The sequence below is a fragment of the Python bivittatus genome, unplaced genomic scaffold (genome assembly GCF_059951505.1).
Source record: "Python bivittatus isolate LINGU-HERP-01145 unplaced genomic scaffold, Pbiv_v1 ctg000610_np1212, whole genome shotgun sequence".
Lineage (NCBI taxonomy): Eukaryota > Metazoa > Chordata > Lepidosauria > Squamata > Pythonidae > Python > Python bivittatus.
In genome coordinates this window covers 31,488,499-31,628,667 of record NW_028277088.1, presented here as the reverse complement: position 1 = coordinate 31,628,667, position 140,169 = coordinate 31,488,499, and the positions used below count along the sequence as shown (strand labels likewise).

The window sequence follows — 140,169 nt, the reverse complement described above, 5'->3', positions numbered from 1 at the left end:
TCCTTCACCTGAGCTACTACAACCAGGAATTCTCTCTACTGAAGGAAATTGTCAGTGTGGGGAATTGTCCTCTTCATCTTTGGTCATAGAGACTGACAAACAAAAGTTTGCTTAGGACCCAAGTGTGTAAGTGCTGCCTGATTCCAGTGTGAAGTCAAGCCAGCAGGGTTGTTTCATTCTCAGATCTCAGCTTCTATTGGGAGTTCAACCAAGGACTTGTAATAACCAAGGATAGAAACTACCTCAGCATGACTGCCTACACAGTATTGGAAAAATTCAAGTGCAGAACTATCTCAGCCGTGAGTTTCTACTCCTAGGAATGAAGGATAGCTAAAGGCCTTGCCACATGCACCTAGGTGAGTTGCTGTCTTAGGGACAAGAAGAGTTCCACAGGGTGGCAACATTCTGAGAAATTAGGTGTTGAGGGAAAAGGTGCTCAGCTTGAGACTGGTTTAGCACCCCCTTACCTTTGCAATTCAGTCAAAATTACCATTGATATAGTATTTGTCTATAAGAGCACAATTGGATGGTGCCCTCAGGGCCCATATGGACTGGCAAAAAACATGCTTGCTTAAGCATCTCAGATTGAAAGATGTCTACTATCTTTCCACCATTGACTTGTGCCTTGTAGTAGCTGCAGACAGCATATCATGCATTTTCAAGTGCAAACTTCTTCCTAGACCATGCTGCCCTCAGGCCTGCTATGAGCCCACTTTGATAGTAGTGGGCAACCTGCTGCTGCTTCTGAATCTCTATTACCACATGCCCAAACCAGGATGGGGCTGAATTTTCTCCTCCTAAATTTGTTCTCAGTCTGTGGACCGCTAATGGAGAGGAGTAGGTCTAACTACCTCAAGCATCAACACTACCTCTTCTATTTGGGTGGGGAGAAGAGCTCCTTCCATAGCATTCACTTTTCCTAAGCCTCACCCACTGCAGTGCCAGCTGGGACACCATTGGTACCTCAGAAGGAGAGGGCAGGTACTAAAATGGCTCCCCTTAACTTGGCCCACAGGTCTTGGCACTGCCCTCTGACCAGCCTTCAAACTGACCTAGCTATCCCAGCCATGCCTTGCTCAATGGTTTTTGTTTTAAATTGTTTGAAGAATGCTCCTAGCTAACCCTAAACTGGAGATCACTTTCCAGTGATTGTGTTTTGGTGAAATAACCAGCTCAGTCTCAGAGCAGTTTACGTGAAAAAATGTACAACTTGAGTTATATTCCCAGTTTTAGCCAAAGCTGTCTCTGGTTCAGTTCTGCTGTTTTTGTTAATGCAGCAAGGGTCTGAATTAGGGTCCTAACTTGAACACTGACTCTCCAGCCTCACTGGCCAGAACTAGCCCAACATTCTGATTACTGGAGTTGTACAAAACTCAGCAATTTGGAATGGAACTTGTGAAGTACTTGAAAATGTTCTCTTCACTCTCTGGACTATGTCAGGCCTCCTCCAGATCACTTTCCAGGTGTGGTTGGTGGTTTCTGAAAGTTAATCCTCTAATCTAGAAGTGCTCGAGGTGTCTTGGACATGGAGTTGCTGACGAAATACTTCTGTTTGGGGGCTGGAGGATCACCAGGACACACCAGACTACTTCCAGTTCAGTAGATTTTCTGCTGAAAACTGCCAAACTAATCCCAGAATAGCATGGAATGGAGGAGGTTCAGCATGGTCTGGGAGGAGAATGGAACATTCTGAAATTCTCCAGAACATTCTCTTCCAAATCAATTAGTTTTTCATAATCCTACCAACCACTACAGAACATTAGATCTCATGAATTAAAAGTAGGGAAAGTAAAGTATAATAGAGCAACAGATGGAGACTGTGTCCGGAACGGCTTTGCTCAGTTTCTGATGGTGAGTGGCAATCCTTGGACAGGGAGGTCCCTTACAGCTGTGGCTTAACATCATCTATGCATAGATTACTGCAATGTGTTTTCCATGGGTCTTCCCTGGAAAATGACTCAGAAGCTTACAATTGGTCCAGAATGCAGCAGTCTAACTACTATCAGGAAGGAGTAAGTTTAGTAGCATAACACCTGTCCTCCAGCCATTGCATGGGTGTCAACAAGTTTCCAGGCCCAATTCACAGTTTTTGTTTTAACCCATGAAGGGATACGCTGTTCTTTAGCTCTGTACCTATAGGATCATATTTCCTGACAGGAATCAACTTGTGGATTTACATCAAAAAGGACTGTTGAGGATTCCCATCCCTCGTAAAGTGAAAGGAGCAAGGGCCTCCATACTATGCAACACCTCACCTCCTAAGGTAGAGGGAACTCCCACCTTGTGCTCTTGGTGTAGACTGCAGACCCGAGTTATTGTTGTAATGCTTACTCTTTGTGTGGGGGTGGGGGGGGTAGTGTTTTTACTTTACTTCGGTTATAGTGTAATTTGCCTTGAGTCTTTGGAAGTTGGGAAATATAGAAATGATTGTATAAATAAAGATTGTTTAAGGTAAAAATCAAGAATCTTTTGCATTCCACAATTCATAGGAATAATGTCCCTTAAAGCTGCCAGTAACAGTGATCAAAATCTGCCTACTTCTGAATCTAACTGCAAAGAATTTTTTGAAAGTTTGTTTGTTTTTTAAAGAAAGCATCCTTCCCTCCGTTATCATGGATTATGGTTTTGGAAAAAAAGGTCCTACTAAATGAATATAGTACAGATCGCCCTTTAACTTGTTCTACCGTACTCTGCAGACACCCCAGCTGGTAAGACTGGCATAGCACTCTGACAAATTTCAAAAAAATTAGGAGAACAAAACCCACTCCTAGAGTGGTTTGAGTATGTGTAGTATACACTTACTGTTCAAATAATGAAATTGCTCAGTAAAGCCAGAAGAGGGAGCAAAGATATTGAAAAGCTCAGACCTTCAAAGATAGAACATTTAGAGCTATCTATTTTTTGGTGAGGTAAGGTATCTGTGTAACAAAAAATATCAAGACAATATTCCATTTGGAGATGATTTTTAGCAGTGGAAACCTAGGATATCAATTTTAGAAGCAAAAAAATAAGAGGTTGGTTGTATATTGGTTTATTTCACCCTTCTAGGTCAACTAAGGTCTGGGGGTTTCTGCTGGAAAATCCTGATGCATGCCTCTTGTTTTGGTTTCTGGTGCAGCGGCAGGCAGAAGAGCAGATTGTAATCAATTCAATGATTTCAATCAATTGTTTTTATTCCAAAATAAAAGTGGCAGTCTTTAAGCACCTTTTTTTTTTTTCAAAAATGGGTTTAATGTCCTCTGTTAGTCCCTGTTAGCTTATTCCTTAGTGAGGATGTTGCTGATAGAACCCTGGGGTATCAAAAGAGTCCGATGCATAAGAAGATTCAAACATCCGTCAAAAAGGTGATCTTGGCACAGTTTGTAGACAGTTTGTGGAAGTCACCACCAGAAGATGGTTTCAAATTGACAAATGCCTAGAGGATTTCTAGCATTAGTTACAAGTCACCTTTAATTCCACGGTATTGGTTTATAGGGAAACTACAACGGGAGAAAGACTGGAGTTCAGATGCTGCTTGTGGACTTCTTAGAAGCATCTGCTTGACCATTATTTGAAAAGGGGTAAATAAATCTTTGGTATAATCCTGTAAGGCTCTTTTTTGAGAGGGTCATCAACAGTTCAAAATTCACCCTATTACCTTCAGTGGAACTATACTATAAAGTTACTTCTAAATTCTAGGAACTGAAGCAAAAAAGGTTTTGCTGATATTAATACTTTGATTGCAGTCATTTTTTGCTAGTTTTCAGCTCAGCCTTCTATATGGTGGTGATTAATACTATTCATGTGGGGTTTAAACATGCTGAACCCATAGGGGGAAAAAAACATGTATTTTTAAAATCTCCTTCATAATACAGATACTCCTTCTCTTCCTTTCATCAGTCCCATAATTCTGTATATACATTATTGAGAATACATCACCCTTTCTTTAATACACAATCACATTACCCTGAAATAACTCTCATTTTATTCAATGGGACTTACTCTGAGGAACCAGATATAAGATTACACCCTTGGGTGTCTGACACATAAAATAATGACTTAATGATGCAGGTTTTAATGTAGTCCTTTGTAGTGTTGATGGATGGCCTGTTTTCGGTAGGTTTGTATATGATTTATATAATATTAAAAAAAACTTTATGGGCTACTCTGGAGTTTTGATAAAGGGTGGTGCATAAATATTTTAAAATAAATACATCCCATTCAGTCAACTAGGATCTCACAATTTCTAGGTTAATATACATAGATCTCAGGGTGGGAGAATAACTATTTTGCAATTCTTTAGTATCATTTTTGGTCAAATCTTGAATTAGCAGTCTTCCATGGGTATGTAAAGGTCAGAAAAAATACATACAGTTGTGTTCATTACCTAGTCTATGATTTAACACAGTATTTGACACAAAAGGCCATCTAGTTTCAAAACATTTCAAAAGACTGGTTGTTAACCTTTGAAAACCTCTTTTTATCTTTTGATTTCAACAGAAACAGAAATGTAAAGTAGGGATGATGTTTGACTTTTTTGACAATTTAATGGTGTTTTTTTTTAAGTAGCTAATCCTGCTATGGGTCCTTTCCTTCCAGCTAGCAAGGTGTTAGGTATGATAGAGTTATTCTTTACCCAAGCCTACAAACATGCCTTCTATGGACAGAAGCCCACTGAACTCAGGAGGATTTAATTTTCGGTAAATGTGCTTAGGGTCATACTACAGTGCACAGATTTCTTAACACATTGATATCATTCTAGATTCTAAGGTGGGGTTGTGATATTAGGTTGTTCATGCCCTCTATGAATAGTTGTTTAAGCAGCCAATACCATTCATGTCAGCTGTAGCTTATCTACAGTCAACAGCTTAGATATCAGGAAAACAAGCTTGGGAATTAGCAGTACCTTTGCTTTCTGGAATTCTCAGCTTGAGTGACTGCCAGAATTTGAACTTGTAAAAGATGACTTTCAGGGGACATAAATAAATTTTACTTGGCAGCCCTCTGGGCTGTTTATACAATGGTATTTTCAGCTCTGGACATTAGTGGGAGACTGATGGTTTCAACTACAATGCGATACACATTACAAATCCACCTTTGAAAAAGTAGGTAATCATGCTCCCAAAATACAGTTCCAAAATGCTATCTCTATTGAATACCTTGGTGGGTAAGGGCAACAATTTTTATTTTGATAAATCTTTTGATTTTTCTTTTGAATAAGTGTTGCCAGGAAAAACTGGCAGGACTAAAAAGTGGGGGGGGGGGACAAAATAAAAGTGATGTATCAATGTTTCATTAAACAAATGAATAAATATAATAAGAGGAATATAAAGGTGATTGATGTCTACTAATTGCTACTGTTCAGATAAGCCAGACAACCCTGGGCAATCTCAGTTCTTTAATTCAGTGTTATGGTACTCTATATAGAGAGATGTTGAAGCAAATGATTTTCTTAGCTTTTTCTTAAAAGGCAAACTCTCTAGCTGAGAGTTAAAGATCTGTTGTGGTCAAAATAATAGCATTTCTCTCATTTTGAGGACTGTGTTTGAGGAATATACATGTTACTTCTCATATAATTAGAAAATACGTAGTCTTCTATTAATGTTCCCTAAGTTCTAGCTTGGTTGGAGATAATTCCAAGAATTTTTTTTATAATAATTTTTATTAAAGTTTAAAAATACAAAACTAAAAACCTAATGCAAATTAAGAAAACTATAAAAATAAAAAATAAATAAAAAGTGCAGAGAAAAAGAAAAAAGAAGAAAAAAAATACAAAAAAAACCATACCAAGAAACGACTTCCCCTTTCATCAAGACAAGTACAAACAATTTCAGTAACTTATCACCTTCTCTAACATTTTAACAAAGGATCTCCTCTTCCCATATCTCATCTCTTATCTATAAACAAATTATAAACCCTCGTCATTCAATCTTAATCAGCAAAAGTCCATTAAGAGTTATCAGAAATAACAACATATATATATATATATATATATATATATATATATATATATATATATTTACCTTAATCAAATAAATCAGTTTCACATTCCTTTCTTTTACTTTTTAACACTTTAACTTATCATTTCCCCTAAAAATACAACAAACCCCCCTCTTTTCCCCATAACTTATCTCTTATCTATAAACAAACTTTTAAAGCCTCATCATTCGGACCTAGTCAAGAAAAATCCCTTAAGAGTTATCAGAAACAACATAAACGTATACGAAACTTCTTTTGCTGAGGATTGAAGGAGAATCACCCAGTGTGATGAAGCTTGTTGTTCTGAAGGTTCTTACTATCCAAAGAGCAGTTAACAAGCAATTTCCAGAAGTGATTAAGAGACAAAGTGGGCGAACACAGTGTCTGCTTGAAGGCTCTGAACCGCAGCTTGGGCAAAGCTGACTTTCCCTCAGCTCCCAGAGCTCTAAAACCCACCAGAGATCACTGTTTTATGGTCTTCTCATGAGGAATCTCTGTATGGAGTGCTTGTGGGTCATTCCAGGTGCCCCCCCCCCTTTATCCAGAGAGGAATTTCAAGGCACTGATCCATTTGCTGCCTCTTTGTTCCACCGTGGTTGTCGGCTCCACTAAAAGCAGAGCCGTCTTCAGTTCGCCATTGCTTCCTCATAAGTCCAAAAAGTGAATGTTTTTCTATTAATGCATTTTCTGTTTATTACTCTGTTGGTATACCACCCTTTACAACAATAAAAAACAATATTAGTAATAATGTTAATAAATAAGAATAACATAACAATAAAACCAATATAACCAATAAAGCAGTCAAAAGAAACAAAGCTACAGATCTCATAGCATTTTTATAGTAAATATTAGCTGCACATAAATGCCTGGTAAAACAGATGGGTCTTAGCCTGAGTCAAGCTGTCAATAGAATCGGTGCCAAATACACTTCTTAGGAGTGAGCATTTCAGTTTGAGCTCCTATCTTGCATCGCCTAAATATTCTTTCCCTAATGACAAATCACTTAAGCCCTTCTTCCTCAAATCTAAGAAAATGGGCTAGTTGATGTCAGGCCATTCTTTTAAATGATGAGAATGGCATGTGACAAGAGAGTATTATGAGATCTCGCACAGATGAATTCCATCAGACACTCTTCTTTTATGCATTTCAGAGCTGAACCATGTGCTAAATATTTGGTATTACTAATCCTTTGGTGGACTGCAATGTGCCATCTCAGAAAGGGGGACTTGTGCCACTGAATTAAGGCAGACCAATCCATCCCTTAGAATGTATCTTATTATATGGAATATTATTCTGTTTGGAACAAAGCTGTTCTGCTCAGTCTGTGCCCTATACTACAATGAAACAAATGTTGGATCTTTTGATCATTCTTATTACAGTCTCTTCAGTGTGCTCACGTGTAGCCCACCAGAAGGGAACCGTTTTCCATTCTCTTATTCAGTTACAGTTGAAATAGATTGACTCCTTCCAGAGGGAACATCCAAAGGAGATCAGAGAAACATTTATTGAAATATCTTTCCATCATATTAACAATGACCCTTTTTAAACCGTCCAAGGGTTGGAATGCAGAAAACCAAACATTTTGAATTTGTTCTTTAAAATCTTGGGCAGGATCATTTTTTGCGATTTAGTGGCCACTATCGAACTTGATCATTGAAGTTGCTAGCTTTGCATACTTTTGGATAGTTAATGGGCAATTGCTTAACATTTTGCAGACAACACTTGACTTGAATGTGTTCATGGGGCAAAGTAACAACTGCCTTCCAACGAAAGTTGGGGTAACGTTTCATATTTTAACTGGCAGAAACTACTGGGTTTAAGTAATCTGATTCTGCGTTGGATTGTGGCACGAAAGCATACAATAATCTGCCTACTCAGGGTGCTGTATTGACAATCGATTTAACAAAAATAGCTCAGGAACTGGGCCTGCTGAGCATCAAGAAGGTGATCCAATCTGCTATTTTGAAATGAACAAAAGGAGCAGAAACTGTTGGCCAATTTGGTGGAGCGAGATGTTTTAAAAGCATTGGCCCCAGAAGGGATGTAATTTGGGCTCTACTTCAAGAGAACAAAATGTCTTTGGAAGAATACATTTCTACCAATCCTGAAAACAAATCATCATTTTTAGACCCCAAATGACTCACAGAATTTTATGCCCAAAGTGTGCTGTACGACATGCAAAAGTGTTGATGCAACTATATATTTATTTTCAAATTAGGGCAAAGACATTCTGATATATGTACATGTGTGTGTGGGGGTGTGTGTGTATACACACACACACACACACAGTACTGTGCAAAAGTTTTAGGCAGGTGTGAAAAAATTCTGTCAAGTAAGAATGCTTTCAAAAATATATATTGTAATTGTTTATGTTTATCCATTTACAAAATGCAAAGTGAGCGAACAGAAGAAAATTCTAAATCAAATCAATACTTGGTGTGACTACCCTTTGGCTTCAAACCAGCATCAATTCTTACACTTGCACACTTTGTACACTTGCACAAAGTCAGGGATCTTGTAGGATTAGAGTCAGGTGTATGATTAAACAATTATACCAAGTAGGTGCTAATGATCATCAATTTCATATGGAGGTTGAAACACAGTCATTAACTGAAACAGAAACAGCTGTGTAGGAGGCTTAAAACTGGGTGAGGAACAGCCAAACTCTGCTACTAGGGTGAGGTTGTGGAAGACAGTTTCATGTCACAGGTCATACCCCATGGCAAGACTGAGTGCAGCAACAAGACACAAGGTAGTTCTACTGTATCAGCAAGGTCTCTCCCAGGCAAAAATTTCAAAGCAGACTGGGATTTCAAGATGTGCTGTTCAAGCTCTTTTGAAGAAACACAAAGAAACAGGCAACGTTGAGGACCATAGATGCAGTGGTCGGCCAAGGAAACTTAATGCAGCAGATGAAAGACACACCATGCTTACTTCCCTTTGACACTGGAAGATGTACAGCAGTGCCATCAGCACAGAACTGGTGGAAACCAGTGGGACCCAGGTATACCCATCTACTGTCAGAAGAAGTCTGGCCAGAAGTGGTCTTCATGGAAGAATTGTAGCCAAAAAGTCATACCTCCAATGTGGAAACAAGGCTAAGCAACTCAGCTATGCATGAAAGCATAGGAACTGGGGTACAGAAAAATGGCAGCAGGTGCTCTGGACTGATGAGTCAAAATCTGAAATATTTGGCTGTAGCAGGAGGCAGTTTGTTCACCGAAGGGCTGGAGAGCGGTACAATAATGAGTGTCTGCAGGCAACAGTGAAGCATGGAGGAGGTTCCTTGCAAGTTTGGGGCTGTATTTCTGCAAATGGAGTTGGAGATTTGGTCAGGATCAGTGGTGTTCTCAATGCTGAGAAATACAGGCAGATACTTATCCATCATGCCATACCATCAGGGAGGTGTGTGATTGGTCCCAGATTTATTCTGCAGCAGGACAATGACCCCAAACATACAGCCAAAGTCATTAAGGACTATCATCAGCATAAAGAAGAATAAGCAGTCCTGGAAGTGATGGCTAGGCCCCCACAGAGCCCTGATCTCAACATCATGGAGTCTGTCTGGGATTACATGAAGAGACAGAAGGATTTGAGGCAGCCTACATCCACAGGGGATCTGTTGTTAGTTCTCCAAGATGTTTGGAACAACCTACCTGCCAAGTTCCTTCAAAAACTGTGAGCAAGTGTACCTAGAAGAATTGATGCTGTTTTGAAAGCAAAGGGTGGTCACATCAAATATTGATTTGATTTGGGTTTTTCTTCTGTTCACTCACTTTGCATTTTGTAAATTGATAAACATAAACAACTACCAGATATGTTTTTGAAAGCATTCTTACTTTACAGCAGTTTTTCACACCTACCTAAAACTTTTGCACAGTACTCTGTGTGTGTGTGTATTTGCTGTGCATTGCTACAAAAGCCAATTAAGATGATTTGCAATTTTCTGTTTTGAAGCAAAAGAACCAGATTCATCCATGGCTCTCAGTAGATATCCTGGAGAGACCTATTCTTTGCTCAGCTTAACTCCACAATTGTTGTGAAGTTAATAATCCTCTTAATAACTGTTCCCGAAGTCTTAGGTGCAGCCGCTATTGCTTTGAGGTGCCCTATACTGTCATTTAGAAATGCAAGCTTTCCCCCCTACCTTTTGCCCCCCCCCCATCCCTTTGGGTAAAAATCCCCTTTGCTTTAAAGATTTGAATAACATTTAGTCTGTACTGTTAGTTCAAAATGCCTACTATTAAGATGCTACAGATTAGGAAAGTAGTACTGTAGTTCTACTGCATAAATCACTTGATTCCTTGCCTTTGCTGCACAGTCTGGATTCCCAATGATCCACCATCCTTCCTTTCAAAGACATTTGAAAAATAACTTGGACTGGAGTGATGCTTAACGCGCTCTACTCCTCTGTCAGGGTTCTTTCGTTTCCAGTAATAATGGCTTCTGCAAATATTATACATACTCCTACTGTTGCCCTAGGGCAATTTCTGGCATTGGGGTTTAATCTAAAATTTAAACATCATGTAGGAACAGGAAGATATAGATTCCATTGGAAGATGAAAAGTGGTTGCTGAAAGAACAGGTCTGAAAATGCATTAGCAAGCAAGCCATTAGTTCATTTTAAGGCATTAAAAAGTTAGTGTTTATGGGAAGAAAAGAACTAGGTTGGCAAATGTGAATGAGCTTTCAATTATTTAGAAATTATTTATGACAAAAACAAGAGGACAAAATCAATGGTCCCTTTCCATCTTTATCTCATTAAGACTGCTATTTATATATATTTATATATATATACATAGAATACATTTGTTGGGGGTTGTTTATAATTAGCAACATAAATGAGAAAGTTACGCTGCAAAGAATCTTAAACTTTAAGAACAATGAGGAATGAAATGATAAAGATAGTAAGTAGAAAGATAAAGGCCACACTCAAATAAACAGAGGAGAGATTCATTTAGATAAGCTGAAATCAAATGAATTAAGCAGTCTTCTCCACTGTTGATCCCATCCAGATGTCTTGGGCCAGAAATCCTACAATTCCTTCAAAGCATGCTGGTTGGGCATTATGGCCATTAAGAGGGCATTGAGTTGGGGAACTTTTTCTAGTACATTGATGGATTTTGACCCATCTGTCTTAACTTTTCAAGCTTTGCTAAGGAACCCATTCGTTCGTTCATTCATTCATTCATTCATTCATTCATTCATTCATTCATTCATTCTACCCCAATCTCTTTTCTATGCCATTTGCTTAGGTTTTCCTCCTCAAAAATTATGGCTGGCCTTGACTGAACATTTCCATCCCAAGTAGTTGGGATTCCATCCCATAAGGGCTACAAAACATAGTTCCTGGAGAGCAAAAGGTTTTTACCCAGTTTTTGACTAGTTTCTAGGGCTGCCTTGGTAATGATCTGCAAAGTCCATGCAGAGCATGAGATTTTCTCTCTGACATGTCACATGAATGGAACCTTATTCTCTCTATATAGTTTACTTTTGTGGGGGGTGACTTCGAGTCAGTCTTGACTCCTGCTGACTGCCTGGACAAGTCCCTGCAGTTTTCTTGGCAAGATTTTGGAAGTGGTTTGCCATTGCCTGCTTCCTAGGGCCAAGAGAAAATGACTGTCCCAAGGTCACCCAGTTAGCTTTGTGCCTTAGGCAGGACTAGAACTCATGGTCTCCTGGTTTCTAGCCTGATGCCTTAACCTACACCAAGCTGACTCTCTATAGTTTACTTACTCGGGTATTTATTGACTATTTTTCTGCAATAAATTAAAAGCCTTGCCTGAATTCACTAATATTCTGGGACATGTTAATGTGACCATGAGACTCACTGCACAGTCCTATAGTGTTGTGGGGGTGGGTACACTAGTCCCCACTACTGAATTGTTTTCCCAGTATACCCTTATACTCTCTCAGCATTTAATTTCTTTTTATATCTTAGCCTGGACTTGTTTCACATCAGCACTCATAAGAAAATGTTGATGTCATTTTCAAAGAAGCTGACATAGGAGAATAGAGAAGTAGTTTAAGCTGGGAGACAATGAATGGCCCAATGTCTCCTGAGGAGTTTTTGTTGTGGCTGAGAGTGGACTTGAAGTTCTCAGTTTTAGACTAGCACCTTCACCATTATACCACTCAATGCTTGGGCAATATAAGTGTCTTAACATTTTTCTTCTAAACTAGTGCCCATGGAAATTAGGGTAAATTTAAGTCGAAACACCTTATCCCACTTTATTTACTGAGACTCGAATAAGGGGCGTCGTCTCCCCAGTTACATCTACCTGCCCAATCAGGACTGGCAGAAGAGGTATGTTATGGGTCCCTTCTATTTACCAGTGCCATCTGAGGGGACCCAGAAGGAAACTTTTCTGCCACAGCACCTGTCCTCTGGAACATCACCCTCTTGGAAGTTAGATTGGCCCCTACTCTACCTGTCTTTCAAAAGGCTCTGAAGACATGGTTTTGTCATTGTGCCTGGGGATCTGGTTATGGTATGGAGCCTCTAGGTGGTTTTATTGATTTGATACATGACTTGTACTTTCCCACTGATTATTTATAATTTTATAATAATTATTATATTATTATATATAAATTATAAATTTATAATTTGGCTTTAATGGGGTTATTGTTTTATTGTTATCTGTATTTTGTTTATTGTTTTTGTGGTTTTAATTATGTGAGCAGCTCAGTCACAAATGTGAGATGGGTAGCTATACAGTATAAACTGAATTAATAAATAAACAATAAATAAATAACTCAGTGTCTTCTCATACTGGGAAAAAGAGTGAAGTAAAGAAGTAATAGACGTATGAGAAAGAAATAAGAAACGGCTGTGTTTTATTTCAACAAAACTCCAGACGGAAGAGTGACATCTAATATTGCTGAATTTCTATTCATACCATGGTTTATGCTTCAATAAATGGCTTTAGTACATTGTGATATTCCATTTTTAAATAAATCAGACTAAATGGTTCATTTCAGAAATCTATCAAGTACATTATGTTAATATGTACTGGAGATTCATTGTGAAGAACATATTGTAGCTTTCAAAGGAATTATGTCATACAAACAGAGTTTTATCTTATCTCATTTTTTATAGCAGTAAATTGGAGTGATGTTCAGAACATATTAATGAAATAGTACAGTACTGTTTTATTATTCTTTTCTGCAGCTGCTTAGACATGTTTGCTTTCAAAATGAAATTAAATTCCCCCAAGATCTGTTTTAGGTTGTTCCAGATACTTTGTTTTTTATGCAGCAAATGTATAGCTGATTGGCAATTCCTCAGTTGTGATGAGGTCCAAATTCTTTCCTCCAATCAGTATATCTGAGAAAGAGACAATGAATTTTCTCTGCACTCAGACCATTTTATTGCCAGGGAAATGATAGCCCCCTCTTCTCCGTAATGTTTGTTCTTGCTTTCAAATGCCCCAGGACAAACAACATTCAGATGATATTAAATTATTGTTGGATCTCTCTGAGTTTTCTAACACCACAATACAATATTATACAGAGGCATCAAAACTGGATAGCTATGCCATTGCCAATGCAAACAAATCAACCAGAAAAATAAACTCTTTGCATTTGATTCATAAACAAGTGATACTGAATTCAGTTGGGTTTACTCTGGGAATATAAAGAAATCCACCATAGTATTGATGACAGCAGATCAACAGTTCTGTGAAAATGGACTCACAATATTATAACAAAGTGGAGAAAAAGTTGCATATTAAAAGCATTGAGTTAGTGTTATGCAGATTTACTTCTACAATTGTTGAGGAAAACAATCATGGGATGTCTGATTCTTCAGTAATATACAGTTTTTATATTAGTAAAGCTCTTGATTCATTTTGGATGGCTAACAAAACTTAGCATGGTACACTAAGTTAAAAAAGAAAAAGAAAAATCACTGAAAGATAAATTGGATAGTTGTGATGATAATGCATGACAATTTACTGTTTCTTGTTCAATGTAACTAGATGAAAATAATATTACAATCATTCAATTCCTCCATCATTTGATTAATGGAATGTTTTTGCATGTTTAATAATAATAATAATAATAATAATAATAATAATAATAATAATAATAATGTATTAAACATGTATGCTGTCCAACTCTCAATGATTTTGTGGAAGCACAATTCCTTGTTTTAATGTGGGGGGGGGTTAAACTTTTCTGATGCTGGAGCTCAAAATTGCTATTATGCTGCACTAATAACCACATCTACTAACTTTGTAGAACTTTCTCAAAAGGCAGCTGCACTGTGGATTGTGGGTCATTTCATGCCATAATGAGGGAAAGACTCATTGTCAGGGGCATATAAAAGCATTAATGACTTCCCCCCTCCCCTGTTGCAATTTCCGTAGTATTGCTGGGATGGGGAGAGGTGGCCAATTGGAATGGTTCATAAATTTAGATCTCTTCTCATCATCGCTGCTGGAGACAAGTCCCTCTAGCCCCCAAATACTACAATCTGGAGTATCAAAATATAGTATCCATTTGTTCTCATTCATTACTCTGTGCATTTTCAGAATAGATTAAAAATAGATCTAGGTCCCATCTGCTGTAGCGTTTGGCACATTCCAAGTCAAATGTGCATCTTTTAACAGTCATCCCAGCTTCAGGGTAAGACAATCTTACATGAAGACAGGAGCAGCTGTATGCTTCAACACAAATGGCCTTTCCCAGATATATTGGACTGCAACACCTGGCTCCATATTCCAAAGGTAACTGATGGGTCCAGAGAGATATTGTGTGTGGGTTTAAAAGCACGAACTCAAAGCCTGTGATCTCTCAGTTTTTCTCCTCTCTGTTTTGTTTGCTCTCTGTCTGAGCTCTATTATCAAACTTAAATAAATATTGAAACAGGCTGGTAACCTTGGTGTTTTGCGCCATGGACGTCAAAGCCAAAGTGATCTGTTTATCTGAAACATGAATTAGAAATAGAATGGACCACGTAGATCAGAGTTATAAGTAAAACGAACACCACGGATAAAAATTCTTTAACGGAGGAAATAGCAGTTCTCCTCCTGATTGAAATCACCAACATGTTTAATGATATTGTAATATTTGGAAGTATATAAAAAAGTCATTTTGTACAGGTTTTCAGTGATAACTTATCACATGCATGTTCATGGAGGAAGGAGGTACTCCCCTGTGTAACTGGAGCCAAACGTTTGGAGGAAGCAGATAATCAATCAATGGACAAATGCAATTTAAGTACAGTACTGAAAACACGCCATAAGACCTAAAATAACCTTAGAAAACAGCTATAAGTTAAAAGATGGCTGGAGGTTGCCTTCCATTTATGGATAAAACTGGGGGAGAGTGGGAGTGGTGAATTTTATTTTCAATAAAATTTTATTTTCAATAAAATTTTAAATTTTATCAACTTTATCAAATCCTAATACAGAATTTGAGAGGAGTGGTTTGCATTTCACTAGATAAATTTGTTTGCAGGGAGAGACTGACAGAAAAAAGTCACATTTCCTCTATTGCTCTCTGTTAACTGATTTGCTCCTTTTTATCTGGTTTGAGTTTTTAATTCTAGTTTGCTTTTTACCTTTCTCTAAATCTATACCTTTTATCTTTCTCTGCTCCCAAAAACAACTAAATATAAAAATTTTTAGACTAAAGTATTGTTTAAAAATCTAATTTTGGGAGGTTAATTGTTATGTATAATACAGACTATTAGTTATAGTGCATTATATATGAAATATTAATAATGCACACCCTGCTCAACACTTTTTCAAAAAAAAATAGTGTGGAGTCCTTGGGTTTCTCTGAGCTTTGTTGTTTTCTTGCACATGTTGTTAACTGACTAGGTAACATCTTCAGTGCTAGAATAGAGTGGGGTTTGCTCTCTATATACTCTTTATATACAGTAGCTTGCCCTGTTTGTGTTGGTGGGGGTGTTATTTTCTTCTTGGTAGTTCCTTGATTAGGCTGTTGTTTACTGTTTGATTGTTTGTCTGGTGTTAATCCTGGTGTTAATCCCTACTTATCTGGGGGCTGATTGCTGGCAAGGACTTTTTGTTTCTTTTTTAGCTTATTTTTGTCTCTTTTGAATGGTGTGTAAATGTTGTTTATCTCTATGTGCCTGTTGGTGGCTGACTTGTCTACATATATTCTCTTCTAAAAAAAAAAGAAGTGTTGCATAAGCAGTACATAACATATCCTTCTTGGAAGACACTAACCTTGCCCATGAGCCAGGCTAATAAGCCTTCCAGTATGGTAGAATCAGAGTATGGTGAAATCTTCATTACTTAGTAAGAACTTAAGTGTTACTTTATATATTTTTTTAATTTTACTTTTAAGTTGGAGTAGTACACTTTTTACATTTGCTTAGCATATAAGATTCTGCTAGAACATTTGGAAGAAGCTTTCTTTATTATAAAATGGATATGGGGGATTAATTGATAATGTATTACAGTGAACTCCTTGAGGCTATCTGCCTGCAAGTTGGCAAAATCTATTATCCTTAATATTTTTATCTCATTCAACCATAAAATGAAGCAGTGTTTTGGTTTTTCCTGTTATATTTAATGGTAAAACTTTTGATTAAACTAAATCTTGAATCTCAAGTGGTTCATACCAGTTCATATTGCCTTCAAATCTTGAATCTGAATTGGAGAGAGAGTGTGGTACTGGACTAGGACTGGAAGTCCCAGACTCCTATTTGCCCTCACCTGTAAAAACTCACTCTGTGCCTTTGGACCAGTGACACTTTCTCAGCTTAACGAATCTTCTAGGGTTATTTTTGTGAGGCTATAATGAAGAAGATCCCAACATAAACCACCTTGAACTCTTGGAGAAAAGGTAGATATAAATCTAACAAATATGTGAAATCGAATCTTAGATGATTTGCACACTCCTAGCTGTTGATACTGTATATGCCATTACAGGTAATCCTCACTTACCAACTACAATTGGAACTGGCAACTCCGTTGCTAAACGACACAGTCATAAAGTGAAATGTCACGTGACCATGCCTAACATGACATCAGTTTGTCAGTTCTGCTTGCAGTCAGTAAGCAAATCACCATTGGGTCATTAAGCATGACATCGTGTGACCACAGTTTGCAACCTCCTGCTAGCTTCCCCATTGACTTTGCTTGTCAGAAGCTGGCTGTGAAGGTCGCAAATGGCAATCACATGACTGTGGAATGCTGCAACCATTGTAAATGCACACCGGTTGCCAAGCACCTGAATTGTGATCAAGTGACCACAGAGATGCTGCAACAACCACAACTTCAAGGACTGGTCATAAGTCTTCTTTTTCAGTGCCATCGTAATTTTGAATGGTCGCTGAAAGAATGGTTGATAAGTAAGGACTACCTGTACTCATTTATCAATATCTTTATTCCCTATAGACAATAGTGCACACCACACTTGTACACTGAATACAGAATAAGAAGTGGAGAACATGTTGCATAGCAGATGTGTCAATAAAACCATGAGGCCCTCATTCAGATTGTACATAGTTCAATCTAATGTCCTTCCAAATCTGTGGATTTGAGTTCTGGGAAATCAAAGTTAGGTTTGCTGGTCTCCTTCATTATTCCAGTAAGAGGTGAGAAGAACTTTTCCAGTAGCTAGGTTCAAAACATATTTACTCCACCTACATTCAACCAGACTTGGTCCTACAAAGATCAATTAATTATCAGATATTCCAAAAATGACAACTAATTAATATTAGCTTATTAGCCTTATATAACTTTTCAACAATTGTTAAACCACCAACAATTTGATCCATATCAAATTTATTTGTACTTCTGGCCTTCTGGAAAAGTAAATTTTTTTTATAAAATACAGGACTGAAAATGAAAGTTTAGAATTCTTGATAGAATCACATAGAACTTTGGGTCACCTGTATAACACATCCATCACTTATCTTCATTAACAAGCACTCATTTAATGTCAGTCCTTGGCCTGGGAATCAGAGAGTCAAGGGTCTAAATTAAATGCGTGCTTGTCAATGTAGATCACTGATTTCATTAAAAGATAATGTCAGAGGCTTCTATATAACCTGCAACCTACAATTGTTCAAATCACCCACTGGTCTAGCTTTAGATTAAGAACTGTAGGTCAGTTTAAATGCCATTCAGTTTACTAACTATTTACAGTGGAGATTTCCACTCTAATATATTTACCTTTTGATTTTTACTAAAAATAAAATCCAAACGTCAGCTCACAGGGAGGGGAGTGTTACCTATTTGTGAACATATATGAAATGGCCAGGGCTCGTGATTTTTACTTTTTTTTTCAGAACACAATGGCCCTATATGCTTATGAAAGTTAAGCTCTGTCACAATGTATTGCTTCCTAGGCTGAGCAAATGGGACCTTGCTTTGTGAAAACAAAGCAGAGAAACAGGAATTTTGGCCTCTTTGTACATGTGACTTAGATTTTTTTTTTCTTTTCTAGAAAAGACAACTTATTAATTAATTAATTAATTAATACCCTGCCTTTATTTTTATAATTCAAGGTGACTTACATAATGCTCCCTCCTCCTATTTTCTCCACAACAATCACCCCTGTGAGGTGAGGACTGACCCAAAGTCACCCAGCTGGTTCCTCTGCCTATTTTATTCCTGCTCATATTCATTCCATCAAGGATCAACTGGGAGCAAAACCTCAAATAATCTTTTAGTGAGGTCTAGAGGGAAATTATTTTCCACCCCTAGCAGAGCAGAATTTTCTGACGAGCAAGGCTTAATCTGCACTAAACTTTAAGCTTCATTTATTTTCATGCTTCATACTGAAAATGGTGCAGACAGAAATATCACAAATAAAAGCTATATTAAAATGCACACTGTTAGTGGGAATGCTAAACTATATAATAAAATTAGGATTTGACATTCTGTGTGTGATGTTTTATGGGTTGGTTCCAAGAATGAGATTTCTTGTTTATCATCAAGTCACGACTGAAGTAATTCCAAGCACTGAGAATATATGAGTCTGCACTCATTTATAGGAATATATGAGGAACGTGATTATTCAGCAGGCTTTATTAACTCTCCTGGGCAGTTCTATTAATTCTGCTTAGTCTCAGCCACTTGCCATGAAACAGATTGATGGCTGTCGTGATTTCTATGGTTTACCACACAACCTGTATTTACACGAAGTGGCAGCTGTTGCATTATCAGAAACCATTTTATTCCTGTTAATAATCAACTTGAGTGTTGAGTGCTGAGAAGATTAGAAGTAAATGGGGCTACTGGAGAAAAAAAGATGTATTAGCCTGCTCACTAGAATCCCCAGATATTATATTATATTACTAAGAATATCTCTTTAAAATTACCAAGGGGCAAGAAACACCCTACCCCAAAAATAAAACAAACAAAACAAAATTTAATCAGAGCATGCTCAGAGCCATGAAATGTTGCCAGTCAGATGGAAAAAAAAAAAGTAAAGAAAATCTTGAATAGGGTTTTCCATGTGGAGAAATGGCCAGTTTGACTTCTTTATAACTTATAGTTATTATAACTTTATAAATTATATATTTATAAAAATAAAAAAAGTTAATAACCTTTTTTTCAGTGCTGGATCTTAGAAGAATTTAGTAATCTCACTCAAGATAATAAAAATTATAGCTTAAACCAGAGAAAGGCAGCTATTTTGCTGCTTCTATGTCTTTATTGGTTTTCTTTTGTTTGTTTATTCATTTAAACAATTTAGACACTGCCCAACTCCAAATGACTGGGCAGTTTACATTTTAAAAAGCAAGAACAATAATAATAATAAAAAAGAAACAGATCATATGCATCCAGAAGACAAGCACTCTGCTGTATAACAAATAAGATATCTTACTGGAGCTCAACCACCAATCTGCCCCAAGGCCTGGGAAAATAGTCACGTTTTCAGTGGTTTTCTGAATATCATCAGGGTGGGAACCATACGGATCTCTGGAGGGGGGGGAGTCTGTTCCAAGGGAGGGTGCTGTGATAGAGAAGGCATGCTTCCTAGGTCCCGGAAGATGGTATAATTTAATTAAAGGGACCTGAAGTGTACCTACTGTGCCTGATCTCACAGACAAAAAACCTGTCGGAGATAGGCAGTCCCTCAAATAACCAGGCCTTATCCATTGAAAGGCTTTATAGATGGCAACCAGTACCTTGAATTGCACCTGGAAGTCAACTGGTAAGCAGCAACGCTTGCAGAGCAGTTGTAACACATGAGCAAATTGCAGCATGCCCATAACTGCCCATGCCGCTGCATTCTGGACTAGCTGTCTTCAATAGCAGCTCCACGTATAGCTCGTTGCAATAGTCCATTTGTGAAGTGATTAGGGCACGAGTGACTGAATGAAGGGACTCCTGATCAGGAATGGGTACAACTGGTGCACTAGATGAATCTGTGCAAAGGCCCTCTTGGCCACCACTGCCACCTGCTCTTCTTTGTGTGTTTGTTTTGTACCACCTTGGCAGCTTTTTAGTAGAAAGGTAATATAGAACTAATCAGTAAATGCTAAATGTAGCCTTGAGTGCTGGAGATGCTTTTTCAAAAGCAAATAATTGTTCCTTAATACTAGACTAGAACTATGTCGTCATACTTTGAAAGGCTTACTGTTGGTGTTAGAGGTTCTGAAACAAGTATTTAATATTTCTAGGCCAAAATGCACCATTTGCCGAAATCCATGAAAGGGAACATTTCAATTATTTGTTAGTGTTGGCAATGATCCTTTCTTGCTTCTGTTTGGCTACTGACCATCATTTCCTTGTGTTCTGGCTGTTCTGGAATAATGTTTGGTTGTGACATAACATGAGAAAACAATGATCTGAAGGATCAACATAATAGTAACTTCAGCCAGATGGAAGCTGGAGAAGATTATTAACAATCTTGGAAGAAAGCTATGGGTTTCAGAAGTAGACACAAAGAAAGGTTTTGGAGAACTATTTTTAAAGGGAAAAAAACCAAAAGAGCTTACTGTGGTCTGAGCATGCTCAGTGAACACAGAAACGTGAATATGAGGAAATAAATTACAAAGAGAGGAAATATAACAAAATAGGCTCTGAAAAAGTCCTGGTTAATTGGCTGGTCAAAGATGTTTTTATTTTATAAATATATTCTTCTCAATTTATTCCAGCACAGAAAAGTTTCCAAAGGAGTAACTTTTGTTTTAATCCAATATTATGCAGTGTTGTCCTTGACTCCTATTAACTATCACTGGAAATATTGGCTTTTCAGAAAATTATCTTTGGATTTGAAAGAAATGTCATACAAAGTCAAAGCAATGAAATATCTAAAAGAACTATATTTTTGAAGAAGTTCTTTAGCCTCATATGCTTCCCACATAACTAAGTTTATTACCATTTTGTTTTTTCTTCAGTTTCATTCATTACCACATTGCTTGGATGTATCATTCTCCAAAGAATTACATGGTTCTTTTGAAAAATTCAGTTGATGTAAAGGTAGCCCATCAATTTCTAATGAACTGATACATTCTGGGTTTACTTAGTTTGTTCAATTTCTTCTGTCATATTCTGTTAGCATGTATCAGTTCTTTAGATTTTATTGATCCTTCCATTTTTATAAAAATGATGTGACTGATCATATCACAGTGTTTATTCTCTGGAGCCAGGATTATAGACTTTTACCATCCTGACATCAACTTTTAATAGTATTTTCATCAGAAAATGAAATATCACTTAGAAATATCTAAGATTTCTTTGAATCTTTTAAACCCTTTATCCTTCAAGGAAATTTGCTTTGATGAATCAATTTCTCAATGAGAAGAGATGATCTTTAGAACATTGTAATATTGCATGTACTGCATCTTTGAAAGTTTTGTTGTTAATACTCCTCAAGCAATGGAGTAGTATTTCGTTCTGAAAGAGAGACATGTGATAAAACGCCTAGTGAGAAAGAACCATGTCAAAGCTACAATAAATACAGTTACAAATGAGACAATGACAGCAATAATGTAAGACCATGCAAAAACAGTAGTTGTAAATGATATACAATATCCCAATACAACCCTATAAAGTCAGCAATGAAATTTCAGTATAGTACAAAAAAAAAATGTTACAAAAGCATTTGCGCTAGACAAATGAATGATCTAGGATAAAGCACTTCTTCATAATCAAGAAGCCCTTCTTAATTCTTCCTTTTTCTAGTCCACAGAGTATTTGTTCTTCAGAAAATGAGCAGATTTTAGAAAATTATCATAACTTACAACTTTTTCTTCCATCCAGTAAATTATTCCATTATGCTCAAAAATTTGCTTATTTCCAGTTCCATCAAGACTGGTCCTATTAATTTGGCCCAATTCCTATTTGCCCTCTTACTGGTAAAATAATGAATATATTAATTTAGTTTTCTCCCAGTTTTTTCCCTCTCACTTTACTGTCATATACTCTCTTTGTATATGATGAAATTTGTACAGATAAAAAAAAAGTTCTCATTTTTTAAGAAAATTAATTGCATATTTTTATCCATCTGCTCCTGGCAGATTCAAAGTGCAAATATTGATAACATGAAGAGGTTAATTTAGAACCTATTTCCTTGTTGCTGTTAAAAGCTAATAAGCCTATCAAAAAAATTGTGGGGGAACGTTAATTTAATACCATAATCATGATTGAAAACACAAAGACTTGTAGCTAGATTTTAAATACCTAAAATTGACAGTCTAACCCACTGGGCCCTGAAGAGGCAATCCTTGCTATCCCCCAAATAAAACAATTTAAAATCTTGTGCAATTTCATGCATGAATCCCAGATTCTCATGAGAATCTAACTGAAATGTCTTGATATTTTGTTTTTTCTTTTGTGTACCTTTCTGAAATCTTCAGTACTTCAAAGATCTGGTGGGAGAATCATGGACCATTTATGCAATAAAACACATGATTCTTGAGTGGGAGAAGAACTCTGTCTAAATAATTTGAATATTTTGGTGAATTCATTTTTTTAACATTTCTTAATTTTTTTCCCTTTCTTTTTATGATGACAGCTGTAAACATTGGTAAGTTCTTATTAAATAAACTAGTGCTAGCCAGTAAAATTCTCCTGCATTTTAAAATAATTTATTATTAACTTAAAGGAAAGAGAATTTGTTTTGGAAATTATTGGGGAAGTTTAGTTTCTCTGGAGAAACCTGCAGAAATAGTCTACCCTATTTTTTTTGCCCACAAACCCTATGCAGAATTTGGAAAGCCCATTTGTGCCCAGCACTACAAACAAACCAACCACATTATTTTGTTACACATTCTTACTTATAGGTTAGTGGTTTCTTCAAAACTGCTTGTTGTTTGGAACATTTCTGCAAAATAGCTCTCACAGAAAAATATTTACTCAGGCAAGGTTCTATATTGTCTAACTAGAAAAAGGACTGAATTGATGTCTGAATGCACAAATAATGTGAATGCCCAGAAACAATCTGTTTGGATTGTTTCTGTGTTGCTATGGAGTTTCCTAGCCTGTGTTGACTTTTCTTATGTAAAAGCTTCCACTTGGCAATTCAAAAAAAAATAAAAAATTCCTTGCTGTAGAAGTGCTCTGCAGAGTAGAGTTATCCTTCCCCGGTATAAGATTTCAACCAGGAAACTCAAATGGTTTTGCTTTGTATAGTGTATTGTATTCTCTGAAGTAATCTTAGATTTCATATATATATATATATATATATATATATATATATATATATAAATAAAAAACTGGGAGTCAGCCTTGGCAATTAAGCAGGAGGGAAGGGGGGGGGGGGAAGAAAAAAAGAAAAAGAAAGATCCCATAAAGGTCTTTTGAACTAAAATTTAAATTACAGTGAAAATAGTAAATGGAATATAATTATATCCTAAGGTGAAATAAGATCGATCATAATCCTTTAGAAAGTACATTTGGATCCATTTGTTACATCTTAAATGTTATGGTGAATATGTACCAGTTCACTATGGTAGAAAAGACTTAAATGTTTTATTTAAATGAAAACTAATATAAAACCAATTACAGCAAAGATCGCAATAGTTAAAAGATTTTTTCCCCCAGTGGTAATGTATGCCTGAGAAAGAATGAGGGAAAGAAGACAGGTTTCTTTGAATTATAGATTTGGCAACAGTTACATTATGGACTTCAAGTGCAATCAAGCAATCGGTACCGGAAGAAATAAAGATTGACTGTTCCTTGAGGTGATGATTAGCAAGCAGAAACTCACATAATTCAGGCATGTGATGCAAACTAAAAAGAAAAAAAAATGCTTGGCAAGGTTTAAGGAAAGTCAGTTGATCAGGTATGGATGGAACATATTGATCCCTGACAGAACAGATCAGGTATATCACTGTAATATCTCTGGAAGAGTGGCAAATGAGGATAGGTCAAGATGGACAACATTTTTCTATACAGTCAATGAGTGTCAGATCTAATTCAATGGTACGTGAATAGCTTAACTAAGCTTCATAACTTCTGGTTTTGAGACACCATAAACCCTGTGCAAAATTTTCTGGGCTGGGGAAATCCTTTGCTTTAAGGAAATGTGTAAGTGGTAACATTGCTCCCAAATAGTCAGGGACAGCTAAGAACTAAATTTGATTTAATTTGAACCATATTTAAACTTGATACACATTATATGATTTCTACTATCTACTAATGTAATGTTCCTTCTGTCATATTAAATTATAGTTTGATAACAGTTTCTGGTTCCAAGGCCAGATACCATTCTGGGGACTTAGGTTGTACATCACTGCAGTAAACATCTTGAAATCATGTCCTATGGCCATTTTGGAACATGTGGATTTCTTGGAGTATTGATGCTTTTTCCCTTTATGATGGTAGTTGTTTCTGTGAAGTGCTTGTCTAATGCAAAACATTTGACAAAACATTTCCTCATTATGAAGGTCCTTCAGTACCTTTTGAAGTGATGAAACAAGAGTCTCTTAGCACTTCAAAACTAATAGATTCACCATGATGTCACAAGCTTTCATGGATTAGCTTCATGGAATTTCATGAAGTATACATCTTACTTGATTGGTACAAAAATAGAGGGGTGAAGGGATAATAAACTGTATGGCCAAATGGCTAGGAACAATAAAAAAATATGCATAAAATGTGGCAGTAGGAGTATCAAATGTGGCAAGAGGAAATCCAAGATAAGCAAAGTCCCATTCACAACAGAAAAAAAAAAACTATTCATAATTGAAGTACAGTAATAAACTCTGCAAGTTCATGCCATAATTCCCAGATATACATCCTGAAGACCAGTCAGGAATTTTCAATCTTATAAGGAATCCCAATATGTTTTAGCATATTTAGTTTAGTTTTAAAGGAAATACTATTAAGGCACCTTTACCATGAGAACTGTATGTATACATTTTTAGCACTGTAAATTATTTCAGCCTCTCAGGGCTGATTGCGCCAGTGTCCTTCCTTTGCCTTTAACAAACATGGTGGGAAAAGGTCAGAAATCCAGTTATGTGTTGGTATTGCTATTCACAATGGTATCATGACTCAATCATAGGAATTCTTGTTCTGTTTTGGAAATAACACAGCATAGCACCAAAAATGCAGTGACAGTAGTAAGTAATAATAGGAGAAGGAAACATTATGTACACTGTCTGGAGTAGTGGGTTAGTGATGCAAAATGGGTGAAACCTTATCACAAATTGCAGGGATGTTTTCCAAAGATTGTTTGGGGGGCAAGGTTGGATTCCTCCCCCCCCCCGCCATTTTATGAAATAGTGTCATTCTATTCTAAGAGTCAAACTGTAATAGTATACTTTCCACCTGAAAATAGTCAAAAACTGCCCCATCGATTTTTGGCTGTTACATATTGGATTTCAGCTACGTGGCATAAGGGAGCTCTGGGGAATGCAAAAAAAAAAAAAAAGCTTACAGTACTTTTTTTCCCCTTCATCTTCTCTGCTAGATAGCTATATTCCACTGGGAAAAAAAGCTCTTTACTGCTGTATATTCAATCAATCCATTCTGAACTATTAATAATACATTGACTATTACTATGGAACACCGATTCCAGTGTTGGAACACTTCCCTATTAACTTCCTCCCATGCTGAAAATAGGTATTGTATTTCTCCTCTTTGTCCCCTATCTCCTTGCTACTTTTAAATTAATGACTTACTGTAGCCCAAGTTGTAATGTTTCTTCTAAGGAGACTTATAGCCTCTAGAACGCTTAAACAAAGTCTCCCTATTAATTTTGCTTTGCCTCCTGTTCTGTCTCATTGAAATTTATCATTTCTTTCTGTGGTTGGCTAACATCTTCCAATTACACCTGGGTGGTTGTTGTTGTTTTAGGGAACTCGAACACTAAGAATTGGGAAAGGAAATTTAAGTGGGAATAATCACACAGGAAAAAAGAATTAACTTTCAATGAATTGCATTTATTTCTTTTAGCAGCCATATCACACTGCTGATTTACATGCAGCTTATGATCAACGACAATTCCAAGATGTTTTTCACAAAAAATTTTCTAAGCCAACCCATATTTCTTGTTCATAAGTGACTTTCTTCTTGCCAGCTGCTGCGTCATTGCTACATTACCGTATTGAGCTTTTCTTGAGGGGGGAGGAGGGAAGAAAGGGAGTAGATAAAGAAGCTGCCTCCCTACTTGGCAATCAGCAGTATCACAATTAACAGGACAGACCTTGATCTGTGAGTTTCATTTGCGGGCAGAGCATCTGAACAAATATGAGACTTTATGTGGACAATTCATTTGCATCACTTTTGGTTTTGTTCTGAGTTAGCCAACTTGATGCCCTTCGGCGAGACGTAAGAGAGAGCTGATCAGAGTGCCAGAGGAATAAAACCAGCTCCTCTGTTCTGGTTGGTGGACAACCTAATCCATGCTTAATAAGTGTTATTTAATTTGAAGAGGAATAGGTTTCAGTGTGGAATAGCTTCCACTCTTTCCTCAGCCTCTTTGTTTTTCTTGCCCATGTACTGTGTTAGTGGCAGAAATGTGTGAGAAGGTCCCTCGGCTCCTTTTGTGTTCACAATATCAGTTGAATCTCTTGGATTCTGGCACAGATCACTTACAATATTGTTCCTAATGGCATGCCCAGATGGAGATGTCACGGAGAAGACACCTCTGCTGCTGCTTTTCCAGCCACAGATGAATATTTCCAAAAAGGAAATAAAGGATTTGGTCCAAGACCAAGTATAGATCTACTCTTAAGTTACAATGTTGATTTTCTAGCTTTTGTAACTTGCAATATAATATAACAGTGTAAGATGTGGTAATCAGTAAGCATGCTAACAAATGTTTCACATAACTGTAAAAATTCTACAACTTCAAAGTATTGCAGTAATTTGATCCCCCTAGGTAAGCTCTCCTATCCTATTATTGGTATTCCAGTACTGCAACAATGAAAGGAGTTGGGTGAGCTCATCTATCAGTTTGGAGTCATTAATATGCTGATGATATCCAGTTGTATATCTCAAAGCCAGGCTGCAAAGGTGAAGCAGTCAATGTCCTGTCCCAGTATCTGGAGACTGTTTGGGGACTGGATGGGGAGGAACAGACTTAGGTTTAATCCTGACCAGACTGAGTGAGTGTGCTGTTTGGGCCCTTTTGGGATGTTTTTACCTTTGGACTCGGATGGGGTTGTGCTTTCCCATTCAAGAGTTGTGTTCAACTTGAGGGTCCTCCTAGACTTGCAGCTACTGCTGAAGAGCAGGTGGCAGCTGTGGCCAGGAGGGCCTTTGCACACAGGTCCATCTTGTGCACTAGTTCCACATTTTCATTGACTAATGAAGAGGCCTATAGATGGTCACTCATGCCCTGGTCACCTATAATGCACTCTACATGGGGCTGCCTTTAAAGATCATGTGGAAGCTACAGCAGGTTCCAAATATATCAGTGCAAGCAGTAATGGGCATTTCACACCCACATGTAATCTCTGCTTCATGAGCTACATTGATTACTAGTTGGCTTCTGGTTGCAATTCAGGGTGCTGGTTGTCACCTTATAAAGCCCTTCATGGCTCAGGGCCTGGTTATTTGAGGGAGCCCTTGTCTCCAATAGTTTCTGTCTCTCAGGTATGATGAGTCAGAGGAGGTGCGCTCAGGGTCCTTTCAGTTAAAGATTGTTATCTTGCAGAACCAAGGGAGTGCACCTTCTCTGTCACGGCACCACTCTGGAACAGCCTCCCCCCAGAGGTACATATGGCTTCCACCCTTCAAATGTTCTGTAACTCTCTGAAGACCTGGCTCTGTTCCAGGCCTGCAGTTAGGTTGTCTGTGGAGCCCCTGGTGATTTTTTTTTTTTGTTATTATCAGTGTGCTTCTGCCTGAACATTCATGTTTTCTTTTTTATATTAAACTTTCTTTTACATTTGTAAGCTGCCTGAAGTCTTTTTGAACTTCGGTTCAAAACTCCAAAATCTGAGAGAGAGAGAGAGAGAGAGAAAGATGATTACAACAGGATGATGATATTGTTTGGCTGACTTGTGAAATTCACACATTAAGCTGTAGCCATTAAGAGATCGAAACTAAGCCACAGCATTGATATAAAGTGCCTTGTACTAGACCAGACTATTTCTTCATCTAGCTGGGTATTGTCTGCTGGCAGTGGCTCTCTTTTTTCCTACTGCCTGTTGAGTTTACTGGAAATGTGAGTGACCGAACCAACGTGTGTACCTAAATCCCTCCCCATGTAGTGCATGCACAATAAAGCATTTTCCTCAGCACCCCCAAGGACCAGAAGTGGGTGGAATTTTCTCAGTTTACTTTTAGTTTTCCCCTAAATAATATCAATCATATAAAAGCACATTCTGAATCCCTTTCTTATGGTGTCACAATTTCTATAACACCCAAGCTTGATAGGTAAAACACCACCTTTTGAATGGCCATTTTTCAGCAAAAGAAAGCATAACGTTCAGAAACAGAAGAGCTAAGCCACTCTTCCACCACTACATTTCTCCAAATTTTCCAATCTTCCTCTTTCTCATAAAAGGGAGCCACTGGAGATTGGTTATAGACTTTGCAGATTATAGAGTTGTGCCTGCCCATTTTATTTATTTCACTACACTACAAATGTCTTCATTTTGTGAAACTCAAACACATCTGGATTTCCTGACTGTCTCCTATTAATATACCTACAGATGATATCATAGATTACCTTTTATTGGGTGAGCTTCCAGGCCCAATTCAAAGTGCTGGTGATGACCTATGAAGCTCTATAAGGCCTAGCATCAGGTTGCATCAGGCAACATTTGCCCATCTGGTGAGAACATCATGGGAAGCCCTGTTAAGAGTGTCCCCTCTATTTGAAGTGAGGGAGACTGGATTAGATGAGAGGCATAGACCCCATTGCAATAATTCCACACTTTCCCACAACAGTCTGTGGCCCAGTTTGGGAGCTGCTGCTTCTGAAGAATGATGTTTGAATTTGGACAGAGGTCACATTTGCATGCCTTTCCAAGAACAACATGCAACAGTGGTGCACACAGTCAAGCAAAAAATCCATACCTGAAGGTTCTCCTGTGCTTGGAGCAGGATACATATTTCTATTTTGATTAAATTTGTTGTAATAAAGCTTAACTAATGTGTGTTACTAGTTGATGACTTTAAGTTCTGCATCGTGCTGTAATAAATTGCTCTTATGTAGACTTTTTTTAGCATTGTTTCACAGCTTAGGTCAGAGTCCATTTGCTGCAGTGAAATTCCATCTCCCTAAGTGAGGCTATAAAAAGACACTGTGAAAATGCCTTGAAATTAGCAATAATTAAACCGGCCCACTTGATTGTTCATGTGTCCCTGTTGTTAGTCAACCATCCCACTCATCCTCAGCACTTTGGAGTAAAGATTATGCTCATGTTTGCACTCATCTCATGTTCTGAACACATTTTTTCATGGGAATATGTTTTCCATATATTTTTCCATCTCTCCATTACAACCATAGCCTAAAATATTACACGTTAACAGATCTCATTGAAAACAACTTCCAAAAATATGCTTTGGACTACTAGATAAACAGTCTGGTTTGGGCATGGAAATATTCCATTTATAACTTATAATTATTAATTTATAGTTTGAAATACAGAGGAGAAAGAAAAGGACATAAAGTACAAACAGAAATAATTTTATATCCATTTTCTGTAGACCATGGAGTCTATGGGGCTCTGCCAAAGACCCCCCTCTCTCTCTTTTTATCTAAAAGATATACAAGTCCTCTTTACAGTCCTCACAAAACATAAGCATGTAACATAAAAACAAATTACAAACAATATTTCATAAAGCAGTCACAAAAAAAGTGGAATTGATTTTTTTAAAAAATCAGGAAAACTTTCACTAATGGATGACCATAAAGAATTTTTCAAAAGGGAGACCCAATTGAAAAGATTGTGGTAATTGTTCATAATGCTTCACCAGAGGAATCTGAAGCATAGTCTCTGATGTGCACTAGCATGTTAGAAAGGAAGATATGGGAAAAGGAGGCTTTAATATAATCAGGACCAAACAATTAGGGATTTAAAAAGTTGAAACAGAACCTAGAACTGGGTCTTATAAGGTGTTACAGAATCATAGAGTTGAAAGGGGTTATTTAGATCAAGTCCACCCTCTGCTTGATGCTGAAATTCAGGGGCATCCAAAGGGTGTGGTCAAAAAAGTCAAGATGGTGGCCAGGATGGTGTGATCAAGCTCTGCCTGTTATGTGCATCGTGTGTGCAACACACATAACAAACAGGCTGAGCTTTGATTGCATCATCACAGCCACCATCTTGACTTTTTTGAGCATACCCTGCGGACACTCCCACTGAAACTGAAATTAAAGCACCCTCTGTCTAATCTCTCCTTGAGTATATTTCGTGCAGAGGAGCCCGTCGTCTCTCTGGCTAATCATTTTCATTGTCAAACTGCTCTTTCTGTCAGGAAAATTTTTACTAAAGTTCAATCAGAAGTTAAATTCATTATTCCATGTCTTCCCCTCTGGTACAATAGAGAACATTCTTTCAAATATTTGAAAGATGTTTTTGTATTCCTGACCTCTGTCTTCTTGACTCAGAGCTAAATATATCCAGCTACTTTACTCTTTCTTCATGTTCCCTGATCATTGTTGATGCCATTGTCAGAAACTGCTCCAGCCTGTCTGAATCCTTTGTGAAGTGCAGTGCTCAAAACTCAAGATGGGGTCTGACCAGTACAGAGTAAAGCAGTGTTGTCCAAACTTGGCCACTTTAAGATGAGTGGACTTCAACTCCATGCTGGCTGGGGAATTCTGGGAGTTGAAGTCCACTCATCTTAAAGTGGCCAAGTTTGGACAACACTGCTCTAACCTATCAAAGTTATTTTGAATTTTAACTATGGTTTGGTTTGGTTTTGATGTCTTTGAGTCAGTGATGACTCCTGGTGACTGCCTGCACAAGTCCCTGCAGTTTTCTTGGCAAGATTTCAGAAGTGGTTTGCCCTTTCCTACTTCCTAGGGCTGAGGGAGAGGGACTGGCCCAAGGTCACCCAGCTGGCTTTGTGCTCAAGGTGGGACTAGAACTCATGGTCTCCCAGTTTCTAGCCTGATGCTTAACCACTACACCCCCACCAATTTTGTGTCATCTACAAATGACACATTTGATAATGCAAATTTGAAAAGCATTCTTTCTACCTTTTTATCCAAGTCATTAATAAAGATGTAGAAGAGCACAAGCCCCAGGACTGAACTTTGTGACACCTCCAAATTGATGAGAAACCATTACAATCCCTCTTTGAGTATAATTTTTGATCCAGCTATATATTATTTAATGGTCATGCCATCCAGTCCATACTTAACTAGCTTGGATGGGTGATATCTGCTGACAATCCTCCTGAATAAACACGTATCCTTGATATATCATCTCCAATCCACTTTTTTCAGTTCAGTCCTTTTTTTCAAAATAAAACTGGCTAGTCCTTTTGTCATGGAAGTTTGAATGGATTGGAAAAGTAGAACTTTCAAAAAAGCATCTTCTGATCAACTTCATTCCTATCTCCATCAGAGATAGAATGTATTTTACCTTGAATTTAAAGCATACTCTGTCACAGAAAGAAGGGAAGGCCTTCCAAGTTCCACCAGTTCCTAATTTCCAATAAATAGGAGAGTATAGTTCCTGTGCTTAGCAACTGGGTTTGTAGTCTCAAAACAAAGATAGCCCAGGTTACCTCCCATATGATTTGGGCTTCCATTCCCATCGGCTTTAAGCAACTAGACTAGAACTCATGGTCCCTCAATTTCTAGCCTGATGTTTTAACTGCTGCACCAAACTGGTTCTCTTAATATTTATTTAGACACTGGCATTTTCATCCTCAGCCTGTGTCTCCACTCATACCCAACTATTGCACAAACAAAAGTACCTTGTTTCTGCCATGTCCCCATGAAGTTTCATCTTGTCCCCAATCCATTAGTGAATTTATCTTAAGATGTCTTTACAACTGGTGTTTAAAGGAATATTTTCCTCCAGGTTCAATCACTGTCCAAGGGAAGCCTCCAGAAATGTAAAATCTGTTATGCTTCATCACCCGCTTGTCTGGGAGGAAGGTCAGAGGACAGTGACTGGGAACAGAGGCATTAGAGCAGGGGTCTGTGGAGAGATCAAAAAAAGTCCAAAGTCCCACCCTTTTTTTTATAAGCATCCCACGTGTGTTTAAGACTCCCCTCTGGATACCTCTGCATCCCTTAGGCATGAAAGCCAGCTGGGTGACTTTGGGCCAGTCACTGTCACTCAGCCCAACCCACCTCAGAGTTGCTGTTGTGGGAAATAGGAGGCAGGAGAATTAAGTATGTTTGCCACCTTGAGGTGGGAAAGAGCGAGGAGGAGGAGAACTATGGAGAGAGCAAAATCATGCCGCTAGCATTTTGCCATTTTGGTCTGCTCTAAGATTGGATAGCCCTGTCACTCAGTATGGAGACAGGCCCTTTCACCATTCCAAACCACGGGCAAATTCCAATATTTCCATAAGTGTTCTGTGGTTTGGAAAGAAACTTCGGTAATCAAAACCAGAAACAAAAACAATGACTCGTAAGAAGCAATGGCTGCTAAGAACCAACCGTGTACTATACTCGGTCGTTCCTCGCAGGGGTAAAGAGCTGCCAGAAGGGATCTGGGATGAACAGCTTTTATCCCTCCAACCACGAGAACTCTTGAATGGTGCCAAAACGTTGATGCGATTACTTGAAGAATGCTAGGCGAAACCCCGCCCCCTTTGAGAACAGCCAATAGCAACCGCAGCCTTAGCAGAATCTGGGCGGCGCTGGCGGCGCTTTCCTTTTGTTACTGCATTGAGAGATTCCATAGAAAGAGAAGGGAAGAGCGAAGCGAGCGAGTATTCAGAACTTTGAAATGAGCCCGGAGCGATCTGAGCATGTCTGGGGCTGTTTCCTGCTTCCTAATAAAAAAATAAGGTACACCTCCTGAAACCTTTTCGGCATTTTTCTTCTTTCCTTCGGTTTATCTGCGGAGTGGTTTTTAAGGTGACGGAGGGCTATTTTGGTCCAATTGGCCAGGCTGGTATCGTCACCGCATACAATTTCCTTGGGGTATGGAAGCGAAGGCTGTTTTTCTCAAGACTCTTTTTAGCTTTTCAGCCCGGTTACGATCCTTTGAAGGTCTTTTCCTTTGCAAATATTCCTCCATTAAAACGCGTTCCTTTTTTTAAACGTTGCCTCTCGCTAGAGACCGTTGTAGTTTAGTGGTGCTACGTATTCCTCGCTTGTAGTAAAGTAAGTACCTCGGATGCCGTTCGGGAAGGACGCCGGGCGAGCGCGAGGTATTCTGGAACCGTGTGCTTCTTAAAACCTGGCCGCTGTTTTGCATTAAAAGAATAAGAAGTTTGCATGTGTTCGTGGTGCAAAGCCCAAGTCATTATGGAAACTAAATCATAATTAGATCATAAGATCAGGAAGAGGTGCAGAGATTAGTTTTTTGAACTGAAATGTTGACTGCACAAGGCGCAACCGTTCCTCTCCTATATTTAAATTATCTGGGTCTCTTTGGGCTTAAATTTAAACCCACCCACGGGTTAGGGTAAGCATCTTTTCTTCTTAACTTTGGAAAAGGCGGCGCGGTTAGGGTGAACCATCCTTGTACACGAAACTCTAACCCCGCCGGCAGGTTGTCAGGTTCTTTGACTTGCTCTGAATGGGTGTCTGCCCGCCCGCATCACATCGCCTCCTGCCACCTGCCCTAGAAACGCTGCTTGCTGACATCATGGAAACACCCCGCCGTCCGGGAAAGCGCGTGCAAACACTCCGTTGCGCCGTTCGCTTTAACGATTCTATTTGGTCAAAGCAGCTGTCAATCAATGGAAACGATTCTCTGGCCCCTCTGAAGACCCCCTTGGAACCGAAATGGGACGACCTCAGAGGCTCCACCCTTTTTCCTGGTGGGTAACAAGTCCACAGGTAGCGCTGCTTAAAGTGAATATCTTTCCGTTTGTCGCTCCCGCCCGCCTTGTTGCGGGAGGCTGCCCACCAGTACTTCTTTGCCTTTTTAGCTTTGACAGGTTACTCAGAGGTGGTGAAAAGCCTCTTGGGTGTTACTCTCTCTGCGCTAAAGGTACAACAGCTTGGAGAAAGCTATACTTGTCCAACCTATGTTTCAAGTTGCTGCCAGATCTCAGGTAAGGATAAAATTCTGCTTCAGAAGAGCTTGTTACTTCTGGTAGATTTTTTAAAATGATACAGGAGGCAGCAGGAATGGAACTTTTAGCATTCTGAATTTTGCTACAACTCTGACGTATTTCTCTTTCCTGTTCAGTTGCCTTTTCTTGCTTGCCTCTGTTTATTCATTTTGTCTGGCAAATGTATAAATAGCTTTGTTCATGCCTAGATAGTTTTAACTATATAGCCACAAACGGGGAGGCCAAAAACGAAAGTGGATTCTTGTAGATTAATAACTGGGTATCTCCAAATGCAAGAGGCAGATCACATCCATGATTGTTCTTTAATCAGTCTTTCAAGCCTTTTAGCTGTTTCCCTCTGAGGGGAAGGATTGCTGGTCTAGATGGTGAAGTTGGATCCAGTAAACTGTTTGTCTTCTGATCTTCTGACCTAGTTTGTTACATGGTTAGGGAAGTCACATTGCATCTTATGAAACTTCTGGGCAGGGGCTAATGGAAGCTGTAGTGACACATCTGAAAAACATCAAGTTGCCATAGGAGAAAACTACCCTAGTGGGTGAATGGGGTGGTTACGAATCTCAGGGCTGGAAATCATCCCCTTCACCCCCAATAACCATGGAGAGTCTGATCGTCAACCAGGATAGCAGCTGATAGGACAGGTAGCTGTTTCAGGACTGACCTTACCATGCAGAGATCCATCCTTCAAGCAGTAATTTTAAAAGTCTTTATAGTTAGCAACCAGCTGGGTATATGTGGTTCATTTTTTAACTAAACACATTACTTTTTTCAGAAAGAAAATAATGCTTATTTCCTGGTAATGTATAACCAGCTAACCATATTATCTCATATGGCCACTCCCAAAGTACATCATTGAGGGGCATTTGTATTTATCTCAGTGGCTTCTCATTTCTTGGTTGCAAAAAATAGGCTGAGCACAGTTTTAAAGGGCTTAACGGTTTGTTCATGCAGGTAAAATTTTATATGAGGCCTGAATGAGCCACTCTGAAAAAAAGTCACTTCTGAGCTGTAGTATGTATCATCAAGAATCTGTGAAATGGGTCAACATGCCCTGAGAACTAGCTGTGTTTTTTACCTGCCAAAGAGTTCTGTGGGGTTGATATTTCTGTGCTCTTTCTCAGTGTAAACTGGTCCATCAAAAGATAGAATATTATTTATTTTTATGCTCCTCATTTTCTTAAGCTACTTTACATCAAACTGTTGCTACATTACAGTAAATATGTAACTTCTAAATGGAAAAGAGAACTTTCCCTTTAAAAAGGCTTTGGGAAATAGGTTTTGGTAACAGAGGACCTGGGAATTTGTTGAAATGTCAGGAGGCCTAAGTCACACTTCTGAACAGAGGGCTTTAAAGCATTCAACCAGTGTTTCTCAACCTCATCGACTTTAAGTTGTATGAACTTCAATTCCCAGAATTCCCCCAGCCAGCAATTCTGGGAGTTGAAGTCCACGCATCTTAAAGTCGATGAGGTTGAGAAACACTGCAGTCCAGCCAACTGTTGTGTGTATCTGCTGTATCTGTAAGATCATAGAGGCTTTGGCAATTTCTATTCAAATTTCTTCTAACCCAAATGGTAGGCTGGGGTTAGCAGAATCGCAAGATGGGTGGCGCTTTTCATGTTGGACCTCCCCTACACTCCTTTAAGGCTCCTACCCCTTCTTTTAGATTCCTTTTAGATATATACTATCTACTTTATATCTTTTAACTTTTTAAAATAATTATTATAATTATTATTTAGACTGATATATTTTCTATGCTTTTTAACTGACTGCACCCCACCCTCCTTATGCTGGTGTTTGACTATAATAAAGATTTGATTTGATTATGTTGGGCCTTATACTGAGAAATTTGTATGCCTCTTTATATTATTGCACAGATTAAGAGTAAGACACTTTCAGGTATGGTTCAAATTACCATTCTGATTCAGTCTAAACCTTTCTTTTCTTCACTTTATTGCAGTTCTGTATAGCAAGCATGGATGAGTTCATTTAGTAAATACAAGTCTAGATCACTAACCATCAACAATATCCCTATCACAAAAATTTGAGTATAGTGTTTTGAGAATGAAGATTGTCCAGATAAGTAGAAACAATGTGTTTTGTTAGGATTAATACACCCTTTTACTTCAAAGCTCTTCTTTGAATGTCCCTCCCTTCAGAGATGTCACCATCATGCTCCTGAGAACTCTCACAGGCTAGGTAAAAAAACAAAAAGTTTGACTCAAAGTCACAAAAAGATTGCCCACCAAGATGCAGAAATATGGATATACAGTTTCCCTGGTTTGCTTGTAATACTAGCTTTTAGCTAGAATTGAAACTCATGAGCTTCCATAAACATGAACAGTTGTTCTGGTTTATTTGCATTCCCTTAACAGATTTAGATTTTGAATATCATCTCTGCAATTCATAGTAGGATTATTAGAGAACAATATCTGACATTACCTTATTTCATCTGCTGCTTCATGCATAGATTTTCAATCATTTTGAATGCATCATATTTTGGGGATTGCTTCCAGAAGAGCATAATATGTATTTTTCCCTGTATTGAAACGCAGCTGATATTAGATTAATTGCTTTATTAAGCCTGGGTTTCTAAAAAGTTTATATTGCCTGACACATTGTGTGTGTAAAGGTGAATTTCCTTAGGCAAATTCAGCAGGGAACCACTTCAGATGTTGGCCTCTGACTGTGTGCCTTGGAAATAACAATGGATAGCCAGCTGGCTATTGATTGTAACTTCAGAGGCTTTGAGAATAATTGTATTTTTTCTACTTGCAGAAAGTGCTGGTGCTCCATTTGGGGGTTAAATACATTATTCCCTTCTCTTTGCTAGATACTATATTATGAGGGGAAATTAAGAGGTAATTAAATCCAGTCATTTGGATATGGTTCACGAAGCAGTATAGAATAATTTCCTAGTCCCTTGTAAATTCTGGGAATGTGGGGTGATCCCACAGTTCAGCTAACCATGGCACCTCTGCTTGAAGTGTTTTAAGCTGATTGGTATTGGGTGCTTAGTTTGCACAATGCCAATTCAGAAGGGTAGTAGCATCAAATACAACTGTGACACTCACCACAGTGGAAATGAAAAAAAGGAACAACAAGGGTTAGAACTTCTGCTTTGGATGTTAAAGATCCCAGCATTTCCAGGTAGAACTAGGGGGAAATACCTGTCTCAAAACTTTGAAAAGTTGCTGCTAATTCTTGTAGGGAAGCAGAACAATGAATTAATTCAGTGTAAGGCAGTTTCCAGTTTTCATATGCACTTGGATCAAATGAAGAATTCCAGGCAATAAAGTTTACTTGCTTCTGGAAACATGTGTTTCAGATTACAGCAATATTGTGTTGATAAGAAACTCATTATCTGCTTTCTTGAGTAGGAAAGCATAAGAGGAAATGCCTTTTACTTTTTGACTTCCATTTCTAGCTTGTAGATTTCCAAAACAAAGATTCTAATTGCTCTGTGTTTCAGAAGAACTTATAAATCAGTCTGAGTATCCAATAGCAGAGAATATACATAGCTCAGGGTTGAACTGTGGCGTCCTTGGTGCTCTCTGAGCTTGGTTGCAAACGTTTCATTACTGGACTAGGTATCATCATCAGTGCTAGTGAGTGTGGGGTTTGCTCTCTGTTTAAATCATTCTGGGTGTTTACTGCCAAAGGGATGACTAAATGAAGTATAAAGTCTGAGGTGATCTTGAGTCTATTTCTAGTTATGCTTCAAATGACTTAATCACCAGTCATTAAGATTACCCAGCTTAAACTTTGTTTCTCCCTGTATATCGCTCAAGAGCGCTAGTGCATCATTTATTTGGTCAATATTCTATGTGACATAAGCCACCAATATATTTGCACTTCAAGTTGTGGAAAAAAAAAATCTAAACATTGTGCAGTTCATATAGCCTGAATCTTTTTGCTTTGTTATCCTTTTGTGGTCCTTGCCCATCATGGTTGCATTCTTTCAAAAAGGTTTGTGGATGCCTGTAATTTCCTGTAAAACCCATTCTTTCTCAACTTGCTGCCTTTCAGATGTGTTTAGATTGCAGATTGTAACAAGGTGATGAAAGCTGCTTTCAGTATGTCCATTTCTTCTAGTTCTTCAGCCTGGACCCCTTTACAGTCCTTAGAAATAGACCATTTTGCAAAACTAGCCTAAGACATGAGCTGTAGAAGCTAATGGCCACATCTGGCCCCATCAAGACTATTGTACTGAAAGGTAGGCAATTTGTTGAAGTACCAAAACATATCATAAATACCTCTCCTCCTTCCTGTCATAAAAGTATAACAAAGAATTTGCTTCTGTTTCTTGACCGCCAGAACCAGCTGCCTGAGAGATGTAGCTTCCACCCTATTAGTAGGGCTGGTCTTGTTGGATACGTGCCCAAGAGAATTATACTGTTTGAGCTGAACTACTTCTAGTTTGTCACATCCTTCTGCCTAAACTTTAATGACTATCTGGTGCTTTCATAATGCCAAATTTTATTTCATAGGATTTGTATGTATAGCATTATTGCCTATGTTGTAATGAAGAAATTGCTCAATGAAAAAGCTATTACTCTGAGAATAAATGAATCCAAAGAAGGGCAAGAAAAGCTCTTGCAACTGTGGTAAACCCAGAAACTTGTTGACTGCTTGCAAAGCACAGGAAATATAGATGATGTCTGAAATGAAGCTGATTTTTTTAAAAAAAATGCTTTTCATGTTCCGCTTAAGAGACTGACAGAACATTTGCAGATTATAGTATGATTTGTAAGACAGAGTTTGTCTGTTTAAATAAAATTTTATCTCAATAAAGCTCTGAGCCTGCATGTCAAAACATAAAAGTTATGCATCAGTAATGTGTCTTTCCTAAATTTATTTGCATACTGTTATGAGGTAGATGAAAATGTAACAATATTTGATCATGTATAGATTTTTTCCAATAACTTAACATCCCAAATTGTGAAGGGAGAGAGGAGCATACATACTGATGGCTTTTCCTGACTTCTTAAAACCAAATTTCATAACATGTAACACAGCCTTCCTTGATCTTACGCCCTGCAGATATGTGCTAGCTAGGATTTACATTGCAGTGCAATAACTCTGTAAAGCTATGATGTGGAAGATGACTTTATGAATAGTCACCATTGTGAATGTCAATTTGTTATATATTCATCCTGCTTTCAAATTCCAGTTGTATGGAGGATTGTATCAATGTTACTTCTAGTATTTGTAATCTACCCTTCCTCTATGGAGCTCAGTCATTATAGCAGCATCCATAACAAATCTCAGTGACACCAAAATGATAACCTGTGCATCATGACATCGTTAGGCAAAGGATGCAGTTTAGTACTTGCAACATAATATCTGATATGAGTACACAAATCACATCATTTGCATCATTTTATTTGTTTCTACACCAGTGTTTCTCAACCTCGGCAACTTGAAGATATGTGAACTTCAACTCCTAGAATTCTGGAGTTGAAGTCCACACATCTTCAAGCTGCCAGGGTTGAGAAACACTGTTCTACACTATCCACCTTTATAGATTTGAGACAATGTTCAGCCAGAGTAACAACAAAGTTGATTAGTCTGACTTAAACTAACCCAAGACAGCTGTTGTATGATCAGTACTCATACCTCTGTGAAATAAACACATTTTCAAGGCCTTCTTGAAGGCTAAGAGGTTAAGGGCATTATGTATCTCTGGAGGCCAGGTCTTCCATAGAGTGGGGGCAGCCCTTGAGAGAGTGTGCCAACAAGCCCCAACTTCTCTTTCCTTCTATGTGGTTGGGACCCTCAGCATAACCAACACTCTGAATTGGATGTATAAACAATGATTCAGGCAGCAATGTGCCACTCTTGGTGCCTCGTGGATGTGTAGTCATAAAAGTAGTTCTTCCTTTTAATATATCCAACAGACCTGTGAGTTGAATTCAGTGAAGGTGAGAGGTACACATGGAATACAATCAGTGTATGCCAGGGTATGATGTACTTGTTTATAACATAGTGTGTTATGTGGACGCAGCCATTTATGGATTATTCATTCAACCATGGTTAAAAAAAAGTGATTTGTGGATCTACTATCATTACACAGTGAACTTTATAGATGTACTTTATTTGAAATGACATCTTCATAATCCAAGTCAAAATTACAGGCAGTCCAGTGTAATGTCTGTCATTACATTATTTTTATCATGTTAGTTAGGATAATATAGAAGAGGAGAGCTTTACAGATCTTTTTGTGTAGTTGAAAAGATTTGGCTGGAACTGACTGTCTTATCTTCCAGTTTTATCATTTCAGCGCTTAATTTCAAATGAGTGTAGCATCTCAGGTGCCCTTCAGCAGCAGTCCTTGGCTGTACTAGAGACATTTTTCCATGATGCACTCCCATGCGGTTGCCTGCATGGGAGTGCATTACAAAAGAGCAGCTCCCATGTGACTGAAGATGGCCTCTTTATAAGGTACAGATTTGATACTTAAGCTGTTATTTTGCTGCCTGGTAAAATACTCATCTTTCGTGTGTTTAGGTCTTTCTCTCTAGTTTTCCAAGCAGATTCCTGGCTTGGGAAAACTTTTAATCATGGGAGTGGCAGTGCTTTAGTTAAATCACTTGATGTAGGTAAGTAACAACCAGTATATAGTTTATGGTGTTCTGCTTAATTTCTGACTATATCTTTAAAAGCAACTATTGTAAAACCAGCAAATGAATAGAAGCTCAACTAGAGCAGAAATGTGCTGTGCCATAAATATATCTTAAATATCACACACCTAAAAAGTCATTTGTACTACTTGAGCCTAGAGTAGTTTCTGTGATTTTAATTGGGCTGATCTGGAGTAAATGGGTTGTGGATTACAGCCCAGATTTGCAGGACCACTTCTGTATGAGTTGTTGAAGTTAAGCCGACACTCCTTCATAGGTAGATGGAACAAAGCACTGAGTTTCTGGTCCACTTGGCACTGAAAAGTGGTACAAACTCTTTTATGGGAAACACAAAATTGCAGTAGTGTACTGTTAACTTGAGGCCACTCTGTTAATAGTGAATGAATACTTTTCTTGATCGTAAGGAATGGTGCAGTGAAAACAAAGAATTAAATGGGTAGTTCTAGAACAAAGGACTGAAAATGAAGATAGGACTGCAGGCTTATCACCATAATCTGTAGCATGCCTAATAAAAGCAGTAGTGGTGTTTTAGTTGCAGGGGAACTACTAGAAAATCTGTGTTTGGGAACCTTCATTTTTGTTTCTCCCCTTTTCATCAGTTCTTTATGAGAGTTGCAGCTCTGCTAAGGCAGTGAAAGAGCTTGCTTACTTTTGGCCAACATGTGCTTATTAGATTTTAGCTGTGTTGGTTCTATCTTGCAGCCCACAAGACATCTTATTTCAATAAACAATTTCTAAGAGAAGATTGAGCATTTTGCTGAATTTGGGTAGACACAGACATGCAGAATTCTCTCTCCCCAGATAACATAGGCATCAAAACACAATATATGTTATAAGTAAAGAGTTTGCAAAGTGGATGTTCCTTAAAATCAGGATGTAGAGGACTGCTGGAATAAAAATCTGGGTCTGCAGTTACTAGTACTGACTTCGCAAAATAGATTGTTTATTGCTGCCTTAACTCACGTTCCTGATTGGAATCAATAGTACCTCCTACCTTTCGGGCTTGGACTAATATTGCAAGGTACCTAGAAACTTTGGAAGGGCAATTTAGGAAAGGATGCTTCTGAACCACACAGTGAATCAAAATGAATCCAGAGCACGGTTTTTCAAAATTGTTCCAGCCATGGAATTTTTTAAAAAGTGTCCTGGAACCCCTGATCAAGAAGAATGGGGCTTCTGAATGTCAGTTGACAAGCCCACACTTGTCGCAAGGAATTAAGCCTTAGTCCCTTGCAGAGAGGTCCCCCCCCTTTTAGTCACGCAGAACCCATTCAACAGTTCTGCAGAATCCAGTCTGAAAAGCCCCATTCTAGGACATTCTCCTGTTGGAACAAGTCTGTGAATAAATCTTATTCCACCATTACAGGCTGTCATATTTCTTGTGGCATCAGCTTTCTTATACAAGAACCTATGTACTGAATACATGGAAAGAAAGTGGGAAGGGTTGATGTTTATGGAAAGCTAATCTGCTAACTCAATGATATTTTAGTTCATTCGATCAACATTTCTTTCTTATGGAAAAACAAAGAGTTTTTCACAAAAACTGTAATTGCATAGGAAGGAAGACTTTTTTTAGGAATGTGTCCCTACCAAAATAAGCCAATAATTTGATGATGATGATGATGATGATGGTGATGATGATTCCAAAATATTGGCAACTTGCTCAGACACTGAGCAACTTTCTTTCAGACTCATTGATTACTCAAACCAAAATTTCTTTTCTAAAGGATTATACAAAAAGTAAATGTCTGCAAAATAAATAAAATACAATGGAAGAGTATATAAATATAAAGAAAAGATCAGCTGGGGGTAGGAGGAGCGGCATTGTGCAGGGCAGCAGGGGCAGTGGAGGGCAGGGTGACCAAAAGGCCAGAGATGGGGGAGTTAAGTGGAGGGAGTTGAAGCGTATCCTGTGGTTGTAAATATGGGTGGGATGCCAAGCACCTGAATTTTGATCACGTGACTGCTAGGGTGCTGCAATGGCCGTAACTTTGAGGACTGGTTGTAAATACCATTTGTTCAGTCCTGTCATAACTTCCAGCAGACACTGAATGGATGGTTGTTAAGCAAGGACTACCTGTATCTGTATTTATAGGCTGTTAGTTTGTGGGCATGTGAAAATAAGTCATTGGGTATTTTATTTAGTTTTAGATTAATTTTATTTTCATCATGTATCTGGGCCTTTAGTTTGTGCTTGGCCTCAAAGATGGCTTTGCTAAATATTGTGGAAATCTCAGTATATACTTTCTTTTAAGCCTATTGCTCTAGAGCTCCTTTAAAAATGAAACAAGCAAGCTAAAACAAAATTTGCTATCAAAATTTTATAATATTTGCCGAAGTTGTAACTTCTGACACAGATGGGAATATAGAAATGAAATATTAAGCTTCAGCTATTGATTGATTCTTTTAGTTTAGATTTATACAATGAAAGGTGTTTAATATTTATTAATCATGATTGAAGTAACCTAATTTTCAGTTGTCATCTTTTGTAGGACATCTGTGGGACTTGCACAGTCCAAACATGCTTTGAATTATCTGTATTTTTTGGTCTCATGTTCTGTGTTTCTCAGTGTCCATGATAACACCAATGTAACTTTTATTTTCTTTCTCAAATTTTATAATTTGTTTTTTTTTAATTTTTCAGTAGCAATTTATTGTCTAGTTTCAGGTATTACAACATTCCATTGATTCTACTTGTGGTTTGATGCAAATCATTGTTAATAAAATAATTACATTACTGATACTTCCCCCCTCCCTTCCTTTATCTTCATGAGAACTAGGGAGGGTGTCATCTAAGACATTTACTCAGGTTACATACCTACCCCAGATTCAGACTTCTTTTATCTGACTGTTTTGGTAACAGCTCTTCCTTCTTTCCCACAGGGCCATTCCCTCTTTCCTCTATAAGTATAGATGTTGAGTTTCTGGATGGGACTTTTATCTGCTAGAACATTATATAAAATGCATGGCCAGTTTTCTAAACTGCTGCTGTCTTGTAAATTCCTCATATCATGAATTAATGCTAATTTATACCTCATTTCTAGAATTGTCTCTGTTTATGCCAGAGTATTTTTGGGACCTAACTGTAATACCACCGTCTTTTCCAATCAGGTAATATCCTATACATGTGCTAAGACTACAACCACCAGAATAGCAGTGCTTTTATAGAATTACAGGACTTGTACATCTCAGCACATCTGGAAGGTACCACATGCAGGCTTTAGTACTACAGGAACCTAGCTCTTGCATTATATTTCTCTGGGTCATAATGTATTGTAGGTTAAGCCTAGCAAAAAAGAAAACAAAACAAAAACCTATTGCTATGAATTCTATTTCTTATGCAAGAACATTTCTGTAGTCTTCCTACTTAGGAAGTTAAAGAAGTACACTGGGGCCTAAAATAAGTTTTGAGAACTTTAAATATTGAGATCAGGCAGTCCTTCATTCAAGTCTTGGTTTGGGTAGAAGGTAGAGCGTAACTTAACATTTATAAAGGATAAGATGAAGTGATGTCTCTCCCTTCCCCACAGTTTGTCATATCAGTTTTAACTATGATTTAATAAAGAAAATCAGCTTCAAAACACAGTTTATAAAGGTAGATTGGCTCTGCTTACTATAAAATTATAATTAAGTATACAGTAATTCAGAATTCAGATTACATATTGGTATAATAATTCTAAAAGTAAATTGGAGAGCCTTGACTACAGAGTGATCAATAACTCACATTAATTGAAGACAGTGTGGTGGAAATGAGAATGAAGGCAGATGTATGCTTTCTTCCTCTCCCTACCCTCTCTTATTTTTTTTTTGGTTAGCCTTCAATACAAACATGGAGCAGGCATGTGGAATGACCAGTCAAATTTCCCCAGGTGGGGAATTAAGAGAGGTAGGGATATTTAGGAACTTTTGAGTTTTGAACTTGTTCTGCTCTGTTCTATCTGCCAGCCTGACTCCTTTGGGACTTTCCAAGATTGGTGATTCCCAGACTTGGAAAACCCTAACATTGGAGGCTAGCTGGAAATAAAACCTAAAGTTGGATTTTCTTCTCCAAAGGTGGATCTCTGTCCTTGACCTTTCACTGTAGTGAATGCAAACTGCAAGTAAAAGTTTCAGATCTCCTTGTAACCATACTGGAGAAGAAAAGATGGGAAGAGGAGTGTGGAAGCTTGATGTTTGCCTATGATGTTTCTCATAACTTTAACTATTTAGGATTAGATGAGAATATAGCCAATAATCTGAACAAGCTGTTACAATAATAAATAATCATTGGTTCCTTCAAATGCAAAATGCTCAGTGGCTGGTGTTTATTTTGTATAAAACCAATATCTACGTAGGGAATGAAAGAAATTACATGGAACTAGGTTTTTAATAGTAAATTGGAGAAAAGTATCTCAGTTGTACCATGGTTGCTTTCTGAAATACTAAATGTTATTTTCAAAAGGGTTATTGTAATAATTGTGTAAACAAATCATTTAGGAATAAGAGTGCATCTCTTAAATATATTTGTACTTGTCCTCCTTTCAGTATTAATTGAACAGATATTAATGTATAACAGATATGGCTATGATGATGTAAGATATGGGCAAATACAGCCTTTGAAATCCAAGGCAGATTTCAGGGGAAAATAAGGATTTTTATGATACCCATTCAGATCAAATGGAAAAAAAAATCAGAAAATTTGCTTTAGGATCATGGATAAAGTGAGCTGGGAGAAAGAAAAACTAGGATTTATATCAGGAATCATATATGAATTAGTAGAAAGTTGGAGTTTATCAGATCTTCAGTCCAGTGTAGGCCACACAAAATTAATAATGTTAAAGGAGGCCCTTTGTCCTGTAAAACAGTGTCTTGGTGTTTGTGCAAATTCTTGTTTCATGAAACCTGATAAGTTACTCATTGGTGAAACCTCTTTTAATAATGTTCTTCAGCCTGGGCAACAAAGTCCACCTAAATTCCAGTTAGGCTTGAGAAATCATTTTCCTCAATTCTGGGAAACTAATTTATAGTATCATGAAATTTTCCCTCAGCTGAGACAGTCTTCTAACTTCTGTGTCTTCCTCAGCTACAAAATATGCATTTTGATTGCATTAATAATTTCTCTATTGTTTTTTTTTAAAGATGAAAGGAGAAATTCAAGTGTTCTATATTTTCCTAATCAGTTTTTAGAAATATGAGTAATTACACAGTTCCTATTTTGAAGTTATAATATTGCAAAGGCAGAGTTTTTTTATTTGTTAAGTTACTGTGACCAAAGCCCAAAGTGCAGTACAGTGGTAAAAATCAGAGAGATCTGAGTCTAAAATCTTCCTTAGCTATGAAGGTCAGTCACCATGTTTTTACCTTAATGTACCTGTCCGAAGAAAAGGGAAAGTTATTATCATTTTTTAATTTGTGTATTTGATTTATTTTCCTCCTTTCTATTCAAAGCAGTTAACCATTTTTTAAAGAAACAAAAGGAGTAAAAATATATATAAAATAATACTAGCATCAATAACAGTTAATAATACTAGCATCAATAACAGTTAAGATGGTACTGAAAGAGTGTCTATACACTGAAAAACTGGGGCCAAGTGCATCTTCTAAAGGAACGTGTCCGTTGCCTGAAGTCAACACTGAAGAAGGCCAGAAAGATGGTGGCTCTGCCACTGAGCATCTTCAAAAAGGGCTCTTTGCAGCTTTTTCAGCTGGGCAGTCATAATAGAAGAGACAGCTCCTTAGACAGAGTTAGTGCCAACATTTTAATTTGTGCCTGATAAGCAAGTTGGCAGTCAGTACAGATCATTTCGTACAGATGATTTGATCTCTACATCTTGCATTATTTAGAAGCTTAACATTTTGTATCAGCTGCAACTTCGACCCTTTTTGAGAGAAGCCCCAGCAAAGAGGGTTGCAACTGGTATATAGGCATAATTGTGTGAAAGCATTTCTCACCACATCTACCATCTAGTGGTATTGGAGTATCAGGGAGTGTTCCACATTGTGAATCTACTCTTTCATGGGGAATGAAGCTATGTCGAAACAGGCTGAACTTCGATTCTCAAATTAGTTTCCTGTTTCCTAACAGCATATCTGTCTTTCTAGATTTAATTTCAGTTTGTTCTCTATCCAGCCCATCATCAAAGTTAGTCAACATTCAGGGCATCAAATTGGATATAAGGTCCAAAAGGTCTGGGTGACTTCAGCATACTGTAGTTTCGTGTAGAGATTGAATAGAACGAGACAAAATGGGACCCTGTGAGCACTTTGGGTCAGTTGCCTAGATGTATAACAAAAGAACTCAGTACTACCTTTTGGACATGGTGCTTCAAGAAAGAGTGCTCCTAAGGCCCTGCCACAAGAATACCACAGTTGGTTGTATCAAAACCTGGCCTTGCTTCATTTTGGAGTGTAACCCCCTGCATGTCACGGAAAGGCAAAGTGCAACTTAGACTGCATCAAAGATTTGGGTCCTTTTGCTTTTAGAGAAGGTATATTGTTCATTGGAACTGTCTGTTCCTTAACTTATATGTGAGAGAGCAAACTAAAATGCTTGCCATGTTTGGCGATTCACTTCCTGGTGCTACTCCAGTATGCATAAACCCATCCTTTTCGTGTATTAATCTCATTTTAAGATCAAGAGAGGCTAATTTTACATTATTCAAAGTAGCCTTCTACTGATTTACGTGAATGGCCCAACTACATATTAATTTTTAAAAAAGTGTTATGGTAGACAGACACATTTTTGTTCTTAAAATTACTTCAGGAATGTGCAAAATTTGAAAAGAGGGTTTCACTTTGACAAGGTTTAGCGCAGTGCACCTCCTTGAAGTTGCTTTGGGAAGTAACATGGGCCCTGTCTCTCTGAAGAGCAAAACTAAGCTATTGGTGGCTTCACTTTGTGTCTCTCCAACTGCAGTCACCTGAAAGTATGAGTTCCTTAGGAGGCAGTTGGAGCACTGAGAAACACATGGTCAAGGCAAACAGAAGGGTTGCTTCTGCTGCTCCTAGCACTTGGTTGAGACAAATGGTGACTGCCTCAGCCAGGATTATTCTTAAGCAGCCTGGAAGAGTTATACCACCCATTGGGTTACATAATAAAAATAAAAATCAGTAAAAATAACAATGACGTGTAAAGCCAGTAAGCCAAAAGTAAAAGTATGTCGAATAGAAAGTATGTACGTTTTTTGTTAATTAAACCAATTTGTACATCCTGCTTTCAGGAAATAGAACATAACTTATTGAATCTCTTATTATTTGGAGTTTATATTTTTATGTGCAAATGTACTTTTTATTCTTTTTTGTAACTTTCTAGTTATTGTCCTCCCTAATGCATATGGGACTATCAACCTAACAATTATTTGGATGTTTCATTATATAAATGTTTATACTGTATTTATTGGTCTTTCTCCTTTGAACTGTTTCCCTCCTAGTAAATTTATACCAGCCTTGTGAAATATTAAGCTGACCTCTGATGCCAAATACAAAAGAATTAAAGATCCAGAAGAGCTAAATAACTGAGTGGCAATTTTTGTTAGGCATCCAAACATAATGCACTAGCTAACTCGGCACATTAGATCCTTATGAACCTTTTAGATATTTGGAAGTTCCAAGAGATAGGAGAGAGAAAATGCAGGAGGAGAGAATACAGTGGTACCTCGGGTTACGAACGCCTCTGTTAACGAACTTTTCGGGTTACAACCAGCTCCAGCCGCAAAAATTTACCTCGGTTTGCGAACTCCGCCTTGGGGTACGAACAGGATACGCGGCCATTTTCCCTCCTGTGACACGGTCCGGGGCCATTTTCCCGCCCCTGACACGTGGTCCGTGGCCATTTTTCCGCCCCTGACACGTGGTCCGCGGCCATTTTTCCAGCCCTGACACGTGGTCGTAGGGAGGGGGACTCTCCCTCCAAGCAATAGCCGCCTCCCTGTCCTCCACGCCAGAACAGATTAACGGTAATTACATTGAACCTTATGGGGAAATTTCCTTCGGGTTGCGACCAATTCAGGGCGCAACCAGAGTCACGGAATGAATTAAGTTCGTAAACCGAGGTTCCACTGTATATAAATATGTTAACCAGTGCATTTCCTAAGAAGGTACAGCAGTGAATCCATTGGACCACCTCCTGAAGAAAAGCCTCTACTGTTGTAAGTAGGTGATCTTCTTGAGCTGGAGAGTGCATTACAAAATGCCATGGGGCAGGCTCGCAAATTCATAAGATGAATAGACACTAATTTGCCAGAAGAGAAACTGCTGAGAGTGTTTCCTGCCACCCACTTAATCTCCCAAGAAAGTCTCTACCCTTTATATAACTTTTTTCTGAATATATGAGTCCACCTCCAAACAAATGAGGGGGCTCCAGGCACTTTCCATTTTTTAAGAATGCCTACGTTGGACCCTCTAATATCTTGTGGCCAATGCTTTGCTTTGTAGCATGCCAGCTTCCTACTTTTAAAATTAAAAGAATATAAAAATAAAGTCAGGTGGGTGGGAGGATTAGTGTAAGGTGGGCATGATGAAATGTTGGATTGACTCAGAGAAGGAGGAAGAGAATGCCAAGACATTTCAGAAAAGATGTTTGAGTCCTGTGAAAGTAAAAAGCACGAGAAAGAAACTCAGAACAACTCTACCTTGATGATGTTAGATATACGTTGAAGTAGAGAGGGGATTTGACAGGCTTTCAGGATTCTGTTATAGTATCATAACCACAGAAAAGTACAGTCCAAGACTCCTAGTGACTCCTGTTTCCTGACCTTGCCTGCCTTGATGGGCTAACAGCTGATAAAGTGCACACAGCACCGCTCCTGGAATTCAAGGTCTCCCTTTAGTGCAAATACATTTCTCCCTGGTTTTTAATTTTTGGGCTTCCCTTTGATATTGCAGGTGAACAGGGAAGTGAAGAGCAGATTATCTGCATTTCCTTCCACTTTATTTAGAACATCCAATATATATATAGAACATATAGTTTCTATGAAACTACCACAGTAGAACTTGTTTGACAACTTCCAAGGTGTGGAAGAAAAGGTGATTAATATTGTTTCTTCTCCTTCTAAGAGTGTGTGCTTTCCATTTATGTCTGGAGCTTAATATTTGTTTTGGGAAAAATAATTTTGCAATGAATATATGAATATTTGGCTAGCAAAATATGGTACATGTAATCCAGCCTCCACAATCCGTTTTTAAAAGTATTTTATTTGATGTCAACAAAGAGGTTGAGCTAATCATATCTGCCTTGGAGGTGTGAGGGTGTGAGTTACTTGTGTAGATTGTTGTTGGAACACTGTGTTGCAAATAATTAGGTTTGTGTAACATTTACTGGGGCCTGATCATCTGATTCTGGACAGTCAGTGGTTTCATCCAGATATCTACCGTGTATATATTTGTATTTGTCATTTGTTTAAACCTCCTAAAATTCATTTTTTTACAAAGATATTTGAAGGAAAGAGTATATCTACATATTGGATTATGGCCTATTTTGATCTTTTATTGGATATTACTAGACAGAGATGCAGTTATCTAGCATGAGATGTGTGGCATCATTTATGCCCATGGAATGGCTTTTCACAAGCTCCCGCATCTGTCATGTTTGGTAACAGAATAGTGTTCCTGTTCATGATGTTGGAAAGGATAGCAGTGGACATGGAAGATGCCATTGATGATCATGGGTTTTTTCCCCCAATTTTGAGGATATTTTGTAGACTTTTTCGTTTTAAAAAATTAATGGAGAATTTGCACAAATGTTTACTGTATTTTCAATAACTAAAATAGTGGGATACCACAACATCAATTCTCAGCAATTGTGTAGTTAAAAAGTTTCACAGAAAAGGGATTTAGAGGCTGCAGGTTGCCTGCCCGTGCTCTGGTTACAAGATACTGGTATTCAGGACATACACAGTGCACTCCTTTCTATGTTTACAGTATATACAATAGGATTGGGCAATAACTGATTCTTCAGATACTGTCAAACACAACTCCTCTTGGTCCCAACCAAACCCATCAGTGATGAATAGTAATGGGAGTCACAGTCAAACAGCATCTGGAGAATGACATGTTCCCCACATGTTCTTGACTTAGAAGTAGGGCCTCTTTCAATAAAAGTGTATGATTTCAGCCTGTGTTACAGATGGCAATACAACTGAGGATAAAGCCTGTTTTCTACTGCTTTTCTTTCAGACAAAATATGTTTGAGAAAATAGGAAGATGGTTTTGAGATTCTAATAAATTGTTTGGAAAATTGACATTTAGTCATAGAATCCTGTAACTGTGCAAACATTACATTTTTCCTTTCATACACCCTAAAGGAAAAAATGCATGCTCCCCAGTCAGATCATAACTATTGCCTGCTCTCATGTTATGTTTCAATGCCAGGTTGTTCTGATTTCCAATTAACCCTAGATCTGAACTGCATTAAACCGCATTTTGATTATGATTCTGCATGTCTGCTTAAACCACTCTGTTTTGCTTCTTCTCAAAACAGGCACCCAGAGTCATGTAGGACTGAGCAGCAATAGAAATTGAAATGGTGGATGGGTGAATGGGTGGATGGGTGGGTGGATCATTTAGGATAATTCCAAATATTTTAATGGCAGGTATAAGTATTTTCAAAAGTATGAATTATTTTAGAAGTGTTTATTTTAACTTCACCTCTTAATTTTTATTTCCAGAATGGAATTTTGACTTTTACTATTTGGAATGATAGCTACCAGATCTGGGCTGATAAAATCCAGACAACCATTAGACAACAGCACAAAGTTAGAGTGTTGTGCATCTATCTGGATATCTGGTGGCCATCTGGATTTTTGCAGTCCAGATCTGGTAGCCCTAGTGATGGCAATGATTGTTACTTCTGTTATTATTGAAAACCAGATGCAGTAATAATCAAGAAAAGAGGTAAAAAAATTCTTCATTGATCTGGGGCAGCTCACAGGAATAAAGAAGTCTATATCAAGTTCAAAAGCTTGTAACATTTGGTGGCTGAACTTAAAGAATCATATCTTAGATAGGTGATGCCTGTAGGTTGTTTTGGAGTTAGGAATACTTCTTTAATATTCTGTCTTAAATAGGCTTTGGGTAAAAAAGAACTCTAAAAATGCAAGTATTTTACATACCTGTGGTTGGGTGCGCTAGTCTGTTGCAACACGCATAGTTGTAAATTCTGTTTCAGTGAAGAGTTCATTGTCTGCTAGAAGTTTCTCTATTTCTAGAAATTGGAAGTGAAGGCAAAATAGAACCAAATAAATCCAAGCAAGCTTCCTTTAAAATAAATAAATACACACATACATACCATATATATCCTTTTTTTAAAAAACCAGGATTCTGGAGTTCTTTGCAGGAAGAAAACAATAAAATGATAAGTTAAAGTATAATAATAAGCACCACAGCATCAAAAATGAGAAGAGATGAGCAATAATTTTTAAAAAACCAATAGTTTTTTCATCTTGCTTTCTTTCCACTTAATCTCTTGTTACAGCTTGGAGTAAAGCCCTGCCATTTTGCCTGTGTGATTCCACATAGTAGCTAGTTTGTTCTATAGAAATGTTCTATATTAACTATGGCTTTGCTGTAGCTTGTGATGTCACAGCTGGACATAAATTATCATACAAGTCCTTTTTCCTCTAGCACTTTCTGTGTGTTTCAGGTCTATGTTTCTTATTTTACTTAGTAGTGAAATAGGACTGCAGGCAGGTATGTTGATGAAAATGATTTGTCAAGGCATGGTTCAAATCCATTAGCATCTGCTCATTGTGCTCTTCCCCAGCCTTCTCCAGTTTGGCCCTTTCAGTGTTTGCATTGCTAAAAAATTGCATTTTTTAGAATTTCTTGCCATTTGAACAACCTTATTGTTAGGAATTTTGACAGTTTCAGTCCCAGTACATTTAAGAGGAGTCAGTCATGATCCAGAGTGGCCTTTTGTGATGATTTATTGCTGATATTAATCTGCACAAACTCAAAATATTGTTTTCATATATGGAATCCCATGTTTCACTTTTCTGAAGGGGCATGATATAAAACTCTGCTTTTCGAATAATCAGACATTCTCTTTTCTTTAGGATTGCTAACAGAAGATTCTGTAGTAAGTGCACTCTGAGATCTAAAATAGTGTTTAATTCCATCGCCTTTAGCATTTTTTTTTAATTTGTAGCAATTTAGAGAGAGCCAGTTTGGTGTAGTGGTTAAAGGCACCAGGTTAGAAGTTGGGAGATTTTGAGGTCTATTCTGCCTTAGGCAGCTTTGGGCCAGCCACTCTCTCTCAGCCCTAGGAAGAAGCCAGTGGCAAATCACATCCGAAAGTCTTGCCAAGAAAACAGCATTGACTAGTCCAGGCAGTCCCCAGGAGTCAAGACTGACTCGAAAACAACAGTAAATTAGAAGCACTGTAAATCAACATGAGAGAAACAGTATCCACTTCTTAGACATAGATGCTCCTTGTCCAAATGACATTTCTTCCTTGATAATCCACATTTCTGCAGCAGCAAACTTACTTCCTACTCTATGCAAAAGGAAGGAAGAAAGAAAAGAAAAGAGGGATAGTTTATAGAGCTATTCCTCTGCTGAAGAAATGGGAAGAAATGGATAGAATTCTTGTTTTGTTTGAGCTATTGAGAAGGAGCTGCAGAACAATAAAACTGGTGTTTCCTTTAGAGCAGTGTTTCTCAACCTTGGCAACTTTAAGATGAGTGGACTTCACCTCCCAGAATTCTGGCTGGGGAATTCTGGGAGTTGAAGTCCACTCATCTTAAAGTTGCCAAGGTTGAGAAACACTGCTTTAGAAGTCTTAAAGGAAGAAGGCTGAGACAAAGTTTGCTTCTATGGAGAAATGGAGCCACAGCCTCTCAACAGACAAAACCTTAATTTTACAGAGGTTTCAGGTACCACAGTTGAGCAAAAATAATTCAGCTCAGTAATGCAGCACTGCTGGTTCCATGAGAACAGAGAGGTCAGACAAGTGCAAGGCTCTCCTGCAGAAGTGTCCCGGGTTAAGCTAAGAGTGTATGTTCAGGCAGACCTGGAAAGCTAGCTATGGGATTGCCTTGACTCTCTGTAGAAAGCTAATCTAAAAAAATATGTGTGGTATCTTCAGTGGAGAGAAGGGTTTAAATCAAAATAAATCTATGTCCCTTCCCTTCAAATTTGGAAGCAGCAGAATACAGCATTGCTAAACCCAAAACAAATAATGTACAGCCTTCAGTGACACACAGAAATTATGTTATATAGCTGATATCAAAGTCATGTTTTTTTAAAAAACACATGAGATATAATTACAACTCTTGAAAATTTCAAAGGGGGGTTCTCCTTTTAAAACCCCATGAATCTTCTTTTCTTCTCTAACACAGATTTTTGCTTCAGGATTCAGACTTACATCTTATATAACCATTAACTTTCATTCAGTCATCCTGCTCCTACTTGGGCCCATTTTGACTGCAGGACTGACGATAGTAATTCTTGGTTATTCACTTATGATCATTAGCCATGTGTTATGAAAGCTGTCAGATTGGCAAGTGTGATAGTGTGAAATGGGGGAAGGTGCCTGAAGGAAGCAATAAGCTGAGTTGGGCAAGTTGTTTGGAGTCGATGGCAAGCCCATACTTAAAGGTAGGGTTTTCAAATGCTGGTCTTTATTATGTGTCTTCGTATGTCACAACTGATGTGGAGATAAGCTATTTCAACACTCTTGCAAAAGATTAACCATCTATTAATTCTGTTTAAAAGTGAGGCGATCCAGAATCAAGAACGCATGGGCAGGACAATTTTTCTGGAAAGGGGTGAAGAGGCATCAGTTAATTAGGGACTTTCATTAAAGTCCTTTCACAATGGAGGCTACAGCATGAGTGATATGTGCATTTATGTCTGCACCATGCCCCAAAGACTTGCAGTAATTAGTGAAACAGAGAAATCCTATCATGATCGTCTCCTCAGAAACATCTGAATGCATGTCTTGGCCTCCTTTCAGGAGGACACATAGAAGCTGTAGTGATGTGAGAAGAGAACTGGATTTGCCACTTTCTTGGTATTTGGAGGACGTAGTTCAAGTCATGCTGATATGGCAAGGAATCCTAATAAATTGGATGGAATGTTCTTCCTAGGCAACATTGTTTTATATATTTAAAACATTTTATCCCACTCCTTAAGTTGCTAGATAGTAAATATAGATAATGGGAAAAGTCCCTGTTTTTAGGTTTACCATAGAAAAGGCCTGACACCCAGGAAAAGAAAATGATGGGAGGAAGGAGGAAAAAGTGTTAATTAAATTCAATTTTTATTGCAACTGACTTGCATGAAATGATGATGATGATGTTGATGATGATGTAGCATGTTGGGTAGGTGACAGCTAGGAGAAGCCAAAGGTAGGTAAGTGAGCCATAAGTGAGCCTTGTTTATCTTTTTCCCCTTCTGCTGTTATGCAGCTCTTAAATTAGCTGCAGTTAAATGAAATTGTTACACACCCACACAACATACATGTACCCAGGACTGGACAGTATATGATCTGGATTATACAGTACATACTAAAAGATTGTTTCCAAGCTTTCTTTGATCATCATGAGTTTTGCTGTCAGTCTTTAATTTAGACTAGTTTCCCACATGCAATATAGTCCCAACGATTATATTTTCATCAGTTATTTCCTTATGCTCAAAACACCTCTGAAATCTGCATGAGAAGCTTCCTGTCTTTGTCATTTTTGAAAAAGTACTGGGCATTAACCTCAAGGAATGTTGTCCAACCTTAGGGAAGCTCTTGAATGAGCACAAAGGGATGGTACCCTGCAAATTTGGGGGAATTTTGTTTTCGTTTGGCATAGTGGGTCATCTGAAGAATTGGACTGGTGTATTTCCTTTCAAGTGATGTTGCTTTCTAAGAGTCACCCTGCCTTGCTATTCTAAGTGGTTACCTGGATATTTTACTTTTGAAGAAAGTTTATTTGCATGTATCTTTCTTAGTTTTCTTCCTTTTTCCTGAAACTAGATGAAGAAAGAACACATAGGACTATTAATTTTCTCCTTTTCCTCTGCTTATTGATTCAAGTTGCAGGTAAGGTGGAAGAGGATTAGCAGAAGAAAGATAAGATGGGGTGGAGGGAAAGCTGTCAGCTGTGATTGTGCATAGGGATGGATCTACAATTTTAAGCAAAGTGACCTAAATCATATTTCCTGGATTCCTTTCTCATAATTATTTCTCTAAATTTTGTGAAGCAACATTTCACTCAAAAATGGCAACAGAATGCCTGCATCAGGAAAAATTGCAGACAAAAATGTATGTATTAGGGAAAGTGGAGTACAAAAAGTAAATGTGCTTTTGTGTATGTGTGTTTAATTGAGATCCAGTATGGAAAATGCACGGAATAGAAAGAACATTCATTGTACATACTGTAACATGGATCGGTTGAAGGTTGCTTACATGTAGGTATTTGAAGGGCCCTTCTCACAGTAGCCATACCACACTGCTTCTCTCACTACCAGAAGTTTCTGTGTACATACAACACAGATACAAACATGTCTGTTAGTAAGGTAGAGTGACTGGCTGAAGTAGATTAGCCCCAGTTCAACACGTTATGAAGTACCTCACCAAGTCAGAGATTGTAGGCAACCTACACAGACCTACAGAGTTCTGTATCCCCACTATTGCATAATAGGGCTCATTTGGGTCAAAAGGTATGATGAAACGTACGGTTGGGAATCATGGGGAGCAATGAAGGAAACCTTTTCCTCTTTTCCATAGTATGTGTATCTGTTAAATAAGCTGCTAAATCTGTATTATTTATTTATCATATTTATATAGCCACGCATCTCACACAAAGTGACTCTTGCACTTTGCATCCTTGATTATTTCATTAGGTATATAGATTCCAAAAGTTTTGTTTCCATTTTGAAAATATACAGAAATAATGTGTAACTATACTGTCTTTTAGAAAAAAATCACAAGTAAAAATATCTTTATTAGAATCAACTAAACTGTTAAGAAATAGTGAACAAGCTTCGAGTTCTCCAGAATTCTCCTTCAGGTTTAATATTAAGCACTCAATATGTGAGACAGGAAGAAAGCCAGCTATGATTATTTGTTAATTGTATTTATAATTTCTTTTCCATCATTTACATGCTGCCCTTCAGCGTCACTATCTAAACCAGTGTTTCTCAACCTTGGGAACTTTAAGATGTGTGAACTTGAACTCCCAGAATTCCCCAGCCAGCATGGCTGGTTGGGGAATTCTGGGAGTTGAAGTTCACACATCTTAAAGTCCCCAAGGTTGAGAACACTGATCTAAATTTACATTAAAAACAAAAAACATCCTCTAAATCTGGTTAAAAATTGGTTTGCCCAAAGTACACAAGAGTGAGATGGATTCACTTCAGCAAAGTAGTTTCTGCTGTAAAGGCAGGATAATTGCTTTTGTTGAAGTAAAGAGGCTATCCAGTTGCCTTGGATAAAGCAAGCATTGTTTAAAACCATTTTAGGCCAGTGCCTAGGAGAAACTCTTCTCATTCCATCAATTTAGTCTGCATAATATTTCCAGCCTTCCATTTTGTGATTTTTGTGGACTTTGGACATCATCACTGGAAGGGGGGGGCAGAGGGAACCTTTTTTGCATAGTAGCTTGGAGGGTGTTTGTTCACTCCTTCAATGTGAAGCATCTCTCTGAAGCTTTGCAAAGTGTCAGTTAAAAATACACTCATATGGATTATACAATATGCTGTATTTGTTTTTATTTCTGCTTCTATATGATGTCTTCTTAAGTAGGACTGTGAAAAGTTTCAAATGGGTGCTTTGCAAAGCAGGCAGATCTCCTGACTTTTAAGAGTGAAGTAGAGTGGTTCAGCTTCTTCGTCTCACTCTCCTTCAGAGCCCCTCTCAGCCTCTTTCTGTAGCATTTCAGCTATGGGAGAAAGCTGAAAGCTTTTGTAGCAAGTGCTATGAGAGATGGTAGAGAGAAACCTTCTCTAGCACTAGCTGAAGTGTTTTCACACTGGATGCTTTGGTGTATGTAGTCTCCTCTGGACTGCTCATACAAAGTCTTCTGGAAATCCCACAGCACACCAAAGCTGTCCAGTCTGGAGCCACCGTAACATTTTGAAGGTCTTTCAGGCTAAGCATATGCAAATTGGATTGGAGCACACCAGATGCATTATGGATTCCTTCAATAAGAATGCTTGGATTAAATATTTACTCTGGCAACTGAAACTAAAGATACTGGTTTTGTTGTTAATGGATTCTTTCTTATAAAATACAATGCTATTGTATATCACTCCTAAACATACTGCAGGATGTATAACCTTTTTCATAGCCTCTGTATGTCTTTCATTCTCAGTAAGTCATCTTCTCAAGAGATAGTTTAACAGTCAAAACAATTCCTCATTGTTAAAAAGGACATTAAGTCTGATTCAGTTTTTATTTTTTCACATCACTTGGCTAATATGTAAATATGCTGAAAAAGTGGAGTGCTGTTTATTATTCGTAGGACAAACTAGATTTAGCTAAATCTAAATAAAGCTGCATCATTTTCTTCCCTTCCTCATGATGTGCTGCACTTCAAGCAGATGGTTGAAAGTGTATGTGTGCTGCCAATCTGGAGCCAGATATAATTTGATTTATATAACATTTCTGGTGGATAAGCTATTTAGTGCAGAGGTTTGTGGGAAGTATTCCACAATGTAACTGTTTTTTTCTGCTTGGAAACAACTGTAAAACATAAGCCATTTTATAGATCGGTTTTATTATGGACCTACTCAGTTTTGCTCCACCATGGGATTAAAAATTGTGTGAAGAGAAGAGGAAGGCTGGAACTAGAACTTCATCCCTGTGTGTTTAAGATGATACTTCTACAGAGGAGAGCTTTATCTATACATATAGGTTTCTTGTTAGATGTGGTACCATATGTGATTTTATTTCCTTTCCTACAAGTGCAAAAATCTCAAATAAATTGACCAGGAGCTAGGAGAGTTGCAGTCCAAAGCACTGGAAAGTGCCAAATTGTCTGTTCCTGCTTAATGAATATATGCCCACTTCCCAAAAAGCATAGGTCCCTATTGTTATCTGCCATCTGCAACACATGATTTGTTAACAAGCGAAGGGAAAGGATGACGATGATAGAATCTGGAGATATAATTCCATTGGAAACCTTCACGTAGTTTCAGAATGGTAGTTGCCATTTGAGACTGAAGGAAATACAGCTCACTGCAGTGATGGAACTTCTACTGTTTTTAACCAAGAGTTAAAATGGAAGGGAGGTGGGAAGGAAAAAGAAAGGCAGTGAGAAGAAGAGAGCAGAATCAAAACAAGATGGGGAGGTAGCTTTCTCCACTGCTTCTTGATGCATTTTCAGCTGTCATTCCTTATGGAAGAGTGTGCTTCATTCCAGCATGTTGAATTCAAGCTGTTTTCAGGACTCCAGATCAGCGTATACACATTTCTTCCAGATACTAGCACACATTGCCACATTCTCTCAAGGGTGCAATGAGTCAGCTTTGCCGGAAGATGAATTTGGGGTTAAGTAACTTTGATTGCACTGCTTTGGATAATCCAGACCATTTTGTTTTGTAAGATAGTTCATTGCTTGCTACTGATGTGTCTCTGGTGGCTTTTGCTGTTCTCACAAGACACCTAAGCCAAATGTTGGGCATGAGAGAGGAGAGGGGCTTGAGTATCTGCCAGTTTTTAAAATTAATGGGCCTGGCACAAAGAGCCAAAATGTTTTAGAAGTCATGCTGCAAGGTACCAAGTCCCAGCTTTCCCTCCAGCACCTACCCAATAGAAATATGTCCCATTTCATATTTCTAACACTTAGCAACAACTCATTTCCTGCTGCGTATATGGTGGATATGCATGTCCTAGAGCAGGGTTTCTCAACCTTGGCAACTTTAAGGCGTGTGGACTTCAATTCCCAGAATTCCCCATGGCCCATACCTCAAAGGACTGACACTGCATATTTCTCATCTCCCTCCCTGCCAATCACCATGTATGTTAAAACTCTTCTATGTTAAATGTGTTGATTATGGGGAGGTAAGGGGAGAACAGCATAGAACAGTGTTTCTCAACTCTGGCAATTTTAAGATGCGTGGGCTTCAACTCCCAGAATTTCCCAGCCAGCCATGCTGGCTGTAGAATTCTGGGAGTTTAAGTCCACACATTTCAAAGTTGCCAAGGTTGAGAAACATTGGCCAACTTCTTGTGGCCAGAGCCACGCTTAAGAAAGATGAGCTGCAATGAGCAGAGTAGTAGTACAAAGAGCTGTGTCATCACAGGCTTGTTGTTTTTGTTTTTCTCAATTTATAGAGAATTTGAGGGGTGGTTTTTGTTTTTGTTTTGGTCTTTGTTTTTTAAATGATTAATAGGGAATCAGTAGATTGTTGCACTTTCTGTAGGCAATTCATCAAAATTATTGGGGTTGTTTTGCCCAGAAATTGGTGAAGCAAAACCTGAGGGCAGCAATAATGTTTTGCAGACTGGCCTTACATTCAAGATGATTACTTCTTCACAGTGGAGTTACCAGACTTGCTGTTGATCTAACAAGTGAGTAAAATTAAGCATCATCTTCATTTACAACTCATGCTCATGAGCCATTAACCTCTTTCTCTGCTTAAGTCATATTTGGCTGATGAATTACATAGGTCATGTAGGATTCCTGTATTAGAGAGTGAAGAGCTATCAGTCAAAATCACTTTGCAATATTTTCTTGGAGGCTCAGAACACTTTTGCTCAGAACACTTTTGCACTGACAGTTTTATGTCTAAATTACTGATAATTTAGTCTGCTGTATGGATGAGTAATGTTGTGTCTTGTTACTTAAGTATAATTACTGGAATTTGAGCATGAAAACTCTGTACTATATTTTATTTATTTTTCAAATGTATATATGCTGCCCATCTCAGTATACAAGTGACTCTAAAAATCCTTTTCCTTTGAGGGGAGGGGGGAAGAAAAAGAAACATTGAGACTTTTCTTTTCTTTTTTGCATTGAGAGAGAGTAAGTGGCAAAATGATTGCTGAAAACCCTTTCTCTGAATGGTCAGTGGCCCTTTAGAGTGTAGCTCTTCAACTTGTCATGCAAAGCTTGATGCTACTGTCAAAATGTTGGAAATTGCAGAGCCTAGACTCAGAACATTAAAATAATTATAACTGAAATTATTTCCATTTACTTTTGTTTTCTGTTTCATTCTCCTTCTGTTGTTTCTCTTGTGTCTATTTTTAGATTAGTCTTTTGTTTGTAAAATGCTATGAAAGGAGCATTTTTACTGTCAAAGCATGTTGTTAACCCTAACAGCAGCAACTATGTTACCTTTAATTTGTAATATTATAGAGGGAAAAATTGAAACTGAAAGGAAATAGCTGTAGTCATGTGATCCATATCTCAATTAGGTAGGATACAAACAAGACTTGTGTCTGCATATATAAAAACATCACTTTCATGGATGCCACAGCTTATCATAGAAGCTTTAAATTAAACATTACATCAGAGCCATAACCATAATCAAGTTCTTACATCAACATTGAATCATAGTTTAAAGTGCTGACTCTTCAAACCTGTTAAACATAGTTTTGTAGTTTAGAAATGAATAGGAAATTATGGTTAATTGGAAATTGGGGGGGGTCCCCCAAGCTTCATGGGTAAGGGGAGTAACTAGCAATGTATTTTGGTTTTTGTGGAATGAGAATTGTAGAGATTTTTATTCTTTTAAAACTCTCTTATTTCCTACACACATACACACACACACACACACACACACACACACACACAGATAATCTTCAGTGTCTCTTTCATGGTGCTTGTCCATAGATATCACTGAGAATTTATTGCCCTCTCTCCTCTGCTTCAGCCACCACTGCAGGTTGCAAGCATGTGCCCAGCTATCTGGAAAAAACCATGGTTCCAAAAATTGCTGACTGCCTCATACAGCGACCATTCACAGTTACAACGGTGTTGAAAAACTAACTTTACAACCAGTCTTCACATTGATGATTTTCGCAGGTCTGTAAAGCAAAGGAAAGCTGAAGTGAGATCATAAGTACAGCCGTGGTTTCACTTAGGGACTGCTTCACTTAACAACAGAATTGCTCATCCCACTTGTGGTCACTATACAAGGACTACTTTAGAGGAACCAATCTATTAGAAAATGCTCAGATGTTTTTTAAAAAATTACCAGCCAAGTGCACACAATAGGTTCTGGAAATGTGGATTGGGGGCTGGGAAGAGATCTATCATTGATTTTCTTTTCTGCATATACTGGGGGACCGGAGGATATTTGCTGCTCCAGGACCTGCAGTAGTTGGGCTAGGTAGTGAGTGATAATTGTGCACTGTTCTATGGATCAGCTAGAAGGAGAACATTGATTGACTCATAGACTGTTTTCTGAATTCCAGGATCTCTGATGGTGAAAGCAAATATATAGCTGGATTCAAAATACTTGGGAGGGATTAGGGAATGGAAATGAGACTGTATAGAAGTGTCTTGTTTGTACAAAGTATGTGGGCACATAGTACTCCTGTAGCTATTCCTGTTTTCAATGTTGCCTTTGCTTTTTTAAACATAAAGCAACTTCAGGGAGGGAACTGTTTAGAACAGAGGGTTGCTCAATGGAAGCAATGCTTAACTCCTTACCTGACTGCTGTTCTTACTCAACTCACCCTCACATTGCTTCCCTTTCCTATATTTTTGATCCCTCAGCTCTGCTCAGAATCCTTGCATTGCTTCTCTTTTTAAATACAACATATGCAACTTGCCCAGAATTACTGGAAACTAATTGATTTGTAAATAAATCAGTCTGCCATCTTGTCTCTATCTGGATTTCCCGAATCTAATTATTTTTGAGAAGTGATGCTACCTGAGTTTTCATCCCTTTCAGGCTAACGAGGGAGGACAGCAGGCTATAAAATATTCAAAGGCTCCAGCAATACAACTAACCGTAACTACTGAATAAAAGAAAAAGCTGATTGCTTTATTCATGAGCAGAAAAGAGTACAAAATGTTTTTCAAAGGAGGCTTTTAATGCGAGAGATGAGGGGCAGCTATTGGTATATTTTGAGGAAACATGCTTGATTAAAGGACTATGATGTATACAGATAACCCAAGTACAGCAAAAGGCTCATTATTCTGGCAAACAGCTGGTTTGAATACTTGTGAGAGAATTCTCCATGACACTTTTGCTCTCAGTCAAGAGAGCATTCTAGCTTTAATAATGAATATGCAATAATTGAGTATGCTATTATTTAAGAGTTTAGAAAGTGGTAGGTTTCTAGGGCTTCTTATCTCACAGCACTTTTGAAAAATACCCTCATAGATAATGGTTGATGAACTGGCATTTCTTCTCTTTCAGAACTTTAAATTATTTCAGAATTTTAAATTCTTTAATACATTAAATTTATATTAAATTAAAATGATTTCAAATAGACTTTGCTTTTCCAATGAATGAAACAGGGCAAGATGAACCTGACTAGGGGAGGCATTTCGAAACTTTAGATCCCACCATTGAGAAAATCCTGTTCCTGGTTGCTGTCTCTCTGGGATGGCAGAGACATATATAGAAACATGTACCCCAGTACAGAGTAATAAACAGCTTGAAAAATAAAAATCAGCACTTTGAATTGGACTAAGGAGCCAATAGAGATTCAGTGCAACTGTTGTTACAGAATTATAATATGCTCATATTTCTCAGTTCCTGTTAGCAATCTAGATGCTATTTAGAACTAGCTGTAGTCTCTGAACTATCTTCAGAAATCTTCAACAGTGTGTCAATCTGGAGGTTATCATGCATCAATCACCGAAGTTATATACTTTGGCAAAAGATGCTCATAGAAGCAAATTAATGCCAAAGATGGGTCCAGGAAAATCCCAAAGCCAGAAATGTGGGTTTTTTTAGTTAGAGCAGAAGTGATCTTATATGATTCTTTCGCGGTGTCTGAAGGCTGTAGGGGCCTGGATGGGGGACAACAGGCTTCAACTGAACCCTGGTAAGGCGGAATGGCTGTGGGCACAGGGAGCCTCAGGATCTAGGAGTTTATCATCTTTGGTTCTTTATGGGGTTGCACTACCCCAGGCAGACCCAGTGTGTAATCTGGGGGTTCTCCTAGAGTCACGACTCCTGTTTGAAGAGCAGGTGGCAGTTGTGGCTAGAAGGACCTTTGCACAACTCCATGTTGTGCGTCAGCTACACCCCTTCCTGGGCTGGGAGACTCTCTGCACTGTCACTCATGCCCTGGTCACCTCCCGGTTGGATTACTGCAATGCGCTCTACATGGGGCTACCCTTGAAAAGTATACAGCTGGTGCAGAATGCAGTGGCGTGAAAAGTTCTGAATCCCCCCGGGGGGCCCATATAACACCACTGTTACACAAGCTGCATTGGTTGCCAGTTTGCTTCCAGGTCCAATTCAAGGTGTTCGTTATTACCTTTAAAGCCCTTCATGGCATAGGACCAGGTTATCTGAGGAGCCATCTTGCCCCCATTATATCAGCCCGCCCCACTAGGTCTGGCAGAAGGGGCATGTTGTGGACACCACCAGTCAAGGAATTTTGACTGGTGGGGTCTAGGAAGAGTGCCTTTTCTGCTGTGGGCCCCACTGTGTGGAACAACCTACCACCTGAGGTGTGGTGTGCCCCCACTCTCATGCCCCTCAGGAAGAGCATGAAATCTTGGCTATGCCAGATGACCTGGGGGCCAGATGGGGGCTCACACCAGTGGAAATGGCTTGTGGGGTAATTGATTCTTGAATGTTTTTAGTCTTTTTATGTATAGGTTCTTTTTTATATAGTTTGACTTTTTAACTAATTAATGTGAGTATTTTTTTTTTATTGTTTTTGGGTTTTACTCTAACTGTGAGCCGCCCAGAGTCACCCTGTGGGGGAGATGGGTGGCATACAAATTGAATGAATGAATGATATAAGAACCAGGCTCCCTGCTTCCAGTTACAAAGTGTGTATTACAGTGCTGCCTCTCACTAATTCGTTATATGAAAACAGAATGCTGTATTGACCCTGGACTAGGGCTAGTATGAAATCCTAATGACTTGTATGATTTGGAAAATCCCTTATCCTCTAGTATTTTTTGCAGGTTAATTTCTCTTGCTTTAAATGGGGGAAAAAAGCCACTGAATTTCTTTGTTACTTTTTCCTGGTTGGATCTTATGTCAGAATTTTTGAACAAAACATTTTTATGGTTGTCGTCATGTGGATCACATGAGAAATCTATTGTTGCAGAATAGTTAAAAATCTTGCTCTAAATACTTAAAATACTTGCACAGACAATGATAGAAAATGAGCTTGTTCTCTCTTTTTTTTTCTTTTCTTTTTTTGGTGGTGGTTGGGGAAGAATTGCTTGAATGATAAAGTAGGTGGTATTTATAGATACTGTTTTGTGTACTCTAAAAATAAAATGGATAACTACTAGGTTAGAGATGAGCCATAATTTATAAAGAACCATAGAAAGGGCTAAGCAACAGCAAAAATGTATAAATGCTCCATGGCAACTCTGCTGCCCGCTTTTTCTAATATTTCTTTCCAAGAGGATGAATGTAGAGTTGGGAGTAAAATCACATCATTGCTATGTAAAAATACTATAATGGATTGTAGAGATATTGTTACAGTGAAAGAAAGGAGATTCTAGAATACAGGTAGTCCTTGACTTACGACCACAACTGGGACCTGAACTTCAGTCACCAAGCAATGTGATAATTAAGTGAGTTGCACCTGATTTTGTGACCTATTTTGTCACAGTCATTAAGTGAATTGTGGTCATTAAGCGAATCATGTGGTTGTTAAGTGAATCTGGCTTCCCCCATTGACTTTGCTTGTTGGAAGCCCCCTGGGAAGGTTGCAAATCATGATCATGTGACCCTGGGATGCTGCAACCATCATAAATACATGCCAGTTGCCAAGCGCCCAAATTTTGATCACGTGAACACAGGGATGCTGGTACGGTCGTAAGTGCAAGGACCAGTCGTAAGTCACTTTTTTCAGAGCCATTGTAACTTTGAACAGTCATTAAATGAATGGCTGTAAGTCAAGGACTGTCTGTAGTGTACTATGGTGCCTTCTTGAAATTACTGAAGAAATAAATACATATATATGTACATACATACACACACTCCAACAGAAGAGAATATATGTAGCTCAGGGTTGAACTGTAGAGTCCTTGGTGCTCTCCAAGCTTGATTGTTTGCTTGCAGACGTTTCATTATCTGACTAGGTAACATCAGTGCTGGTGAGTGTGGGGTTTGCTCCCTGTTTATATACAGTAGCTTGTATATAAATATATACTGATGTAGACTCATCATCTACAACATACAATGCAAGGATTGTAACAGCCACTATGTAGGACAGACAGAAGACTAGCAGAGTGCATCTATGAACACCAACTAGCAGTCAAAAGATACATGAAAACTCCTTAATCTCACAACACATGGACAGACTCAACAATAGTTTCAACTGGGAAACTGTGAACATCCTAGACTAGGCTAAATCCAAAAGCACTTGGGAATTCCTGGAAGCTTGGCATTCAGACAAATCAATCATCAGTAGACACATAGAGGTAAACCACATTTACACATCATTCAAAAGAGACAAGAAAAAAGTTAAGGGGGACACAAAAAGATGAGTACGTATTCTCTCCAGCAGGCAACACCCAGATAAGCAGGGATTAACACCAGACAAACTATGAAGCAGAAAACAATACCCCAGTCAAGTAACTAACAAGGAAAGAACCACATCCCCACCAAAACTGGCAAGGCAAGCTACTGTATATAAACAGGGAGCAAACCCCACATTCACTAGCACTGACGTTGTTACCTAGTCAGGTAATGAAATGTCTGCAAGCAAATAACCAAGCTCAGAGAGCACCAAGAACTCCGTACATACACTATGTGTGTGGGTGTGTGTGTTTGTATGCTTATGCATTCAGGACATCTCAGTATAATACTTCAATTCTTAAAAGCTTCTGACCACCTCAGTTCCATCCCCTCCAAGCAATACAGTTATATACAGTAAACTAAAATATAAAGCACATCTCCTATCCCAACTGAAAGTTTATTTGGAGTACAATTTCTGTGAATTACTCCTGATCTGATCTTGGACTCTTACTGTTGCCTTGCTTACGGAATAAATTCCAGCACCACTTAATACTTCTTTACAAAATAAAATCTATCTTGGCTGTGCTGTAGTTTAGATAATTTCTAGCTGTAAGTTTAGAGATATTTTTTTTTACCCCTTCACACAGCTTTCCTGTTTCAAGAACAATTAATAAACACAGAAAGGCAGTGGGGTGTTGTTGTTGTTACTATTACTATTATTAAACATTCAGAAGCAGTCATGCAAATTCTCATTAAGTGAAGTTTAAACAAGTTCAAAGTTTTGACAGTGATTCATCTCTGATTGTCTAAAACAGCCTTTCTCCGCAAGACAGTCTTGAGATGTGTACAATATCCATTACTCCTAGTTTGCTTGACTGAATCCCATGTGATTAGAGATTACTGGAGCTGTACTCCCACATATCTGGAAATTGTTAGATGGGGATAGTTTGCTTTAAGCCAAATCCCAACAGCTGAAGATGCATGCAAAGTTCATTGACATCTGCTTCGCTCACCATTTATGGCAAATGGCAATTAAGCATGTTCCATCAGGCCTTGACAAGGCACATAACAAAGAAATAGAGAAATTGTGCTGCTGTTTTAAAATAGCCCTTGAGAATGACAGTTTTTAGAGTAACTAGAAAAGCAGAATCAATACATAAAAATAAGACTTTGAGAGTGATAGAAGTTGATCAATTAACTGAGAATAAGTTCGTCATCTGCACTTGGGTAAATTCTCATACTTGGGGTTTTAAAGAATCCTTTGTGTGCTTGGAGATATAGAGCAGAGATCATGAACTCAGTGGTCCATTATATACACAGATTAGTTTTAATGGATGCTGAACTACAAATATATGTCATTAAGCTGTTCTTTATTTAGGATTGTATTGCAAGCCTACCAGGCAAATTATAACATTGAGTTCTCTCTCTCTCTTTCTCTCTCTATGTGCATCTATGTGTGTGTGTGTGTGTCTATATATATCTATATATCTATATAGATATTTCCCTAACCATCACATATGAAAGAAAGAAAATATTACACATACAATATTACATGTGTAAAAAACCCATTGCTAGCCTTACGAAGATCCTGTTGCAGACCGTTTGAATTCAAGACATCATATACTTGTAATTATAATAAGTAAATCTTAGCCTTTTTGTGCTATACCCAACTGAAAGTAGAGGGAGACAGATAGAAGATATAATAAAATGCTGTAATAGTTCATCCTCATCTCCTCAGGGGAACTTCTTCAATTTTTCTTTGTCAACTCTCAGTATTCCTTGGCTCATCGAACATACTCATCCTCATTAAACTATTGGGAACATTGATGCTCCTTTGGAAGCCTTCTTTCTTCTTTTTGTTGGCATTCAAACCACCTAAGTTCATTAGAGGAGAGGATTGTATAGCTGACTTCAGATTAATTGATATAGTACATGCGTGCTTTCATTCAGGTGACATTTCAGTAGATGTGGCAGTATTTCCTACTTGTCATAAATATATTGTCATTTACTATGGATGATAAATAGGAATTGTTGGGGAATCAAAGGAAAAATGTGTTAAAAAGTAAAGTTTACCAGCAAAAGATGTTCTCCTTTTCTATTGTGCAAATGCAAAGATAATAAATAATTCTAACATTTAAAGAAAATCAACTTTAATTAATACATTAGATGTTAGTGCATGACCAATTGAAAAGAGCTGTGGAAAGATATGAGAATTTGAATCACCATTTAATAATGAACATTGAGAGCCAGTTTGGCCTAGTGGTTAAGGCTCCAGGCTAGAAACCCAGAGATTGTGAGTTCTAGTCACACGTTAGGCATGAAAGCTGGGTGGGTGACTTTGGGCCAGTCACACTTTCTCAGCCCACTACATCAGGCTCAGGTAACAAGCTGGTTGGTCAATTACTGTCGCAACCAATGGATCAACGTTTGCTTGATCCAAAAAAACCCCAAAACAAAACACTAGGATGGAAAAAAATAATAATGAACATTCATAGTGGCTTTTGTATAACTGGAAAGTGGGATAAGACAAGAATTTCTTTTTGTGAGTAAATGCAGCTGAGCTACAACGGGAGCTTCCTAGAACATTATAATTTGAAGGAAAATTATAAAATATCATTTTATAAAATTATAACATTGAGCTCAAAACTGGCTTTGTTGTGGTATCTAATAAACCATAGCAGAATAAATAAAATATAAAACAAGAGTTTACATTCAGTTCCCCCAAACAAATTACATGAAAATAATAGTCCCAGAATCCCAAGCGTTTCAAAACATCTATCTGGAAATTCCCAATGCACCTTACATCCCTTTTGATGTAGTACAGTAGTAAAACAACATCTTTCCTCTTTGAGTTTGTGAAAAGTATTGTTTTTTAATGTTGCTTTTATACAGTAGCAAGAATCTGTTTCCATGGTTACAGTACTTTAGTTCACATAATCCTCAGAGGAAAGAGGAGTCTTCTAGCAAAGTTTCTGTTTCTGAGACAGACTGCAATCCTTGGCTACTATTAGTATTTTCTTACCAGACTCAATAGTAAATATAAATTGAAACATCCAGCCTTATCATGCAACAGATCTGATATTTTATGGCAATTATGTGTGTGTGTGTGTGTATGTGCGCACACGTCTGTATGAAATTTATCCAAATGAGTTTTTCACCAGTTTTTATGACACTTTAATGCTTCCATATTATTCCATAGGATTAAGATTCAGTAAATTAACATCCATAAAAGGTTAATTAGCATTTTGATGAATAAGCTGCATGAGAAGAAGCAATTAAAGTGCTAATAACTCTGCATAAGCATCATGCATAAGACTGCATGACCCAAAGATAGGAAAAGATTGGGATATATCAAAGAAAAGAGATAAAGAAACGTTGCAAATTATTAAACATTGTGCTAATTCCTTATGTAAGGTTTTCTTTAAACTGTTACAAGAAGAATAGGTTCATATACTGAGAAATAAAGGCCAAATGAACATGCAGGTTGCAGAAAAGTCAGAGATGGATGGATGATTATTGTCCCCATATCTGTTTAACAACCAATATTAGAATGGCAGAATGAGAAGAGCTGACAGATGGAACCATAATTAGAGGCTGAAACAGCTAACCATTCTGTTAGCTGAAAGAAAGTATAATTTAGAATAACTAATTACAGAAGTAAAAATGGAAAGAGGAAACTCTAGATGTTAAGAGTTTCTAGATGTTCTAACATCTCTACATGTTAGATATTAAGACAAAAGTAATTTCAGCCTCCATGGTGGATGAAACTATAAATGATGGCAAAGAAATGAACGTGGAAGTGCGGGAGAAGGTTTGTTTTCTTGAGCTGTAGTGTAGAGATGGACAGTGGAGAAGTAAAGAGAAGATCAGTCCTAGGGAAAAAAATAATCATAACAAAGATAAGTGATCAAATCAGTGATCTTTTCAGTGTCAATATATAGCTGTAACAGTTGAACATCAAAAAAGAGCGAGAGAAAGAAGAAAGATGCCTTTGAATTATGGATTTAGAAAGTACAACAGACTGCAAGAAGAACCAGTCAGTCTGTGGTGGATGAATAAAGGCTGACTTGAGGCAATGTTCAGCAAACAGAAACTCACATAATGGATGGATTAGGAAAAAAGTGAGAGTGAGGGAAAACAACGAGAATGGATAAGGACCTAGGCTTATTGCTGTCGATAGTTTGAGCCTAATTGTCTCTGTAATCGTAAAACCTGGCTTGACTTGATTGCATCTAACTAACTAAACCACAGAATATTCACAGAAAACTACAGTGCTTAATAAAACAGTCTGAAGAGGGGTCTCCCCAGGAAAGCTATTTCAGAGTTATGGAACTGATAAGCCCTGTCCCTAATATGCTCTGATTCCCACAACTCTTCTTCATATGTCTTCAAACAAAGAAATAAAATTATTACAACGCATCATTTTTCATTGAAATCTACTTTCACAGCTTCTTCAAATCTATTTTGTCATTATTTCTCAAAACTTGGGGGGTTTCCTATTCCCACAGATTAACTTGCAATTGCATGTTATTGAATTTCTTACTGAAAAATGTAGTTCTTATCTGATATTTGTGTTACTGTCAAGTGACATGTATATGTTGGGCTTTTTCCTCTGTCTTAGGAATTTCCGTTGAGTGCTAACAATGCCACTGGAATGCATTTGAGGAAGAAACGACTCTGCTCTTTCTCTTCCATTTCTTCCCATCCTTCTGATGCTGTTGTGGTTGATTTGATTCAGAAGAATTTTCTTCTAAGATCATGACTGAAGAAAAGAATCTGGGAGTGTCTCCAAAAGCCTTGTCACCTTCAAGAAGTACTAGCAGCTGTTCTTCTAAACAAGGAAGTAGGCAGGTAAATATAAAGTTATATTAATCTTTGTTTAAATCCTTATAGATTAGTGAAGAATGTGAACGAAATATATAGTATATTAAGTCTTGTCCTTGGGATTAATTCAGAGAACCAAACTGGTGTATTGAGTGTGTAAGATGAATAAATCTATCATGAATTTTGGACATGATGTTTTGTCTTGGCATTGCGTCCTATACCAAATCTGAGACTTAAATAACTGTGCAATTGGCACAGCTATCTCTGTCTTGTAAATTTCAATATTGGTATTTCATTCTTAGAGCATCTGCTGGAGAGTTTGTTTGAAAGAGGCATAATGTCATCTATCTTTTTTTAAAGTTTAGTTTACAAAAAAATGTGCTCATGTATATACACTTAAATTATATTTTTTTATATAATGAAAATCGGGCAGACCAGATTGGGAAATGTGGCTCATCATAAGAAGAAATTAGTTTTGTTATTAAAAGAATAGTTATGACCATTAACTTTAAATACGTAGATACTTTTATATATTCTGTAGGGCCTCATATGGTTATACAGTACTTAAGCATTTATACTCACCCTGCCTCACTTTAAAATGATCTGAATCCATGTTTCTAAGAAAAAATAATGTTAGAAAAACTGATGAATTTGAACAGTCCAATCATTAGAAATTATTGCTGATTTTATGTAAAAGTTTCTAATTCCCTCTATCAAAATCTTAGCAATCTACCAGCAAGATCCCAGTATTTAATTAGATAGCCATTTTATTTACTATACAAGACCAAAACCATTTCTTTGTAATTTGAAGATAATCATTTTCTCCTCTTTCAGTGATGAAATTAATGAAAAAACAGGTTTCCTAAAAAAAAATTGCTTTTGCACTTCGTTGCTGATAAAGCAGTGCTTCCCACACATTTGGTCTTTGTGGTGGTGTTATACTAGAACTTCCATAAACTAACCATTGGCCATGCTGGTTAGGAATAACGGGAGATTTTTTTTCAATGTATAATTGGAGAATCACTACAAGACTGTTGTTTATGTATAGTAGATAACAGGGACAGTAGCTCCACTCAAATCATTTTTTATTGAAAGTTCCTTCTGATGTTTATTTTTTCCCTTCCTTTCCAGTAACAATATTGCAGAACACTTTTGTTAAAGGAACAACTACCCTGAATATTAATATTTGGGTAGAAAAAAATATATAATTGAATAAATAAGCAAAATCTTTCCCAGAATCTTCCAGTTTTTAATACAATCTGATTTCTTAAAAGAAAGCTTTCAATTTTACCATTTTTTAGAAAGAATTGTAAGAATGATGTGGTCCACTGTGTGTAAACATGCTTGTGTGCTCAGAATGATCCTAAGGAACAATATATTGGGCATTGTTTTGTATTTTTACTGTATGCACCTATTTCTTTTCTCTCACTTCCTGATTCTCCTTTTTGACAAATATGTTAATATTCATGGTGTTCAAGTGATAGAGAACATTAGATGCAAACCAGAGATCAGGAGTTCTCCCCAGGTCTGTTCTTGTATAAAAATTAATTGACTCACTTCCCTTTATCTCTGGAATGTAGTTAAGTATCTGAGTTCTCATGATGCTAACAACTGCTAGTCCTGGTATGAGCTTCACATTTACCATCATCCTTTCTCTATATCTTCACAACACAATTGCAAATTAACTTAGTATTCTAAGATTTCAGATCAGCTTGATTGTAATGTTTCGCAAGTTACTTCAGCATTAAGAAAAAAAATCAATGTCATGATTAGGTTTTGCTTTCATGTCATGTCTCATTGAGTCCATTTGTCTGTCTCTCTTTGTCTCTTGCTCATATACCCAGACACCCACATATACATTTGAAAGTCAGACCTTGCTCACATATTTTCAAGGTCTCTGGTACAAATCCTTTGAAACAAATAAAAGCATAAGAAAAGGTCTGGTGGATCAAAGATCTATTTGCCTAGCAGACTGTTTCCAATGGAGGCAAATCAAATGCTTCTGGAAAGTTTATCAGCAGATCATGAAGAGGGAAAAAAACCCCTCTTTTCAATCCTCAGTAACTGATATTCAGAGAAGAATCTTGGAGCATGACAGTTCTGTAGACAAATGCAACTCAGTTTCATCTCTTTCTCTGTTTTTATGAACCCCAATCATCAGAGAAACAGCATTTTGAATCAGATTGGTGCAAGAAAACCCTCAGATATGTTACTGCAGTTTAAAATCATTTACAGGTGAAGAGTAAGTGTGAGGAAACTCTTCTGTCCCCAATAGTGTTTTTTAAGAAAAAAAATGTCCTCATATTACCACTTACAGAAATTGTACAAATTTTGTTGCTAGTGAGATTTTTTGCTTTTATTCTTATCTGACAGAGTTGCCCAGAACATTTTCCACTTTGCCTCACCATACTTTCTGTTGATCAGATTAAGTATTGAAAATCAGATTGGGTGAGTTTTGGGGAACAACAGGAAGCACCATCTTCTCCATCATCAGAGATATTGGTGTCTTCCTGACTTGGGCAGAAAAATAATATTGCTGCTAGTGTTGTTAAGACAGTTGTAAAGTGGTCTAGATCTCTGGTCTGTTCCATTTACTCCTCCTCCTAGTGTGTTTGTGCATGAAGTAGCCAGTGAATGATTACTGAGCAGACTTGTTCCTACTATATGCCCATTAAGCAAGCAGGTTAAACCAGAAGAAGGGAAATAAATGCTTATTGTTCGTATACTAGCCATGCCTTTATTTTGAAAAAGTGAACAGGTGTGGGGAGTCTTCCTGTGAGCGCCATGGGGAGCTGACATCTTACTGGCTTGCTGGCTAGTATGACAGCTTTTGCAATGAAAATCGTGGCTGGATGCTGGATCCAGGCCAGCGTAATCTCTCTGGAACAAAGGAGAGATTGTTGAGATCATCCACATGACTCCGGAGAGCCACTACTCATGAGTAGACCACAGAAGCGGTCATTTTATAGTCAGCTTATGAGTGGAGTGGCTGGGAGTTGGGATTGCATCAAGTTTACACTCACAAAGCGGCCTTATGGACATTAAGCTTGACCGAGCCTTATTTCTTAATCACCTTTTTGGATTTTTTTTTTATTTTTTGTATATTGGAGAGATTAAGACCCTTTGGACTGGCAAGGTTTTACTGTATTCATCAGGTGAGTCTCTGCTCCTTAAAAAACGATGGTGTAAATTTTATTTTAAACGTTTTGAAAATATATGATTATTTTGGAGTAAGCAGCAAAAGGGTGCTTAATATATGGATTTTGGAAAGTTAATAACTATTTAAGGGGCCAGAGGAATCTGGAATTATAGTTTTGAATTAATTAGAAGATACCTTCTCATGGGAAATTGGCAGTTGCTTTCGTTTCTTTATGATAAAAAGACTTTGAAGGTTGGACACTACAGGAAGCCAGAGGACAAAGAAAATGAAGCAGAAATCCTTAGTGCACACTTTTGAATACCGCTCAGCCAAGTTACTGGATAGAATGGATCAATTGTTTGAGAAACTGGACAGAACATGCTTTAATGAAGTTGTAAAACAAGAACAAGTTGCAATGGATATCTATGAAATTAATTTGAAGGAGGATTTAAATGTAATACAAATGGATTTGATGGATGACCTATCCCCTAAAGGAGATGAACAGATACTAAATCAGGAAATTGATTTGGATAATTTTTTTCTGTGGAGTCCTATGGGTTCTCTGAGCTAATTGATAATTTTTTTCTTCTGGATATACAAAAGAGCTTTGCTAAGGTTTGGAAAGACTTTTTAGAAGTGACAAACAAAGGGATAAACTATCTAATGGACATGCAAAAGAAATCTGTTAAAGTTCTGAAGGATTTTTGGTTGGATACACAGACGACCAGTAAACTACCTGTGGGGCTTTTTTGAAGGGGTTAAAAATAATTTTAGAAACTCAAGGAGGGTTTATAAGGTTGGCTTGTTTGATCAGAGCTAAAAGAGGAAAATAGTTATATCTGGTTGCCCTTACTGGACTTTTGCTGACAAAGAATGATTCATCAAGCATTTGGATTTTGTTTTTTCTTACCTAAGAGATGAGTTATGGGGAGAAGAGTGATTATGTTTTATTTAGAGATGATGATAAGAAAATTGTTTTTACCTGCTGAAATGAAGGGGGAAGTTAATTTTTCTTTTTCTTTTTTCTTTTTGCTTTTTCTTTTCTACACTCCCCCCCCCCCCTTTTTGTATTTTTCTGTTTGTATTTTTTTTAGTTTGTATTGACTTTTATTCTCTTCATTTATAATTCTTAATAAAATTATTTTAAAAAAATAAAAAGTGAAGAGCCATGTACCTTTTTAAAAATTTACTGGGCTTACAGGTCACTCCAATGACTAATGACTCAGAGTATCATTTTGGAAAGAGTTTACTACACTCTGCCCAACTGTTTCCATTTGCCCAATAACAAAGAATTTTGAAAAATCCCCTTCTGCTGCAGAAATGTCCTATATTTTTATTTTTTGTTCAGTTCCACTTTATTAATGCTAGATTAGCGCTATAACAGAGGATTTCTGTGCTATAAGGGGTGGTTCAGATGTTCTCCAAGGTCCCTTCCAGCCCATGCATTCTATGTTTCTATGAGAAAACCAAGGAAATATCCTCCTTGGTTTTAAGCGGAGAATAAAAAGCCATGGACCTGCGTGCCTTCAAAGACAACATTAGGGAAAACCCTGAATCTCTTAATCCAATGAAATTGATTTATTGACTTATTTCCATTGAGGGTAAAATAACACAGAATCAGAGACAGAACTATGTTGGTTACATAACTAAGTAACATAAGTTTATGTTAAAATGTATACCTGGGGTCTACTTTTTCAAGACTGTTAAGAAAGATAATGTAGTAGGAGAAACTCCTTTCGTCTCATAAGCTACATTAATGTATTCATTGCAACTTACCTATACTAGTGTAACTTCTCAAGACTCAAGGCATTTACATATTAATTTAATATTAGGATGAACTAAACACTCATATTTTTGGTTTGCTAAGCTAGAGGGGATGGATTCCATGACAATATTTATGAACAATGAAGGGATTAAAGGTGTATCTGAAGAATTATTTCACTTTCTTTTTCATGCTGCATTTACCACTCCTAAAAAGAGAAGCCACTGTATTCAAGATAGAATGATTATGCTATTTCTTTACTTCTGCATGCATCATGGCTTTGCATTGTAGCCATGATGATTTGAATAAATGAGGTTTTTTTTTCTTTTTGCACTATGGGTGCTGAAGAATAAAAGTCTTGGTCATGATAATTCATAACTCTTATGTTGTTACAGGTCAGCTCCTCCAACTTGATGTCCTCTAGATGTGCTGTACTACTACTTCCTTCATTACATGACCATTGTGGCTGGGCATTTAGAGGGTACTAATCTGGAAATTAGCCCAAACATTGTGATTTTTCATTCAGAACCTTTGCTTATTTTTCAATTTACTATTTTAAAACATATTGAATTCTCTAGTAATATGCTGTTTTGAGTTCAAGACCAGAACTCAAAACAATATTTTACTAGAGAATTCCAGAGGAAGACTCAGTTGGGGAGGAATACCATGTAGGGAGTCACAGCTGTTGCGGTAGAAGCAGCTGTGGCTTTGCCAGACTCCTCTGATGCACAGGTCACTGCCCCAATACAATCCTTACCATTTCCATCTCATGGAAACCAGCAGCTACTAAGTTGGCAGTTTCCTTTAAGAGACATAAGCTACAGATTCACATATCTGTAGAAAGCTACAGTGCAATTTATTTGGGTTTTCCATAATGTGAACTCAGCCACTGTAGTGTATATAAACTTAGTGAGTAGTGCTATTGCTGAACCAGGCCATTATGGCTTGTAGTCATAGTAGTGACTACAATCAAACTGAGGTTAAACAAACCATAGCTTAGCACAATTGTAGTGAATAAAGAGATGGCCCTGAAGGACAGAAGGAAGATCTGCTAGCAAGGCAACATTCAAATAAATGAAACTAGAGCCCAAACCAAGCAGGTGGTTTGCGAAAATGCCTCAGACATCCCCCACACCCCAGTTCTCATGAAGATAAAAGAGGGAGGAAAGGAAGCATATTCACACTTGCAAGATCCTGTTACTATAGCTGTTCTAATAAAAGTAGCTTTAGGTCTGCATGGTGTCTGTTTCTTAGTCTGGTCTACCTTATAAGGCTGATAACAATATACAACCTTAGCTATAAACAGCTTCTCAGGAGGAAATATAGTTAACAGTAGTTCAAATCAGCAAATCTTTATAAGGTCTCAGAAAGCCTTTGCACGTTGCTGAAACAACAGTTCTTCCTAAGTGACTTTTAATCAACACCTTCCGCTATGATTGCTGAAGGATCAGTCAAGACCTTTGTCAATCCCACACAAACAAATTGATCCTGCCCTTCCAGTAAATGCCATTGCTTTTGATAACAACTCCACTGGAATCTTTGGGCTAGACTAGGACAGATGGTGGTCAGGTTACTATATTCCATAAACACATTTGTAAAATGGAAAAATTACCAAAAGGAGTTAGAGAAGTGTTGACCTTCAGGATAGCAGTATTTTTATTTTTATTTTATTTTTTCCTCCTCCACATTAAGCAGAGTCTAATCCTGATTCTGTTTCTATAGAACTGTTTTTAAAATAGTTGTGACCTCAAATTACATTTTTATTTCCCCAGAACTGGCCACACCATTTGAGAAAATATGAGGAATGTCTCAGGGAGCAAATTTAGTGCTACAGAAGGAGGGCAAAGAATTAGTTGTGATTTTTAAAAATTATTTTTGTTTTTTTATGGCTAAAAAGGAGATTGCTTGTGGGATTTTAACCTCAGGAGCCCATATGTGGTTGCTTTAGTCCTGTGTACCTTAATTTTGATGAATTGATTCCTTCAGATCTTCCCTTAGAAAGATGTTTTGAGCCAGCTCTGGCTCTCCCTTCATGCTGAGACTGTGGTCTGAGATTTAGAGAAAAGCTAGAGAACAAAGAATATCAGTATAATTATCTTCAAGTTTCCCCAGAGGTCCCACTGAATTTAATGAGGCCTAGTAAAGTAAATGTGTTTAGGATTGCACAGGTAGTCACTTTAGTATGCATCACTTTCTTCAACCCTCTAAATGTGTTGTGGCCAGTGCATCCAAATTTTCCTGCAGCTTAATGTATATTAAAGAAAGAAGAGCATATTATTGAGAATTTCGGTAAATCAGTTGGGAATGAAAGAACACTATCATAAAAAGCTCTCATGGGAATAGAAATCAATTTTTTTATTTCTACAGTGCCAATGTTGTGAACTGTAGCAAATGCTTCCGTTGATGCTGCTGATGCAAAATCCTATTCTCCTCCACAAAACTGCTTTCTATTTTGAGCACTGAGCATGTGTTGTGGCCAGTGCATCCAAATTTTCCTGCAGCTTAATGTATATTAAAGAAAGAAGAGCATATTATTGAGAATTTCGGTAAATCAGTTGGGAATGAAAGAACACTATCATAAAAAGCTCTCATGGGAATAGAAATCAATTTTTTTATTTCTACAGTGCCAATGTTGTGAACTGTAGCAAATGCTTCCGTTGATGCTGCTGATGCAAAATCCTATTCTCCTCCACAAAACTGCTTTCTATTTTGAGCACTTGAAAAATATGCACTACAACTGACTGCATTTTATTCTAGACACAAGTCTGGCACTGTCATCTGGCATGTTGAAGGAACTTTAAGAACAAAGAGTAGTGTGAACTTATGCTAGTTCACTTCGTCATTCTTTTGGCCTAAAATAAGATACAGCTTCTGTGAATTTCTGGTACTCCCTGTAGGAGAAAATTAGGGGTCCTATTTGATCACATTCTGTGCCAGATTTCATCAACAGATTATAACTCTGTCATTCCAAAGGTCTGACATGCCTTATATTCTATGTCAAAAGGGAATCACTAAATTCTTTAGATAAGCCTCATGTTTTATATGTTAGGAGATGCTGAAGAGATGGGTCATATAGGCATTGGCGGACAATTTCTGTTCTTGTTCTTTCAGTTTGCATAAACTATGTTAAAGCTATCTCATCTTTGGATCATAACCAATTTTGTGATACTGTGGATAATTCCAGAAATTAGATGCTGATGATAGATGCTTGTGTGTGTGTGTACATGCATGCACGCACACACATACAAGTCTGACATTGGAATGTTTGATTGTTGCTATTATAGACTCATCAAATGATGTCTGTTCTCATGCACCCAATCTTTATTAGTGAGGGGGAAGGCCAATGTGATTTTAGAGTTAAAAAATAAAGTTTATAAAATTGAGTGGAAAATATTAAAAGGAATACCGTCAGGCTTCAATGTCACACTGCCAGGGAATTTATACTGCTGTGTCTATATTTTTTTTAAAATAGCATCAGATCTGAGTACTGTCTGCCACCTTCCAATGTCCTGAGGGTTTTGAACTCCAAGCTGCATTTGATGTTTTTTAGAACACAAAGGGCACAAATTATTTATTGCTTGGTCAGAATTATTTAGACAAAAATATGATGACATAAATAAGATCATTAAGTTTAATATATGCATTAAGGGACCTCTGTTAAGGACTAGTATCTGATCTGGCCTTTTCCCTGTTGTCCCTGAAAATGTATTTTTAGTTTTGCTTAAAATAACTATAGAGTTTTGATTTTCTGCCTACTTCAAATGAGATATAGGATTTTTGTGATTATCAGAATACAAATCTATGCATATATGTTTGGGTGGCTACTTATACATCACTCTGCTCTCCCCCCAACAAACAAACAAACAAACAAACAAAAAGAAGGCAATAGAGAACATATTTTTGGATATGTTTAAAGATATAGATACATACTTAGATGTAAGTAATCTCAATAATGTAATATATTTCCCTGGAGTAGGAAAAAATATCTGTCAAGGAACAACTAGAAGGTCCTTTCTTACAGACTTTTATGCTCATGTCACATGTGGATCTGAGAGTCCTTCTGATAATGCACACCTTGAATCTGTGTGACAGTCTTTCCAAAAGAGGACTCCCTCCAAAGTATGGCCATTCTAATATCTGTACAAAATAAGTTCAAGTGAACACAATGGGACTTAGTTCAAGGTAAGTTATTGTCAGCCTTAACAGATGGACCAGATAGGAAGCACGACCAGATAAGCTAATTCTACTTTATTGTAAAGCTACATTAACAGAAGCTTGCAAGTCTGAAAGTACAGTTTTCCCATCTCCTTTACAGCCCAGGAAACTAGTGAGGGTCCCTTCTGAGTCTCTTGCCCTGTCCACTATCTAGCTGTGGGCTATGCTGTCTCTTATCTGATCATTTCCCAGGCAGCATCTGTTCGCCCAGTCTCCCAAGGTTTTTCCCACATACCATTACAATTATAGAGTTGTAGTCTGAGTGAAAGTGTTCATATTCCACCAGATTCCATCCTTAAGTCTGAATGCTCATTGCTGTTAATTTTGGAAGGAAAAAAAGGCACTTGGTAGCTGGGAAATTAATTCTTTTCTGCCTTCTCAGTTTAAATTTGTGGCATGTTTTTTGCAGAAGAGCATGTAATGTTCACAAGTTCTGTACACATTCTTCATCAAGAAATGGCTCTTTACTCTTTTAAACGAATCTCACAAAAAGTAATACATTTCATTCCAATGATCTGTGTTAACATACCTGGATGAGGTGCAGTAGGTCAGTTTGTTAGCCATATCAAAATGCTGTAACAGTCATTGACCAGAAATCCAATATAATAAATAAAGCCTAATATATAACAATGTTCAATAAATTCTTATACGTAAGCAAGGTTATTACGACCTTTTCATAGTGTCATTAAATATTGTACTTACCTGGGAAAATAAGACAATCCTCTGTCCAAAAGAAGAGTAGACAGAAAAGAAATTAGAAGTACAAAATTCCTGTGCAATGCCCAGTTTCCTTATCTTACCAAACTTGGATAGTCAACTCCAGCTGAAACCAGTCCCCTTGCATAATGATATTCATGTGACTGCCAGAAGGACCAATATATACAAATGCTTATGCCCTGCTAGCCCATCTCAGCTACATATATAAACTTTGGTGATGGTTTAGTTGTCCAGTAGCTTTTGACTCGTGAACAATGGACATCATTTTGCCAGTTGCCTGTTGGTAACTGCTGCTTTGACTTTTGTAATTCTGTGTGTCATCACTGAAAGTATCTAGTCTCCTTGCCTTATATTGACCTCTTTTCTGACCTCTTTCATTTTTCCAAGCATCAGGGCTTCTCCAGTGACTCTTGTCTTCACATTACATTTCTAAAATATTAAAGCTTCTGTTTCAGTGTTAGTGCTTCCAGTGAGCAGTCTCGTTTACTTCGTCTAGTATTGAATGAGTTGTCTAAAAGTATTCTCAACAATTTTTCCCCAGCATCACAGTTCAAAGGGATAAGTTTTTCTTCATTCAGCCTTCCCAATGGTCCAGCATGAACAGCCATATATTACAATTGGGAAATCACGACCTAGACAATATATTGCTTTGTTGTCAGGGTGATATCTCTGCACTTTAATATTTTTCTCTAGATCTATCGGTTTTCTCCCAAGTAGACATTTCTTTGCATTATGGCTACAGTCACCATCAATGTGAATTTTTGAAGCTAGGAAAATCTCTTATTAGTTAATATTTTATGAAGTTTGTACAAGTTGTAAATCTTAATCTTTTATAATCCTGAGATATAGCACAGAGTTCCTCAACCTTGGCAACTTTAAGACGGGTGGACTTCAACTTCCAAAATTCCCCAGCCATGCTGACTGGGGAATTCTGGGAGGTCAAGTCCACCCGTCTTAAAGTTGCCAAGGTTGAGGAACCCGGATATAGTAGATCTCTAAGGCAGCAAATTAGACTTATTCCAGTTAATAGTATAACCATATTGCTATGTGATTTCAAGAAGCTTTATTAATAACATTATATAATTATCAAGAATAACCATAATATGATCAGCATGTAAGAACAATCTGTATGCAATATTGAATACGATCACACCTTAATATCTGATAGAAGAAGCTAATGGTTCAAGAACCAAATTGAAGATTAAGGAAAACAAGATGCATTTGTCTGTGGTCCAATGAACAAAAAATACTGTAGTGAAAACCCGTATCATCTCAGAATATACCGAATCAAAGGCATCTAATGAAATTAGAAGAGTTAATTCCAGTTTATCTGCTGTGATATCCATAATACCAATCACTAAGTGGATATTGTCAGTTACTTGTCTATTTTTTTAAATTGTGATGGATAACTTATAGATGGTATTGTTTTCTATAGCCTCCTGGCCAATATTGCAGTTAATGTTTTAGCACCCAGTTAAGCAAAAATACTGGTCTATAACTTGCACTCTTATGGGGTCTTTCTTAGGCACCAATATTTCTGTAATATAAGCCTTATTAAATGATAAAGGAAATAAAATAAAAATAATGATTGATTATAGACTCCAGCAATATAGGTGCCAATAAGTCTGTAAAAGTGCCATACCATTCCATTAGAAGTCTGTTGTGGTCCAGGGGCTTTTCCCAGTTTCATGGATTACAGTGTCTCTGATTTCTTGTAAAGTCAATGGTTGTGCCAATTTATTTTTACCTTCATGGGAATTTTCTTCCATTTCAGTATTTCCCAGGAAATTAATAATTTGCTGTTTGGTTACAGGAATCCCTAGTTGATATAACTGAGTATAAAAATCATAAAAGGAGAGCCAGTAAAGCATAGTGGTTAAAGCTTCTGGTCTATACTGCACCAGCATGGTGGATTGTGGTCCACAACTGTTAGCCTTTAGAGGTAAACCAGACTACAAAACCAAAGTTATGAATGCTAATACTACTTTTATTATATAGTTATGGTAACAGAATATTGCAAGTCTGAATACTATTCCCCTTTCCCTCTCTTTTTCTTTGTGAGAACTAAGGAGGGTCAAGCCTGAGACGTTTTCTCAAATTGCATTCTGCTTAAGACTCAGTTTTCTTTTATCTGACCATTGCCTTGGTTGTGGGTCTTCCTCCTGTTCTTCAAGGTTAGTCTTACAAGGTTACAGCCTATTATAACAACCTTCAATGAAGAGGTTTTCATTTTGCAATGGATTGATTCAGGATCATCATCATCTGATGGTGATTAATAGATTCTGTCTGTATAGATAACTGTCCATCATTGGTCTGAATACCAGATATAAATTTTTTATTTGTTCAGACAGTAAGCCATTAAATTTCCAGCTTTCTCTTTCTTTTCTGATTCCCAGTATTTCTGAGTAATACATTTCAAGTTGTTCTCAGAATAGAAGCATTGATTTAAGCTTTGCTGCTATAAATGTTTTGATATGATTTGTCTGCATTTTCTAGCGTATAACAAAAGTGAATCTTTGACCTTCTTCTCCAATTGCCTAATATTAGAATATTTGAATGTCTTTTGCTGAAGCAAAGGCAATAATGGATTCCCTGATAAATACCTGATAAACATCCCAGAAAATTTTGTTGTGCATGTGAAAAAAGATACATTTTCTAGGTTTTGAATTTAGAAAAAACACTAAATGCCTATTAACATAAATTCTACTATTTATGTTTGTGATACCTTCTGATTTTGAGGAAAAAATACACTTTAATAAAAATGCTCCTGTCTGAAAATATTTAAGTAAGTTAAAATCTCCAGCACAAATTATATGGTTTGTAGTAAGTAGTTTTAAGAAACGGCTATGAAATATTTCAGGACTATTCTTAACAGAGCCATAAAAGTTAATCAGAACAATAAAAAAAATAACTATCCTACCTATCCAAAAAAAAGTATCTTTCATTGTCCCAGTACTCATATTCTTTATCAACTTCAAGTTTGCTGTTAAGCATAATTATTGTAAATGTTTATTTGAGTATCCACTAATATAGGTTTGGCCAGTGCAGCTGTTAAGTCTCAAAACATGTTCATTGTATAGAATATGTGTTTCTTGCAACATAATGATATCTAGTTGCTACTTTCCAGCTTCTTACAGATACGTCCCTTTTTAAATATCTCTGTCATTTATGTACCATTTGACTACTTTAAGTGCCATACTTCCCTGTAGATAAAACGTTTCTCAAGATCAGTTTCCCAGTGTTAAAGTCATCTTGCAGTGCAGTAGGCATGCTAAATAACTAATACATAAAGGAAAATATTTTAAATGGCAAATATGGATTTAAGTTGAATGAATATATATATATTCGTTCATTCATTCATTCATTCATTCATTCATTCATTCATTCATTCATTCATTCAAAAGATACCACTCCCACTATGCTAATGTTACCAAAAAGAAAAAGAGAAGAACTTCATTTTAAACCTCTCATTAGAATGAAGATACTGCCCCCACCATTCCTTCCTTCCCCACCCCTGAGCATAAAGAATAGGAAAGTAGCTTCTAAATTCATATAGTAGCAAAAAAGAAAAAGAGAAGATGAAAAAGAAACAAAGCTGTTACTCATCAGATAAACACTGAGTCTATAAAAATTCCACAGTGGCAGATGGGCTTGTAAATCTTTGATCTCATCTTCAAGAAATGTAGATTACTAGGTACAAAAAAGGATACTTAACTTTCTTATTCCTTGTGAGTGAACAGGCCTAATCAAAGCATTTAACATCTATATATTTTTGGAATTAGACTTTTTATGAGTATCCCCCTCATCCCCCCAGAAGGACCTATATGGAGACCTTGCATGTAATGTCTTTGAAATCATGGCAAGTTTTAGGGTTCAGGCATAATAAACCGGCATCTTTGTTTCTAGCCTTGAAGATTTCTAGCCTTTGTTTCTGCCAGGCACATTTGGTCTTTAATGGATGAGCCAGTACATTTTGATCCCGAATCACGTGAGAAACTGATGCTGTGAAATAACCCAAATTTGAAAAATGAGGGGAGCAAATTTTACTGGAAAACGAGGGATCAACAATTTAAAACTTTGATTTTGAATGGTTGTTTTAAAGACTTTGAAAGATTGCATGTTGAATATGACTTACCTATACATTTGCTTGGCAATATTTTTTTTTATTTTTTTATTTATATTTCAAATTTGTCACTACCCATGTCATTGCAGAACAACTCTGGAATATGAATTGAACTGAAATATATGCAGTAGAAACATATATTAATTAAACAATATAGCCCCAATGCTGCAACAGCCTCTGAGTTACTGGCGAGTTTTGGATCTTTAAGAGAAACAGCACTGGAATAAAAGCCAGCAATTGCAGCAACAACAAACAACAAGCCAACTATTAAATTGTATAAGGAATGAAAAAGTAAAATCAAAGTTGGTATTAGTTATATGTCTGAATGAAAAATTGGAATATCTGGTTTGGAGAATCAAAGAATCCAGGTGTTAAGAAATGAAATTAATTCATCAGAAAATATTATTTTGTGTTTATTGGACCCTCCAAAATGTTTAAAAAGGGACAAACGTTTTTAACTCACATGATTTGGTCTTGTCAAGTTATAGTCTTCTTTTGGTTTTCAGTTACTACATACAGGTAGTCCTCACTTAACAACTGTAATTGGGATTAGAATTTCCACCACTAAGCAATGCAGTGGTAAAGCACAATGTCACGTGACTGTGCTGCTTAGTGACAGCAGTTCCAGCAGTCCCCAGTTACCATCGTTAAGCAAGGACCCCACGTGACAATGACTTACAACTTCTTGCCGGCTTCCCCATTGACTTTGCTTGTCCGAAGCTGGCATCTGGATTGTGATTGCATGACCACGAGGGCGCTGCAATGGCTGGAACTTTGAGGACTGGTCGTAAGTATCACTTGTTCAGCGCTATTGTAAGTTCAAATAATCACCGAGCAAGTGGTCAGTACAATTTTGAGAAGAAATATTGTAGTTAAGGACCTTAATATGATATTGCATTCTACTCTTAAAACATGACGTTTGTCATCTCATGAAGAGCTTTGGCTCTATTGCGTCTGAAACATGGCAAAGAAAATAATTATATGCAACTGGAAAAAAATTACTGTAAAGATTGTAAGGAATGGATCCAGGATATGAATTTGCTATCTATTTTGGAAAGTCTCTGTATTCTAAAAATGACAAGATGATGCAGTGTTTCTATATGGTGTAGATTTAATGATAAGCTTAAAGCTTAAATTAATCTTATATCACCATGCATAGTTTTTTTGTTTATTTTAATCACAAGTAGTCCTCATTTAATGACCATTGTTTAGTGACTGGACGGTACTGGAAAGTTACTTACAACTGGTCGTCACATGACCGTAGTAGCATCCCCATGATCATGTGATTGTAATTCAGACTCTTGGCAACCATCGCACATTTACGATGATCACAGTGCCCTGCAGTCATGTGATCGCCATTTACAACCTTCCCAGATGGCTTCTGATAAGCAAAGTCAATGGGAAGGACAGCAGGAGGTTGCAAGTCACGGTCATCTGGTGTCTCACTTAACAACCAGGGGTGATTCGCTTAACGATAGCAACTTAAACTGCCATCGCTAAGCAGGATAGCCACGTGATGTTTTGCTTAACAACTGCTTCACTTAGCGATGGAGTTGCCGGTCCCAGTTAGGCTTGTTAAGTGAGGACTACCTGTATACTATATCTGGGTTTGCTTTTTTTCACAGTATAATCACTTTTTTTTTTTCTGTTGGTGCTATAGCTTTTTGTATTTCACCAAAAATTAATAATTTTTGCTTTTTTAATATTTAATATTGAGCAGCAAACTAGCTTCTGCACTCTAATCATTCACTAAGAAAAGATTCCTTGTTTGTTTCCAGCCATCAAAGTGATATCATTGCTATATCAGAAGTTGTTGATTTTTCTCCTAGGGATTTTGATTTCAATTTCAATTTCTTCTAGTTTAGCATTTCTCCTGCATATTTTAAATAAATAAGGTGTTATTATACAACTTTGGCATACTCTTTTCCCAGTTTTGAACTCTTTAGTGTTCCATATTCTCTTCAGCTGTTGCTTTCTGATCATCTCTGGAACTCTTGAGGCACATTTTCAAGTATTTTCATCGTGTCATTTTGCCTCTTGTATTTTGGGATATTTTTTTCTTAATTTTTTATTATGTCCAGAATTCTCCAGCTACTCTATTTATCAACTTTAATCATTCCTTTTATTCTTTATCTTCATCACATAATTACATTTAATATTGCTGAGTTCATATTATGTTAGCCTGATTATTTTTTCTTTAGTTTAATTGTAATTTTACAAGGAGTAATTGATCTGAGCCTCAGTCAGGACTAACTGAATGGAACTTCTCTGTCTTTGCTTGTAGAGTATATAGTCAATTTTATTTCAGTATCTTTACTTACTTACTTACTTACTTACTTACTTATTTATTTATTTATTTATTCGGCTTGTATGCCGCCCATCTCCCCCACGGGTGACTCTGGGCGGCTCACAATAAAAAAAAAAACCACAATTCTCTCCAAGATGGCTAAAAACTATAAATAATTTAAAAACATATTAAAATACCCTAAAAAACCTCCTCTAATTTTGGCCCTATAAAAACCTGTAAGATGCTGGAGGGGGGCAACCCATCATCCCACCAGCCATCTCCACAGGTGCGGGCCCCCCTCTGGCCCCCAGGCCTTCTGGCAAAGCCAGGATTTAATACCTTTCCTGAAGGCCATGAGGGAGGGGGGACACCGGACCTCAGGAGGCAGGATGTTCCATAGGGCGGGCGCTGCAGCAGAAAAGGCTCTCTGCCTAGACCCCACCAATTGAAATTCCCTGACCGGTGGGGTCTGCAACCTGCCCCTTCTGCTGGACCGAGTGGGACGGGCTGAAGTGACCAGGGCGAGGCGGTTCCTCAGGTAACCTGGTCCCGTGCCATGAAGAAATGGTCTTCTGTGGTCATGTGTAAAGTCATCTTTTAAGCTGTTTGAAGAAGGTATTTGCTATAAACATTTAACGTTCTTGACAGAACTCTGTTAGTCTGTCTTCGGCTTTGTTTTCTACACCATTGCCTATTTTTTTCCATTATTCCAGACTCACTAGCTAGCTAGCTCTCATTGCATTGAGAAGATGTTGCAAGTCACTCCAGAAATATTGAACTTCCACTTCCACTTCCTCCACATCCATGGTTGGAGCATAGGGTATCACATTTTGGGTTGTGCTCTCCAAGCACTGATTTTGACATCCCTTTATTTGTCTTTGACACTCTATTTCAGTCCTTTTATGGTTCTTTTGTTCCCATTAGAATATCTGGTTTTCTTCTCATATGAGGTGATCCATTGCAGTCTATTTCAATTTACTGATTCCCAGAATGTCATTGTTCAATCTTGATACTTCTGCTCCAAAAATTTTGCCTTGGTTCATAGTTCATAGTTCTGACACGCCACTTACCAAAGGTAATACATATTTTGTAGCGTCAGCATTTCCTTTGCCTCTTGCACATCAACAACTGGATATTCTTTTGGTTTTAATTCAACCGTATAATAAACACAAGTCCTACTCATACTTGCCCTCTGTTCTTCCCCAGTAGCTCATTGGATAACTTTGACCAGAGGGGTGGGTGAGTGGGCATATCGTCCAGTACCCTGTTGACATTGTCCTTGTAGTAAATGTCCATTTGGTTTTTTTGGCAGAACACCAGAATGGATTACCATTTCTTCTCCAGTGGTTTTAATTTAATCCAATCCCTCATCTATGATCTGCCTGACTGAGGCTTTAATTAATTAATTGCCTGTAACAACTAATACAAGTAATTGATTCCAATTTGCATTTAGCAGCAGTTTTCATATACAAAACACACATAGAAACTATGGAAACACACACACAAAAGAAGAAAATAAGATGGGAATTGCAAAGGAAGGGAGAAATAAAACTGGATGAAGATAAGGAGAAGAAAAGAGGTGACTGAACAGGGAAGGAACGGAAAAAGAAGCTCTGTTTAGGTATTAAATTCACCATGCAAGTAACTCCTCCTCAGCTAATCTTTAAAGGCATCCATGCTTTCTAGCAGCTGTAATAACTATCAACTATGGCATCTCTCAACTAAGATATCATCCTCTCAATTCACAGGTAATTATTTTGGAAAAAAAAGGTTTTCTCTGGAAGATCATTTTTCTTGCCTTTATCAAAATCCACAGCTTGAGTTCTGTGTGCATTTTGCTTCTGATTATCCACATCTGTAATTATAATTAGACTAGAAAAGTATTACGAACAGTCATCTGGACTAAAATTTCCCTAAGACAAGTTTAACCATTACACTACCTCATTTTTAAAAAAGAAAGCTACTGCTCAGTTATTGTATATATGTACACATTTTGAGTAGAGGGAATCAGGAGAGCTGAGCTAAAAACCAGGTTACCATGCAGAGTATTCTAGTATCCCTACAGTTTAGTAACAGCAGGAATGTTATTAAGTTCATTGTGGGGTTAAGATAATTCTATGGAACAGTTTGCAACATATCATATTAGCTAATTTTAACAGAAAATTCCTTCCAAACGGAGACAAATTTTTATCCTGCCAATAAACAGTAATTTAGTATAATTCTGTTCTTCTTAATATATTCAACTACTGTTTGGATAATCATAGGTTTCATGGATTAGTCTTAGTTTAGATATTATAGTTAGATTAGAAATACAGTGTTTCAGTTGGTTGATTCATTTCCATTGCTTGAGTTATTTCTTTTGAGAAGGCACATGGCTTTAATGATTCAAACAGTGATTTAATACTATATTAGAATGATTAATAAAAAGGCACAGAGCAATCTTTTATGTACGTATTACAGGGGATTTGGGTGGAGAGATGCTACTGCTTTGCTGGTGGTTTAGGTACCATATCCTATATCCACCTATCCAGTGGGGAGGGGAAACATACAGTACAGCTTAGAATGGAAGACATTCTAACAGTATCCCTGGAAACATTACCAATTCCTTCTACCTAATATGCCATGCAGATTTGAAGGGTCCTAGTCTGGATAAATCAGTCCATGGTCTGGTCAAATTTATCTATAGGCGAAGAAGAAGTACAGAAAACAAGGGAGAAACCTCAGTCATATTCAAAGAAACACTCCAGTGATGACTGTTTACATGCCACCAGTATGGAATATATTTTTACCATTTTGTGGTGGAAAGAGAGTCGTATATCTAGAGAGCAGAACAAGCAAAAGAATCATGTCTGCTAAAGTATAAATGATTGTATAATCAGAAAATCAGTGATTTAAATGCCCACTGAGAATGTTATTTTCCTGTAGTCTTCAGACACAATTTATTGGAAAGCTCACAAAGATATTACTGTACCCAGAAATGGCTAGTACAGTTGGAGTATCACAAAGATGAATGTCCAAATGGTTTCTAATCCCAAATAAACCCAAAAGGAAAATATTTTGCAGTTTTTATTATATTTTATAACATGTATTTTGTTATAATTTTGTTATATTTTTAGTGTTTTCTTAGTTAAAGTATTTGTAGCCCAACTACTATTCAGAGGATTCCATGATGGCTTACAATCTTTAGAAATAAGCTAAAACAATAAAACCAAATAAAATTAGTTTAAAATACACAGTGGTAAACAGTATCATTAACAGAGAAGCATTTAAAGAACTCATGGCACGGTCAGGGTGTGGAACTAAAGTTCTGAGTGCAAGATTAAAGTCAAGGCTTCACATGGTACTGAAGGGCAAGTAATGTTGGTGCCAGAGAGAAACATGTTGCAGAGCCAGGATACCATGACATGAAAGCCTCTCCTTCATTCCCACTTAATGTACTTCTCCCAGCAGTAGGATGCTGGGGAGGGTCCCCTGCAGATCTTTTGGTTAGGCACAAACTGGGAGAGGTGGTTCCTCAAGTATCAGGGTCCTAAACGATCCTGACACCCTATCTTTCAGGGCACACTTTCCTCATAGGATGATAAAACAGATGGAACTGGAAAGGGATACATCCCAGAGACTTTACTAGTGAATGGCTAATTTTCAGCTTTACATTTCTTGGGAAGCCCAGTGGGGCAATGAAAACAATAACAAGACTTCTCTTAGAACAGCTATTATAATGATTCTTGACAATTGACAATTGTCATGACTGCCTGTATGGAGTCCAGGTTCATAGATCTGAAGCAGAAACTCTAGGTTACTTGTGTAGACAATCCTGTAACTATGAAGGGCCCAACTGTCCGTCTTGGGTGACGATCTCAAGACAGTAATAGCCATATTCCGTTGAAGGTACAAGTGGAGCGCCTGATAGGTGGTCATCATCTGTGTCCATGTCAAAAGGGATTTATGTAGATGGCATAGCTCTCTTTAAAACAAAACAAGGAGTTTAATTTGCAATATATTTTGGGGAAAAAGGACAGATCCAGCTGCCTGTTATTTTTTTTTCTTTGTCCTTAAAGATCTCTCTTATCTTGCCCCTATGATGACTGGTACCATGGTTCTGTATGATGGGCATGATACATTTTGCTGAAGACTGTTGGTGATGCACCACTTGTCCCATTTGAATTAGATATTTTTAGATTTAATTTAAAGTCTCCTTCGTAAGAAGTACAGAGAAACATGAATCTTCAGCATTCACAAAGGCTGAAATTGCAATCTATTTTTACCCTGCCTTCTCCCATGTTTAGATAGTCAGAGGAAAAGTTTTCATGTCTTTTTAAAGAATGACCAGTCATTTGTTTTTCAGACTCATTTGGCACTATTTCAGCATTTTGAGATAGATATTAAAAATTATTTTATATATAGTAAAATCAAGTATACATATCTGATATTCATACACGTGTCAGTTAAGGATAGTGTATATACCATGTTTCTAGTGTTTTGTTGAAAGGAGCGGAGATTAAAACGTGCATACACTATTGATAGATTTTTATGCAGACCATAAATGCAAAAAGGGACAAAATTATCCAAGAACGTGTTTTTGATGTAAATACATTCTAGTTATTTTATCTCAATAATTACTACTGATTACTAACTGCCAGGAAAAACATTCCAGTAGAGGAGAATACGTGTAGCTCAGGGCTGAACTGTGGAGTCTTTGATGCTCTCTGAGCTTGGTTTTTGCTTGCAGACATTTCATTACGGGACTAGGTAACAGTACTGATGATGTTATCTAGTCAGGTAATGAGACATCTGCAAGCAAACAGCCAAGCTCAGAGACCATCAAGGACTCCACAGGAAAAACATTTCCATGAGAAGTGGGCAAAACTTGCTAACCTGATTTTGGAATAACCTTGCTCTTCAACCTTCTCAAATAATTCTTGAGAAATACACTGGTTTCTATAAAAAGTCTCTGAAACCAATGTGTCCCTTTCCTTCTAAACTCTCTTGTTCCTTACTTCCTTGTTTTGTAAAAGGAAGAATAAAGGGAACTGGCAAGAGTGAATAATTAGGTCTTGCTCCCTAAATGAGCTGTAAGTCTGAACTTCTAACAGCACTGTATAATGTGAGTCTCAGTATTGACAGAATCCATTTTATGGATTTCAGATCACATTCTGGAGTGTGAGGTTTCATTTAAAAAAAAATTGTTTCTGAATACATCGATTTCAGAGTGGCTTATATTTCCCTATGGTTCTGTTACTTCTATGAAAGAGGCAGCTCTTCCAGAGAGATTGCACAGATACATCTGGGTTGACACACATAGAAATAAGCAACCTATAAGAGATCATGCATTACTAAGTAATTTACTGAATGGTTGGCATAAATATAGGAAAAGAATAAGTCTGGATTTTTCCCTTCTTGCTTTGTTATTGATGATGATGATGATGATGATGATGATGATGATGATGATGATGATGATAATACAAAATTTGCTGAGTGGAGGGATAATTTGTTTAGATTACAAGATTTAATTGATAACAGGACAAAGATAAGATCTCTTGAGTCTCTTACTATACAATGTTCTTCTACATTTAATCCGTATTTTCCATATTTTCAAATAAGCAGGGCAGCAATAAAAGAATTACAGAAACAAGGGGGAATATTGAGACATTTGACCAAATTTGAAAATCTTAAAACATATCATATTGCTAATTTATTAGGCATTATTTATAACTTACTAGTGAAGAATGACTCAGAAACTGAACAAGTCAAAGATTGTATGATTAAATGGGTGCAGAATATGAAGATGCAACAGTGGGAATTTAAATGGAAGAATGTCAAATTTACTTCAAATATTATACACAGAAGGAATTGGTGTAAGATGTTTTACCTATATTATTCCAGTCTTGATTGCTAAAATGAATAATTGTTTTTTAAAGAACTGTTGGAAATGTAACAAGCGAGTTGGATCCTTCTTTCATATGTGGTGGCAGTGCTGTGAAATCCAATATTGGAAGATAATGTACTGTAGAATGGAACCATTTTTTAAGGCTGAAATCCCATTGCAATTTGAGAGATTTGTATTAAATTTTACGAAACCATATATTACATCAAAATATACTGAATTGACATTGTATATGTTAAAGGATGCAAGGATTGTATATGCCTTTTATAGGAAAAGACCTTTGATTCCCTCTTTGGAAAAATGGCTAATTAAATTTTGGATGTATGCCTTGATGTCTAGCATAACTTTGAATTTAAAAAGTAAATCTGAGCCTGAATTTAATTTTAATTGGAAATCGTTCTTTGGCAATAATCTGATACATGTAATTGTGCCACATCCAAAATTTGGGGTTTAGAGACCATATTTTAATTTGATGTATAATTTATTGTACTGATGGAATGCATTATTCATTACCTATAGTTTTCTTTCAGTAATATTAGCAATGTTAAGCAAACATATTTTAGCTTAATGATTAATAGGGACATCTGGATTTGGATTAGAAAATGGATATGAAATATCTTATAATACTATAAGCTTCTAATGATGTATTAGCATATATTAGTTTTATGATGTTTCAGATTTGTTGCTTATCTGTCTGTATTTCCTTCTCTGTATCTGATTTTCTTATTTGTACTACCTATTTCTTATGTTTTTTTTCAGAATATATGATACAGAAATTCAAAAAAAAAAAAAAAAAGACAAACGTGAATATCCACATTTTTTTCCTCTCCCTCCTTTTTTTCTCTTATGTGATGAAAAGTTCCTGGAAACTGACTGTCTTTGTATGGTTTTTTCCCCTTGTGACTAACATAGGGTTGTTGTTGTTTGGCGCTTTCAAGTCAGTGTTGACTCTGGCAACCGCAAGTCCCTGCGGTTTCAGAAGTGGTTTGCCATTGCGTCCTTCCTAGGGCTGAGAGAGAGTGACTGGCCCAGGGTCACCCAGCTGGCTTTGTGCCTAAGGCAGGACTAGAGCTCACAGTCTCCCGGTTTCTAGCCTGGTGCCTTAACCACTAACCCAAACTGGCTCTCTAATATGATACCAGAGTTTTGTTTTTTTTTAATTCCTGTTTGTTCTTCTGCCCATTGCGACAACCTGATTTGCAGTCCACCAAGAGCCATTCTCTGCTTGCACCTAACTACAGGTAATCCTCAGTTAATGACCACTCATGCAGCAACCGTTTGAAGTTATGCTGAACGAGTGGTATTTATGACCAGTCCTCAAAGTTCCAGCTGTCACACCGCCCCCGCAGTCACGTCATTACAATCTGGATGCTTGGCAACTGTCTTGCACTTAATGACCGTTTCAGCATCCCATGGTCATGTGACTGCCATTTACAACCTTCCCTGCCGGCTTCCCACAAGCAGAGTCAACGGGGAAGCTGGCAGGGAAGGTCACAGTTCGCTCCAGTAAGTCACTCGCAACCTCCTCCACAGTAATTGGGACTGGAATTTCCATCACTAAGCGATGCAGTCACATGACACCGCATTTTACGGCCGCATCGCTTAGTGATGGAAATTCCAGTCCCAATTACTGTCATTAAGTGAGGACTACCTGTACAGCATAAACTTGCCCCGGCAACCTCTTTTTCCTGCTGGGTCTCCCTGATGTTGTGCTCAATTTGTGTCCAGATTATGAGTCACACAGGCTTAAGTTGTCCTTGGCTGGAGTGGCATTAAGTAGTATTCTGATACGATCCAAGGGCAGCCTAAGCACGTATAAAACTTCTTTGGCCTTGTCCCTTTAAAATGAAGTTGGGTGACTGAGGACTTGAAACTGAAGCAAGGAAGAGAAAACTGGAAAACGGTGAATTCCAGTCCTCCCTTAAGCCTGGAAACTGGCTGGGTGACACTGGGTCGGTCATTCTCTCTCAGCCCAAGCCAGATCAGAGGGTGATTGTTGGGAGGTGGGGAAATAGGAGGAAAAATTGAACAGCAGATTTCAGGCCAGTGTAGTTTCCTGCTGATTCAAGGATGTGTGAGTAGCATTTCAACTCAGTTGTAGGGAAAGACCTAAGACTAAAGTCACTGTACTGAAAATAAAAAACAGGTGAAATTGCCACCTTGTATCCAAATGGATGTCTTTGCAAATCGATACAATAAATAAATGTTTCAGGTTACCTGGAATAAAATTACAGTACATTGGTAAGGTATAACTTTATCAGTTTGTTGTTAGTCTGTTTTTACTTTGCGGAGGAAAAAAAATCACATGTTTTGGATTTTGTTCCTAAACAGGACAGCTGGGAAATCATAGAAGGGCTTCGCGGAGTCATGAATTACACACAGGAGCCACAGAAGCAGGAAGGCTACCTGCTGAAAAAAAGGAAATGGCCTCTGAAAGGTTGGCACAAGGTGAGAATCAACCTTCATCCCTGGCATTTGTTGCCAATGCTATTTAAAACTTTCAGTCTGCTGCCTTTTCTAAAAGGTTGGCTGGGAGAGTACTGCAGCTGTTTAAAAGTACATTTTGCTGAAGTGTTTTGTCTTTCCTGAATAAGAGTTGGTTTCTGTATTACAGAGGTGCTTCTTTCTGGACAAAGGGATTTTGAAATATGCAAAGAACCCAGCCGATGTAAGTGCTTCAACGTGCAGATATTGTCATATAAAATAATGTGACGGCAGCTTCATGGTTTGGTGAAAGAAATAAGTGATTGTTTCCAATAGACATCAGTAGGAAGAAAGAGGTAATCCTGAAAACCAGCATCTTCTGTCATTCTCTCCTAAACCAAACTGAGTCATTTTAAATGTCTTTTGCCAGATAGAAAAAGGGAAGCTGCATGGATGTATAGATGTTGGCCTTTCGGTGATGTCTGTGAAGAAATCAACTAAATGTATAGATTTGGATACTGAGGAACACATTTATCATTTGAAGGTAATCCTAGTTAAGAAATAGGGATATATTCTGAAGCTAAAAATATTTCATGGATCTTAAATACCTCTATATGCAGGCTTAAATTCCTCTTGAAGCTACTGTGCACAGTAACACATTTCTTTGCACTTTGCTTAAAATGCAGCTTCATCATTTAATCTTTGGTAGCTTTTCTTCTCCATATATGTTCATATTTAGCAAAAGACACTGCAACCAGATAGGGGCTGCTTTGTAACCAAAAATGTGAAATTGGTTGTTAATACTGATGAGGCTTTAACTTTGGACTCAAAGTGTCCGATTTTTCTGTATATGTAATAATTTAATTTGTTCCCATGGAAGGTGGTTGAGGCAGGTGGTTTGGGAGAAAACAGATGAGCATAATTTAACTACTTAACATATTTAAAGCTTGGAATGAAATGTGTCATTACTGCACTAGCAAACTACACAAACTATCACTGTGTGGTTTGTTATTAACCTGCTTCAGGTGAAAATGTATGTATGGTGTAGCATAATGTATCAGCAAATGAGAACTATGTTAGTTTTACTTTTGATCTTGTTGGACAGAATGAACCAGAAATCTTTTTGCTTTTCAACAGTATGTGAACAAATAAGATAACTTAGGCTTTCACTACTGATACTACTCTTTTCCTGTGGTTTTCAAAGGCCTGATGCGGTTTTAAATGCTCAGTTTTAGACTTTGTGGGGTCTTCTACTTAGCTTTTTATTCAGAGCAGATTGGAAGGAAAGGATAACGTTTAACTTTTAACTCCTGTTTTTCCTGTGGTTCTCAAACTGATACTTATTTAGTTTTGGCTATAGATGAAGCCATAGACTGCATTTGATGACCTTGGTGGCAAAACAGGCTCTTACCCCAACCATCCCCAAAGTGGGTATATTTGAGAAGCTTTTTTAAAATTAAATTTTGCAATGAAGTCTCTGGCAAGATTTCTGCTTGTGTATGATGCAACTTAAAAGCTTACTCAAACAAAGCTGCTAGAAAGTAGAATGCTGAGGGAGGTATGGCTTTGTTTTTGCTTTGCTGGCCTAATTGGCTACTTGGAAAATTTTAAAAATCCTTCTGCAACTGAAAGGCAGCGAGTAACCAAACCTTTGAGCAACTTCCTGTTCTTCCTGTTTATAATCAACCCATATCTTCTGCTTTTTTGTGCTGCTGTTTACCTGTTCCAGGCCCTTGTTTGCTGTTATAAATACTGTATATTTCTGCTTTCATCTTTCCCTTAGCCCTCCATTTCCTGTCCCTTGAGTTGAAAAGCAGAACTAATTACAAGGACTTCACTAAGAAAGCAAATCCATTTCATCTGCTGTAGTAAAGCTTCTGTTTTCTGTATTCCTAAGGAGAAGCATTCATTTATCCTCATGGCAAAGCAACCCAGGCTAAAAATAAATACAGTACTTGGGGAGAATTATTGCTTTATTGATTAGTTTGACCTAACTGGGGAAAGTAAGACCATATGGTCTGTTTATGTTGGGATTCAGTAATTATTGTTTCTGTCATCTTCAATCCTCTTCTAGGCAAAATCTCAGGAAGTCTTTGATGAATGGGTAGCAAAACTGCGTCATCATAGAATGTATCGTCAAAATGAAATTTCCATGTTTCCATATGATATCAACAACCATTTCTTCTCGGCTTCAACATCTATTGCAGATTCAGTAACTGGTCTTTTGGAATCAACAGCAAACAAAAAGGTAGAATCTTTTTGAACTATAGATTATTAAGGGCATCCATTTAGGGATTAATTTAGTTTGATAATTGTATGGAATACAACAAATGTTGATGGGTGGAATTTGAGGAACATCTATAACATGCAGTGCACAAACCATTATCAAAATGTTATTGGTTTTTTGTGAGTTCTCAGGATTTGATGAAAGACACAATGCAGTCTCCTCTTGTGCATTTTTAATTCTGTTTTAATTAACATAGCAAAGTGTGGAACAAAATAAGTTTTTGTTTTTAGCCAGCATTCCTTTGCGAGGTTATTTATGGCTAGATAAGCAAGCTTGGGCTCTTCCATGTTCTCCTGCCCATTTTTACTGATAACTAGCAGGGAATGAATGAGGTCATGGCCTGTAAGACTCATTGTAAAAGGAGCTCTTTTCCTCTTAAATGTTCTCTGATGACATATGTTTGCACTCTATATTGTTGATTTAACATATATGTTCATTGCTGTTATTTTTAAGCACCCTAACACCTCTATTTAGGTGTTAGGGTGCTTAAAGGTTAGGAAAAGGGTCAAGAATACTGGCTCAATCTCTGGCTTTTAGTACTTGGTATCTCTCTCTCTTTCCCTCCCATTTCATTTTTCTGGCTCCCCCTACACCAGATAGATTCTGTCCCATGCTGGTCCCCAGTCTACAGCACCCTTCTCCAGATTGTACTCCTTTCTGCTTCAGGGGTCTTCAGGCTCCTCTTGAACTAACATTGCCGACATAGGTCAAAACTGCTCGGCCCATCTGGTATATGGGTGTGTAGTGAAGCAACTGGGTAACTTTTGTATTTTGAGCATACAAAGATAGTGGTGATTTTTTGTTTGTTTTTTGATGACCTCTAAGACTTGAGGGCAAAGTTTTGTGAGTACAACAGAGGGGCAACTGTCTTTCGGTATAGATTTTCATTCATCCAGCCACCAGATTAATTGAGCACAGTTTCATGCATACAACCTTTTTAATTTGGGGCAAGCTTTTTCTTTTTTTAACCAGCTTTCTGAATCTCAATGTAGGTTTTGATAATTGATTTTGAAGTGCCCCTTAATCATAAGTCATGCAATCTCCATCATTGGAAAATTGATATTGTTTATGAAATCTTGTCTTCATGCAACAGAGAGGCAGCATGACACAGCAAAGTTCAGTGCAGGCGGGAAGTACTGTATCAGTGTCTTGTTTAAATGAGTCAAGAATTCCAACTTGTTTGCAGCCATCTGAAGATATGGAAAGGTGCTCAAAAGGTAAAAAGAAAATAGAATAATTTAAAACATTTAAATATTCTACGTCTTCCAGATTTTCTCAGATGGTTCTCCGTGACATACCTGTTATTTTACAGTGTCTACTTTCTAATCTTTAAATCCAAAATATACACCATGTGCTATTGAAATAAATGCTGCTGCTTCCTGCTTGAAGAACTTGAAAAATTAGCTTAAAGAAAGCTGCAGCAATTGTGCAGGATTAGGAGACCCTTAGAAGAAAAATATATTTCTTTGTGTCTCTTCTGCAATACAGTACAGGAGTCCTTTGCATAAATTGGACCCTCTTAGAAGCGTTAATGAAATATAATTCATTGTCTTTGTAGAATAGCCCTATTCCACCCAGCTTGGGGCTGTTATGATTGGCTGATGGCAAATAAATCCTGTAAAATACAATGTGGATTTTATTTCCTTGAAAAAAAATACAATATTGCCCTTACCACTTTTTAGAGAAGATGCCTTTTACTTTTTAGGAAGAAATAGGAAACAAAACTATCTATTATTGGCATGGCACCATCCCTTATTATGTTTTTCTGTCTCTAACAATATAATACTAACTTTTTCGCAGAAGTGTTGAACAGTCACATGTGCAGACTAACTTGAACTCTCTCCTCTCATATCAATGTAGACAGGGAAAGCGTCTTCCTTATATATTAAGTGGGGAGATGGGGAAGTTATTTAGGAAATATTGAATGAAGGACTAGCTGTTACAGCTTAATTCAAATGAAACATTTTGTTTATGTGTAGATCAAATTTACTACTTCACTATTTATTAGTTGGGGGGGGTTACTTACATTATTGCAATAGAATACTAATAAGCATGCTTTTATTGATAGTTCTGATGATCAGAAAGTCAGTGAAACCATATTGTTCATTTATGTTGGGATTTAGTAACAACTGTTCCTATCATCTCCCTTTTCTTTTAGGAAGTCTGATAAATGGGTAGCAAAGCTATGCCACCTCAAAATGCACAGTGAAGATAATATGATTAGTTGGCATTATTATGCTAAAAATAAGCAATAATGCATTCATATCAACTAAGTAAATGTACTAATGATAGCGCACTTTCAAGAACCAGTACTGTCTGTTAACACAGTGTTCCTCAACCTTGGGACCTTGAAGATGTGTGGACTTCAACTCCCATGCTGGCTGGGGAATTCTGGGAGTTGAAGTCCACACATCTTCAAGGTCCCAAGGTTGAGGAACATTGTGTTAACAGTAAAAACAACAAAGAACCTTGGGATATCCTTGAAGATTTAGTATATTTATATCTGTTAAAGCTGTAAAGTACAGGAAGAGTCTTTGTTCTTTTTACTGATGTCCAAGGAAATAAAAAGAAGCCTATTATGTTCAAATATGGCAGCAAATTCTTTTTTTATCTCTTCAGTTTAAGATAACAATTGTAACACATGTATTTTAGAAAAATATCATTTTGGGTGCTATTGCTCAATAATTCTGTTAGAATTCTAGTTCACAGGATACCTATATTCTAAAATATAGAAACTATATTCCAAATTTTCCTTTTAAATAGTTAATTCAACTATTAAATCATTGATTCTAGAAATGCTAGAATAATAAAAGCAGGAACAGAAATAGTAGGTATTGAGTAACATCTTTTACATTTTGTCATTGAATTATTCAACAGTTAAGCATAACAAAGAGTTTGGTTATTTAGTCTTTTTTTTTTTTTGCTTTTTCTCTTTTCCTTTTTGCCCAACCAGTGAAAGTCTTTGTTTTTATTCCAAACAGACCTCTCCCATTGTCATGACTATCTCTTGGAGATGAGCCAGCTTTTGCAAAGCATGGAAGTTCTCCATAGGACATACTCAGCCCCTGCCATAAATATTCAGCAAGTAAGTTGAAGAAATTGCCATTTCTGAGTGGGTCGTGTTGCTTGCTAAGACTAGCTTTCTTCCTAGACTGATGATAAATGGTACGTTTCTCTTTTTCATGTGCTGTTGTAAAGGGCCTCCTTTTTGAAAGTCCTAAAAAAGAAAAAAGAACACACAGAAGGTGGCGTTCCCGAGCTCTCGGTAAAGATGCTAAAGGAATGTTGCAGGTAAATAATCTCTTCTATACCTTAACTCCATTCTTTAGTCTAAGATAGAGTGTGTATATGCTGGCAAAAACTCATTTTCTTCCACACAGTTTATAGCCTTAGTTACTATTCTTACAGCAGGAGGAGATTTCATGCTGCTAGTATAAGCAGCATAGAATGGGGGTGGAACTACTGTTTTAATCAGCCTATTGAGCTTTTTGGCGATTGAACTTTAACAAATAAGAAGCAACATTTATCTCCCAGATTGACTTCATCCTTTTGGAGAGTGCCTACATGAACTTCATTTGGGGAACAAGCACTTTCCATCATCCAGTGTTCCGAAATACTATCTCTACCCTCTAATTTGTTTAAACTAGAGATATCAGCTTATAAGAATTCTACTTTCTAGGAGGATGTGAAATCTGGGGAGCAGGGAGGGAGAAAAAGATAGACAAGTTACATTTATTCTGTGTGTGTGTGCGTGTGCGTGTGCATTGTTTCACAGTGCACAGTATGTAGGAAGGCATCATCAGTGGTGATTCATTTGCACTTAACTATATGTGGATCTGGTCTGACAAATCTATAAACTATGGCTTCATTCCATAATAAAAATGAAAAATGAGAGTAACTGGCACTTTTTGATGACAAGTGTGCATATGGTGAGGAAGAATGTCCTCGATGAATTTGCCTACTAATAAATGAAAAATACAACTAAACAGCCTTTTGTTCATTAAATAGCTGCCACCTTCCTGCCCCAGACTATATTGTAGGAATGTGTAGCATCTGTGGAATGACCATCATGGAAGGCAGGCAAGCTGGCTGGCTGAAGTTGAGGCAAAAGGCATCTGATTCAAATCTATTGTCCTAGAACAGTGATGGCGAACCTATGACGTGTGTCAAAGGTGACACACCATGATGTTTTGGGTGACACGGGAACATTCACCAACACTTGCCAACAACTATTCTCCCTGTTTGAGTTACCAAAGAAACTGAGTTTTTTTAACTCATATTTCATTTTTGTAATTATTTGACATTTCTTTATATAATACATAGCACCACACATGATTGGACTGTATTTTTTTAAATAAATGAATATGTAAAGAATTGTTTCTCTTCTGTTCGGGGGTGGGATGACACGCCAGTAGAGTCAAGTTAGGCATTTTCTGAATTTTTGACATGCTGAGCTCAAAAGGTTCACCATCACTGTCCTAGAATGTTCTATAAGCAAAAGGTGCTCTACATTTCTAAACCAGTTGTGTCAAATATGGAAGTTATTCTAAAGATGAAGCCAGCACATTAACTAATATTTGGTTTTGATTAGACAAATGCCTACCCTAAACACATTCTATATTTTTTTTATGGCTGTTTTCCAGCCTATGAATCCTACCCCTTATCTTTTCTCCTCAACATCCCCTGGATTGAGCAAAGGTGTGTAATGAGGAGACAGAGCACAAACGTACAGTTAGTGATATATCAGCAACTGTCCCTCAAATTAAGTGGAAATTTCTGAAACAGGGCAGGGCAGGGCAGGAAACGTGAATGGAAATATTAATGCATCAGTGGTTAAATGTGGTTAAGTATGCTGATGATGATTTTAGATCAGCTTGGTTCAACAAAATGTTTCTTTCATATTTATTAGGCACATCACATCAGAGAATATTTTAAATGATTGGCTATCTCCTTCATTATACTAGACATTATACTGGACAAATGATGGAGGGGACACTTAGGCATATGCAAGTGGGATGGCCCCACTGTGGTCCTGTTTAGTTTAACATCCTTCAGTGAATATGGTTTGGGAAGGAGTCATAAAAAGTTTAAAGATGTGAATGTGATTTTGAATTATATATCAATATTTAGAATCGTTATATGAAGAACTGTGGATGTATTGAGCATGGGGTATAGCAAAGAGATGCCTCTTTTACAATGGAAGGGCAGTGTCAGCTGAGATTTAGTCTTGGATTGAAGATATGTGTTTGGTTTCAGCTGATGAACTGGCTCTCTAGCGATATATTAGAAAGACTGACCAATATTACTCTGTGTAATTAAAATTTAATTCTGTGATTTAAAAAAATGCTATATGCATGGTTTTGTCCCTTTTTGTTTTCTGTTCTTTTTATCCCTTTGTTCTGTTTCTTTTTGTTTTGCAGTCTTTTCATTTATTTCTTCATTTTAAAGTAGATACATTTTAAAAAGAGAGTTGCTGAAGAGAGCCATAAGCTTTATTTGATACTATTACATTTTAATTATAAGTTGACAGTCATGACTCATGGCTTCAACCCATTTTTAATTTAATCTAATTTGGGCTTGTTTTTGTTTTTTGGGTTTTCAGTTACACACAACCTTTTCCTTTGCAAATTCAACAATAATTCTAATGTTCTTTTGTAATATTCTTTTTAATGATAACAGTATATTAGGTACAATGGAAAACACAGAAATTATTTTTTAAGCTCACAAGAAGAAAAGTTTGTTTTTCACAATTTAATTAGGCTGCTTTGGGCAGATAATATGAGGTGGAAAAGTAGATATAAATATTTTAAACTAATCCATTTATACAGCAAGAGAATCTGCTGTCCCTAATCCCATCCTGGATTAGGTAAGGCCTGTTTGGCCTGTTAGAGGGTACAATTTAAGGGATAAAATGGAGACCTCTTTGTTTCTTTCTGCCCAGGTTTCTTTCTTTTGGCTCACATTAAGCCAAAAACAAACCCCGTAAGACCTCAAATTACAATGATGATACTACAAGTGATGAGCAAAATTGTCAGGAAACTGGAAGAAGAAAAACTGGTCTGTGCATATGGAAGTTCAAAATCAAAACAGAAAAATTGATTATTAATGTATGAGCTACTACAGAATAGAGAGAAGGAAAGATACTATTGAGAATAGTGAGATAGTTTTCAATATATATGCATGCATAACCATCATGCCATTTCTTTTTAGGGTAGGCTAAATTATGCAGAGTGCATAAAATAGTAAGCCAAGGAAATTAGAGTCATGGGATATGGAAGATGAGAGGAAGAGTAGCTACATCTAGATTATACCAAACCATTTACCTTAGCTTTTAATTCTAACGAACCATCATTTCTACCACCTCATCCACCTATTGCTGCCTTTTTTTTTCTTTTCGGGTTCTCACCTTTTTCTTTTTCAGAATCTCACAAACTCCGACCAAAATTTTCTCAGCCTTCCCTTTCCTCTTGACCCATTTCTTCTTCTTTCCTGATACAGATCAAAGTTCCCCAGTGTATTTCTTTCCTACCGATCACTCACTTTTATTCAGTCCATATTCTTTCAGCAGCACAAATTCTTGTTTCACCACATTCAGTATATCTGACTTGCATTTACATTTCTCCTGGCATAGCCAACTCTCACTTCTATATAACAAAGTGGGCAGAAACATGCTGTTATACATACCCATTTTCATTTCTTTCAGTCAACATAGATTCTTTCAACAGGCCTCATACTACCTACTACTTTTCTACCAGCATGTGCATGTCTTAAAAATTTCTCCATTTATTTTCCTATCTCTATTAAACATTTTACCAAGGTATACTAATTCATCTGCTTCTTCTAGTTTTTCACCATTAGTATAATTTACAATCCACTTCATTTTCCTTGTCAATCACAACTATCTTATCTTTGATATATTAAATTTCATATCCATATTCCTTGTTACATTATATAATTTATTTAATATTCACTGCAAATCATTTGGGTTCAAAGCCAAGAACATGGTACCATCTGCATACCAAAGTACATATTCACATTACCAACTAGCATTCCGTATTCAACGCAACATCATTCTCTAATCACTGTTTATTCTCCCACATACTTTACTTTTATCATATAACACTCTGATCACATTCAGCAGCCAACCTTCATCTCCATAATTCACATAATTCAGGACTGTTTATTTTTTCATATGCTTTGTCAAGATCAATAAGCTCACAATAAACTTTCTCACATTCATATGTCTCTCAATTACTTGACTTGCTTATGGGAAAAATCTGATCTCAACACTCTCTACCCAGCAGAGTTGCACAGCACATTCCAAATGCTGCTCATTGTCATCTCTTGTATTCATCAGTGAAGATTGTGCCAAATATTTTCCCATGGATGCTTAACAAACCAGTCTTTCCATAATTTCTGCGTTCACTCTTGCTACCTTTTATAGAACAATAACAGCATTTTCCCAATCATTAACAGAGATGCAATCTTCACATATATGTTAAACAAGTTGTACAGCCACTCTGAACAAACCACATCAGTATTTTAACATTTGTCCAGTCATATTATCTACACCTGCGGCATTACCATTTTTCAACATCCTCATGACCTCATGATATTTATGCCTTCCTTTTCAGACATTTCTTGGATGATACCATTTGTAGCATTTGTTATAGTTCCACTCTTCAACATACCACTATAATTCCCATACAAATCTCTCTCTTAAGAAAGAAAAGCACCTTCCAGCATTCCCTTACTTCATCCCAAATTATATCATCACTTTTATTTTTAATCCCATGCATTCCACTGGTAGCTTCTTGTTTAGCTTTCTTTGCCCATTCCAATTTTTTTTAATTCCTCAAAATTGCTGTGTTTTCTCTTCCTCTTCATCTGAACATTTTTACAAAATTCAGTAATTTTCAGTATAAAGACTAGACTCTTGAAATTGATTTAGAGAACTGTACTGGGCAGAAGTTTAAATATCACAGTATTACTTTAATAGAAAGGAAATAGATGTTCATCAATTTTCTGAATAATCTGTTGTGGGAAGAGAAAAGAGCAATGGCCATCTTTGGCATTACTATATTACTTCAAATATAACAGCATAGTTAATGCTTTGTTTCATCTAGGTGGCAGTTTGTATAGATTCTTTTTGTTTGTTTTGAAAGCTGTAGGATTTGCTTTGAATTGGCCAGTGATGAATCTTTTGTGTTATTATCCAGTAGTGTAAAATTATAATGCATGTTTTTTGCAGGTACCAGCTGTTCTTTCTGCTCCACTGAGGCTGCATGCTTCGAATCCTAATTTATCTACATTAGATTTTGGGGATGAAAAAATTTATTCAAATGGTTCTGAGGTGACATCAGAATTTTCTAAACTGCAAGAGGACTTGTGTCACATAGCACACAAAGGTAAATTGGAGTTTGTCCCACTGGAATAGAAAGAAAGGTGATGAAAACAGTTTGTAGGTTCATGAAAATGAAACTTTGTGAACACTTACTGCATGCAATTTATGAATACCAAATGTTAAACTGGTTATGTAGACCACAAGAGGTATTTTATAAATATTTCCCTTCATTATTTTGAGTCAGTCTCATCTAGACTGTTGGTCTGAATGTAAGACTTTGGAATATTTTAACATACCGGGCGTTTGTTAAAACCTTTATCTAAACATGTGACAGTAGGTTGCCTTAGGTTTATGTGTACAGAAGCTCCAAGTGGCTTGCTGAATTTCAGTTTGGGCACTTGTGAGGTAAGGGGATAAGCTGTTTTTAGTTAAATCAAAATAGAAAAAAATGTTGAGTTCCAAAGCCAGGAAAAGTGACACTAGTCAATCTTTTGCAAAATAAGTAAATAAAGCTGTAACTTAACCATTGTGCCAGCAATGTTTTTCCCATCTAAATTAATTTTAATAATTTTTCAGGGACTTTTTTTTTCAAATGAAACAAGTATTTCCTTGCTACACAACCTTTAAGACATTAATCACAAGAGCCATACAGTGATGGGTGATCTTCCCCATCTCAGTGAGCTTTTTAAAATTTTTCTTTGTAAAGAAAGCACTGATCCCTTTAAAGTGCCTTTAAATCTCCATTAATCTCATTACTGAGCTTAGGCTTTTCTCAAATATTCTATGCTTTGAATTTTCAGATAGTGAAATTGTGTTAATGTAATTCAAATCTCATAAGCATAATGATCACTTCAGAGAAAGCATTTTGTCAAGGCCAGATCTTGGTGCTGAGAAATAACTGGATGAATCATGGCTTAGATTTTCCCTCTTGGGGTATAGTTGCAGTTGATACCCATTTGTAATCTCTTGGAAAGGACTCAGATTCTCATTAAAACTGAAAGCTCTCTGTTCTGACACTTCATTACATGGTGGCTCTAAGCCAATGTTTCTCAACCTTGGCAACTTTAAGATGGGTGGACTTCCCAAAATTCCCCAGTCAGCCTTGCTGGTGGGGAATTCTGGGAATTGAACACACCTTAAAGTTGCCAAGGTTGAGAAACACTGCTCTAAGCAGTAGCCTTCTGTGGAGAAAGTGCTCAAATGATGAGATTATAATCAACTGAATAGCCTGTTAGGTGATCTGGCTGCTTATTTCTTGGGATGTCAGAGTGATAGCATATCATGTTATTTTTATTGAAGATCATAACAACACAAACCAACAGCAAGTAAGGGTAGCAAACCTAATGATCAGGTGGATTATTTGCATGTGTTGTATACTCATGCAAATAATCCACCTGATCATTAGGTTTGCTGCCCTTACTTGCTGTTGGTTTGTGTTTTAAGTTCAACAGAAGAACAAGAGGGGTGACTTCGTTTTAACACTCTGCCTTAGAGTGTTTGCTTAATTTTTATTTGAAGTTATTATACATATTTTAAAGGTAAGGCTTCACAAAGTACTTTATGTAAAAACAACTAAAACAGTCCATTCAAACGATCAGACTGGTTGGGTTTGGGTCTGTTTGTTTGATTGGTGTTCTTTATCTTCATTGTGGTGCATTGTTCTACATTTTGCCCTACAGACCATGTCATTTCTGTAACTTTTCTGAACTATTTTTGTAGTGTACTTTACCTTAAAGTCAGCTTTCAGTACGATATCAACAGAAAGAGAGAAGCTGAAGCAGATGTTTGAACATGATTCAGTCTCATCTCCATCTGCTCAAATAATTGGACTCAAGAATGCCTTATCATCTGTAAGTTACCCACATTAATTGAACTTGTGTTCAGAAATGTGTCTTATATATTACATTAGCTCTTCTTGGTTTGATCTTTGCCTTTCATTTAGTTTGCTCCAAAAATGGGGGAGCAAAGGAATGTACTGAGCTTTGATATGTACATGTTCATTGGTTTCCATAACAAGTTGCAAATTGTGATTTTGCCAAAAGCTGCCTATGTGTGGTAGGGACTTCTGTAGAAGGTACAATGTGTGTCCTTGTGCTGAGCACACAGGCATATATTTCATTCTTTGTGAAGTGGTACACTTAGTGTGAGTAGGTTCTACCTCCACAATAGTGTTATCTCCAAGTAGCGGGCTTTCATATTTCATCACAGAAACTAGTGGAATTAATGATAACAATTCCTTTCAGCACCCAGGATGATCTATGTTTATTCCTCTCTCTATTGTTGCTCAGACTATAACACATATATTTTGACTCATAGGCACAGAGGATTGTGGGAGCATCTACCTGCTTAGCTCTTCTCCTTATTCTGTTATTTTATCATTCTGGGAATGCAACTTAATATGATACTTGGCTTTTCAATGTATATAATAATACATGCTTGTATCACTCTACCTACAATAGGGCAATCTGGCATTTACTTTGACCACCGTTATTTTCATTCCCCAAGCCCTCAGAAGCAGCTTGAAAGCAATCCCTGGTATCTTGCTAAACAAGGTGGAATATAATCCTGTCATTAACTTTGCTTTCACTGATCCTGGATATTTGAACAAAAACCTACTCACTAACGTAAAACAACTTCAGGAAGTCAGTTCACACGTCAACCCTTGTGTTGTCACTTACCTGAGTCCCAGGCAAGATAAAATTGGCTTTGGAAAACTTGCTGCTTAGATTGTTGATGATCAGTCATCAGGATCATCACAGCAGTCAGTTTTGAAAGGGAAAAAAATGTGTCCGCTGTTCTCCTAGGGTAAAACGTATGGTCCGTATTTGAGATGGAAACCAGAAGTAAATCAGGAGATGATAAATTGCCATAAATACAGACAGACAGCTATTGCTGATTTGATATGACAGTCATTTCCCAAACATACTCCAAGGTTGCAAACATGGAGCAGAACAGAGTGGTGGAACTTTTAGAATAGATCATACCATAAATAACATAAATAATTGCACAAATCAGATTTTTTAAAAAGGAACAGAGACTGTTGATGAAGCTGTGATGCAATATATCATTACTTACTTTGCTTGTTTTTGAATATATAAGAATATTTTGAAAAATGGTATTTTCCCTCTTCATTTTGAAGTGGGGCTATGCTTTTCTCTCTAGAATTCCTTTATTTTTCCTCATTCTTCTGCATCCATAGGCAAAATCGACCACATATTATTGTAAATTCAGGTTCTATTAATAATTTTAGATGATGGTTTTCCTACTTATGAAAATAAGAAGCAACATTGAAACTGTACATCAACAACTTGGCTCTAAAGTGTAAACAACTCTAGAATGTTTACAACTTGAATGTGTAGAATGATCAATATATTAATAATGACTGTATCCCATCCATTCATTTAGCTGTTAAATATTTTACAGCCTTCAGCTCTTAATTGCTGTACTCTCTAAAGAACAATATCCTGTTTTCTGCCTAGATTAGAGAATAAAAGATTCAGGCTGGGGGCAAAATATCCTGATAGTTTACTCAGCTGTGTTGGATGCACTCCTTTCAGTTGCCCTTTTCTCCTTTCGCATCTGCCTTGCCTCAGCAATTTGATTCTAGAAGGGGCTTCTTTTCCAAGACACATCTCTTATCGGATCACTTATTGGACCTAATTTACTACACACCAGAAATGAAAAATATAATTTGAACAAATTTTCTATTACAGTTTGGGTGCATGAAATAGCGTTTAGATTATTTCATGACGCATTGCTGTTTTACAGGCTTGTGAGACAGTTTTTCATACATTGCTTTTTGTTTGGTTTGGTTTGGTTTGCATTGCAAAATGCACAATGTTCCATTTTACCACTTGATGATGCAAATCATCAAATAATACTTTGTCCAGAATTTGGCTGACATTTTGATGAATTCCTAGTAGAAATGTTGATTAAAGTGAAGCATCTGCAGGAAATCCTAAAGAATGAAGAATTAGCTAAGAAGATGTAGACAGGAATAACCCTGCTAATTCTTTCTGGGAATCAGGAGGTGTAGCTCATACATCGTTATGAAAAGTGGGCCTTTTTCCTGGGTTGGACACGGACAAGGGAGGCACGATTTCAAGTAGTTACACAAGTATGGGTTGACCAAAAATGTGTGCTGCTTTGAGTTCCTGAAGAAAAGCAAAATATAATAAAAAATACCATGTTGTAGCAGAGCATACAGGAGAGACATGGCTAAATTTCACAGGACTTAGGTCATGAGGTATTTGGATTTCTTCCTGGACTTCACCTCATTTCCTGACTCCTATGACTTCACACTGCATTATTAAAACCTCTACCAAGATATGTTATGACACTTTAATAGTATTGTTTATATGATTGAAGTTGTATACTGTTTGTTTAAAAGGGGCAAAACGTGGTACATATCCATCCAAATTAATGGAATAGTACAAGCCACACGTAGTCCATTGGTGCAGCCTTGTTGTCCTAATAAGTGAAGGAGGAATAAATGTTCAAAAGAAAAATTTAAATACTCTTATTTCAAACCTTAGAGAAACTGACGTGGAATAAATGTGATCTGGCAGGGACAAATTCATGTTTCTTGTATTAGTATAGAACCACATGTACAGCATAGATCTTTGTCAGTGTCAAGCAGTTATCTAGGTTGTGAGCATCATATTGTGAAATTGCAAAAGAATTGTATGACATTTTAAATATTAATAAATTTGTTATGAGTCCCAGTTCCCCAAGCCATTGCAGTGATTAGTGAAATAACTTCTGAAGATGAAGAAAGCAGGAAACATACAGCTAAGTTACGCAGATGTAAAATAAATATGGGAGATAGTAAAGTGTTCAAAACTTATGAATAAAATAGGATGTAGACTGTGAACAAGAATGCCTACTGGCAACATGATTACATAAAAATGATCCCTCATCTTTCCCTTCAACCTGCTTCACATCCCCATTTGTGGGAGAGGGTAAATTCTGGTCTAAGTTCAATTGGATGCTGGTTTTATAGCTACCGAATAGCTTAAGGTAGCCAGTCCCTTTATTTCCCTCACATCCATTTAAAACCTAAAGGGAATACTATGCTTTCAACCCATTCAATATTACTGTTTGAGAATGCAGCAATAAAAATAGAAGTTAAAGATCAAAGTACATTTGTTAATTAAGCAGTTTTGGCTTCATCCAAATTATAGAACAGAAGAGGAATAGGCCAAGAGCTTAACTAGTCTCTAGGAAGCTGGTAGAAATTGCTTAACTAGTAATCTCAGTGAAGCCTGTAAGCAGAAACTGAAGGCTATCATCTCTCTCACTGTTGTTCAGCAGTGGATAGACTAAAGCTCTGGTTGAGTTTATATCCTGCATCTAGATGGTCCTAAGTACACCATCTCCAGGAACAATTAGTCTTGTTTTGAAAGCTTGGAGTTGCAGTAATATAGACAATTATTTTACTTACTTACTTACTTACTTACTTACTTACTTACTTACTTACTTGCCATTCTAGTCATTACTGACTTTCCATGGCTTATAGGAAGTGTGAAGAGAGCTCTCTGCTACAGCTTTTAATGGATGGACAGAGGCCGCTGGGAGTAGGCAGTCCTATACATACTCAGGTTCTGAACCATGAAGGCTTTCAAAGGTGACAACTGCAGTAACACCTTGAATTGCACCCAGAAACACAGTGCTTACCAGTGCAGTTCTTAAAGCAGAGGTTTTACATGGGCAAATCAACTGGGGCCAAAACTGCTTGAGTGGCTACATTCATGAGCAGCTGGTTTCCAAATTGTCCTTAAAGGTAGCACCCTGTAGAATGCAGTACAGTAATCTGAATTGGGAGAGGGGGGTTACAAAGGCATGAATGATAGTGGGCAAGGCCTCCCAATCCAGAGAAGTGTGTAACTGGCATACGAGATGGAGCTGTGAAAAGGTGCTCCCTGACACAGTTGCTACCTGCTCTCTGGGAAGTAGTTGTGACTCTAAGAGGACCCCTGGATTACACACCAACTCTTGCATGGGGAGGCACAACTCCATGTAAAGTCAAAATTGAATAACACTGAAATCAGAGGAGCTTCACACCCAAAGCTACACTCTTTTCGATTGAGATTGACCCTCTTCCCTATCAAGACTCAGCTTCTAGGCATCAAGATAGAATCTCAACCACTTTTCTTGTTCATCTTGGAGTCAAGATGTATAACTAAGTATCATCAGCATATTATTGATACATGACTCTATGCCAGCAGGTGATCTCCCCCACTGGCTTCATGCAGATGTCAAATACGATGGGTGAAAATCTCAACATTTGAAACACCCCAAATAGAACATCCTAGGTCTTGAACTCTTACTCCTCACAACCATCAGCTGGAACTGCCCAGCTGGTCTCATGCTCAGGCCTGTGCCCTGACTGGAAAGGGTACAGATAATTTGCTTCCTCCAGAGCCCTTTTCAAGGTACAGGTGCAGAGTACAAGTAATTTGCTTTCTCTACAGCCCCACCACCCTCTCAACAACTTTCCCCAAAAAGAAAGTTTGGAGACCAGTCAGTAGTTAGCTAAATTTGCCAGGTTGAACAATGGCTTCTTCAGGAGGGGGCACACAACTGCCTCCTTCAAACCAAGTGGCAGCACCCCTTCCCCAAAGAAGCATGCACCACTGCTTACACCCAGCCTCCGCTCTCCTTCCTGGAAGATTTCACAAACCAGTAAGGACAGGAATCCAGGCTACAGGTGGCAAAGTTGATATGGAGAACTCTCTCCACTTCCTCAGGATCAGCTCACTCCAAGCCATCCCAGATAATGTTCAGAGGGGTAGCCTATATTACATTATTAGAACTGCTCTGCTAGCATCAAAGGCCAAATGGATTTGAGTGATTTTATTCTCCAGATAGCTCACAAATTCTTCACAATGGCCCAATAAATGTTGTTCCAGCCCATCCTTCCCTAACAAGGATAATTCTGGATTAAATAGATCTGCCTAAATATATAAAGCAGGTTTCTGAATTCCAAACTGGTATTCAGCAGTTGCTCCTGATTCTGGGGAGGTTTTTGTAACAATTATGAATTGTGGCCATTGATAATCTCATTCATAATTTTATCTAATATCCTTTTAAAGCTTTCAAGTCAGAGGCCATCACTACATCACATGGAAATGAATTCCATAGTTTGATTAACCCTCAAATAGACATATCTGGATATTGAAAATGAAAATACTTTCAGATTACCTGCATCAATTTAAGTATTTCATTTATCCATGTATCATGCCTTGGCAGGGTTAAATTTGGATCTCCTCATATTTTCCTCACTTTCTTACTGTCTTATTTATTAATTATATTAATTTATACAATAGTGACTCTGGGCAGCGAATGTAGGTTTAAAATCAACAAAGAACAGAAACAAAATAATAGACAGTAATAATATTCTATCATACTACATATGATACATGTATTAAAAACTTCATTATAGATAGTAACATTCCGAATAATTAAAAACTTTCCAAAACTTCATCCATAGTGTCTTGCAGCACAATCCTATTTAATGTGCTGGAGCTTGTTCCCAGATAAATGGATATAACATTGCAATATCACTCCTTTTGACGTCAAGATAATTAACAAATTCCCAAGCGGTTAGTCATACTTGTCTTAAAAACTGTATTCTTTTTGAGGAAACCATGCAACACCCACTTGCTGAGGAGGCTTGTTTGATCTTGCCCTGATTAGTCATACAGAGCTTAATGTCAATTATTACCATATGGGTGTGCATTTCCTGCCTTTTGCTTGTGTTGTAGTTAAGTTGGTGATGTGCCACTGCTGCTACTATTTCACAGAAGCAAGGCTGGTTTACATGTATTGGCTTTCTTTCTTGAATCAGCTAGTGGCTTTCCCCCCCTTGCCTAACCTGGTTAGAACACCAAGGTGAAAAGTCATCTTGTGGTGGCATCTTCATCTAGCAATTATTATTTTCTAACATAAATCAAAGCAAAAGGAGTGTTTGCTGTCTTTGGAGGAAAGAGAAATGGATATTCACACCTACTTGGTGTTGGGGGCAGCATTCAGTAAATGGAATGGAGTGGCATTTGGAAGATAATTAGCACATGTACTTCCTAACTCATTAGTCATATCTTTCTAAAAATTATATTTCAAATAAAGAAATCAAGGACCTGTGAGGAATGTAAGAGACCTGCCACATAGTGTTTAAAAATGGAAGAATCAGCTATTACCCATAAAGCTGCATCTGAATGGCCTTATTAGAAATCATTTCTGCTTGCATCTGTCACCTCTGTGTATTCTTGGAAACTCTCAATAACTCTCAAGTGCATGTGATGTTAAATGTGCAATGTCAGATGTGTGTTTTCCATTACAACCAGATTTAGAAGACAATGTAGGTAGAGCCTCAAAAGAAGAAGAACAAGAAGAAGATTACAGTTTTCCTTCATCTGATCATGAAAAATAACATATCCCCTGGCTTTTAACTGCTAATACCAACGTTTAAAAAGGCTTCCATGGATACATGGATACATGCAATATCATAGCAGAGAAATGTTAAGCCTTTCATCACCAGATACTGCAGTCCTGTACCAAATCATTGTTTCCCAATAAGCTGGCATTGCAGTGTACTACAGATTTAATACTGTACCCTCTTCACTTAGGCTCTTAAGTAGCTCCCCATGACTGCAAGATGTATTACTTGAAAATTTATCATTGTGGAGACTCTACATGTACAAGAGTTTAGAGCATGACTTAAGCCCAGAGTTAGCCCCATCTTTGCTTTTTGAGCTGGTGCTTTGCAAAAGATGCTTTTCAGTTGCTGTCACAACAGCTCCTATCATCTAAATAGACCCTTCTAGCGGGGGAAAAGGGAAAAATTATTTGGCTTCAAATACCCTTAGAATTCCATTTTGTCTCTTTTTTATACCAGAGAGACAACTATCTGAGATCAGCTGAGACACCTTGATGGTCCAAATGTACTTTTTTTTTTCTCTTAAACGTTCCAGGCCATAGCACAAAATACAGATCTTAAAGACCGGTTATGCAGAATACATACCGAATCTATGCTCCTTGATTCAGCTGCTAATGCAAAATCCAGCCCTGATTTTGTAAAGGTGGGTATAGATTTCCTGTCTGTCTGCAACACTGCTTGTTGCATCTCTCCTCCATTCAGCTGGTCGTTATCTTGTGCTAATGAATCTTCTCATCGCATAGGATGTCATTGTGAGTGCCACCATATAACAACGTCAGTTCTGAACATGCTTTCATTGCTCTTTGATGACAGCCTGCTTGCTTTTATTTCACTTCTGCTGTAATGTCTTTTGAAAAAGCTCTTTTGCCATTCTTTGTAGTGTTGCTAAACAGTTTGTACATTCCATGATTTACTTTCTTATACACTAGATCCTTCTACAGCAACTTTTGCACAGGAGGGAAAAAACACCCTCAAATAATTGTCACAAGCTAATTCTGCTGCCTTTGTAAACAGTTATGAATGCAGAACCTTTCAACCCAGTCTGGAAAAAATAACACTACAGAAAACCTATCAAGATAAGGATCATAGTATGCCAGTCCACACAGGCTGTTGGAAAGATTTTTTGTGGGGAGATGTAAAAACAAAATTTAAGTTGAGCTACAAAATTTTCTTATCAATTGCCTAATTTCCTTTTTCTTTCTGAATATATTTCTACCACTGGTAACAGAGATTACCTAGAAACAGTGTGAAAATCAATGCAGATATATTTAGATATCATAATAGGTCAACGAAACCTTTTTTAAGCAGGTGCCCTTCAAATACATTGGGACTACAATTCCCAGAATTCCAAACCATACTAATGGGAAGTTTGGGAGGGCATCAGCTTAGGGAAAGCTGAGATAGATTGTATAGCTTTGTAACAATGGAGTAGATGAGCTTTCTAGATAAGAAATAGTACAAAGAATATTATAATATCTGAGTTTATATATATATATTTTTAGCCAAATAAAAATGGATTTAACCTATTAATGGCAAATAGATAATGCAGGTGGGTTCCACTCATGTATGTTGGGAGTATGCTGTGATTTGAACTGAACGATTGGAGAAGACGGATGTTAATGGATCCTTGCTCATATTGCACATTTATGAGATATTCTCAAGGGATTTGCCATTGTGTGCAATGGAATTTCTCTTACTGACTCATAAGGGATATTGCTGTACCAGAGACAGAGGATGTTTAGAGATTGGTGGCTTTTTAGAGCTAGTCACTTAACAGTTCTTCTGCTGTAAGCTAGATAAACACTTCGGTTTTCCACACTCTGATATTATAGCATTTTGTATCTGTGGACATTCCATTTTGTTTGCACTAAAGGGCAGACACACAAAAATCTGCTCTTCCCATGACATATCTTGGGGAATAAACTGCTTCCAAAATGATCTAGGGCTTCCCACACACCCTGATAAACCCAGCACTCTGTTTTCACATCTAACATAGAAGTGGGCAACTTTTTTGGCCCCGGGGGCTACATTTTCTGTTACTCTTAGGCCAGGGGAGCCAAAGGAAACATGGTGGCCAGTTATGGTGTTAGAATGGGCAAAGAAGCAATTTCAGATCTTTTGTTTGAGGGAATGCAGGTGCTTTTGAGCTTTGAAGAGGCTTAAGGCACACAGCTTCCCAAAATGGGAAACCTCTAATTTGAGGCAGGGGGGAAGGTTAAAGGGATGCTTTGATGCCTTAAGTCTCTACAATATTTAAAACACTTGTTTTGGCTATAAAATGCAGCAATGAGTTGTGTGCAGTCAGTGAACTGCAAGTTGTTCATCCCTGATCAAACTCAAAATGCCAATCCCTGCTTTTGAATGGTGGGGTATACACCATACCAGCACAAACTTAGAAATAATTATTATCTTTTTTAGTAGAATGGGGAAAAGGATGAACTGGTGTTCAGTGTGCCTCCCCGCTCAGCTGGCTGGGTGCTATTTGTTGAGGGCAGTGTCAAGGTTCATGCTAGTTTTTTCTTCTGTGTTTTTATTTACTTACACGATTAAGGTCATTATGCATAGCCAGTTGTGAAATGGGAGAGGACAGACATGCCCTTTCTCAAAAGGGGTCTATCCTAGAACAGTCTCTGGCCATTTCATAGCCATACAGGCTAGTTATCTGCTGTTTTCATTAAAAAAAGGTCATTAGGTTCGGTTCTCCTAACATTCTCCTTTTCACTATACGTGTCCTAAAAAATTATATAATTTGCCAATCCTCCCCCGTCTATCTCTCTATGTATCTATAGCCCTAATCTACTGATTCCTCAAATCCATAATTTAGGATTAAAAACAGAGAGAAATACAGTGGTACCTCGGGTTACGAACGCCTCTGTTAACGAACTTTTCGGGTTACGACCAGCTCCGGCCGCAAAAATTTACCTCGGTTTGCGAACTCCGCCTCGGGGTACGAACAGGATACATGGCCATTTTCCCTCCCATGACACGGTCCGCGGCCATTTTTCCACCCCTGACACATGGTCTGCGGCCATTTTCCACCCCTGACACGTGGTCTGCGGCCATTTTCCACCCCTGACACGTGGTCTGCGGCCATTTTCCGCCCTGACATGTGGTCGTAGGGAGGGGGACTCTCCCTCCAAGCAATAGCCGCCTCCCTGTCCTCCACGCCAGAACGGATTAATGGTAATTACATTGAACCTTATGGGGAAATTTGCTTTGGGTTGCGACCAATTCGGGGTGCGACCAGAGTCACGGAACGAATTAAGTTCGTAAACTGAGGTTTCACTGTAAAACATTTAAAACTAAAACCATGCAGTAGGTTTTAATATAATAATCTTACTGCTATCATCCCAGAATTGTGAGTTACAAATACAGAGACTAATAAGCAATGGAGAAAGGAAAGGGTGAGTAAGTACTTGTTAATTTTGTTTTGTAGGTTAGTCAGATCTTCCAGTTGCTTCTGACTGCTGATTTTCTCTCTGTCTTTTTTTCTATCAGAGAAGAGGATGTGAGGCTTTAGAAATTGCGTTATCCAAACTTTACACTTCCTACTTTGATAATATCTTTTCTGTGTTAGTATTGCTTTGATCCATTTGGGTATACTATTGATACTGAACTTGCTTACAGTGAGTCTAATAATCATAGTAACTGGACAAAAGTCTATAAAAATATATCACTTTGGCAGAATGACAGAGTCAAGGCTCCCGGAGAGAGGTGTTCCTAATGCACTTAACTTAAATCAGAATTTTTAATAATATCTTTATTGCAAATAATGTGTACATTAATTAAATCTTGAATGTTAAACAAATTATCAGGAAAAAGTGCTTACCTATGTAGAAGAAGACACCTGTAAATGCCTTACAGTAGAAAAACCACTGCAGTTAATGCTATTGCCAATTCACAGAGGACAGATTAAATTAGCTAATTATGCTTTGCTCTTTGATCAAAAAGTCAGCAAAATACATTTTCTCCAACAAATGTCTAAGAAATCTTCAACTGGAAAGATAAACTGTCCCCAAAATGAAAATCACCAACGTTTTCATGACAAAAACGGGGGCCCATCTGCAAATTTCCTTTATTCTCTTGTTCTCTGTTTCCTTAAATGTCAGTTACTTTTGGGGGTACAGGCCAGGAGTCAGGAAGCCCAAAACTCACAAGCTGCATACCTTGCTTTTGTGATCATCAGAAGCCTTCAAGATCATGCTCCAGAATTTGAAACGTATCAAATAAAAGCATCAAGTAAGAGCAGCATTTCTCTGTAAAAGATAAATGAAAGGACACCAAATCAGAACAATTTATCTTTATAAAAATACCAACAAAGTAGGGGGAATGGGTGAGTAATTTCACTCCTGTTCCCTCTGGTGCCATCCTTTTACTGCACTGAGGCCTTTGGTCACCCAGAAAACCTAGAAATTAATAAAGATGTGGCTGTTGGACACAAAAATATTTGAACATCTTTCAACTGGACCCTTGAGGCCACAATACAAATGAAAAATCTCTCTAGGCCTCTCTGTGTCAATGACTATGTCAATTTAAGTATTATGGGAAACTCTTCTGTGATGGAAAATATCAGATGGGAAAAGAAAAAGAAGTAGATAACAACTGCCTCACTGTTTTTCTCTTTCTGAACCCAAATTCTTCACCTGAACTTCAGATGTTTCAGTTATGCATAAATCTACTGATTTCTCAAATACTCAGATGATAAATACTTCAACAATGGTATTGTAAGGCAATATAAAGATTGAGATGCGAAGACAGAAAATAATTGCTCATTATACCCAGCGCATCTACTTGACCTTGTCCGTTTCTGTTAGGCTTTACTGCCAGTGTCCCTTTATACACGTTAGCTTCTCACAATGCACCATTCTTTGCAATTCTGCTTATGTTTTGTTGTTAATTTGCTTAGCCAGGCTTTTTTGACTCTCCATCCAACCATGATTTTGCCACCTCTCCCTTGCCCCTACCCATGCTTCAGCTGCTTACAGTGATACTGATAGATCATCCATTCCCATTTTGAAATGGGAAACACACAACTGGTGGTAGTTCCTTTAAAAAGCTTAGTGTAGTTTTTGAAAGCAAAGTAAAACTCCCATCAGACTTTTCTGAATCAGAAAAAAATGGAGAATCCTAGCTTAGGAGCTCTGTTCTCTGTGCATTGTTACCCAGCTCACTGCAGCTTTTGCCCACACCCTCTTGAGTATAGCCTCTGGGACTAAATGTTTGCCCACTCTTGCATCATGGATGAGCAAACTTGACATCATTCCTATGTCATATATAGGAATAAGCACCATTTTATTTCAGAAAATAGTATTTTAGTATAAATATAGGGAGTTCTGCAGTTATGTACCTCCCCAACTGGCTATGTCAGCCTCACTGTGACCTTGTAGGACCTGTATTAATATCTGCAAGTTTGCTGCTGAATTCTAATCTGTAAATCTCTAGTATCATTTCGGGGGAGAGGGGGCGTAGCTACAGAGCCCTTGACTTCCACCCTGAAATCCAGCTTTAACTGCCACCAGGAGCTGAGATATTTAAGAAAGGTGTTAGACGTATATAATTGTTATGGTTCCGTGTTTTCCTTCCTGAAGTAATTTGAGTAAGCATCCCTTAAAAGCCTGGTCAAGCTGTGGGTTCTTTTTCCAAAGCCATGTGTGCTTAAAGAATATACGTTCTCTTCTTCGGTGCCTGCCCTCTGGAACAGCATCACCCCCCAGCTTTCCATATGATCGTGTTCTAAAAGGTGTTGAAAACCTGGCCTTGGGGCAGAGTGAGGTGTGAGCCCTTGTAAGACTTTGTATGCTGTTTGATATGGCTTTTCTTAATGGAGAGGATCTGTTTCTCTTTTTCATTATTCTGATTTTTAACTATGCAAAGGGCCCAGAGTCAGCTGTCAGACATTCTTGTAAATGTAAAAAATGTAAAAAGGACATTATTATTACTGTAATAATAAATAAACTGTTGCTCAGGACTGTTTTTTAACTCTTTTTTTGCAGGAAAATTCTGAAAATCAAAACCGGGGTCTGGTTCACCAGCTATCCAGTGAAAGCAGATTGTCAATAACAGATTCACTCACCGAATTTTTTGATGCACAGGAAGTCCTGCTGTCTGCCAGTTCTTCAGAAAATGAGGTCTGGAAAGTAGTTCAGAAGTACTGGATTTGTTTCAAAATCATCTGACCGTTATTATCTTTGCAACCTCGGTGCTACAAGTGACAAGTTACGCACCATTTCAGCATACAAAACTTATCTGCTGGTACTTTTTAAAGTATTTTTAAGAGAATAGGGGACTGGAAGAATGAATACAGGAAGTACTGCTTAGATGAAGATATTACTATGTTTTCCTTATAAAGAAACACTTAACCAACCCAAATTTGAATATTAATTCCTTTTGGAAACTGGCAAAGTAACAAGATTTTCTATAATATGGAAATTATATTCAAGCTTACTTTGGTCTTGTCTGTTCCACAGGCTAACTGTTGCTACAGGGGCATTTTATTGTTGCAATATCCATTTCAAACTTGATGATCTATTTTTATTTCCCGTTTCTTTTCACATATGTTGCAGCATTGAAAAGGGATTTTTTTCCCCTTCATAATCAGAGTGAAATCATGTTTCCTTCCTCCTCAGGTGTCTGATGATGATTCATATGCCAGTGATATAAGTGATAATGTTTCCGAAGACAACCTAAGTAATGACATAGAGAATGAAAGGCAAACACTTGGTAGGAGCTTTTTATTTTATTTTATTTTATTTTATTTTATTTTATTTTATTTTATTTTATTTTATTTTATTTTATTTTATTTTATTTTATTTTTGTACTGTCCTCTGAGAATGCTTTTTTTTTTTTAAAAAATTTTTTTTGAACTACTGGTAATTAGTAACCTAGGAATATCTATGCAGATAAGTTCAGGCTTCCATTTTAAACAATCGTTTTGCAGTTCTGAAACTATGTGCAGTGATGTGAGAGAAACTACCTGTCCAAAGAAGGAATAACTCGGATTTTACTGTACAGTTTTCCAATGTTCTCCTCTTCCCTTATATACCTTTCCCCTACATTGCAGCTTGTTTAACTTGTGACTTGGGAGAGAAAGTGTATGGGAGGCTCACCAATCCCAGTAATTCCTAACATATTGCAATGTATACATACCAAATTGTGGCAAAAGAGCAAAAATGTGATTTTACTGAGCCTATTCTCTCAAATCATGATCAACAAAAATTGCACAGGAAAGGACTGATCCTAAAGTTTATGTGCATTTCTGCACATATATCTCATTTTCTGTGTGCTGGAGGTGCTGTACTGAAGGAGATAGAACTAAGGCAATGCTCCAAAATTATCAAAAAACGCAAGCCTTAAAATGAGCAAGTTTTACTTAGTACATTTGAGAATCCTCATTCTGTCGGAATGGCAAGCGTGATATTATGCTTTATTATTGATGGGCCCTTCCAGTCCTGGAATCTGAAATCTAATTTAAAACTAAATGCGTCAAGATGTTCTTACCAACAAATATAAAATGTAAATTTTAGCAAATTGACTCATTTTTCTTAAGGATAATTGTTGGGATGGAGGTAAAGATTAGCCTGTTTTTTTTATTCTTCTTTCTCTTGAAATGCACCACCACCATTGTCAATATGGAGGGGATGGAAAAAGTCCAATTTATGTAAATAAGGCCTTTAAAAAAATAGCTGTAAGGAAAGGGAGGGAGGGAGGGAGGGAGGGAGGGGATGGCTGCAGGTATGGATAGCTACATGAGTAAGAGAATGCTATATGTATTCAAATTCAAATTTCTTTATTACGGTCACAGACCAGAGTTACTATATGTATTAGATGTATAATTCTGGTCTTGCTCACCAATTGCATGAATTCTTTGGAAAGTTACCAAAGAGAATGAAGCTCACTGACTGAAAAAGGTCCCCAATCTCTGAATGAAGTAGTTGGTTTTGGAAGCCAGGAAGCCCAGAGTTACTAAATTTTGGGTTGTCCTTGGTCAAATCACCATGTCTCAGCATAATATTCTTCTCAAAGCTACATGCAACTATATCTTCTATTCTGAGAAGTTATAGGACAGATGTAATAAGTAAAAATAATGTTAAGTAAACAGAGTGAATTCTGAAAAATATTAAATTGCCAAACTTAAATCTGACTTCCATCTTCAAGATTGTGTCCCAGATGGTAGTATGGAGGACTCAAGGCGGAGGACACGTCTACCAGCTCCATGCCCCAATACAAGCAACATCAGCCTCTGGAACATTCTGCGGAATAATATAGGAAAAGATCTCTCCAAGGTGTCCATGCCAGTTGGGCTGAATGAACCTCTGAACACTTTGCAGAAGCTCTGTGAGGAACTGGAGTATAGTGAATTGCTGGATAAAGCAGCATGTACACCTAATATCTTTGAAAGGATGGTAAGAAGAAATATGATATACCAATAGTGAGAGAATTATTCCTTTTTTCTTTTCATATAAGTTCAGGTGTTGGCCGATGCCTAAGGGATCCTAATGGAGAAAAATTCATGAGGAGAAGCCCATAATGTTAAATTCCCATCTTGTGAACGCAACTGTAGTTGTTTGTTGGCCACCCATCCTATACAACATCATTCTGGGCAGCTCACAACAACATGCAAAAATAACAATGCAGAGAAAAATAAAGCCATTTCAACCAAGGTGCCATAACATTCCTACCCCAAATATACATGTGCTGGGCTGTACTCCTATCGTGGCCCAATGCATGGGGGAAGACCCAGGTCTTAGCAGCCTTCCTGAAGACCAGGAGGACACCAATACACATATTTTTATTGAATTTTCAAATCAATTTGATTCAACTTGACTCTTAAAATCAAACTGACGTGTGTGTTTGAATTGCAAAGTCAAACTGAAATGCAAATTCAAAATGGATCTTGGCTGACTTGTGATGTGCATATATGTCACTGACCTGTTAATCCTCTTTTCCCTTCCTCCTAACACTGAGATAGCTGAGCAATAAAAAGGGGGACAGTATGGTAAAAATTATTCCATGAAAGCTGGTTCATGCACAACCTACCTATAGTTTTTGCAGATTTGGCCCCCCAAAAGTAGGGAAAGTGATGTACTCATAAAGATTGCAATGATTACCCCTTCAGTTAGAAAAAGAATTCTCCCATCTGTCGCTGCTCACAAATGCAGCTGAAAGAGTGAAAATATGAAAGCATAACTCCATTCCATGAGAACACATGAATTTATAAGAGGTATGGACCTTGATGTCAGTGTGAGATCAAAGCCTTTAATTTAAAAAAAAAAATCCAAACATCATAAAAAATAATATTTGCACCCCTTTTCTTAATGACCAATTTAATTTTACTAATTCTGCTCTTAGGTTTATGTGGCTGCCTTTGCGGTCTCTGCCTATGCATCTAGCTACTACAGAGCTGGAAGCAAGCCGTTCAATCCTGTGCTTGGAGAAACCTATGAATGTATCCGTGAAGATAAGGGTTTCCGTTTTTTTTCTGAACAGGTAGTACAATTTTATCATTATCCAGTTTGGAAAAACTTCCTAATTCTAATGATCTAGTTACAGGCTTTCTTGGATAACCTATACTGGACACCATCTATCAACTTTTTTTTCCATTTCACTTCATGTTCCTACAACTTAAATTCAGACTTGCAAAGATGTAGTTACACAATAGGATTGGCAACATTTTGGCACTCAAGATCTTGCCAGAACATAGTATCTTGCTGGAGAGCCATTAATTACATAAGGTTCTTGTAAAAAAAAAAAAAAATGGAGCATAGGCATTTTTTGACTGACTGGAGATTCTTTAGGATCAAGAGATTGTTGGTATGGGTCCAGAAACTTATGAAGACTGCAAGACAGAAAGAGAATTTGGGGGGAAGTTGTTGGAAGCACTGGAAAAAAAGGGCTGAGGAATCTTGTAAGAGAAGGGTAAATCCAGAGGGGTAGAACAGCAGCAGCCTTTTATTATTAACCATTATTAATAGCTAACAATATTAATTATTATAATAATTATATGTATGTAATTAATATGGGGACAGAAAGTAAGGCTTAATGGTAACTCCAAATGAAAAGCTGAGTAGTCCAAGCCAATTCTGAATCATCTAGTTATTAATTCCCTTCCCCTATATTCTATTATTTAGAATAGCAGAATACAGTGGAACCTCGGTTTACGAACTTAATTCGTTCCGTGACTCTGGTCGCACCCTGAATTGGTCGCAACCTGAAGCAAATTTCCCCATAAGGCTCAATGTAATTACCGTTAATCCGTTCGGGCGTGGAGGACAGGGAGGCGGCTATTGCTTGGAGGGAGAGTCCCCCTCCCTACGACTATGTGTCGGGATGGAAAATGGCCACGGACCACGTGTCAGGGGTGGAAAAATGGCTACGGACCACGTGTCAGGGGCAGAAAAATGGCCCCGGACCGTGTCACGGGAGGGAAAATGGCCGCGTATCCTGTTCGTACCCCGAGGGGGAGTTCGCAAACCGAGGTAAATTTTTGCGGCCGGAGCTGGTCGTAACCCGAAAAGTTCGTTAACAGAGGCGTTCGTAACCCGAGGTACCACTGTACTTTTCTTGTTAGGATCAGATACTTTTTGCTTCCTTTTCCTCTTCCATGTTACTTAGAGAGAGAACAAAGGTTCCCTAGTTCCTACTATCTTAAGAGTTGTTAGTAGGACACGTTCTGTATATAGTTCTTACATGCATATACTTTTCCTAGTGAGAAATACTATTTCCATAGCAACCTGCCTATGTATTAAATTTTTCATATGGGATCTTCCCTCCAGGTGTCCCACCATGTAAGGTGATTCCAACAGAGACTGGAGAGACTCTCCTGTGCGCTGTTGAAACCACACAGAATTCTCTACCCAAGCAGGCTTGCCTTGTATCAGTATGATTGCTCTTTTTCATCTAGAAAGGTTTTTTTAAAAAATTTCTTTTAACTTTTTAACATGATGAGGTTGTGTTCTCTGCTGAGGAATTATTCTTAGAAACAAAATTCAGTTCTAGATGTTTGATGTTTATTGTGCTTATTGTGAACTATCCTAGGAAGATTTGTACTGAAGAGTGATATCTAATAGGGCTAGGCAGCACTTGGGAGTTGATTCCGAAAGGTGGGAAGATGCAGGGACGTGATGAAGTCATGAGATCTCGGGAAGACACAGAACTGCTGTAAAGACAAGAGCTACCTTTGCCCCCACATGCTCCAAAGCACCGTTTTGGAATCAGCTCCAAAGCACAGTCCAGCCATAATATGTACTTCTGGAAATAAATAAAGTCAGTTGACATATATTTTACAGCTTTAGTTTAAAACTGTTAACTGAAAAGTTTGAAGGTAGCCATTGAGAACTTAGGTGCAGTGTTCACAATAAATTGCATTAAGTTCAGTGGATCTTATTGCCAAGTCAGCCTTAGTTATTTTATGGTATTTTGTAGAATTGTGTAAAACATTTAATTTCAATCTGTTTGGAGAATGAAGTTTCGCAACACATCCCATTTTGAAGTGTGAAACTAATGTTTTTCTAGATGCAAGAGGCAGCCCACCCTATTTGCGAGGAAGGTGGGAAGAAAATATTTCAAAGAGATTCCACCTTAAATGGTTTGCTATAAGTCTGCCTAGGAATGAATTTCTGTAGTTTTCAGTATTATGTTTTTACCCCTGAATAGCATTAAAGATGCCTTTCTGAAATCCGTAGTTTTACTCCTTGAGTTTGTCAGCTATGTGCAGCTGACATTCATGTATCTTTATAGTATTTGCTAACTTGAAATTTAAAAACAGCTTCTGATTGTTAGGCAATTAGTGGAAATTCAAAATCTGCCAAGGGTACAATGAATAAAACTAGTAACATTGATAACAGATCTTCTAACTTTGGTACAAGAAATAAGTGGATATTTTTAGTATTGGTGATTAAATATTTCAGTAGCTGTGTTGCATTACTATAGTCCTACTAAAAATCATACTGAGTATTTACGTATGTGTTTTTAATCTCTTTTCATCTTAGTCATTGATGAGATATATGTTTCTATATTAATTACATGTTCTTGCTTGGGTTCCAGTCTGATCTAGTTCCAGTCTAATCTCGAATAGGTACCTCACCTCATTTCAGTCAGGCTTAAGTGTTCCAGCTAAAACCAGAAAGCTGCTTATGATTAAACAGTTTATACACCATGACTGGGAGATGGATTGTGGATATTTACCTTGCATGTTGAAATTTGCAAAGATATATAATATCTTGTAGTTGCGTGTAGTTATATAAAAAGTAATGGCCCATCATCTAAGTATTGGCAATCCAGATTGTGTTTGTGGCCTGCTGTGATGGAATGGAATTATGAAGGCCAGACTCAGGGAGAAAAAACATTTTCTTTCATCTCCTGAGGCGAGAGGGAGAGATAAGAGGATGAGACTGGCACCTCCCTGAGGAATTCACAATGTTGTGGCTGGCATTACTTGGGAACTGGGGTTTCAGTCTGGGAAGATTCTTGCTAGAGGTTGTAGCTAATAAACATTGCTGGACTGAATTTACATGGTCTCTTGGAGTTCCTTGGGCTAGGCCTGACATCTGCATACTAGGTGAAACCAGAATTCTGTCAGGGGCAGAATGGCATCCTCATGTGAGGCGACTGTTTCATTCAAGCGACTATGAAATTCCATTTTAATGGCAATAAATTTTGCCAGATAATGCTGATATAAATAACAGTGAACCTGGTATGTCTTCTGAGTAAAGGATATTAGTTTTTAATCCTTCATGAAAGTGTCAACAATAATATCAATATACTGTATCCTCAAATAATTACTTTGGCATCAAGTGCTGGAATTCTATCTGTTGATATTCCCATGTAAATACTGTTTGGATGGTTTTTTAAAAAATCCTCTATTTTTTAAAAAATCCAAAAATCCAAATTCACCTGTTTACCCCCAGGAAAAAGAAAGAGTTCCATTAATAAAAGGTTGGAAACTTTATGAAAATACTTTCTGGCATTTTACATAAAGGTTGTAAATTGTACTTTATGTACATAAAAGATGCACCATATCCAACCTGGCCACTTAACTCAGTCACCAAGAGGAAATTGTGTGAATAAAAGTCAGGAACACAAAGAACCTATTGCTGGAAAAGTCAATAAAATAAGTTTCAGAACAATATATATATTTGTTCTTAACTGGAAATAGACCCTTTTTGCCCAAAGGCTATGGCTTATCCCGCAGTAAGATTTCATAACATGGTTTTATACAAATCTTACAAGACCTGAATATAAAGTTTAGCTGTATTTTTTCCATTTGTTTTGTTTCTCCCACGTATGTTTTCCTACAGCTTGAATTTTATTTAATAGGTTTTTTTTCTTCACCGTTCACCTAGTACATCATTTTGTATGAAGGATCTTTCCAGACACGCAGTTTCTAGCAATTCAAATCAAAAGCCATTGTATAGTCTTTGTTTTGTTTCCATTAGCCCTTTTTTCCATCGCTGCACTGAGTCCTTAACCTGAGTTCAACTATTACATTCAAAACAAAACATAATTACTTTCAATTCCCATTGTTTGTTTTTATTTTTATTTTTTTGCATTATTTTAATCATAGTTGGTTTTTTATTTTACTAGCTCCCCCTTGTGGAATACCTTGTATTCAAAGAAAAATGAAGCCATTTGAAAAATTAATAAGAAATATGAGAATTGAAAGTAAGGTTTTAAATTTAATTGTAACCTTCCCTTCCTTTCCTGCTAGGTCAGTCATCATCCAGCTATATCTGCATGTCATGCTGAATCTGATAACTTTGTATTTTGGCAAGGTAATGCTTTAATTTATAATTTAATACCATCAAATGTTGGAATGCAAAACAAATCTAGAAGATGAAAGGAGGGAGATGTTTGGGTGGCATTATACTGAAAGTAATTTGAATAATAAGCCAACTTTCTATTAAGAATTTTAGAATGCAGTATCTCCCCATAATTGTGGAACCTTGATATATCTGCCTTGGGATCAACATGGGGGGGAAATCTGTCCATGCACATATGACTGAGTTTTAATCCAGTCACTCCTTTGGAGTACTCTGGTGAATCATGACAACTGTAGAGGAAAACAATTTTTTTTCCTGATTTTTGTATTTAAAAATTTCCTTTGGTGCTTGCAATGGGAGACCATCTAGCAAATTGGGAAACCTTCAGAAGCAGCATGAAAGCTATTGAGAAAATTGAATGGATGGCACACCCACCCTCCACAAAGAGGAAATCCAAGGGGTCCCACTGAATTCATCAAGCTTAATTTGAAGTCAGATTGGTTTAGGGAAGCAGCCTAAGTAAATATATTTGCTATAGTATATAGCTTTAAATGTCATTAATAAATATTATTGTCAACAGGATGAATTCCATCATGGTTCCGTAATATTTATTCTGTTATATCTATGTTCAGTTCTGCTGTAAATTTGGAAGTTGGATGTTACATTTTTATGGTTCTGTATGTTTAGCAGCACTTCTGTAAGCTTAAAAGTTGAATGTTTACCTATTTATTTTAGTAGTTTAGGGCTTATAATATGACAAAAAACCTTAACCATAGACAGAGCTCCAATGACTATTAAGGTTTTGTTTGATTTTGTTGCTGATGATTTTTGTTTAATTTCAGATATCAGATGGAAAAACAAATTCTGGGGAAAATCCATTGAAATAGTACCAATTGGTACAACACATGTAATTTTGCCAGGGTAAGTTCTCCAATAGCAAGCATGATGGTTGGACCAGGATTGGCTGGCAAGGTCACATTTTGCAACTCAGTAGTTCTCAAGCCTCCTTTCCCACAAATATCTCCAGATTTTGTTCACTTTCTTTAGCCTAACAAAATATAAATTATGTGCACTTAATTTTCCATGTAGTTCTAAAAAGATTTAATTATGTCAATAAAATAATATCTCCGGTGATTTGTTTTCTGTTTCTATTAATCAGCTTTAAAGACTGCACAGATGGTTAATGTGAGCTGATTTTGTGACACTTAAATGTTAAGTTTATTTTTTCCATTGGGAGGTTCACTTGAAAACCTCAGTTACATAGGATTGTTACAACTGATTTATGGAGAGTTTGTGGAATATCAGTATTTCTGAAGAACTTTGATTTATCTGCTTTTTTTGTTCTATAAATGTGTTGGTATTTCTTCTCAGGACTATTGAATGGATTCTCACATTGTGCAAAGCCATGATCTCTTTGACCATTATTTATTGAATAAACTGGCTGAATTTACACTATCTACTAAGTGATAAACACATATTTTACAAGACACAGTGGCTGGATTCACATATTACATGTTAAGCCAAAACCCAAGAAAACACCTTACCGTTGAGAATATGTGAACCAATCATTATCTCAGTGTCTCTTTTCTCTGAAAGGATCGAAATGGGATATTCACAGTATTTTACTTGAGTATTTTAGGAAAATACGTTCACTTTATTAGCTAGCTTTTTTTCTTTCATGACGTGCTAATATTCTTCATTCTACTCTAGTTTTAGAGACCATTATGAATGGAATAAAGTAACATCTTGCATTCATAATATTTTAAATGGACAGCGATGGATAGAACACTATGGAGAGATCATTATCAAGAATCTGAATGATGATAGCTGTCACTGCAAACTTACTTTTGTAAAGGTAATTGAGACCTTTTTTTTTTTTTTTTTGGCTTTTCTCTTCTCTTTTGCTTTGAACTTTTAACACGATACAGATTTTGCTAACTTTTTCTCCAGACTAAATATTGGAATCGCAGCGTTCATGAGATTGAAGGCAGTGTTTTGGACAAAAATGGAAAAGTAGTACATCGGCTTTTTGGAAAATGGCACGAAAGTATTTATTGCGAAACACCATCTTCATCAAATTGCATCTGGAGAGCAAGTTAGTGACTGTTCGGCCATTTATATTTAGTCTTTAATGCTCATCTATTAAATTTTCCTACTCTAATCATATTTCATTTTAGCATATTTCTCTATAATACTTTATAATATGGCACACTGTTAGTTTTATTGGAAAATTTACCAATTAGTAAATGTTTAAATGGAACACGATTAGGACTGCTGGGTTCATTTTCTCAAGATATGTATTTTACAAATGTTAATTTTCTCAGGGAAAGAATACTGATATGGCCATATCCAAACATAAAGCATAATCAGAGGAAATAGTTTTATCTGAATATCTGAAGCTTCATTAAATATTAACTGCAAACCATGATATACATCATAGATTAAAATAGGTTTCCAAATCACTGTTTAAAATTAAGAATATTGTCTGGCAACTGGATAAGTATAGTACAGCTAAAGCAACTGTCAGAATATACAGGGTGGATTTATACAACACACTAAGCCAAAAAGTGGCTTGCTTGTTTTTTTATTTTGAATGTTGTGTGAATCCAGCCAGTGTACAGTATACTCAGCAGATTCGGATTTTCAACTGTTTATCTGTACAGGTGGTCTTGGGTTATACAAGATGTCACTTACATGATCTGATTGTACTTAACAATTCCTGCCAGGTCTTTGCACGTGTAAACATGGCAACCAGACTTTTATACACACAAAAAAAACACAGGACTCCATTTTGTGCATGCTCCATGACGTTCAACTTGCACAAGGGTCCAGGAACAAATTCATAAACATCAATCAAAGGAAAAGAAATGCTTGGTACATAAGTACACATTACAACTGCATTGAGGCATTAAAACAAATATAGTGTGTATATTTTTTCATTTATATAGATCTTCACTGAAGCTCTATATAACACAAAACAAAATCCAAGTAATCCTAAATATGAAAAAATAGCGTAACCATTTTTAAAATGGTGTAAATCAGCGGCATAAAAATGTACATAAAAACCTCTGTTGCTATTTCAACTGCTGTTGAATATAAGACAGTTTTAGCAGAATTATTGCAATGGTACTTTCAGATACAGTATTTTAGAGAGTTTAAAAGCTGAGGTACAATGCACACCAAAAAAATCCTTTTGCATTTGTTATTTTAAAAAAAAGGGGGGGGTATAATATTTTCACTTACAGGAAAAAAGATATAAATTTTACCTAAGAATTTATTCCATTTTTCATTTACAGAACCAATGCCTAAAGACTACGAACAATGGTATGGTTTCACGCAGTTTGCATTAGAATTAAATGAATTGGACCCTATCACTAGACCACTATTACCACCTACTGACACCCGATTTAGGCCAGACCAAAGGTAATTTAAATATATATATATATATATATATTAACTAAATTAATGCAGAAAGATTTTATTATAGTCAGAGTTTTTGCTCCATCAAAGAAAAGAGAATTCATTCTGTCGGTTGTTTTTTGGACAAGGAGAAAAATGGTGGGAAAAGCACTGATTATGACGTGCCTCCAGAAAAGTGGCAATCATTGTTTCAATATAATTACTCTTCACTTCTGGAATTATTCCACTGAATTTTCTCACAAATAGCCATTTGTGCCCAATGTGCAATCTCTGCGGGCTTTTGACAGAGTAAAAAAACAAGACAGTAAGATGGGAGAATCACACAACTTGGTATATGTTAATATTGTTTTGTTCATTCATTGGAAAGATAAATGTATGGCCCCATTTATTCAATGGATTGAAGACCTGATTGCACTTGTCAATTATGAGTGTATTGTCTATAGACATAGACTTTGTATGGACAAGTATAATGAAATATGGGACTCATTTATACAAAATACACTACGTTTTAAAAAAAATGATCATATAAATCATTTAGAAATATATATGTACTTGAGTAATATTTGCATTAGATAAGCATATATAGAATTGTAATTGTTTATTGTTATAATGACATATTAACACTTTTTTCTCTTGTATTTTTTCACTTTTTTGTTAAACCACTTTTTGTGTTTTTTTCTCTTTTTGTAATTAAAAATAAAAAAATTAAAATATTGTTTTGTTCATGTATGATTGCTTTCTAACAGGTTCTTAGAAGAAGGAAATATTGAAGGTGCAGAAATACAAAAACAAAGAATTGAAGAGCTACAGAGAGAACAACGGAAAGTTCTAGAAGAAAGCAATATAGAACACCATCCTAGATTTTTCAGGTAATTTATAACATGACACTTACATGATCTGGTAACACTGGATTTTTTATCTAGTAACAGATCAATAAAAATTAATTTCTTGTGTGAGTTGGCTAAATGCTGGAGGCATTTTTATTAGTGTTTTCTGGTTAGAATGGGGTGAATAAATTCTTTATCTCATGATAAAGTGGCTGAAACCTTCCAACAGAAGTATGTAAGAAGCAGCAGTGGAGTAAGGAGTAAAGAGGAGAAATCCTTGAGTAGAATATTGAAATACATTTCTTGTTCTGGTGTCTCTTTTCCAAAATCTATGTGGATTTTTCATTTAATTTATTCTTTTCCATACAAATTACTCCTAAGAATTTTCATATTTAAAACTAAATAAACATTTTAGGCCCATCTGTTTCCAGTGCAACAGACACTGATTTATGCTGGTTCTAGGTGGTTGAGAATTGCTGCCTCATCTCATGCGATTTATCCTGGGGTATGCCCCACAACTCAGTCTTTTCCACTATGTGACAGTTGTAAAAGAGTTTGAAGTAGGATGAAGTGCTACAAAATGATGGAAATTTCTGTATTTCCTTTCCAGTAGTCCAAGTATTAAAAACATGTGTCCCACCAGATAGTGCTGAACTGCAACTGCTAACATCCCTCAGCATTGGCTATATTGGTTGGGAATGCTTTGAAGGGAAGTTCAGTGAACATCTAGACACTCCACCATTGACTACCCGATCCATAAAACAAGAGAATAAAAGCAGACATGTTAGCAGCAGAACAAAACTGCTTTATTCACTCTTTTACAGGAAATCTGCAGATGACTCCTGGGTAAGCAACGGAACTTACCTGGAACTTAGAAAAGACCCTGGATTTTCCATGCTGGATAATCCTGTGCTGTGGTGAAAACAGACAAGAGAAGAGGACACTGAACAATTGTTTCCTGTTCATAAGGAAGAAAATGCTGCATATCATTTTGATTTTCTAGACTATTACTTGAGATTTTGGGCATGTATATTTACTTCATTCTGTTCCTCTTCTATTTCAAAAGTAATATCTTTTCAAATTTACAAAAACTCTAATTTTCTTTATGTATAAATAGGTGATTTTTGAATCTTATTTTTGAATGGGGACAAAAGAGAGATTAACACTATTTTTCCAAAGGACAATACAAGTAAGATTTAATGCCTTATAAAGATATTATCAGTCAGCAGCATTTAGCCGTACAAACACAAGCAAATAGCTGGCGCTGATCCCTCCACAGAGCAGTAAATTACCAAAGCTATTGTGTGGTTATGATGTCTCTTGCCTACGATTCTGTTTCAACACTGGACTATTTTTTTAACAGATTCAGCAACTTAATATTGTATCTAATTAAAAAAAAACTATTTTAAGAAATAATATAAGTGGTAGCAGTATTGGCAACTCTACTGCCTTACAAAAAGGATAAAGAACTTTGGGAAATTCTCTTAGGACTTGATGAAATGAACTGAAAACTGTTGAAGAATTGAAGACTTGATCAGGACTTGCACAGGAGCAGTTCCAAGTGAATTGTGTCCCAAATGTTTCTCATAAGGTGCATGTGGATAAGGCTGTACAGGAAGCCTGTGCAAATCCTTTGAAAGAGATGCTTTAAAAAGCATATGAAGCACCGCTTTTCAAATCTTTAAAGCAGTCATGTCTTTTTTTTTCCCCCTGGGCTTGTGTGGCTGCTTTGGGAAGTCGCTCCAAGCCTCCTTCATATGTGCATGGACGCACAGCCACTTTACTTCATATGGAGAGAGCCATGCAAGTCTTGAAAAAGGCATGGATGCTTTAGTGATTCATAAAGAGATGCTTTGTACACACTCCTGTCCCTTCTGAAGCACATTCTTAAAACCCCACAAACACAGAAAAATGCCCCCCCCCCATTCAATCCCATTCCTCTGGTGGTCTCGTTATACTGCCAGACAGACTCCTGTGGCTCTCCAGAGGGTCAGGAGGTGACGTGTAACCCTGTTCTCAAATGATGCTCCTATCTAACATGGATAGAAATGACCTAATGAAAAAAGATACTGTTCAGTTTTTAAACTGAGCTAAATATTGACAGAACTTTTTTGTTTCATTCTGTAGACTTATTTTCTTTAAAAAGTAACTAAGACAATATAAAAATCCTTCATTTTAACCATTTGCAAAGTAGCAGTTATGTTAAAGGACAGATGTTTTTCTAAAACAATATTTTGCTATTTTCTACCTCTTCTAAGCAGCTTATTTAATACCTTGTATGTTTTTTTTTTAAAGTTGACCATCTGCCTTAGATACACATTTGAAAATTATGATCTTCCTTTAACTCTAGTATTGGGTAATTATTTGTCTTGTACTAAACAGTTATATGTTTTCCAGTATCTTTGTTTATATTGTAATATCTTCATTAGCAGGCTTAGCCCGTATCTGAAATAGACAAAAACAGCACTTTGGAATAAAGTTGACAACCTTTTGTTTATTAAATTATAGTTTTATTATAGTATCATACATGTTCTTATAAAAATTACTGTCTGGACACAGACTTGTTCTATGAGCTTTTGCATTTTGTAGCCTACAAACCAAGGAATAATGTTGGTGCACAGTGTTGAATACTTTCTTCTTTCTTTGGCAAAACATTTGATTTCTTTATTACAAAGTGCATATATGGAAGTTAAATCCATTAATTTCAAACGATACACATGAAAGGTTTTTCACATTGTTGTTTATTAAACATGTAGATCATAATCTAAAAACAACCAGTTTATTCTAAAGATCCCATAATGAGGCCTACAGTTTAGCCAAGTCACTACATGGTACAGCATTTAACTTTGGTAAAACAGTTTCATCAATTCATTTTCATCATGAAATGGCAAAGCAGGGGAGTTACTTGTCTTTCTTCCCATTTGCAATACCTTTTCTGTTAGATTCTAAAGCTGGCATAGACAAAGAGAGGGAACAACGCCTCTGGACCCAACAAATGCAGTGCTACGCCTGCTGTAAACTGAGAATTTTGGAATCTTGTCATGGTTACTGCCAGTACACAGATCACTTGGACTTCTCCCTTCCTCCTTTCTATCAATAACGCATTTGCATCTCATTAAACCTCCCTTAAATAGCTGTCCGATAAGCTAAGTTAGGATTATTCTGCCTAACGCATCCTACACACACACACCCCTACCTACCTACGTATCTACATATGCACATTCATTCATCCTTTTTATATTAACACAGAAAGTGTTTTAACAGTATCTTGACTTTTAGTTCTCTATTTCATATTATATAACTATGATGCTTTTTTTAAGTGTTTAAAATTCCCTGCAGCATTCTTTGGGATTAGTACTTCTAAAAAATATCAGTTATTATGAACTATTTGTGGGGTTTCGTTCTTCAATATTTGGACAAGCTCACTGCATACATTTCATAAAATATTTTCTTAGTTTACATCATTTCCATATTCAGCTAAGAATGACTGACTTAATTTTGCCTTATACCTTCAGGAACTATTCAGGAGCAGGTCTGCTGCTATCCTTGGAAACAACAGCTTTCTTTTCTTTTTTACTGTTTTGTACCATATGCCTTCCAAACACAGTTTTTAAAATTTAATATAGCTTTTAAACTGAGTACATTAATGGTTCATAAGTCAGGAACTTACCACAATACATAAATCAAGTAGTTAGATTCTGGAACAGAAATATTGTAATTCACAATACAAAAGGAGAAACTGATATATTTGTTGCTGGTTTTTTTTTAAACCCACATAGGCAAGGTTTCATCATGTATGTCAGCATCCTGAATAATTTCAGTATTTACCTAGTTTCTTATAAACAGAACAGGGAAATGTGTGCTACTAGCTAGAGTCAAAAGCAATAGCTTGCTCTTGATTTCCAAGTCCAATTTATAGAGAAAGAAGCCAGGAATTTTAAACTGGATATCATGATAAAATATGAAAGGATCTTTGGCAGTTTGTTTAACTACTCCCACTGGCTTGGTACAAGCAGGACCAATTAAGCAGCACGCACTAGCTCTTTTACAATAAACTCTAATTCTCAGAAATTCTGGTTCACTCTGATGTGCAGCTTCCAGTAAAACACCCATTATATCAATTAATTTAGCTTTATCACAGTGACATAGAACTCTAAGTCTTTATGTATACAGATTAGTCCTCTACAAAAATCAGAAAGTCTCTCTTCCAGAGGAAGGTACAACATGAAATAAGGCTCATTCACATATTTTGTGATCTTTCCAAATATTTATAGTGGTAAGAAGAACATAACTAATGGAAATAATGGCTAAAAATATGTTCAGTCATCACCATAATACCCTGAATATTAGCCCTTCAGGGTAATTGGCAAGAGGAATACTTGAACACTGTGGTGCAAAAGCATACATACAGCCTCTGCTCGTACTTCTAAAGTTCACATGGTCCAGCTCTGTGTTCTGAATAATCAGGTGTTTAATGCCAGTTCCCAAAGAACATAATGTGTGTATACCAAAAGGGAGGAAAGTGCTCTGGTAGTTGCATATATGGTAATCTCATATATATTATAAATGATACTGAGTGCCATTTGGAAGGTTTGTCTAGTATCTGACAGTCCTGCATTGAGATAATTAGCAATTCTCTTTTTGATGGCAGTCATCCATATAATATTGTAACATTGGTACTGAAATAACTCATGCACAAATCTAGTTTCAGACTAAATGTGATCAACTACTTACTGGCTGTAAACTACAGCAGCAATGGATAATCCGTGTCCCATATTCTCTTAAGGGACTGCAGGCTACACACACACACACACACACACACACGTGGCTTGGGGGACAGAGGTTGCCCATCCATGATGTTATAAGCAATTGCATTTTTTTTTAAGAATATGATGCAACATCTAAAACTTAAAATGTGTGAAAAGAAAATGTATCCTCATATAATACCATGCAAATACTTGAAACATATTAGCAAATACAGTATTTTCAAAAGGAAAAAAATAAATTAGATTATGCCAAATGGCAGGCCCAGATCTAATTTATTTTACCAAATATGTATTTCTATGCTTTCTCTGCTGGTCCTTTTAGCCAATCCTTTTTGAAGTCTAGTACACATAGAGACATTCCTACATTTGCTGCCAGAGGCCCCCCTCTTATGACTATGTCACTACCAACAACTTGGTGTTGGTGTGCAACAAGTAGAGAAAAATTCCAGTTCCTCTGCAGCCATTGGAAAGTAGCTTTTTCTCCAACTGTACATTCACATTGGGAGTAAATCCACTTTCTTGTGCATTCTCTACCCTATACTTTGCTGCTTCCTTATAGAGGATGACTGCCAACCCTGCTTCCTGTCTCCCTGCTCATTGTTTAGCCAGCATGAACTCCATTTCTGAAAACAACATTCATGAGAACAATGAGGAGCAAAAGCAGACTAGATATACAATTCCTTAGGAATGACTTGCAGCTTGCGCAGGCTGTGATAGGATAGGATTCATTCTGATTTTCCTCAAACGTTTGCAGTCTCCCAAAATTAATGTAACAAATGCATAGTTTTGAATCCTAACTTCAAGACCAGTGCTGCAAATAATACACAGTAATATATTTGCAGATACTTGCTTATTTTTTCTGTTGTGTAGGGCACAGGACAACTATAAATTGGACATTGTGTGCAATTATTTTTTGTAAAATTTCATTAACTTTTGCTAGGTACTTTCAAGGCTGTTTCAGATGACAATAGCATGTATTTGCTTTTCTGGAAATAAACCTCAATGAAATAGGATTTATTTCGAACCAAATATATATAGGAATGCACAAATAGCAGCAAAAATATTCCCTTTAAAAGTTAACAGTAGTGCTCCACTGTAAAAGTCAACATGCACTGTTGATTTTCTAAGTAAATTCTGTATTAATGTGGTACAATTCTGGAATCTCAGTACTTTTATTTTATGGATAGAATAATTTTAAATCCTTAATTAAAGTAATAGTTTCCACTTTAAATCCCTTTTGACTGCAGTGAGAATATTGCATTTCTCTTATAAAACGGGGATTATTTGGATGGAATAATTTTGATGTACATCAAACTCATTAGGTTGCACCTTGATTTATTCACAGCTGAACGGGACTCACTACAATCAGTGGAAGTTAGGTTAGTCATATCTAAGTTCCACTGATTTCACTGAATCAACGGTTTAAATTTGAATTCATCTTGATAGGAACTCTCAAATTGTGCTTACTTCACGGGTATATTCTGAACAATTTCTGTTCTGCATACAAAATAAAAACTTCTGTATTTGGAATTGATGGAATGTTAATATATTGGATATGTAAAAGGCCCTTGCATTTTTACTTTATTTAAATATTATTCAATATTCTATTAGATTATGTTATACAGTATACAAAAATGAAGTGGGGTATTCCAATTTGGGTAATATAGTAATGGAAGTTGTTGTACTTGGGATTTTTTTTTTTTAATCTTCTATAACAGTTTTAAAGTCAGCTGGGGGGGTGTGAAGAAAGTGGTATGTGATAAAATCTGCATCCATTTTAAGACCTTATAAATCAACTGTAAATTAACTTTGTATTTGTCAGTAGACCACAATCTGTATGACTGTCTTTCTTCCTTAGAAAAATTATTTTCAAGTTCTCATTCAAAGAGCAATAAATCTATTGTTGTTCTTCCTTCTCCTATTTAATTACCACATTAATACGTTTGTGAATTTCTATGTTTTTAGAAATTTCAGAGAATCTCATTTTTTATTAGTGTGAAGTGTTTATGAGAAGCCCTTACCACCTTAATTCTCATATATTCATGCATGCTTGATCCATTCTATTCCAAATATTTAATTGTTCAAATGAATCTCACAGTGCGTTGGTTTTTATTGGGAAGATATTAACATAAACCTGCTAATGGACTATCTTTCCATTAAAGATAACCTCATATAATTCCTGCATTGTGGATTTTTTTTTAAGTTGCAGTGTTGTCTTCCAGGTTTTCTTACTATACAATGAAAAAAATCCTGATCATCCAACAATAGATTTTA

General features: G+C 37.1%; 1 protein-coding gene across 7 annotated transcripts; it reads left to right on the top strand.

Moving 5' to 3' along the window:
* Positions 1–33,168: 33,168 nt before the first annotated feature.
* On the top strand, positions 33,169–139,804 carry OSBPL3 (oxysterol binding protein like 3). Of its 7 annotated transcripts, XM_088150689.1 has the most exons (25): positions 33,178–33,276; positions 60,568–60,635; positions 61,940–62,091; positions 71,304–71,533; positions 95,965–96,081; positions 96,248–96,301; positions 96,488–96,601; positions 98,132–98,305; positions 99,438–99,561; positions 101,326–101,429; positions 101,543–101,635; positions 106,596–106,752; positions 108,408–108,538; positions 115,661–115,768; positions 121,119–121,253; positions 121,752–121,845; positions 123,280–123,527; positions 124,474–124,611; positions 128,831–128,894; positions 129,725–129,803; positions 130,593–130,737; positions 130,833–130,977; positions 132,179–132,305; positions 133,049–133,171; positions 133,954–139,804. In XM_088150689.1, exons 4-25 carry the CDS (start codon positions 71,441–71,443, stop codon positions 134,048–134,050), a joined length of 2,664 nt encoding a protein of 887 aa, XP_088006815.1. In that variant the 5' UTR covers positions 33,178–33,276; positions 60,568–60,635; positions 61,940–62,091; positions 71,304–71,440; the 3' UTR covers positions 134,051–139,804. The 7 variants fall into 7 exon arrangements, with proteins under 7 accessions (XP_088006814.1, XP_088006819.1, XP_088006815.1 ...); XM_088150690.1 differs by lacking the exon at positions 61,940–62,091; XM_088150688.1 differs by lacking the exons at positions 60,568–60,635; positions 61,940–62,091 and having other exon boundaries at positions 33,169–33,276.
* Positions 139,805–140,169: the final 365 nt, after the last annotated feature.

Excerpts from the sequence above, each read along its gene's own strand:
- OSBPL3 (XM_088150688.1), top strand. The coding sequence starts at position 71,441 with ATGACTGAAGAAAAGAATCTGGGAGTGTCTCCAAAAGCCTTGTCACCT. Across the intron at positions 124,612-128,830 it reads TCCGTTTTTTTTCTGAACAG|GTCAGTCATCATCCAGCTAT; the intron begins GTAGTACAATTT and ends CTTTCCTGCTAG. Across the intron at positions 129,804-130,592 it reads ACACATGTAATTTTGCCAGG|TTTTAGAGACCATTATGAAT; the intron begins GTAAGTTCTCCA and ends ATTCTACTCTAG.